The 118,980-nt window shown below is 36.0% G+C and overlaps 9 protein-coding genes across 15 annotated transcripts; 4 read left to right on the forward strand and 5 right to left on the reverse strand.

The window, feature by feature from the left end:
• Positions 1 to 1,089: 1,089 nt before the first annotated feature.
• Positions 1,090 to 3,180, forward strand: LOC117919690 (exocyst complex component EXO70H1-like). The gene has a single exon (XM_034836920.1). The coding sequence runs from the start codon at positions 1,194 to 1,196 to the stop codon at positions 3,099 to 3,101; it is 1,908 nt and encodes a 635-aa protein (XP_034692811.1). The 5' UTR covers positions 1,090 to 1,193; the 3' UTR covers positions 3,102 to 3,180.
• Positions 3,181 to 3,783: 603 nt separating this feature from the next.
• LOC117920565 (probable pectate lyase 4) lies at positions 3,784 to 13,296 on the reverse strand. The gene is made up of 5 exons (XM_034838177.1): positions 13,001 to 13,296; positions 11,552 to 11,903; positions 11,266 to 11,476; positions 11,080 to 11,148; positions 3,784 to 4,549 (listed from the first exon to the last, which is right to left on the reverse strand). The coding sequence occupies exons 1-5, from the start codon at positions 13,257 to 13,259 to the stop codon at positions 4,319 to 4,321; spliced, it is 1,122 nt and encodes a 373-aa protein (XP_034694068.1). The 5' UTR covers positions 13,260 to 13,296; the 3' UTR covers positions 3,784 to 4,318.
• A 6,560-nt stretch (positions 13,297 to 19,856) lies between these two features.
• Positions 19,857 to 25,226, forward strand: LOC117920482 (ankyrin repeat-containing protein ITN1-like). Its single transcript, XM_034838046.1, has 4 exons — positions 19,857 to 20,035; positions 20,267 to 20,926; positions 21,989 to 22,398; positions 24,002 to 25,226. The coding sequence occupies exons 1-4, from the start codon at positions 20,017 to 20,019 to the stop codon at positions 24,827 to 24,829; spliced, it is 1,917 nt and encodes a 638-aa protein (XP_034693937.1). The 5' UTR covers positions 19,857 to 20,016; the 3' UTR covers positions 24,830 to 25,226.
• A 2,199-nt stretch (positions 25,227 to 27,425) lies between these two features.
• LOC117920540 (ankyrin repeat-containing protein At5g02620-like) lies at positions 27,426 to 31,994 on the forward strand. Of its 3 annotated transcripts, XM_034838139.1 has the most exons (5): positions 27,426 to 27,618; positions 27,805 to 27,861; positions 28,075 to 28,802; positions 29,263 to 29,672; positions 30,808 to 31,994. In XM_034838139.1, the coding sequence occupies exons 3-5, from the start codon at positions 28,466 to 28,468 to the stop codon at positions 31,684 to 31,686; spliced, it is 1,626 nt and encodes a 541-aa protein (XP_034694030.1). In that variant the 5' UTR covers positions 27,426 to 27,618; positions 27,805 to 27,861; positions 28,075 to 28,465; the 3' UTR covers positions 31,687 to 31,994. The 3 variants fall into 3 exon arrangements, with proteins under 3 accessions (XP_034694030.1, XP_034694029.1, XP_034694031.1); XM_034838138.1 differs by having other exon boundaries at positions 27,426 to 27,894; XM_034838140.1 differs by lacking the exon at positions 27,805 to 27,861.
• Positions 31,995 to 36,531: 4,537 nt separating this feature from the next.
• On the reverse strand, positions 36,532 to 37,880 carry LOC117920058 (probable membrane-associated kinase regulator 4). Its single transcript, XM_034837409.1, has one exon. The coding sequence runs from the start codon at positions 37,796 to 37,798 to the stop codon at positions 36,707 to 36,709; it is 1,092 nt and encodes a 363-aa protein (XP_034693300.1). The 5' UTR covers positions 37,799 to 37,880; the 3' UTR covers positions 36,532 to 36,706.
• Positions 37,881 to 40,505: 2,625 nt separating this feature from the next.
• Positions 40,506 to 71,481, reverse strand: LOC117920476. Of its 3 annotated transcripts, XM_034838034.1 has the most exons (19): positions 71,117 to 71,481; positions 69,484 to 69,705; positions 68,346 to 68,441; positions 61,527 to 61,579; positions 61,241 to 61,337; positions 59,604 to 59,677; positions 58,427 to 58,544; positions 54,708 to 54,818; positions 53,647 to 53,723; positions 53,381 to 53,446; positions 43,914 to 43,980; positions 43,115 to 43,216; positions 42,517 to 42,624; positions 42,260 to 42,390; positions 42,018 to 42,084; positions 41,861 to 41,919; positions 41,696 to 41,789; positions 41,290 to 41,360; positions 40,506 to 41,158 (listed from the first exon to the last, which is right to left on the reverse strand). In XM_034838034.1, exons 1-19 carry the CDS (start codon positions 71,264 to 71,266, stop codon positions 40,840 to 40,842), a joined length of 2,082 nt encoding a protein of 693 aa, XP_034693925.1. In that variant the 5' UTR covers positions 71,267 to 71,481; the 3' UTR covers positions 40,506 to 40,839. The 3 variants fall into 3 exon arrangements, with proteins under 3 accessions (XP_034693925.1, XP_034693926.1, XP_034693927.1); XM_034838035.1 differs by lacking the exon at positions 53,381 to 53,446 and having other exon boundaries at positions 71,117 to 71,480; XM_034838036.1 differs by lacking the exon at positions 53,381 to 53,446 and having other exon boundaries at positions 43,115 to 43,180; positions 71,117 to 71,479.
• A 1,767-nt stretch (positions 71,482 to 73,248) lies between these two features.
• LOC117920446 (phosphatidate phosphatase PAH1) lies at positions 73,249 to 94,499 on the reverse strand. 3 transcript variants are annotated; one of them, XM_034837981.1, is made up of 11 exons: positions 94,239 to 94,498; positions 91,999 to 93,707; positions 91,286 to 91,884; positions 91,110 to 91,183; positions 83,877 to 83,961; positions 75,791 to 75,877; positions 75,227 to 75,299; positions 74,770 to 74,813; positions 74,527 to 74,655; positions 74,346 to 74,444; positions 73,249 to 73,816 (listed from the first exon to the last, which is right to left on the reverse strand). In XM_034837981.1, exons 2-11 carry the CDS (start codon positions 93,506 to 93,508, stop codon positions 73,760 to 73,762), a joined length of 2,757 nt encoding a protein of 918 aa, XP_034693872.1. In that variant the 5' UTR covers positions 93,509 to 93,707; positions 94,239 to 94,498; the 3' UTR covers positions 73,249 to 73,759. The 3 variants fall into 3 exon arrangements, with proteins under 3 accessions (XP_034693872.1, XP_034693871.1, XP_034693873.1); XM_034837980.1 differs by having other exon boundaries at positions 73,249 to 73,825; positions 94,239 to 94,497; XM_034837982.1 differs by lacking the exons at positions 73,249 to 73,816; positions 74,346 to 74,444; positions 74,770 to 74,813 and having other exon boundaries at positions 74,568 to 74,655; positions 94,239 to 94,499.
• A 7,777-nt stretch (positions 94,500 to 102,276) lies between these two features.
• Positions 102,277 to 104,104, forward strand: LOC117921104 (protein CANDIDATE G-PROTEIN COUPLED RECEPTOR 7-like). Its single transcript, XM_034838899.1, has one exon. It carries the CDS (start codon positions 102,485 to 102,487, stop codon positions 103,817 to 103,819), a length of 1,335 nt encoding a protein of 444 aa, XP_034694790.1. The 5' UTR covers positions 102,277 to 102,484; the 3' UTR covers positions 103,820 to 104,104.
• Positions 104,105 to 113,600: 9,496 nt separating this feature from the next.
• LOC117920769 lies at positions 113,601 to 114,485 on the reverse strand. The gene has a single exon (XM_034838385.1). It carries the CDS (start codon positions 114,322 to 114,324, stop codon positions 113,899 to 113,901), a length of 426 nt encoding a protein of 141 aa, XP_034694276.1. The 5' UTR covers positions 114,325 to 114,485; the 3' UTR covers positions 113,601 to 113,898.
• Between the last annotated feature and the right edge of the window lie 4,495 nt (positions 114,486 to 118,980).

The following is a 118,980-nucleotide window of genomic DNA, read 5'->3' on the forward strand; positions in this document are numbered from 1 at the left end:
TGATTGGGCAGCTTGACCCATAATATTTTGAGCAAAACACAATAAAATTGATTTAAACTTTACGATGAGGGATACCTAAAACAAAGACAAAGGAAGAGAATTTGCAAAAGGGCTGTTGTTGGAACATGAATTTCTTCTTATTTGATTAAGGCTGTGTTCTCTGTTTGTTGTTTGTAATTTTTTTTTGTTTGTTTTTGTGTTTCTAAGGTCAAACGAAGCTTCTATCTCACAATCTTTGTTTGATGAGATATTTGCTTACGTGGTATCTGTTCGATGAGAAATTGTAGTTTTCCTTGGGAAGGAAGGAAAAGTATCATGGATCATTAGGATGCGACAACAAAAAACTCCAAGAAAGACTTGAGAGTCAAGGGAGGGGGCCAACCATACAAATGTATAACACCAGCATAACACTACATATGAAAAACAAAAACCAATGATAGTTTGAACTCGATTACAAAATTGAGAAAGCAAAATCACTTGTGTTTTTTTCTCTTGTAGGCCCCTTCACTAGTTTTTCTTTGTTTCACATTTCATGCATCCAAAAAGATTCTAACATATTCTCAGTGTTGAATCTGTGCTGGCTATCAAACAGACGGAAATAAAAATTAAAGAAAAGAAAAGAAATTTGTTTCTAAAAATAAGGAAAGTATCTTTTTCTATGGGAAGTGATAATGTTCACCGCGTTCATATTTCTTTTTTATAAACAAAGATGAGAGTTTAATGAATTCATCCTAAAAATAAATATGAAGTTAAGACACTTGCAAGTGAATACTATTTCTTCACCCTAGTAAGAAGAAAAGGAAATGAAATAGATTGGTCGATGCTCGCAGGAGTAATTAGGAATAAAAGGGTGACTGAAAAGGCAAGCTTAAGCTTCCTTTCTTTGCTTTTACCCTGTTAACGATGGATCAAGTCACATGGCAGTCAACTTTTTGGAAAATTCAACTATTTGGAAATGTATTTTTCACGTGTAACGCGTAGTCATCAGTTTACGTGGCCCTCGACGACTTTTAACCTATGGTATCCTTCTTTCCCAAGCATTCAGTGCCCGCGGAAGCGGCCCTCTTCCTCTATTTAACTCCTCCCCCACCCCTCCTCCAACCTAGTCTAAACTCAACAAATACAGCCCCAACACACAATCAAAAAGCCAACCAGAAAATCATACCTGATCAGTCGGGTTCTAGCTTCATCCAATGCCGAGAAAAGGAATGAGGAGCTTCTTCTTTTCACACAAAGCCGATTCGTCCTCCGCGTCTCACTGCCCTTCACCGTCCCGATCGACAGCCACTCCTTCGATCCCTCGGAGAAGCATCTCCGATGCAGCAATGGCGAAGGGTGTTGAAGAGGCAGAGGCCATGATTATGAAATGGGACGCGGATACTTCAGCCTATGCTAAAGTCACTTCTATCTTTTACGAGAGCAAAAAAGAAGCCCATGATTTTATCAAATGCGTCAATGACTTACAGAAGGCAATGCATTTCATGGTGTCCGAGAACTCCAGCTCCGAGATGGTGGTGCGTGCCCAGCGCTTGATGCAAATTGCCATGAAGAGGCTTCAGAAGGAATTCTATCAGATTCTTTCTACCAACCGCGCTTACTTGGACCCGGAGTCCGTGTCCACTCGATCATCACGTTTGTCAGCAAGATCTAGCACGTCTGACTATGACGATGATGTTGGACCGGAGGATGAGATTCGAACGGCAGGCGATTCCATTTCTGAGGTCGAACAAGTATCTAGTAATGCAATGGATGATCTGAGATCCATAGCCGAATGCATGATCTCGTCCGGCTATGGCAAAGAGTGCGTACGCATATACAAAATTATCCGCAAGTCTATAGTGGACGAAGGAATATATCGTCTTGGAGTCGAAAAATTAAGTTCTTCGCAGATTCATAAGATGGATTGGGAAATCGTGGAGTTGAAGATCAAGAATTGGCTGGAGGGTATTAAGATATCTATAACAACACTCTTCACTGGGGAGAGAATCCTTTGCGATCATGTCTTCGCGGCATCTGACTCCATGCGTGAGTCTTGTTTTGCGGAAATCTCAAAAGAAGGAGCGACTCTTCTGTTTGAATTCCCTAGACTGCTCGTATCGAAAAGTAAGAGATCCCCGGATATGGCGTTCCGTACACTCGACGTGTACACGGCGATATCTGATAATTGGCCGGATATTGAATCGATATTCTCCTTCGAGTCCACTTCTTCTGTTCGTTTACACGCTCTCACCACGCTCAGCAAACTTGGAGAATCAGTACGGATGATGTTGTCCGAGTTCGAATCGGTGATTCAAAAGGACTCGTCCAAATCGCCAGTTGCAGGCGGAGGACTCCATCCTTTGACTCAATACGTGATGAATTACTTGTCTCACCTTGCCGACTATAGCAGCATTCTTGGCGACATCATTGGCGATTCTCCACCGCCAGTTCAGTCGCCTTTGCCGGAGTTCTACTTCGAAAGTTCAGACTCCGACGACACTCCGGCGCCAGCCATTTCCGTTCGATTGGCTTGGATTATACTTTTCCTTCTCTGCAAGCTGGATGGCAAAGCAAAGCAGTACAAAGAGGTGTCTTTATCGTATCTCTTCTTAGCGAACAATCTTCAACACGTCGTTTCAAAAGTCCGTACATCGAATCTCCGGTACCTCCTCGGAGACGAGTGGATCTCCATGCATGAATCTAAGCTCAGACAGTTTGCCGCCAACTACGAACGGTTAGGTTGGGGCCACGTCATATCGTCAATGCCGGAGAACCCGAAGGCTGCCATTTCGCCGGAGGAAGCCAAGGAAACTTTCCGGAAATTCAATTTGGAGTTTGAACAAGCGTATCGGAAGCAATCCTCTTATATCGTACCAGACCCGAAACTTCGAGACGAAATAAAAGCTTCCATCGCCAGGAAACTCGACTCGGTGTATCAGGAGTTCTACGAGACCCATCGTGAGACACTGGCCACCATACGAAATGCAGAGATGCTTATCAGATTTGCCCCCGAAGATGTGAGAAATTGCTTATCGGATCTATTTTACGGCACGGGTTCGGGAGATTCTATGAGTGTCTCTTCCACGTCTTCTTCGTCATCCCCACGACGGCGCCACCGCTGAGATGTATAGTGTATAATTATTATTATTATTTTTTTTTTGTAATTTTTTTCTGGACATAAATATACCTGTTTTGTTTTATTCTTAATTTCCTAAAATCACGTCCTTTTTTTTTTTCATCATTTCAATTTTCCATGCCGACTTAGCGTTCGCATATTTAATTTCATCATAAAAATTATGAAAATAATAATAATTAAATACAATCAAAATTAATTAAAATTTTGTACCTTTTAAAATTATTTAATTTTGATATAATAAAAAAATAAATGAAAAAACGTTTAAAAATAATTTAATAATTTTAAAGCTTTGTTTTTTCTCTTTCACCTTTTTCTTCACTTTCTGTTCTTTTCCCAATGTTTTCCCCTGAGGCTTATAAATAATCCTTAGAACTATAAAGAACAAGCACCAGGTAACCAAGTTATAGGAGATGTTGAAGTTTATGGAGTAGGGAAACGCAAAGAAGCCGGGAAGGAGCTCTCAAAAGTGATCTTATAATATGAAAACAGTGAAAAAACACAAATGGAATTTTCCAGTGAAAAGCTACCCGTGAAATTTCTTTCAGATCGAAAAGTCAAAGTCAAGTCTGCTTATATTTAAGAAAAAGGAGAATGATGGTCATAATCCGCAACCAAAATGATGCTCGTAAATTCAAATATAATAAGAGAAAACTCAATGGGCACGGCACTCCAGAATAAGTCGGGAAGTAACATAATCAAACCGTCAGCGCATTGTAGAAATTTGATAGGTAAACCTCCACACATGGCGTAACATTTGACACCCAAAGTGGCGCTCTGTTAGAGACTCCGGGTCACAAACAACACTTTGAGCCATTGGGGGGGATCCCTATCCAAAGCTCATTCATTGCTCACCAAGTCACCATATCAAATTTTCAATGAAAATGACAGAAACAAGTGCAAAACTTGAGCACGAAAGAGGCTCTAGATGACTGCATACAGAGGCTTTAAACGAGTGGACCGCAGAAACCCACCGCCCAACAGACCCAGCTCACCCATACATAACCTCTCAGATAAACCAAAAAAAAGAGGAAAAGAGAGGAGAAAATTGGACAGACTACACAACAAATGACACAATATAATCAGAATTACCACATTTTATTCTTATATTATGGCAACCGGGTAAAAAAAGGAAAAGGAGATGTGTGCAACCTCAGAGTGATGCAAAACAGATTTATTATATACTATGGATGAAAGTTGAAGCTACTAAGCAATTGCTGCTTCATCTGCTGGCCGGGGAACACACTGCCATCCTGTACAATGATGGAGAACCTGCTTAAGAGCATCAGAAGGAGCCTCAACTGTCCATGTGGGATAGAATTCCCGAGGGTGAAACATTTCACTGGCCACAGTCATTAAGCCTGCTTGAGTTCCGGTTATGAACAAGTCCCCTTCTGACCTTAGACAGCCAGTTCTTTCCTCTTCTTTGTCAGCTGCCTACACATCATAACAACCAAGTATTCAATCTTGTTGCCTCTGGATTGTGAAAAATATAGCCATAAGAGTATTTGCTGACTACAACACCCATAAGGAAGAAAATAAACTGCTGCATGATTCAGATACTCAGTCACTGGAAAAAAAAACACATGGTTATTAAGTAAACATAAAATTACAATAAAAACCAAGCCTCAAAACTCAGTTGTTCAAAGCAATCAATTCAACTGAACAATGCCCTAATCCCATTTACTTCAGGTTCGCTATGTGAATCCTATTTTGCCATTCAGCTCTATCTGAGGCCAATATTTGTTCTCCCAAAACCAAGAACCACATCCAAGCCATCATCTTCCAACTTCTAGTCCTGCTTGATGAAGCAAGGGTTCCAAGAAGATTTTCTCCCAAACTTGACCCCTCAACCCAACTACATAAAAAAAGACCAAAACCTCACATCATTCCTCTCATTAACAATGAAATGCATTACAAAAGTTTCACTGATTGGAGCCAAAATATGTGCTCTAATGGCACATATTCAATATGATTTATACACCATCAAACACTCAAATCATCCTACTCGACCCAAATTGATGCTAAGGCTCTAGCCATGGGTTTAATTTGCATTTTGGAGATTTATCTCAGGTTTAAAGGAAGAAAATGGTGCAAGTTAAATTACTTTAGATTTTGAAAGATCAAGAAAGGGTTAAATAAGGAACTGAGCGAGTCAAAACTCATGGACTATGAGGAAAGGCAAAATGAGGATATCACGAGTTTGGGAAATGAGGAATGGACATTACAAAGTAAGAAAGAAGGCACACAAACATGAGAAATGAGCCATGAAGCAAGATTCATCAAGTTGCATGGAAATTTAGAACTAAAAATCTGGTGGCGATATGTACTTTGACTTTGAGGAAAAATTTGGAGTACTTCCCGAAGCCCATTTTAGTCATGCTATATATTGTTTTGAAGCTCAAGAAGTCAAGAGTCCAACGCTTGAAACAGTATGTAAATCGGAGCTTAAATGAAGAAGTTATGGTCATCTAAAGACAATTGCGCAAAGCTGAAAAACCATTTCAGAAATTCAACTTATGAATTCAAAATCCAATTCGAAATGACCCTAATTTCAAATTCACCCACTGCCATTTTGGTGTTTTGCCTCCACCACCTCAAGAATTGCATCTAGGGCACTCCGTCCGCCTTATGTGGGCCCACCCACCTTGGCGAACTTCCAAGTTTAGCCACCAAACCCAGACCATCAAATGAATCCCAAAATGTTCAATGGTGGGAAGAGTAATTCCACCATCGAGATGCACCAAGTCCACTTTAGAACCCTCAAGCCTTGCTCCTGACTTGAGCATGTATATTAGCAGTAGGGCATTCTATCAATAGTGACACCTTTCAGGGAGATATAGAGGATTATCTGGGCATAAGCATTCTGGAGAAAACATTTTTCCTATAACAGGAATGAAACAATTAGTCCTTTTAAGTGCACACTATGCCACCTTCACTAAGTGGTATAATAGGAGGGATCCCCTCAACATCCCCCATAGGTCGACATCCATGTTCCAGAGGCATCCAGGAAACCTAAGAATATGGTGGAAGATATGCATTCATGTCCAGATAACGCAACGCTATAACATAGGAGCTATGTAGTGAGAACATGGATTTATCCATGCATTGGAGATCAAGGGTGAGATGCACTTCGTGTCATGTTAGTGAGATAGACCTTGAGCATGTACACATGGTATTGTGTGATCGATCATGTCATGATGGAGCTCACATGGTATATATTAGACATGTGATAACACTATGATTGGTCCATATGAATTTTACAAAATAGGACATCAACAGTTAACAAACAAAACATGAACATGGGCTAATTCATCAACCATTATTCATAACTAGAGAGTGAGGTAAAGATCCAATTGGGATTGATCAACAAGGCAAAGATAGTCAACAGATCAAGACATGGAAACCAGGGAAAACATGAATGCGAAGCACCCACTTCTTCGACATCTTTAACAGTTAAGCTAGAACATCTACCCCATTATTTTCAGGTGGCTAGTTTTATTAGCACTTAGGTTTTGCAGGTTAGCAGTTAATAATCAAACCTTAAATATTAGAGGTTTTCTTGCTATTATGACTGGCATTTCTTTGGTGTTTAGATGAGATTCTTAGTAGCAGCAGGTTAGCCACATGGATGCTAAATTGTTAAGCTTTAAGGGAAGGGTAGAGTATAGTGACAATTGATATGGGGTTAGAGAGAATTGGCAATAGTATGAACAGGCTAGTGTTTAGAGCAACATTTCAAGAATGCTTGAGGAATCTCAAGGTGGGTTTAAGAGATCTAAAAAATAGTATTTGCAACAATAAGCATTCTTAGGTCCTTAATATAGAAGCCCACAGGGACAACCCTGCCAGTGGGTTAAAGCCCATTAAATGTGGGGCCTTCAAGTCCTAGGGTGGTATAAGCAGTAGCTGAAGATATCAAAAAAAATCTTTTGATCTCTAAATCTATACCATAGAGTCCAAAGTTCTAGCCAAAAAGGCAGTCTGCCAATAGGTTGAAAACCCCATTAGATGTGGCGCTTACAATGCCTAGGGCGCTATAAGCAATAGATGAAGATTTCAAAAAAGACCTTTTCATCTCCAAATATAAACTGTAGAGTCCAAAGTTTTGGCCAAAAAACGCACACCTGATAATTTTATATGGTTGGTTATGACTTATGACACCTTGGTTTCTTTCTTTTTGTTTATTTGAGAACTTTCACCATTCAAGTGAAAAGAGTTGGAACATCAAGTTCTCCACAAATAAGGGCAACTCAGCTATGTTCCAATACTTTACTGTACAATATGCAACTTTACAGTTTATATTAATGCGATTACAACTTAATTTTTAGAAGTTGGTTTGTTAATGTAGTCTTTGCATCTATTGATTTAAAAAGTTGTAACCAATAGTAGATGCTAATAGATCTCATCAAGTAACCAACCCTCAAGTCCAAATTACTTTAGTTCATAGCAATTACGGTTTAAGAAAGAAAAAATTTCTCAATTTTTGGTCTCTTTTCTGACGAGATCTAAGGTACAAAGTAGCATTAATGCATGCACCTGGCGATAAGACACTCCTAATCTCAAAAAGATAGGCAAGACAACATGATTAATCATAATTAATATATTCCCAACTAATACATTTGGTTTTCAAGAATGAGAAAGTTCTAGTTTTCTCTTTCAAGGGATCTATAGTATATCTCACATATTCTCATAGGTGAGATGAGCAACCAACAAACTTTAAGCATTTAGAAGTATAACACTCAGTGAGCTCTTTTTATCAGCATATTTGGCATCTAGCTTAAAAGAAAAAAATAGTTTAGCAAATTGCTTTATTGGGATAGAGTAACATATTGTCATAGTTACTCAAAAAAGATGAGATGTGCTTCAGTGGAGCCAAATGTTGAGGAACCAGAGAAGCTAAAAACCAACAAATAACAACATGCAGCAACCTAGATAAGAAGTTGATGGTGGAAGGCAAATGAAGCTAGGAAAGATAAGATTGGAAAATAAAAAATTGAGGAACCTATCGCAACAGTAGATGATGAGATATACAGTGAGACACTTGAAAATACTGAGATATAGTGCTTGAGATGGAGATCGATCACAATATTCCAGAAACTAGAGTAAGCATAGCTTGAGTCTAACTTAACATACACTTTTAGAAGAAATGCTAAAGGGCAAATTTGATAAGTATTATAGCATCAAAACATAAGTTACAAAAGGGAAATATAAATCAAAGGCAATAAGTTTGGTGGGAGGGCTTTACAAATGGTTAGCTAAGGTGTTGGCTAACAGGTTAAAAGGAGTGTTAGCTAAAGTGATATCTTTATCTCAAAATGCATTTGTGGAGGGGCGGCAGATTATGGACGCAGTTCTGATCGCTAATGAGGCAATAGATTCCATCCTAAAAAATAATAGAGGGGCAATAATGTGCAAATTAGATATAGAGAAAGCTTATGACCATGTGGATTGGAAATTTTTGATAGCGGTAATGGGGAAAATGGGATTTGGAGGTAGGTGGTGTAATTAGATAAAGTGGTGCTTATCCACTGTCAGATTTTCAGTTCTGGTGAATGGCAGTCCAACGGGTTTTTTCTAGAGCTCGAGGGGCATAAGGCAAGGAGACCCCCTCTCGCCTTATTTATTCGTAATAGTGATGGAGGCTTTCAGTTGTTTGATGAAAAGAGCAGTTGATGGTGGTTTTTTGACGCCTTGTTTGGTTCGGGGAAGAAGGGGCGAAGGGGTCCAAATTACACATTTGTTGTTTGCTGATGACACGTTGGTCTTTTATGAAGCTAAAGAGGATCAGTTGACACACCTATGCTGGCTGCTAATGTGGTTTGAGGCTTTGTCAGGGTTAAAAGTGAATATGGAAAAGAGTGAATTGATTCCAGTTGGTAGAGTTGAAAATGTGGGAGAGTTAGCTGATGAATTTGGTTATAAGGTGGGAAACTTACCATCCACCTACCTAGGAATGCCTTTAGGTGCTCCTTTTAAATCTAGTGGTGTTTGGGATGGAATAGAGGAAAGATTCAAAAGGAGATTGGCCATGTGGAAACGACAATACATTTCAAAAGGAGGAAGGATTACCTTAATTCGGAGTACTTTGTCCAACTTGCCAATCTATTTCATGTCCATCTTCCAAATTCCAAGGGCGGTTAGGATAAGACTGGAAAAGATACAAAGAGATTTTCTGTGGGGAGGAGGCGCTCTTGAGCAGAAACCTCACTTAGTAAGGTGGTCGATTGTGTGTGATGATAAAGGTAAAGGAGGGTTGGGGGTAAAGAGTCTTGGGTTGTTCAATAAGGCCCTCCTGGGAAAGTGGGCATGGCGTTTTGCTAACGAGAAAACGGCCTTATGGAATCAGGTGATTAGAAGGAAGTATGGGGAGGAGAAAGGAGGATGGAGATCTTATGAGATTAGGGAGGCTTATGGGGTTGGTTTGTGGAAAGCTATAAATAAGGTGGGACAATTTGTAACCCCTTTTTTTGGCTATGAGGTGGGGGATGGTAAGAATGTGAGGTTTTGGAAAGATAAGTGGTGTGGTACCAGCCCTTTAAGCGAGGCTTTCCCTTCTTTATTTTCCATAGCAACGTCAAAAGAGGCATGGGTAAATGAAGTGTGGACAGCCGAGGGGGATAAGAGGGGAAGTTGGACTCCTACTTTCAATAGGCCGTTTAATGATTGGGAATTGGAAGAAGTGAGAAGGTTACTTAGGTGTTTGGAAGGAAAGATGGTGAGGGTGGATGAGGAGGACAGGGTGAGATGGGTGGAATCAAAGGATGGGGTTTTTTCGGTAAAGTCCTTGTATAGGACAATGTAGCCGGTGTCATCAGCTTGGTTTCCTTCAAAGATTATTTGGATGTCTTATGCTCAACCCAAGATAAGCTTCTTTGCGTGGGAGGCGTCGTGGGGTAGAGTCCTAACTTTGGACCGTCTGCAAAAGAGGGGTTGGGCTTTGGCAAATAGGTGCTTTCTTTGCCAAAAGTGCGGGGAGTCGATTGACCACCTCCTCCTTCATTGTGATAGAACAAGGGAGGTGTGGACCTTGCTCCTCTCTTTTTTTGGAGTCTCTTGGGTTTTTCCGCGTTCGGTTAAGGAAACTCTAATAGGTTGGAGAGGTTCCCTTATGGGCAAGAAGAGGAAGGTGACGTGGCTTTTGGGACCGTTATGCTTGTTTTGGGTCATTTGGAAGGCTAGAAATTCAATTGCTTTTGAGGACGGGGTGCTATCTATACAAAAGCTGAAAATTTCCTTTGTGTATTTGCTATGGTCGGAAACCAAAGTGTGGATAAAAGATGGTCCTTCGACCTTATTAGATTTTATAGATTGGGTGTGCATGTATTAAGGAAGAGGGTTTTTTGTGCTTTCATAGAGGGGTGGGTTCTTTTGTAAGGGGGTGAGTCGTTTTTTCTATACTGTAACTATTTGAGTCGATTCTTTAGCGTCTCTTTTTCAATACATATATCACTTACTGATCAAAAAAAAAAGGGGGGGGGGGAAATATAAATCAAAGGCAATACTTGACTTATAAAGGCATGTATTGATCCTCTACCTGTGGAACTTAGAAAAATATGTCAACTATTGACTTCTAAGTAGAAACTGGAAACTAAAATCATCTGTCATAATTCTATAAATCTATCAAATGCAGTGAGACAAAAAAAGGTATGACTTGCAAAGTTATATACATTTAAATGCTTATTAGAAGATAATAAAATGCAATATTCATGGTTTCCATCTGTCACATCTTTTTTCAATTGAATCAGAACCTGTCTGAATAACTAAACTAATGGCCAACTTTGAGCAACCAAAATCTTTCACATTTAATAATTTTTCAGTTTGCTTTTCCTTTATTTGGTCAATATACAGAACCATACGTCATATTTGAAATTCATGTTCACTTCAAGAACTTAGTATTTCTCCTAATCACATCAGCATCTTTTTACAATGATTTACCTAGAACAAAGCCAAAGCAAATAATTTACCTTCTCTGTAAGATATTTAAATGCCACCTTCTTATGTCCTGCTTCGTATATATTGCATTGGGAGTATATCTAATTTCAAGAAATAAAAAGAAAATAATAATCAGAAAAAAAAAGAAAAAAAAAGAGTGATACTTTCCCCATTAAAAAATTAGGTGACAGAAAAGCAGGCCCTATAAGACCTGTTACCTGTGATTCTACACTGGCACAAACAGCATAAATGCCCCAGTTTCTGGTGTAATTATTATATAGATGTACTTTCCCATATCTAACACGAGGGTGCCGCTGTCGAGTGCCATCGAAAAAGCAATGATGAATGGTCACCCGAATACATCTATCACCAGTGTGAGATGGGTCTGCTCCAATGAGCATCGTCTTGTCATGCTGTGAGAAGTGACATCTGAAGACAAATGTTAAAAAAGACATTGGGATAAACAAACAAGAGTAATTTTTCAATGTAAGTGAGTTTGCTAACCTGGAAATGGTAATATCCGTGCTTGCACGAGTGATATCAATCAGTCCATCATCAAAATCACGGAGGCTGCAACGATCAATCCATATGTGCTTTGAATTAGGTTTTATTTGAATGCCATCAACATCATGTCCTCTACCACCTTCAAACTCTAGATTGCATATAATTACATGCTCACATTCCTTCAGCCTTAAACCCTTTCCTGTGAGTTTTATCCTCTGGCCCCGCCCATCAATAGTTTTATAAGATGATACATTCAGGTAAGATGAGAGATGAATGATGCCTGAAACTTCAAAGACAATCCAAAGTGGTTCTTTCTTACGACATCCATCACGAAGTGATCCTGGCCCATCATCTATAGTCATATAAAAACGATGTTAAGCTTAGCATTCAGAGACATATCAAGAATGAAGAGACTTGAACTCAAGACTCTAATAAACCAGGGCTCTAATATGTTGAGCTACCACTTTAACCAAAAGACTAAAGTTGATAGGTAATTCGCCAAAAATATATATCCATTTAAAACTGTACATAAAAGGGCCAGAACCATCTTGGCAACACCACAAACAGCAAACTTTAACATCACAAAAACAGAATGCAGAGTACCATTAACCCCTATGACACCTCTACACTTGCCATTCAGAACATCTTAACAGGCCAAATAAGTAGAATACGTAATAAACACATTCCAGGGATTTGGCTCGCAATATGCATGTAGATATCAAAATCAGTTAAGCAATGCAATAAAGAAAAAATAAAATAAAATAAAATTGACCATAGCTTCTAAGATCTGTTAATCCTAACTTCTAAAACAAACAGCTATTAGATAATATACAAGCAATAGAAGGTTATATCTTTCAATATTCTTCCCAGAATCTCCTTTTCTTTTTGGGATCAATAAGATTACTTCTTGATCAAGCATAAAAAAATCCCAAATGAACAAAGCTGAAGAATTGGGGTTTTCCTAAAGCAACTTGAACTCTCCATTAGCCCTGCAAATTAAAGTAGTAATCCCTATGCAAACACATTGAAAAAAAAAAAAAAAAAAAAAACCGCACACAAGCATTTGAGCGGCATTTCATTTAAATTGCAATAGCAATTCTCCTATTCAAATTTCATGACAAACTTCGCTAATAATAAGATGTAAAAGGTAAATGAATGCGTAGAATAGAAGTCAAGAAGCGCCAATTATAACAGAAAAAAAAAAAAGTACACATATAAAAAAGAAATATCTCTCATGAAATGTTGGCACCAAACTTCGGAGGGATGAAAAACTCAAGAGAGGAAATGATTCTAAACAAAATCGAATGGAAAAACTCGATTCCTGCAGCCGACTCTATGTTCTTCAGTTAAATCACAAAACCCTACCATCAACAACAAAGTCTGTGTTCAAAATTTGAATAAAGAAAATAATAATTCTAATCCTAATCTTGGGAATTGGTGAGAGAGAACCTGCTAGAGTGGTGACATGATAAAGAGGTCCGTGAAGACCACCAATGGCAAGACGGCCGAAACCCTCGGCCTGCCCAGCCAGAGCTCTTAAGTTGGAATCAACATGAGCGTAAGGCAGACAAGACATGTTGGTGCGGACTGTGTTTGATGGATCACGACCAAAGGCTGAGGCAGGGGCTGTTGTGTCCGGAAAAGTGGTGTAGACGGGGGTGGGATGCTTCCGATGAGCGCCAGAGCAACGGCCGTGAGCACCTCCCATTTAATGTATGAAATTATGAATTATGAATTATGACATTGGAGTTACGTTCGACACTCTTAACGCCCCCCACTCTTGAGTGATCTGTCGGTGGCCGGTACCGCCCTTTTCGAATTTATATTTTCAGATATTTTATTGATTTTTAAAATTGCATTCACATCCCTTGTCTTTGTTTTATTAACATCGCATTGCCTTCACCGCTTCACGCAACCGTTCTTATCTTTTCTTGGAGAGTTTTATTGGAAGCACTATGCTTCAATTTTAGCATTTCATCCGACACGGATAAAATTCTTCCCTTCATGTACACTTGACTTGACTAATAATTTGAGCTTCCGTATCGGAAACCTCATTGTAAAAATCTTAGCTCATGTTCATATCTCTTTACAACATTCCATCTTTCCATGATATATGATTTTTTGTATGCACCTCGCTTTTGTGTGTCATCTTCCTATCTGTCATGGTTCCTTTGGCTCACCATGATCTTCTCCTAAGTCATGATTCTCCTATATATTATTAGGCTATTAAAAATTATTAGTCCAGTTAATTAATTGTTAGGCTTTTTAAGACATCTCTTAAGGTATGGGCTTGTAATGTGTAGAGGTCACATACAAATATATTTTATTTTATTTATTTATGACGGATCAGTAAATAAAATAAAATGGAGTACATATATAAATAGGATTATGATCTCCGGTCTAAATAAAAGATATTGTTATTTGACTCACATCTCATTGCTTAGTAAAATTCAAATTCTTTGCAATACATTATTTGAGACGTAAATGACTCAAAATCTCATTGTTGAATGAATCTAGACATGTCTTCCTAATATATTTTATTAATGATTTAGCATGAGATATTGGAATAATGAATTTAAGATTTGTCATCTTTCAATTTTTCTAACAAGATTCTTTTATATCAACATAAGTTTCAATATAATCATGTTAGTTTAACAATCAATAATAAAATAATTCACACACAAAGTTATTTGATATTTTAACATAGTGGGAAGAATTAGGTCTACATACATAATAAATAATTAATGAGAACAAATAAAATATAAATATGAATATATAATAAAACAAAAAAATTATAATATTATAAAAAATATTAAAATGTTTTCAAATATTAAGTAATAATACATTATTTATGATTTGGTTTAAAAAAGTACATTTTATTGTTTAGAAGTTCAAGTTAAAAATTTTAGATTAATAATAAATAAAGTATTTATTTATTTTTCCAAATCTTATCCTGTATAAATATAAATAAAACAAAAATATCATGTTATTTTATTGTTATATTATTTTTTTATTTTTCATGTCATAGTGGTGATAATTTGTCCTTGTTTCTTGCTTCTAATTTTAGGTTTTTACTTTTTGTTCTAACTTGACATGGGTTCTAATTTTTTCTTCTTTGTCTATTTTTTTTTAAATAAAATGAAAAATTAAATGTTTTAATAAAAAAAATATGTATTTAATATTTTTATATTAATTTCCTCTCAATTTTATTAAAAAATAAATTTTTATGATTCCATATTAAATTTTCACTTGTTGTGAAATTTTTATAGATTATTATATTTTTAAGTGGTTAGAAAATGAATGCTAATTTTTTAAAAAAAAAAGTTTATAAAATAAAAATATTTAAGGGCAATATAATTTTGTTTATATTAATATTAAATATATATGAATTAAAATTTTAAAACTTATATCTAGATCATTACAATACTGAGTATTTTTAAAATATAATACTGAAGAAAATATTTCCAAAAACAAAAAATAAAATAAAATCTTTAAATACAATAATACAAAATTTCAGGCAAAACACATTCTCAACCCAAAATAATTTATCTCAAGGTTTTCTTTAAATCTAATACATTAAATAATTTTATGTAATAACTCCAATAATAATTAACGATTATTATTATGGATATATTATTTATATATAACAATGTTATAAATTAATTTTTATTTTATTTTATTTATACATAACAATATTGTAGATTAATAGACTTTTTTTTTTCTAGATTGAAAATCATCTTCATTTTAAGAACTTTTGTAGGGTAGAGATGTATATGCTACTGTGGACCCCGCATTTCGGCTCATGCGTTTTCCACTCGATGGCGAGCTCGATTTTTATTTGAAAAACGATTTATTGATTATTTGAAAATAACTTGGAGTCGCCACTTATTTTTGTTTTATTTTTAAAGGGTAAACAAAATAAGAAAGAAAAACCCTAAGTATGACTCCTTATTTTTGGAAAAGGTTGGTTTACGAAAAACCGGATCGGGTTCGGAGGTCAGGTTACTTATCGGGAAGGTAAACCGTAGCACCCCTCTAAGCCTCTAAAGTCGGGTTTCTACTAATAAAATGAAACAATCATGGTAATGGATGAGTAAATCAATGAATACCCAAAGCAATCATGCACGTATGAGAGTCATTACATGCATAGAGAATGATCAGGATGCGAGTAGGTACGTACCTGGGCAACAAGCCACCATGCGCTATCAAGAAATATGGTTAGTGCATAGTAATGAACATGAAATATGTCATTCATATCACCAAACAGGATGAGAAACCAACAATAGCACGTATGACACTTCATTCTTATTTTAAAGAAAATTTTATTTGATGTTGGGCCCCCACTAAAGCCCGTTTATTTTTGCATGAATTAATTCCATAAATTCCATCACTCGGAATTACAGAATTTAATTCATACCTATTTTAAAACATAAGAGATGTTGAAATTGTTTGCCAGAAGAAAAGATGGCAATCAAGTTTTATTAAAAATGGGATTCTCGGGTGATCCTAAAAATCCTAAGGATGAAAGATGAGAAAATTGGAATTATTTGAAAATCAGAATTTTGAGAAAGATATTTACAAAATGGGATTTGAGAAAACATTTTCAAAATCAAATAAAAAGAAATCCAAGAATGTCACATGGCCCAAAGGTGGCCCATACTAAAGATGGCCAATGCATGGCCTGGTAGGAATAGGGCCCAGTTGACTTGTGCATGCTGGGGCTGTTGATAGACATTACCTGTAGGTCCCACTATATCAACAATACCGGCCATTGTCTGAGATTGTTGTAGAAGTAGATGAATGGTTGTTGTCACTGCTCGTGCAGGATGATAGATATCGACAATTGGGTCATGCCCACCCTATGTTGGGATGAAAGCTACATGTTGGCTCTGAGAGAGGAGGTTGTAGAAAGAACTTGCTGGCAAGTCAGAAATGTCCCGATCTGGTGCAGCAATCCAGACTGCTGAACCTTCACTTTGCTGACCAGTGATGCAAACACTATTTTCCATGAACTGGGATGCAGCAATTTCCTCATTAGCAGTTGAGTTCCCAACTGCTGCACCCGAGCTAGGATTATAGCCAGCTGGAGAGGAACCATATGGTCCATAGCCACCTGGCATTCCCATGTGTGCTGAGTTTCCAGTATTAATCCCTGGCTTGTATTATGGAAGTGAATATTTGACTCCTACAGCAGCTGCAATGGGTGGAGTTGGATATACACCACCAACAGTCTCCGAACCAAGGGAGAGAAGGGTGACATCCAACAACAGTAGGTCTTGGACCTTCTCATTGCCCTCACGCTTAAGATTGCAACCTGTACAATAGCACCATAGGCCATAGTTTTTTACGCTTGGAAATTGGCATGTTGGACCTTGATTCCCGGTTCATGAGTAAAAGAATCCTTGAGAACCAGGACTGACACTTGCAAGCTTGGAGATTCTTGAGAATCAGCATTGGCACTTGCAAGCCTGGAGATGGTGGAAAACCTTAATGGTGTTGAGAAGAATGCTTCACAACATCTACATGAAAGGGTCTTCGAAATAATCTGGGAGGGAAAATGGAGTGAAATATGGAGCCTCTGTTGTACTGAAGCGCGTCTGAACTCTAGGATTCTGGGTCATGGTGCACTAGTGGCTCTGGTTCAGTCTAGTGGAGGAACAACAATCCAGTATGCCAGTAGAATCATGGTCGACAAGAACTGTAGATAAAGAAGATGGGCGAAATACAGCTACTGGATCATGTAATGAATTGTTGAAGAGATCAATTGAGACACTTTCACTCTCAGGAGCAGAGGCAGCCATACGTTGGGCAAGCCATCAGGAGATGTGCCTCCACATCTAGCCGATGAATATGTCTGGTAGTACACAACCTTGGGTATTTGCTGATTGTGAAAGCCTGGAGAAAACTGAAAATGCATGTACTCATCATAACTGAAAACCCAGATTCTAGCCACAAGGAGGTCATCGCTTGAAGCTTCACGGAAAGCAGCTGAGACTTTGGCATGCTGAGATGGGTCAGGAACCAAATACATCAACCAGTAGGCATTGAAACCATTTGCATAGTAAGGGCTACCATTCATCACAAGATGCGCTCCTCTTATTATGATGAATCCACCTTGCACTTCAACTCGAACCCCACGGACCACCACACCATCGAATGCCAAGTTCCGCTTCAACCCAAACTTTCCCTCGACTTTGGAGCCTTGAGTATGCACTCAGGGAGGAAAAGAAAACAAGGAGATAATAGGATAGCAACAAGAAGAACATGAAGACTTTAACAATCATGCTGGACCCATTTCAATATTTCATCCATGGGTCTAGCAGTCAGTGGGCTAAGATGGAAAATACTTGTCAGAATAGGGCATAAAACACAGCAGGCTCTTCAAATATTTAATCAGTAATCCCCAAATCAATGCAACCCAACAAGCAAAGTGGAAATCATACAGAATGGGACAAGAGAAAATGAAAGATGAGGATATATGAGAAAACTATAAATGGCCATACCTAAAGATCTCTTTCCCACACTGGTGACTATTGTGCTCCTCTTGTTCTTTGCTTCTTTCTCAACTTTCTTTTCTCAAGCTTCCTTCCCCTATCTCTCTAATGTCTCTCTACCCTTCTCCTTATTTTTCTCTTCAGTTCACCCAGAAAAACCCAGTCTGCTTCTCTCTCCAAATCTCACGTCCTAAAATTACAATGCTACAGAAAACTCTCCTAGCTCTCTCTGGAACCCTTCTCCTTTCTCTCCAAAAGCAATGTCCTCCCTGCAGATATGCTCTCTCTAAAAAACCCTCCTCAAAAGCCCCTGCTTTCTGCCAATATCTCTTCTTTTCTCCCGGATTTGCCTTTCCAACAATCTCTGCAGAAACAGCCACCAAAAGCACCACCACCAGCCTGTAGCCTCCTCTCCTTCTCTCTCATCCGCGCCCCCTAACGGCCTACGGGACCACTTTCCAGAATGTTTTTCCACGTGTCATCCTTGTATTCGCCTCCCAAAAAGCAAGGTTGATTCACTTATGGCCACTGAGGATGTAACACGTGGCTCGCTGGGTGGTGACACCTGGCTAAAAGATCTGTAGAAAAGTGAGGAAAATAAGCCCCTAAAATGGGGGTCTACAGGTACATAAAATAAATACTATTTTATATTATATTTATCCTATCTTGAATTTTATCTTTAAAAATAAAAACCCAATTTACTTCTTTGTTCTTTTATTATTTTTATGATTAATAAACATTTTAATTTTAAATTTTATTAAATACAATTAATTTAAATTCAAACAAAAATACTTTGTTTTCCATTTTATAATTTATTTAAAAATAATTCAATGCACTTAAAATTAATAAGCTATTTTCTAATTGAAAACCACCGTTGTTTATTAATGTTGGAGTTGGGACCCGCCCAAGTTGGGTTGACCCAACCAAATAAAAAATCCAGGGTAATTTCTTAGAGTAAGAATTATTAGAACTGCTAAGAAACCATCCCAATAAAAAATAAAAATAAAAAGAGTTCCCTCTTACAAAAGAATGAAATCAAGAAAATGAAAGAAAAATTATAAAGTGAAAGACTTTTATATTGACGTGGTGGTTCTCGATTTTAATGTGGTTTCATTTATTACCTGGATTTTAATGTGGTTCTATTTATTATCTGGGGGTCGACTACTGGGGTTGACGCAAAAAATTGAACAATAAAATAACTATTTTTTATTTTTTTTTATTTTGGACATTTAAAAAAGGTTATTTGATTTTTTCTTAAAAAAAGTAAAATTAAATTAAATTTTAAAAATCAAGCAAAATCAACTTGCTTTTGGGAAATAACTTTAATTATATTAAAATTTTAAAACGATTTATAAGAAAATATTACATTTGCAGCCTATTTGGTAATAATTTTAAAAAATATTTTTATCTTAAATTTTTTTTTTAAAAAAATTAAATATTTATCTAAATTTAAAAAACAAAATTAAAAATAGGTAATTCTTTTAAAAATATTTTGTTTTTTTTGAAGAAAACGTTTTCATTAAAAATACTTCCGATAAACGCAATTTTATTACCTTTTTAAAACGTTAAAAATAATAATAAAAAAATGTTATCTTGTTATAAATGGTAATAAAATAATAAATAAAGACGTCTAGTTTCAAACCTTCAACTGATCATAAATTAATTGTCCAGTGGAAGGATGAATTTCATCTCAAAAGTCAAAGTCTAATGGGCCTTAAAAAATAAAAAATAATAAAATAAATAAATGAAATAGAAAAATGGGGAAAAAGTGGAGCCCCATCTAAAATGGTAGGTCCGGCGGCGTCAACAAGTGGAAATCCAAAGGAGAAAGAAGGCGAAGCATTTTTTTCCGTCATCGGCGACTGCCCGATCTTTCCTACCTCCTTCCTCTTCCGCTTTCCAAAACCCTAAGAATTCAAAATCCTTTTGCGTCCGCAAAATGATTTTTTAGGGCAATTCTCCAACATTTCGATGGGTTCTGGATTTGAAGGTACTTTCCTTTCTTTTCTTATTGGTTTGTTTGGCCGCCCCCGAAGATGGGAGAAAAGAGAATGAAATGAGATTGAAATGTTTTGAATCTAAAATTATGATGCATTTTGCTTTTTATTTTTCTGCATTTTCTCAACGGCCGAACACTACGTTTGATTGATGAGTTTTGGATTTGTTGATCTGATCGTTTCAGTTGCTTATAATTTGTTGATTTTTATGGTTGATTGAAAAGGGGACGAGAGGGATCTGGAGAAGGGAGAGGCCCGGCCCCAGAACCTTACCCATTTGAACGATCCGTCGCCGCTGCCTTCTCCATCGGCTGCGACCTCAGGGCCCGCGCTGGTTTTATCCAATTCTGGTAAGGCTTTGGGTATCTCTGCTTCCAGTAAGGCTTTGGGTGCATCGGCATCTAGTAAGGCTTTGGGTGTTTCGCCTTCCAGCAAGGCTTTGGTTCTGTCCAATTCTGGTAAGGCTTTGGTTCTATCAAATTCCGGTAAGTCTCTGGTCCTGTCCAATTCTGGAAAGCGGATCGATCAAGCGGGAAAGAAGAAGTACGTGAAGCAGGTGACTGGGCGGCATAATGATACGGAGCTGCATTTGGCCGCTGCGCGTGGGGACTTGGAGGCAGTGAAGCAGATTCTGGGCGAGATAGATGCTCAGATGACGGGAACATTGAGCGGGGCAGATTTTGATGCTGAGGTGGCAGAGATTCGGGCTGCAGTTGTGGACGAAGTGAATGAGTTGGGGGAGACAGCATTGTTTACTGCTGCAGAGAAGGGGCATCTGGATGTGGTGAAAGAGTTATTGCAGTACTCTACTAAAGAGGGCATTGCCATGAAGAATCAATCTGGATTTGATGCTCTACATATTGCTGCAAGTAAAGGTCACCAAGGTAAAGATAAATTGGATTTCATGCACATCTCCCATTTCATATTATTCCACTTCCTTTTCTCTTCTTGTTGTCTTCCTGTTGTTGTTTCAACTGAATCTAGCTGGAATAAACTGTCGTTGTATCCTCCACAGCCACCACCGGGTAATCCGGGGATTCCCAAATGGCAGGAATGAACCCAAGCTGTTCCACACATCATGGCACTCACTCTTACCATTAGGCCATGCAGGGAATCTGTTAAATTCAATATCTCAAAGTTGTTATCCTAATATGGGAAATGCAGAAAAAGGGAAATGTGAACGGGAGAATGGAAATGGGAAACCTAATTAGGAACTCTATTGAGACAGATAGAATTGTTACTGAGCCCGAGGAAACATCTGATAATATTTTTTCTATATCTATGGGACATCTATTATTAGTTTTTAATATGCAACTAAAGAGTAGTATTGAAAGTGTCAAGGGAACCCATGTACACAGGAAACTGTACAAGAGCACCCAGCTGAAAAGAAAAAGAACCCAGAAAAAACTACACTGTGGGGATTGAAAAACAGGGCTCACAAGTTTCACACAGTCCATCACATTGTACTGGTTAAAGACTCTGGTACTTGGTGCCACCCTTTTAAATCTCTGGGGCCGGGACCCTATTCATTCCTTTTTAAGAACGATATTAATTATGAAATTTCATAATTTTGTCAAAAAGTGTTTATAAGATATAACCAGGTTTTCCTGAAAGCATTGATGCTGCAAGTTTTGAATTGTGCAAGACAAGCAAAATGAAAAATGTGAGATTTATTCACAATTTTAATTGTGTTGTAAAAGGCAAATAGTTGGGGAAGTTATCTCTTGAATTCCTTGAGAACTGAGAAGATATTACAGAAAATATGCAATATTGCTGTATCTTTTTTTATTATATCTTGTTATATGTGCTTTCAAATTTTTATGGCACACGGCTGTCATGAAAAACATACAAACTATTTCTATCTTCTTCTTTTTTACCTGGCTCTGGCCTCAGATATTTTCCATCCAAAATCAGCTGAATAGAGTTTAATAACCATCTCCATGCAGTAATCGTTGAGGTGCTATTGGACTATGACCCAGAGCTAAGCAAAACAGTGGGCCAATCAAATGCAACACCTCTAATATCTGCAGCAACAAGAGGGCATCTAGCAGTAGTTAATAAATTGCTGTCTAAAGATTCTGGCTTGCTAGAGATATCTAAATCCAATGGAAAGAATGCATTACATTTAGCTGCTCGGCAGGGGCATGTAGATATTGTAAAAGCATTGCTTGACAAAGATCCACAACTGGCAAGAAGGACTGATAAGAAAGGGCAAACTGCATTGCATATGGCTGTAAAAGGGGTTAGTCGTGAAGTGGTGAAGTTGCTTCTTGATGCAGATGCAGCCATTGTGATGCTCCCAGACAAGTTCGGTAACACAGCATTACATGTAGCAACCAGGAAAAAGCGAGCTGAGGTATCGATAAGATTGCTGCAAGTATATTCCATATCTGCATATTTTCTTAACTGTCCATGGGCCTAATTATCGCATAACATAGAACTATTACTCATATTATTTGATCAGTTTTGGATGAGTGGGCTGCACACCCTGGACTCACCCAAGTAAACCACATCTTGAATTTAGGATAAACATTAGCCTTAGTTCAGTTAAAGCTTGGCCTGGCCCCATGAAGTATGATGCCTCACACATACACTTGCACACGTCTTATAGATTTATGTGGTACCATAAATTCACAAAATTAGTTTTGTCGCATAAGCAGAGCATGGTTTATCGCTTCACTGCCTTAATTTTCAAGCTAACATTTTGCTCTTGCGATGCACTCCTTTTTGGTGTCATCAATTTTTGATCTGCATTTTAAAAAAAATCAAGTTACCATTTCGGCAAAACAAATTTTATGTTGTATTTTTGCAATGTTTAATGAGCATATTATTTCTTGACAGTTTAACTTTGGCAGGCCTGAACACTAACCCACGGCTCATTTTATACAATGGGCTGGGTTCTGACTGACCTCAGCTTGGCTAAGTGCAGCTCAATTTGCACTTTTTTTGTTCTGGACAATAGCTTTTTAGGAGTTATTGAGGTTGGATTGTTCATTTGGGTTGGTCTCTTTTGTATCCTGACTATTTTTTCAACATAAGGTTTTTAAAGATTAACACCATGTTTGCCAAGAAAGTATCAAGGAAAGAAAAAAAAAATGTTAAAGAAAATGATTTTCTTAAAAAATATATAATTAAAAATCTATGTATTTTCAAATTATTTAATTTTTATATAAAAGAGTTAAATCAAGTGAAATGAGTTTGAAGTAGTAGATAGAAATAATTTATTGATTTTAAATTTATCTTTTATTTTCCTTTCATTTTTCCTTAAATTTTTCAAGAACCAAACATAGCCTAAAAAAATTCTGCTGAAACAGCTGTGTTCTCTTTTTTTCCTTCCCAAATTAGGTGTAAGTAGTCCATTGAGCTAAAGGCCTAGACCTTATCTTTCATCTTTTGTAAATGAATGTTTTCCACACTAAAAGAATTGTATTGGAGGTACAAACTAGCGGAATGGAAAATAGAGTTAACAATCTAGGAATGTGATATAAGTTAAACCAATGGTAAAAAAACAAAATCTATGATAGGAATCATGATCCACAGCCAACCATGTGGTTTGGGGTTGCGGGTGTGTGGTTGTGGTGTTATGGCTTTGCTAGCTATATGATTTTTTTTTTGTTTTATAGACTTTGCTAGCTATATGATTGAAAATGCATGTCATATCAAGCTGCATACATGTAAGGTATGCTTAGTCTTTTGGTACTCTAATCAGATTTTGTTTAGGCTTCAGATCAGTTTTTTGAATGTCATATTCAATATTTATCTTTTCTTTTTGTATTTCTGGCTTTATCTGTGTGTACTCCCGTATTTTCGGTTTCCTTTTTCTTTTCATTGTGCAAACCTATCAGTTTTTTGTTATTGATTTTATGATCATGCAAGAAATAATTAGAATTCCAAAGCAGATTATGGAAATTCTGTTAAGTATAAAATGCAGTAATCTTATCCCTTGCTATTTTGTGCAGATAGTGTATGAGTTGTTACTCCTCCCAGACACCAATGTGAATGCATTGACAAGAGACCACAAAACAGCCCTTGACATAGCTGAAGGATTCCCTCTGTCTGAAGAAACCTCTGACATAAGAGACTGCTTGGCACGGTATGGTGCTGTCAAAGCTAATGAACTGAACCAGCCACGTGATGAGCTTAGGAAAACTGTAACAGAAATCAAGAAAGACGTTCACACCCAGCTTGAACAAACCCGGAAAACCAACAAGAATGTGAGTGGGATTGCCAAGGAACTCCGCAAGCTCCACAGGGAAGGAATCAACAATGCCACCAACTCAGTCACTGTGGTGGCTGTGCTCTTTGCAACAGTTGCATTTGCGGCCATCTTCACAGTTCCTGGTGGTGATAATGACTCGGGGGTGGCTGTGGTGGTGGACAGTCCATCTTTTAAGATATTCTTCATCTTTAATGCCATTGCACTCTTCACATCATTGGCTGTTGTTGTGGTACAGATCACCCTGGTGAGAGGGGAGACGAAATCTGAAAGACGGGTCGTGGAGGTGATCAATAAGTTGATGTGGTTGGCCTCTGTTTGCACTTCAGTGGCCTTCATTGCTTCATCTTACATAGTGGTTGGCCGCCATAACAGGTGGGCTGCCATTCTTGTTACAGTTATAGGAGGAGTTACAATGGCAGGAGTTCTTGGTACTATGACTTATTATGTGGTGAAGTCCAAACGAATTCGGTTACTAAGGAAGAAAGAGAAGCATTTGAGGAGTGGTACCACTTCATGGCGTCACTCAGAGTTGTCTGATTCAGAAGTCAACCCAATTTATGCCATCTGATCTGCCTGGACTCTGGATCTGCTCGGGTCTCCTATCTTCCTTCCGGCCTTTTATCTACAGAAAAAACCAAAAGAAAAGAAACACTGAAAGCAGTTGGGTGACCGGTGTTTTTGTCTGAAAAAGAAAACCAAAAGAAAAGAAAAAAGGAAAAAAAAAAAAAAAAGGTGGGAGCTGTTGGTGTTTTTGAGGGGGGCTTGTGCTGTAAATACCCGATCTGGGAACAAGTAGCATTCCTTATGGATTGATTCTCTGAAGGGGAATGGATTTTTCTTGTTATCATTATATGTAAGAGCATTAAAGGAATACCGGTTGAGGGACCTGGAACAGTTGTTGTATAACTTTTACATTATTACTCTGCATGGCTTAATCCGATTTGACCAGCTACTTATTTGTCTGATTCAGAACTTTTACATTTCATTTGTTTTTGTTTTAAATATTTAAATCGGTATGAACATGAATAATTAAAACAAACCATGTTTGAGATTCGGAAAAAAAATAATCCATTTTTGACTTAAATAAGTCATTAAGACAGTTTACAAATCACTTTCTAGGTTCTACACACATTTCTGAAGGTGACCCTAATTGTCTTCATTGGGCTGCGCCCTCCCCACAAGGAGACAATGTAGGCGTTTGACCCGGGCCATCTAACTGGGTTGTATTTGGGGTAAAAAGATAGGGGTGAAGATTAGATATGCGGCTATATCGTCCAGGGGTTCTGTATGGCGTTGGTCCATCCCTTGTTTGAGTACGATATTTTAATCTGCCAGTGCTGGAGTGGGACCCGGTTGGACTTATGAAAGGCCTCACCACGTAAGCGGTTGACATAAGCTGATAAACTGATAAACCCCGAGGGAATGGTCAAAAAGTTAGCTACGGGACATGTTAGCATTCCACCTTGTTGATAATGCTACGCAATATGAGGAAACTATCAGCCACGGGTGCTGACTCTAATCGCATTTACAACTATTTTCTTTTGTTAGTATCAACCATCCAAGAGTCTGAGAGGTTAACATACCTACTCCCCCACCTTTTCTCATAAATATCTCCATAAAAAGGGCCCCAGTACGAGCAGTTGTTCCATTGACTGGTGCAGGACATGGTTTCTTATCTACAGATTCCTCCCAGGGAGCCCCTTAACCTCCATCTCATTAATTTCAATCCATCTGAGATTGTGTATCCAAGTCAGTAGTTGACCTGATAGTTGTTTCCAATTTGGTTGTGAAGCAATCCAAACCATATCTTAGAAAGAGAGATAGTCAGGTTATACCGCTAATTTAGTGCCCACTTACTGATAATGTCATACAAAAAAAATATATATCTGATTATTAACCAATTACAAGTACAACAACATGAGCAGAGAGAATCATCAGCTCCAATTCGCTTCACATGGGTGCTGTCTAGACGATGTCTATTAACCAATTAACCCCAAGAATTGGAATTTCCCAACCATGATACAACGAGTCTGCTCTAGGAAAATTACTGTGTTTGAGACATTATAGCAAGCACGGTGCCTTTCAAATATGACCAAACACAAGTACTTTGGCCGGAGTGGACACTGTCCAAATGCAATGCAATGAGAACGCGTTTAAAGCGGATTAGTTAGTGTGGGGTCTGGCTATAGTCTTGAGTGGTACTTTTTTGGTATCTATCAAAAAGAGATTATCAATCAGCTCTAGGTCCAATTTGCATGTTTTTTACTTTTTACACTTTCATACTGGCTTAAATCTTATTATATATATTTAATGTTTTTGATCAGGTATCATTCCAATGCCTTAGTATTTTTCGTTAACGCCGCACCATCACGTTACAAGTGGCTAAATGGCTAGCACCATTCCTAATGTGATGCTGTTATTCTTTCACCGTCAACCCGCAATCATAGAGCCGAGTAGCCAAATTCAGGGGATATGTTGAAGAAATATAATCCTTAAATTGTGAATTTAATCATTTTTATATTTTTTATTGGAAAGTAATTAAATTACCTTTTATCATTTTAAATTTTAAAAAAATAATTATTTTTATAATAAAAGAATGATGATATTTTCATTCAAATGAAAAAAAAAGAGGGTAAAAAGACCAAATTTCAAAAATTAGATTTTGAAAATCTTTTTAATCAAATAAACCAAAATTCAACCACCATGTGAAAGCACAAGTTCAAGGGAAAAGTAGGATCTCATTTGCGGTGACCCTTGCGAGGTGATTATTAATGAATGATGAGCGAGTGCGGCATGATGGAAAGCGTGTGTGACAAAGTCCACACAACACAAGGCCTGAGGCCCTGAAGGGCCCTATATCTATGGCGGCCACACCCAACTCTGCCTCGGTCAACACATCTCTTTCAAAATTGCAATCATATCACTTGACATTTAACCTCCCTCGATTAAAATGGCCCACCTTTTTCTTGCTTTTGGCTATCATCACCCACGTGTAGTTTTATTCACCATAGAATTTTGATTTCTAATTGACCTCGGGGAAAAAACTTTGAAGCCTGTTTGTTTACTCATGAAGATCAGAATGATTTCAAGATACAAAGTTCTTTATTTTTTAGATTTTCCATGGCCCCACGCTGATACCACGTCTGCAGTTGGGATGGTAATCAACGAACGATGGGCCCTTTTTTCCTAAGCTTATTATTATTTGCCATTTTTAGTGGCTGAAACGGTGAGAAAAGAAAATTGGGTTGTTGTCGGAGTCCATAACAAACGGCCAGTTGCTTGCAAGCTTTGCGCAAGCCAACAACCATCATTCGACGTCTTACTTTTGCCTTCCCTCTCTTCATCAAGATTCAAAAGGTTCCAAACTCTTTTTTGTTTTATTTCTTCGTTTCGTTTTTCCTCCTGTTCCTCGTCAACCACACTCTGGGTTATTGAACTCCATTGAATTTTTTGTATGCCTCATATGGTGTCTTTATCTTGTTCTGTTTCATTCATGCCTCTGTTGGGTTTTTGATACCCATTTCTCTTCGACATGTGCGGCAGCTAGAATGTTTCTATATCTCCCAGCTATATTTGTTCTTTCAGAGATGATTTAATATGGTGAGACTGAAAAACTCTTTCTTCAAACCCCGGGTGAATATTTAATTTTATTATTGTTGTTTCAAACTTTTTTTTTTTTTTTTTGAATTCGGGATCTTGAAGGTAGAACCCAAGTCCCCAGTTTTCTTGTTTTGTTGAATAAATTCAAATAATTCAAATTAGGTACAGTTCTCAAACTCCACAGTCAACTTATATTGCTTTTTTCTTATACAGACGATGATGGCAATGATGGTTTATGAAGAAAATTGTGATATACTGAATCCGAATCAGTATAAGAAAATTGGGATATATACTAACTCAAATCTTAAGAGAGACTGTAGGGTGTTATCATCTCGAAGAACGTATTGAAGATTTTTTTTTTTAGGTTCAGATGATGTCAGAAAACGTCATGAGCCCCTGGGGTCAAACTTCCGGGTTTCTGACGAGCTCATTTCTGGAATCATCCAGATGATCATGTCTAGATAGAGTTGCAAATTGATCAATTGTGATGGCAGGCAGTAGGTGAATTTTGATCTGGGTTTCTCATGAAACAGTAAGATTTGGATTAAGATTCTAGAAGCATCAAGGGGCATTTTTTATTTTTCCAAGTTTGGAATTGGTTTTGATGGAGGCTCCGGCGAGGCAGCAAAGCTTCCGCCGGAAGAACATCACTAAGCAGTTGACGGGAAAACGGGATGATACTTCATTACATTCTGCAGCAAGAGCGGGAAATTTGGAATTGGCTTTAGATATTCTTTCCAAGTGTGAAGATGCGGAGGCGTTGAAGGAATTGTTGTCTAAGCAGAATCAATCTGGTGAAACTGCTCTTTATGTTGCTGCTGAATATGGTCACTGTGATTTGGTTAAGGAGATGATGGAGTACTATGATGTCTCCTCTGCTGGTATCCAAGCAAGAAATGGCTACGATGCCTTCCACATTGCTGCCAAGCAAGGGGACTTGGGTAAGCCTCTATGGATCTTACCTTGTGTCTGTTCCCACCTCATATGTATTTCTTGGTATCAAAAGTTAGCCTTGTTTCAGTCTTTTGCACGGCATAAGGATGGAGTTCTCAGAATTTTCTAAGTATACTTCAACTATTGAAGAAAAATTTACTCTACAAATTGAATTTGTTGTATATATATTTGAGCCCCTGGAATTGCTCACAACTTTCCTTCAAGAGATTTCTTGAATTTTGTCACTGTACTTGATCTTGTTAACAGCAAATGCAAATTTAAGTTATTATTTTCCCTAAGTGTTTTGGAATGTTATTGGATTAATGTCGAGATTATTGTGAAGGTTTTGTCATGATTGTTGTGCTACTGGCTTCCCTAATTGTTTCCCTCTTTCTTTACAAATTTTATGAATATTAAGTTATATAGGAGTTGGATCACCCTAATTTTGAATTGCTGATCATGTTGCAGAGGTCTTGAAGGTCCTCATGGAGGCCATTCCAGAAACTTCCATGACTGTTGATCTATCAAACACCACAGCATTGCACACTGCTGCAGCACAAGGTCATATTAGTGTAGTCAGTTTCCTCTTGGAGAAAGGCAGCAGTCTGGCCAACATAGCAAAAAGCAATGGAAAAACCGCCTTGCATTCTGCTGCTCGGAAGGGGCATTTGGAGGTTGTGAAGGCCCTATTGAGCAAAGAGCCTGGAATTTCAACAAGGACTGATAAGAAGGGCCAGACAGCTCTCCATATGGCAGTTAAGGGACAAAATATTGAAGTGGTGGACGAGTTGATGAAGTCAGATCCTTCTTTGATAAACATGGTTGATGCCAAGGACAACACTACATTGCATGTAGCTGTCCGGAAGTGTCGGGCTCAGGTGATTAAAGTCTTTCTCCAATCTTTTAGTCTATCAGCCGAATATTAAAGTTTCTATTAAGTTATAGGCCTATACTTGTTTGCTGGGTTTTCAATGAGAATCATAATAACTCATGGTTCCTTGTGTACATAGTTGAATCAGAATTAATAATTGAAAAGAAAAATAAAAAATTAATGAAAAACTATTTTTTCATGTTGTAGAAGTAGTTGCTTTCTGTTTTGCAGCTATTAAATTTTAGTTAGGCCTGCTTGGAAGGTTCAGTCAACTCAAAATAGTGTCCTAGATCCATGTCCAAGTCCTACAGTACCAGATTCTTTCACTAGTGCATCTCAATGGAGATTCCTTTGCCCTAATATGATAAAAGAACCTTTTAGTTCCTTTATATGCGGTGGTTCATTACTTTGAATCTCATTAGATAAAATGGAAGGCAAATTAGAGCATCTTAATATCCCTTGTTTCTTCTCTTGGATGCCTTCACAAAACTGTGGGAATATTAGTGCTAAAGCATCTTAGTGAATTTTCTATAAATTTATACCATTCCCCAATGTAACCAGACTCTTTATCATTGAAATCACTATCATTTATTTCAGTTTTCTTATATCTTAAGGAAGGGACTCTTAGGTTTATCTGATTGTTATTGAATTCAGGCTCCATATTTGAAAAATGAAATTTTGTGAATAATGTCATGATTCGTCACAAGGTGATGACCATCTGAATTACATTTGTTCAGGGCATGGAGTCTTGGATAATGGATTTAATATGTTTCCACAAAGTATTTGGGCCATATTTTGTTAAAAGCACCATGCCTTTTCTAATCCTGAACAGAGTGTATTTTCCATCTGTTGTACCTATAGAATGGAGTACACATTTACTCCCACTCCCCTGTCATGCCAGAACAACCAAAAGACAGAGCCATGAGGATTCATGCCAGATTCTCCTTTTGTAACATCAAAAGGGTTGGGATTTTTATGATCCATGTTGAACTATCCTTTGAATTGGCTTTAATAGAGTTCAATTAGTCTGTCACCAATTTAGTTTGCACAGATACTAGATATTATCAACTAGAGATGCTAGAAGAACAGAATCCCTCTTACAAAATTGGAAGTCCTGACATTGCACTCTGCTATTGGTGCAGATAGTTCAGCAGCTACTAAGTCACAAAGCAACTGATACAGAAGCCATCAACAAGTCTGGGGAAACTGCTCTTGACACAGCAGAGAAAACTGGGCACGCTGAGATCACAACCATACTTCAGGAGCATGGAGTCAAAAGTGCTAAATCCATCATGCCTCCGACAAAAAACAAGGCCCGAGAACTCAAACAAACTGTAAGTGACATTAAGCATGAGGTCCATCACCAGCTCGAGCACACCCGCCAAACACGTAAACGTGTGCAGGGTATAGCCAAGCGGATCAACAAAATGCATTCAGAAGGGCTCAACAATGCAATCAACTCCACCACAGTTGTAGCTGTCCTCATTGCCACTGTTGCTTTTGCAGCCATTTTTAATGTTCCAGGCCAGTATGCTGATGATCCAGAGCATGTCCCTCCTGGGCTCTCTCCTGGAGAAGCGAACATTGCCCCTAGAACTCCCTTCATGCTTTTTTTCATCTTTGACTCCCTTGCCCTATTCATATCTCTGGCTGTTGTGGTGGTTCAGACTTCAATTGTGGTCATAGAGAGGAAGGCAAAAAAGAAAATGATGGCTATTATTAACAAACTAATGTGGTTGGCTTGTGTGCTGGTCTCTGTGGCCTTTCTTTCACTTTCTTATATCGTTGTTGGAACCAAGGCAAGGTGGTTGGCTGTTGGAGTAACTGGAATAGGGACTGTGATCATGGCAACAACGTTAGGAACAATGTGTTATTGGGTGATTGTGCACCGGATCGAGGCTAAAAAATCGAGGAGCATTCGAAGGTCAACCATGAGTAGTAGGTCCCGTTCATCTCCTATGTCAGTTATGTCAGATTCTGAGATCCTGAACAATGAGTATAAGAAACTCTACGCCATTTGAGATTGACATTAAACATGTCCTTTTCCCCCTTGTTAGGCACTCTACATCCCCCTTTATCAGGTGTATATATCCTATGTAACATATGTAACCTTTCCTTTCTCATTGAAGTTGGCTGGCTATTGTTTCCACCAGCATGAGCTATGTAAGTGAAGGTTATAGAACAGTAAGCTTCTCATTTTAAAATTCACAGAGAAACAAATTAGTCAATCTATCTGGCTCAGTGGGTGTCAATAGTTTGTGAGACCATTTTCATATTCCCATGTGTATATGCTCATATGCTTGCTGATTGTTATATTTTACTTCATCAATGGACTCTATTCCCCCCACTGCTCACAACCACAATTGTTATCTTGTCATCATCACAACATAGTACTAAGAGTAGCAGCAACAGCAGCTGCTGTACGAAATAAACACAAACTGTAAGAACAGTGCTAGTAATAGACAATATGCTGTTTAGATTTTATAACGGCTGATTCATTTCTTTATTTTGTGCGTGCGTGTGTGATGAAATTTGAATCTCTCTCTATTTTCCCCCTTTTTCTTCCTTGTTTTTATCGGGGTCATTTTACTCAAGAGTTTTGAAGATCAAAGGGAGCTTAGAAGTGAAACATGAGGTCAATCTCTCAGCTTGTACGAAATTGAAAATTTTTCTTTTCATTCCCTGGATTAAGGTTGGCAAGATTCTCAATTTCTCACGTTTCTTGTGGGGGAGGGGGGTGAATCTAGAAATGATTCTTTGAATGCCCTTTTGAGTCAGCCTTTTCTCTTTATTCATTTGGGAACTGGGGTTGGGGTGTTGGAAAGAGGCAATCATAGATTAAAGCTGAAAATATCCATCCAGCTGGGTGCATGCAACTCTTTCACAAGCTTCAGGCAAAGCTGGAGCAGCAGTGTACTGCTATAATGGTGAAGAGGATATTCCCTTTCTTGAACGTTCCCATTCCAATACGCAAGTTTCATAAACCGAAACCAAAATTATTTCTTCCTAAATGGGTTTCTTTATAACCAAATTCTGAAGGTTCCCCTGGACTTGAACATTTGCCACTAATAGATGTTCTATAAATAAATTAAGCTGCATGTGACTCCTTTATGATATGATTTCATTTTCAATCAAACCCAAGTGGCCAGTGCATTGAACCTTATTGTTTGTTTCTTTTTGAGGATCAGGACAGTACCTTTGAGGAAATGAGATTGGATCAACCAAAAGAGCAATAGGCACCCAAATGAACCAGACAATATTGGCACATGGCCTGCAATCAAGGCAAGCGTGTGTGTTTTTTTATGCGTTGTTCATTTCCAATCTTCACTCCTTTCTCTCATATTTCGTTTTCTAGATTTAAATCCTCTGGAATTATTATCTCCAATGGAATATGTAGTGTTGAATCCATGGGAGGACTTAATTCAGCACAAGGTTTTTTTATTGATCTGGTTTATATGCCTGTCCATGATTTTGTCAATTTCATATATAAGATAACCCTGTCTAGAAATTATTCCAATGCATGCTAATAGAAATCTAGAGTGCTTAAATGGAGATTTCATCGTATCTGCCATAAGCATATAAAATAAGCTTTGTTTCCCTTTACTTAGAATTTGTGGAGAATGATCAAGTGTAGACACATGGGTAAAGGTTACATTGCACATAAGGGAGCATGGCTCCACTAGCCCTAGTGTACATGGACAAACATTGAAAGAACTTACTGGCTTGCAATCTGTGGAGGGAACAGATAAGGAAAACTGAAAGTGAGGATAGATTTATTTTCTTCTTTTTGCTTTATGTTCTCTCATTTTTGTAGATGGTCACTGTACTAATTAGGCCGTGTATGAGAATAAAGTGAAGATGACAAGTTAGTTCAGGGAAAATAAATTTCTCCAAAAATATCTGCAAGAAAATAATATTGATGCCTTGGATCTCTCCTGACAGTACTCACATGCTCCACTTTCTGGCTGGTCCCAGCAAAAGCTTTGATATCCTTTTTTCGATCTACTAGGACTTGTATTCTTTTTCTTATGGATGCTTAAGAAGGTGAACTTTGGGTAATCGGGTTTATATACTAGCATGTAAAGTGTAGACGATTAATTAAATTTCTTTTAATTTGGAAGTGGATGTGGAGAGCCACAAGGCAATGGAATCACCTGGTTCCATTTTAAGAAATTATTCAAGAATAGTTATAAATTTATAATTATTTGAAGACTGATCTAGACTCTACTGCAACATTTGAATGATATTACATTGGATGCCAACACGCTGGAAAGCATAATTCATAAGCTTTTTTATCTGGGTCAGTGGCATGTCTATCTTAAACTATCAAAATATCTCAGTGGGTATGAAGACAAAACAGTACCTGAAATTCAAGATTTTTAATGAGAAACCTGTACACATGAATATTGCTCATATATTTGACTTATTGTGTATCCGATCATTGTGCTTTGATTGCTTACAAAAGAAACGTAAGAAAAAATCATGGAAGAGCTCGAAATCATGGAAGAGCTCGACCTTTTTAGCAGATTGGGGTCAGTGTGTCTGTTGCATGTTTTCACGTTTTTTTTTTTTTTTTTTTTTCTTTTCTTATCATTTCTTAGTACCCAACCATAAGTGTGTCTGTTGTATGTTTCCAATTTTCTTCTTCTTTTCTTATCATCTGTAGCAATCAACCAATCAGTTAATATTGGGCATGAAAAAGATAGAAAAGTGGCTGTGTTTTAACTTTTAAGTGTGACTAAATCCATTATTAGTAAGCATAGAGGTAAAAAATTTCTTAATTCCCCACTTAAGTGATCTCCTAGACCAAGGCTTGTAGAATTTTGCATCCATTTAAGAGCCAATTTGGTTATCCTTTGCGTAAAAAGGAAAATTTTTATTCTCAGTGATGTTTTGAGACAGCTTGTGTGTTCTATGGCATATTCCTTCCTGTGGAACAGTTGAAAATGAAATCAGTCTGTTCTGAAGGCAAGCTCTAGCAAAGGCCTTACATACATGTTCTCCTTAGCTTTGTACCATGCATTCAGATTCACGAGCCTTATTCAGATGACTACTGCACCATTACTTCAAAAATAGATGCTCTGTTATAACTTATCAACAACCTGAAATGGTTTCCAAGAATGTAAACTGTAAGTTTTTTTGTTAACAAGCATATGTTTGTTGTTCTTCTGTAACTAGTTTAATATGATTCTTTCAGAATCATGCAAGATATTTTGAATAAATTGGAAAGCTGTTTGATGAAAAGACAATACCTTCTTTTCATAGAAGAGCCTGCTACTTCAATTTCTTCCCCTTCTGGTTGTGCAAAACATCTGGTGGACATGTTTGCTTAAGCTTAATGTTTAGTCAAAATCAACAGAAAGAACAAATAAACACCTTCGGATAGTTGTCTGCCTAAGAGAATTCTCTGTTTCAGCGGTTGTATTATTGATTTGGTATGCAACTGTTTGTACATCTCTTTCTTTCATCCATTTTTATTAAATGTAACTGCATTATGGATTGCTGTTGAGAGGTAGATAAGTAAATTTCAGGATTAAAATCAACATCCGGGCTGTATGCAATGATATTCATATTCGCATAAATTAGTGCTACTGTGCTGTTAATGTATAACTAATTGTCATCATGTGGGAATAGTGGGCTTATGGTTCTCCCTTTCTCTTTCAATGTGTTTTTCATGCTTTCAGAAAAGGCTGAAATGGGATGGTTGCTTGAAACTTATATTGGCTAGTCAGCCTTTCAAGGAAATTTAAGGTTCTGTGGATGAGGTCACCTCTTATTTGTGGAAGCCTGGAAGGCTGGAAGGTTCTCTTACTAACTTTTTGCTTTTTCTTTATTCCAAAGGAAAGATAAAAGGATAATGTTCTTCACTTTTATCCACTGTTTCATTATCTCCCACATTACTCTGTAGGAAATGGGCGCTGATAAAATCTGAAAGTCGAAACAGTGATATAGAATCTAGTTCAGGGGAAAAAGGAGGAAATAAGAACTACAGTTGACAAAAGGCTTAGCTAATATGGTACCCATAAATTAGAAAAGTTATGACAACTTTCTTGAAAAGGTTTCCCTCACTTGTGAGTTGTGAGGGAGCAAAAGTTAGTGCTTTCTACTCTATGATTTTATAAAGTACTTCTAATATAAAAAGAATTTTGGAAGAAAAATGAGACATGTGATAAAATTTAGAAAACATCCTTACAAAATTGAAAAATCACAATAGTGCTTTTTGTAAGAAGCACTTGATAAATGATTCTCCCAAAAATACTTCTAAAGAAAACACTTCCTTTAAAAACACTATATGGACTTCAAATTTCCTCCATGGTGCTCAAGCCACATGAGGAAGATTAACTCTTTAAATTTTGGCCACACTGAAGAGGTACCATAGAACGATTATTTCTTTTTTCAAATAAATGTCACCTATGAGCAATGACCCAAAAACAGGAACCACTAGAGCAAAACTTGTGTGACTTGTCCCTAGGCATTATCAAAATCAAAAGAACATATTAGTAATTTGGAACGTGGATTCTGCAAGGGCTATCACATATGCCATATACACAGATGGATGGGTTCTGCTGTAGTTCTAGTTTTCTTTTCATTAACTTTGTATAAGGCAGAATGGTGGTTGAAAAACTAACAGCTTTTAGAGTTCAATTTTGCCTCAATCCTGCACATCACTTCACTTCATAAGGGTTAAGGGCCTAAGGCAAGGTTGAATTTGATGGCAGTTGAGGTTTTTTTTATTTTTTTTTTCTGGGGTGGGGGATGGGTTGATGATTACGATCTTATGAAAGTAAATGTTTGAGCCCCCTGAATATGAGCCACATTATGCAACTTATGCAAGAGAAACAGAGTGAAGAATGGAACATTTGAAGAAAAAAAAATTCTATTTCCATTTATATTGAACACAGAAACTCTTTGAACTTTCATGAATTGGTCTGGTCTCACAGGGCATGGACACTATGTAAAATGGCAGAACATCACACTAGATTAAAATCACACCCAATTAGAAGGAAATGGGAAACCATCTTAGTAATCTCTCACATTTGTTCATATGCTACAAAGTGCTGGTCTTTCTTGATCTTCACAAACTGCAAACCTTGAACCAGATAGTGAATAGAACCCAACTTCAGCTACAGTTTCTCTTGAACTAAACAACTGCTGGGACTGTTTACAGTAAGCAATTGCTCCCTCAATTGAAATCTCAATCTCTGCGTTGGCGCTGCTGCACCTCTTGAGCAGCTGTAAGTCACAAAACCCATTTGAATTAAAGGAAAAGGAGGAGCAAGAAGAAGAACCGGATGAAGAAAATGATGATGACGAGCACTTGGTTGGAGAATGGCGTCCAATCGCCCCTGAGAATGACCTTCTATGGCTATTAACACCATCATCAACCATCTCTTTGTCAATGCTCTTCATGACAGTAGGTGACATTTGGTATCGCTCATTTTCAATCTGTTCAAATGGGGTTTTCTTCGCTATCTTCATGTACTTACTTAGACACTGCTTGCCTTTAGAAACATTGCACGCTTGCTCATTGCAGGCTGCCTTGGCACAAGACTCATCTGAACAACCAGACTTGCTAAACAGCGACTTGAGGTAAGTTCGGGAAGCGTTAAACTTTTGACCCAGTGAGGACTGCTTGAATTTCATCAACCAAGACTTCTTCGGTAGTTCATGGACGGAGCCGCTCACGTCAGATGACCATTCAAAGAAGTACGCATCTGGGTTGAGCTCATTACTGACCCTGCGAGACTCTGATGGTGAGATGCATGATTCCAGTGGGGTGCTGGTATTAGCGGGGGGCTTGATAGTGCTGGCCATAAATGGAATGGTGAAGAACTCCTCGTCAAAAGCTTCCTCTTTGTCCTCAAATGCTGCAGCGTTGGAGTTGTGAAGGAGTTTCTGCACCATTTGCAAGCGAGGTGGGAGGTGAAGAGGAAGGAGTTTTCCCTTGTAGAAGAGTTCATCAGCAGGGGAAATGAATTCTCTCCCATGAGAGATTGAAGACATTTGAAACTCAAACTCTCGAGATTGTGGAGGAGAGTTAATGGAGTAACATAAGAAGTTGGCTGAAGGGCTCACTTCCATGTCTATGTAGTCTTCATCTGCATAGTTATACGAAGGAAGGTTTGGGGCCATCTCTCTCTTCTCTCTCTCTCTCTCACTGTCTGTGTTTCTCCCTATGGAGATGCTTATTGGGGGGTGAGCTTGGTTATGGCAGAGGAGTGTGGAGCATCCTCTTTTAAAGTAGAGAAATTCGTAAAAATACTGGTATTTTTTAATTCATTTTTACAATATCCCGAGTATTTCCAAATGTTAAAATGCAGAAAAAGAGTATGACTTTTGTTCACGTACGCGTAAGAGCCGCTTGCTCTCCTTTGGCATTAAGTTGGTGTGGCTCTTTAGCCGTTGTCATTGCTTTTGTTTGAATTATTGACCTTGCTATTCATCTTGCACGCGTTTTTTTAAGCGTCCATCACATCTTTCTCTCATTAGATTAGATATATAACCTCTTCTCTTGACTGCATTTTCCCTACCACCCAATGATTTTTGGAAACATCTATTTAATTAAAAGGTGTAAAACGATTCCTAAATGAGATGGATAAGACGGTGAAATACAGAAGGGGCATTGGGTATATCTCATGATTCTCATCCAAAGCCAACTTTTTCTCTTTTTTATTTCTTTTTGGTTTTGGAAAAGACACTTCCCTGCCGACTTTCTTCACGCAGGGCTTACGGTGGAGTTGAACTTGTCTAATCAAGGCTCTTTGGGAAATGGACATGGAGACAAGTGGATAACAACCCAGGAAACACCCATCACCCCTGTATGTTCTTTTATGCTCTTATCAACTTCTGTCAAGGCCATGAATCTGAATCTGTACAGAAGAAGAAGATGGAAGAAGAAATCGCCACAATATTCTTGTTTGTATTGGCAAGTTTCAATGTAAGTAACACGTGAAACCTTCTTTTGAGTTTTAAGTTTTAACTTCTAATCAATGTTGAGAAAGTACAAAATGCATTCAGATGGAATGCAGATTTGAAATTTTGAGGGAGATGCTATAAGAGTGTATCTACTTGGGGGTCCTCAATGGATTGAGCCCAACACCTCTGTCCAAAAGTATCCTCTTTTTTCTATCTGCAAATCGAAATAATTAATTCTGGTGTCTCCTGCAAAAGCCTCAGCTTCTCTGCCACCAAAATTCAAATTGAAACCAGCCCATTTCTCAAAATCTGATTTTTAGGGTTCATAATAATTTAATAATGTTCATCAAATGATGGCGGGGTAGAGACAGAGTCCTATTTATTTATTTTTTACTTAAAAAAAATTCACCTTATGGGTCTCCCCATTTGCTCTGACCCAATCGTGGCAAGTTTTTGGCCCTTTCCGATAGTGCCGTGGGAATTTCGAGTTTCCCGTGGGCTCGGTAGGAACAAGCATAAGGGTCCAAGGGAGCAATAGGCCCATAGTGTCTTCTAGTCCAGGTTACCAACCCCTGGCTGGAGGAATGCTGATTGGCTTCGCTTTTTGAGAGGTGATGAGAGTGGTGGAAGCCACCGTACCTGTGAGAGTGACAGAAGAGTTGGATCAGACAAGGGATCCACACTCAAAAGAGTGTGACCAGTGAATGGCCCAATACAGTCATTCGCTGGTCACGTGATCTCTTCACTAGTGCGACACGATACTGTTACTGGAGGCGCTGTAAGGGCTAGGATCCATAATTGGTGCGGAAGAATGCGATGGGAAAGTTCCAGGCAAAGCCCAAGGGGTGTCCCTTCTAAGGAGTAGGGAATACCTTCTTCCTACATAGCCTTTCGGATGTCCAAAGTGTGTGAGCCCATTTACAATGCTGGGGCGCGCTTTCCAGGAGGGATAGCTGGTACTTTGTACTTGGTAACGTTATTGAGGAGGAGAAGATATTTTGGTACCTTTTGATGTTGAATGCTACCAGAAACCGGGGAGAGCTTCGTAACGATGGTGGCCTTCAAAGTTTAAAGCTGTCATGAAAATCTTCGTAACGATACTGCCCATTTTTAAGTATGAAAGCAACAATCTCTCAACAGTCAAGTCAAGTGACCTCATGACCGATTCGCACCCAATCATGTGGATATTGTTCGTTTTGGACCCAAGGGGACCCTCACGGCTTTAAAACACGTCTACTTGGTTAAGAGGAGGCTCTACATATATAGAGTTAGGAACATTCTCTCCTATCCGATGTGGTACATCACAAACACCCCTCCATACAGACACAACGTCCTCGTTGTGTCCTATGGGATTACGGGGCCAAACAGACAAACGCTCCTTACGGAGCCAAACAAACCCCCACACTGGAGTCAGGGATCAACTCTGATACTATTTGTAACAACCCACTCCTAACCATATAAATATTATCCGTTTTGGACCAAAATGGGCTCTTATGCCTTTAAATCGTATGTACTTGGTTAAGAGGAGCCTCTACATATATAACGTCAAGAACATTCTCCCCTATCCGATGTGGAACATCACATGACCGGTCCTTTAAACCATCTCTTATTCTTAACCAAATTAGAAACCTAGGAAATTTGGAAAAAAAATGCAAACAAAGAAAATTGAGAAGAAATGTTGAAGCAAAGAAAATGTGAAGTAAATAAATTAATTAATTTAAAGTTAATAAATTTATTTTTATATCCCATATTAAACTCATTTGACTTATTTTAATTAAAAATATAAAAATTAAATAATTTAAAAATACATAAGTCTTATATTTTTCTTAGTACAATCAAATAAGAGAAAAAAATTTCAATATTTTTTCTTTCCTTACTATTTTCCACTATTGCCTAACCCCCAGCCGTATCCCCTTCAATTACATTTGCCTCCACAAAATCAATGTTATACACCTTCCATCATTACAAGTTTTGGAGAATTAACACCAAATCAAGTGAGTCAAATATCTTTCCAGTACTACATGTCAAAGGAGGCTGCTCCCATTTAAATGCAGCTTTTTGGGAGTTTACAAGATGTTCAGTAGTCACATACAACTACTTTTTTTTTTTGTTGTATCAAAACAATGCCCGCCTTTGCCTTTTTCCTCTCCAAGCGTTGATGGAACGCAGTCTTGTTATTTGATTTAAACTACCACGTATATGTTTTATATCACCTGGAAAATTTGACACACTTCCTGTAGCCAGTTCAAGGTTTTCAGTCACCTTTCAAGTTCATCGCACACCCAGTCACTGATCTCGTCTGATGAGTGGTCCCTGCTACTCTTCCCAAATTCTGACTCCAGCTCTAACAGCTCTGCCTCTCTATCCAACGCCTTATCTCTCTTAATTGACTTATATTCTGGCATAATATGTTTGAGGTAACCGGATGGACTTTTTTGGGGTGTCTCTAGGATTGGTGGCTGTGAACTTCTTCTGGTTGGAGTTTCAATTTCCAAAGTTGGTCTCTCAATGGATTCAAATTCATCCTTTATTTTTTCCAGTGCATCGAATAGCTCTTGGACCTTTTGATCATCTTTTCTGGAATAAGTGCATACCATGTTTCCCATTTTGAGGGGGGTGAGTTTGAAATATTGTATAATAGTGCATGTCTAAAAAACAGAGAGACAAGTAAACATGAGTCAATTGACAACACAGTATGAACATTGCACCTGGAGAGGTCTTCATTTTGAGCATAGAACTGCTTCTTCATGCTGACCACTACACTGAAAGTGGTTATGAACTGCAAATGCGGATAACAAAATGAAGAAAGACAGCCCTTATAGTGTAGATAAAATGCCAAAACTGCTCAATAATAATAATAATAATAATAATAATAATAACAATAATAATAATAATAATAAATCAAATTCTCAGTGATCTGAGAATAAAGCACCTACATTGACAAAAGACGTGGAAGACAAAGCTCAATACCAAATTCGAATGGGTAAAAAAAAAAATTGATTACCCTTGCTTTCAAGTGTACTACAATTTGATGGTAGAGGAGAATGTGACTATGAAACGTTATTGAAACTATGAAAGAGAATAATATTGGATGAATATGAAAATCGTGCATACCTTGGCTTCATAATCCAGATATTCCTCTTCAAGATTTTTCCTTAGGTTCATTGCTTTTGAATTTTCATCACCCATACTTGGTATTATTGCTGACCTGGTGCCAGGTAACAGTTAGAAGCTTCGCTAACCGAGATAAAACATTTTCAAAGGAAAAGTTAAAAATACCCTCCACTTAAATTCTGCACTAGTTTCTTCACACGAGAGACAGAAGGCTCCAACTCTTCCTGGCAAGATACAAGATGTGCATGTCCAATAAGAAAATTAGGGAAATTTCATTGTATTACAAATGGACTTTATACAGGGGCATTGAGTGAATCAATACCTTGTAAGCAGAGAGAAGATGAATAACTAAATTCAAGAAGTAGTCTCCATATTTCTCCAGTTCATCTCTTTAACATAAAAAGAACATACCATTAAATACAAAGAAATTGCGATTAATTGATAAAACACAACAATATGAGGACTTAAAACTTATGCAGGACAAGACAATTAGACGTTAAACCATCTCAATTTTTTTTAGGAAAAACAGTGAAGTTTAACCAACAACGAATGTGATGTACGTACCTGACCTGATTCTCGTTTTGTGCTGTGTATGCTCTCTTGAGAGTCCATGTATCTTCCAGAAAATTAATCCATGTAGTAACAACATGTGCTTCTACTCTACACGAAGCAAGGGATCTTGACAGCTCATCTTCCTATGATTTAAACGACGTTAAAAATATAAATAGATATTAATGATGAAAGAGATCTATATTCTGCTTTGAAATATTGGTGTTGATTATGATACATGTGTTAATTCTGAATATAATTAACTTGAATACCCTTGCTTTCAAGTGTATAACAATTTGATTGCTAGCTTCAGCAAACTGCTCGCTTTCTTCCCTCGCATTATGAAGGCGTGCTCGGGCAGCAGCCAATGACGCATTGACCTACACCACATACCAAGTAGTAAAATGTCATCCAACTGGAGGATAATAAAACTATGCAGAGCACAAATTTTTCCAAATCATTAAGCATGAGTAATTTGAATGAGAGAGTGAAGAGTTTATGAGAACTCCAAACCTCTATTATTAAGGGGGTAACACTGTGAAGCACTTACCAACGAACCAAGAAGTTCTTAATTCACTTAGATCATGGTTTTTGACTTCTATAGCACCCCAAAAATACCACTTCTAACACCACTGGTATTCAATTTGATCCAGTACTTTGAAACCATGTACATCTATGCTGGAGTCTTGGGCTTGAAGCTCCATGAATGTCCATAATATAGCCATTAAATTAATTTGAATTCTTCATGACTTCATCCGGTTAATGGAAATAGTTGGGGGGAAAGCTAAGAAATTGCCAGAGAAAGCGCTCTCATTTTGGTTTTTGGGATTGTCCTAAAGAAAGAGGTACGGATAGGATCATATAAAATACCTTTTTCAATTCAGCTTCAAATTCATCTCTTTGCCTTTCAAGTGCTCCTATCTCCACTGTCAGTTCCTGGAGAAGGTCATGATACTTGAGCATCTGGATATTCTTCAATGCAATCAATCATGAAAAGCAAAGTTCCTTCTTAATGAGTATATTCGAACATAACAATCATGTTAAGCATTGAACTTTCTCAGTTATATCCAACTATCCCTATAACTTCGAAATTTGGAGAGCAATGGAACAATTATGTCTTGTATCCCAATTAGAGCAAGGAGCTTTTCATGAATAATGGCATTTTTGCATGCATGCATGTAAAAATCAACTTGGCTGGGGAACTTCCAACAAGAATCATAGAACTTAAGCATCAACAAAACGAGAGAGAGATGCAAACTATTGAATGTTCCAATGCTGAAACCATAGTGCAAATATTCAAATATGACAAATTGGAAAAGGAGGCCAAACATAGTTCTCATTTCACTAAGTCAAAACAACAGGGTAGCATAAAATGGAAAAATAAAAAAATATAAACTAAGTTCCCCGTGCAATGTGGCAAGAGAACTGTTCCCCATGCAATGAAAATTAAGTTCGTTACCACTGTTTGTATCACCCTTTATCATAAACCACTATAATCGATGGGGAACTTATAATTGATGACCTTAATTTTCCCAAAAGAAACTTATGATACATGGCTTCATGCATCCTAATCTACCCTCGCAATAGAGCATCTCAGGTAGCAAGTTTCATTAGTACTTTGATAGATTTATTTATTTGAAAATGGCAGTACTTTTTGGAGGCAGTGTACCTTCTCAAGTTGGTTAATTTCAGTATCTTTTGCCACACGAAAGTTGAGTGCTTCTTCTTTTTGATATCTGTTAGATGTGGAGGGAAGACATAAGAAATATATCATACTAAAATCTGTGTCCTAGAAATGCAATAAAAATAACAAAACTTTTGAGAGCAACAACAAATTTAGTAAAAACTAAGAAAATAATATTTTGGAAGGAAAAACACCTTTTTCATGGGAAGTAAGGAAAGTCCATTCACATGTTTCTTTCTTTCTTTATTTCTTTTTCTCCCCTGATAATGGGGAATCCACCCAACAGGGAGGTATTTATTCCAATGAAGCAAACCTTGGTACATGGGTCCACCTCTCTACCCTACACCACTTAAATGCTAGGGACGCTTGGACTTGGGACCTCTGGTTTAATGCCAGAGGGTGGTATTTTTGAGCTACATCCCAGGGGAAAACGCCATTCAGATATGTTATCTGCCCTTAAATTATCAACCAGTCAAAAAATGTAGTAAATACATTTCTTGGCATGCAGAGAATGTATTAAGAAGGGATACACAGTGCTTCTCAATTGAAGACCAAATTCAAAACTCAGATATGGTATGTATTAAATGTGCTCAGATATACTTTGAGCATTGACTTAATCTGCTTCAGCACATGTATTAAATGTCTCCTGGTTTTCTAGGAGTAGGTAAGCTTGGTATTCTTCTCTAATATGTACATGCACATGCATGAGTGCATGATATGTATGTTAAGAAATGGTTCATAACATATTAAGCAAGTGGTCCTTCACTACACTGGGAAGTTCACAAGGGAGTAGAAGATGATCAACCAATCCCCAGATTTCTTGCACGTGAAGCTCATTTTAGGAAGGAAAAGTTTTCCTTCTTTGAAGTGTATCTTTTTGTTTGCCCTGATTTGAGCTACTGTCTGGGAACTTTGATTTTAGGAGGGCAGTCAACTTTAATGACCATAGGGAAAGGAATGAAGAAAAGGATTTTCTTGAAAGGAATGTGCAGAAACAGTCTTAAAGAACATGTTGCAAGAAAATGTACATTCAGATCTAGAGTCCAGATTTTCATTGTCTTCAGAATTACTAGAGACAAAACATAATTAAAAAAAAAAAGAGAGAGATATGACTTAAACCAATTCAGAATCACCAATGTTGCTCCTAAATTGGAAATTCCAAGGCTTTATGGAGCAAGAAACCAAAAATAAAAAACAAAGCATAGTTGCATCAAGAGAGACGAAAAAGGCAAGGAAAATGATAAATGAATAACTTCTTCATATTATGAAGTTTCAACCTACAACTTGATCCTGTTTTTAGAAACAATATCAAATATAATTAAAGATAAATAACTGGGAGACTGAAAAATGACTTTCTATTTGGGTACATGCCATCTTCATTTGCATGATTATCATCATAATCATTTGAGATATACCCTGCTATACTTATGTGTGATCACCTGCACTTGGTTCCTGTAACCAAATCAAGGTACTTCTTATTTTCTATATATTATCAGAGGAGTAATACATATATATATATACAGTTGAGAGACCTGATTAGGAAGGTGTTATCCCTAAAGGAAACAACCACATTATGGTATGTACAGATATGTACAGCTAACACTCCCCCTCAAGCTGGAGCATAGATGTTGATCATGCCCAGCTTGTTACAAAAGTACTCAACTCGAGTTCCATTTAAAGCTTTTGTAAAAATATCCCCAAGTTGCTCTCCAGTCTTCACATAGCCAGTAGAGATTAGATTTTCCTCAATCTTTTCACGAATGAAGTGACAATCAACTTCAATATGTTTGGTTCTTTCATGATAGACTGGGTTCGCAGCAATATGAAGAGCGGCTTGATTGTCACACCAAAGCTTTGCTGGCATTGTGCACTTCAATCCCACTTCACATAAGAGTTGATGTATCCATATGATTTCACAAGTAGCCTGTGCCATGGCCCTATACTCAGATTCTGCACTCGAACGGGATACAACACTCTGCTTCTTACTTTTCCAAGCCACTAGATTCCCGCCGAAGAACACACAATAACCTGTAGTGGATCTTCTATCAAACTTAGAACCTGCCCAATCCGCATCAGAAAAACACTCAATACGAGTGTGTCCCTGACTACTATATAGTATGCCTAGACCAGGAGCCTTCTTTAGATAGCACAAAATCTGCTCTAAAGCCGCCCAATGCTTTATTGTAGGCGCAGATGTGAACTGACTAACAACACTTACTGCATATGCAATATCTGGTCGCGTCACGGTGAGATAATTTAGCTTCCCAACCACTCTCCGATACCTTTCAGGGTTGTAGAAGGGATCTCCATCATCTGGCATAAGTTGTACATTAGGCACCATCGGGGTAGTACATGGCTTTGCTTCTATCTTACCGGTCTCTTTAAGCAGATCAAGCACATACTTCCTCTGTGATAAGAACATCCCTTTCTTGCTCCTTGATACTTCTATTCCCAGGAAATACTTCAGTTCACCCAAGTCCTTTGTATGAAACTTGGAATGCATGAATGTCTTAAGATCAGAGATTCCTGCGTGATCATTTCCTGTAATAACTATATCATCGACATAGACCACAAGAAGTATGATACCAGCAGCTGTTTTCTTGTAGAAAACGGAGTGATCTTTCTCACTCTTGTTCATGCCAAATGCTTGAATCTCCTTACTGAATTTTCCAAACCAAGCACGGGGACTCTGCTTCAATCCATAGAGAGCTTTTTTCAGACAACAAACCTTCCCATACTCCCCCTGAGCAACAAACCCAGGAGGTTGCTCCAGATAGACCTCTTCCTCTAGATCACCATGAAGAAAAGCATTCTTGATGTCTAACTGATGTATCATCCACTGTTGGGAAGCAGCAATAGAAATAAATAGTCGAACTGAATTGAGTTTGGCAACAGGAGAGAAAGTATCAGAATAGTCTACTCCATATGTCTGAGCATATCCTCTAGCTACAAGTCTGGCTTTCAGTCGTGCCACAGAGCCATCAGGATTAACTTTTACCGCAAAGACCCACTTACAGCCAACAACTTTCTTTCCTGGAGGCAAATCAACAAGTTTCCATGTATGATTATCCTCCAATGCACAGATTTCTTCAAGCATTGCATTCTTCCACCCAGGATGATTCAGGGCCTCTGTAACAGTTTTAGGGACTGAAACAGAATCTATAGAGGCTACAAGGACACTTGAGGAAGTTGACAGGTGATCATAAGACACAAAGTTGGCAATGGAATAGATAGATTTGCAGTGTCGCTTACCTTTTCGAAGGCTAATAGGAAGGTCGAGATCACTGGAAGGATCAGATGACGAAGGAGCTGGTGCAGGACATGTATCTGTTGTCACTGGGCGCCGAGAGTACACCTGGACAATGGGTGGTTTGTCTGGAGCAGGAGGAATAGTAACAACAGGACCCAAATGAGCAAGAGACGCATCAGAATCAACCACACTTGATTGTCCAGCAATTGGTCTTGAATGAACCACTTGATACACGAGCCATTCTTCATCCTCCTCACTTGCGGAACTTGTGGGTGAAGAGAAGAAGGATGTGTCTTCGGAAAACACAACATCCGTTGAAATTAGATACTTATTGAGATCAGGCGAGAAACATCTATAGCCCTTTTGCAGTCTTGAGTACCCCAAGAAAACACACCGTAACGCCTTAGGATCAAGTTTAGTAACAAAAGGCCTTGTATCTCTAACATAGCATGTACATCCAAAAATTCTTGGTTCAAGGGGAAAAGGTGATTTCTGTGGATGTATTACTTTGTACGGAATATCACCTTTAAGCACTACAGTGGGCATACGGTTGATCAGAAAGCAAGCTGTGGAAACGGCATCAGCCCAAAACTGTTTCGGAACCTTCATCTGGAACATGAGTGCACGAGCTGTCTCAAGTAAATGCCTGTTTTTTCTTTCAGCAACCCCATTTTGAGAAGGAGTATCAACACATGATGTTTGATGAAGAATCCCATGGTGACTCAGGTAATTCTGAAATGAGTTAGACACATATTCTTTTCCATTATCGCTTCTTAATATTTTCACAGACACATCATACTGGGTTTTAATCTCAGCAGAGAAAGCACAAAAATGGGAAAACACTTCTGAACGATTCTTCATAAAATAAATCCAAGTCATTCGAGAAAAATCATCCACAAAGGTAACAAAATATCGAAACCCAGTTTGAGAAGTAACAGGGCACGGACCCCAAACATCAGAATGTACTAACTCAAACAAAGACTCAGCCCGTTTATTAATCCTTGGGCCTAAAGAACTACGATGATGCTTCGCAAAATGACACGACTCACAATCTAATGAAGGTAAAGTATCAAATTGAGGACATAATTTCTTCAACACCGATAGAGAAGGATGTCCTAACCGACAATGAGCTTCAACAGGAGAGGCAGTACTAACACACGCAACTGGTCGAGGTACCCACTCGTCAAGAATATAGAGCCCATCAGATACATGTCCTTTACCAAATGTCCGGTTCGTCATAAGATCCTGAAACACACAATGATCAGGGAAAAATGAGACACTACAATTCAGATTTTTGGTAAGTTTACTGACAGAGATTAGGTTAAAGGCCAAATTTGGTAAGTTTAACACAGACGATAACGTAATAGAAGATGTTGGTTTCACAGTCCCAGACCCTTTAATCTCATAGGTAGAACCATCAGCAACAGTAACAGGGGGAGCAGAATGTGTTCTGAAGGTAGAGAAAGTTTTATGATTACCTGTCATATGATCTGTGGCACCTGAATCAATTATCCATTTGTTTGAGGAGGAGACAAGACATGTTTTACCTGACTCTGCCAGAGCACTAACAGGAGTAGATGCTTTCAGTGTGTCTTGATACTGTGAATATTTGGCAAACTCTTCTGCTGTCATAGTGATGATCTTGTCTGAGGAGTCTGAAAACGTAGCAGTATCAGATGTAGCAACATTGGCAGTTTGAATTCTCCGATTTCGATTTTGCAATTTCCTGCAGTTTCTCTTGGTATGGCCAGCCTCATGGCAGTAAAAACACACAATAGTACTTGAATCATTGCCACGATTTTCGAATGCCCTGTTTCCGCCCCTATTATTCACCCTTCTTGTATTTTCTGCATTTCCTCCTTTGGCAACAAGAACATTGGTGTGCTGAGAAGATGAGACATTCTCAGTTCGTAGAACTCTACTGAAAACTTCCTGAAGGGAACCAATGTCAGAACCAGAAAGAATCTGAGATTTGGCAGTCTCAAACTCAGATGGGAGACCGGATAAGAAGCTCATAACAGCCATCTGTTCCCGTTGAGCCTGTTGGACTCTAACATCCGGACTAAAAGGCATAATTGCATTCAATTCCTCATATACCTTCTTGAAGTCCATAAAATATGCAGTGAGGGATTTAGCTCCCTTTTCAGGACAATGGAAGGCATTCCATACATCATACATCCGAGAGACATTTCCTTTTCCAGAATACAGAAAATCAAGATAATCCATTAGCTCCTTAACAAATTCGCAATGGCTCAGCAGACCAACAATATCACTATTAATAGAGTTTTTCATCTGCAGAAATAACCGTGCATCATCTTGCAACCAAAGTTTTCTAGTGATATCAGTAGGAGGTTCCTCAGTCAAGTGATCATCTTTAGCAACACTTCTCAGATAAATTTTGATAGTCTTGCTCCATTCAATATAATTAGACCCATTTAATTTGTGTTCAGTTATTTTTGACACAATGGGCACTATATCAGCAACAGAATGCTTATTCTCTTCCATGATAAAATTCAATCTCCAAAGTAATCAGCCCAGACCAGAAATTACAATTCACCACACAGCAAGAAGAAAGAGACAAGTACCTTTCTTACACAAAGGGGCAAAAGCGTCAAAGATTGCGTCAAAAGCAACTATAAAACCCCTTGACAAAATGGATTGCTGTCGTGGCTGCCAAGGTGGGCGGAAGGAGAATCACAACCGTCGGTTTCCGGCGACTGTGATGTACAGGGAACAGCCGGCCAGATTCGGAGCAAAGTGCGAATCTAGGGTTGCGGCGGAGCAGGAGGAACGCCGGTGATCAGCGTCGAGAGGGTGTCGGGATCTGAGACCGGGGTTCGAATCGCGTATCTGAGAAGAAGGCGTCTCAGGAAGGTGGATCGAGGGGCAAGGTTCCGGCGAAGGTGACAAATCTGACCAATCTCCGTCGATGCGTCCCAATGGCAGAATCTCAACACCATCCACAAATCTCTCTCTTTCTTTCTCGAGGATCGCAGCGGTGACTCGCGGTAACCAGAGAGATCGGGATCAGGAAAGGGTTCATTCACGGAACCCCAAGGGCAGAATCTCAAAGAACAAGAGCGGAGCGAGATCACCTTGGCCAGAGAACGGGATTGCGACACCCACGCAACTGATCGGAGGTCACCACGCGCCGGCGCGTGAGTTGATGCGTCCTGCTTCTCACGCGTTCAGCTTCAGGTCGCCGGACTTCGGGTACCGGCCGATCTTGACACCTCCCAGACTTTGAGCCAATGGCTCTGATACCATGTAACCAAATCAAGGTACTTCTTATTTTCTATATATTATCAGAGGAGTAATACATATATATATATACAGTTGAGAGACCTGATTAGGAAGGTGTTATCCCTAAAGGAAACAACCACATTATGGTATGTACAGATATGTACAGCTAACAGTTCCTTAAGCCAGAAGTTTGAGACAGACCCCAATCTACAATACCAATAAAAGTAGTTCGAATTTCTTTATTTAGATATGGAAATTTTTACAAGCAAATTCAATATATTTTTACTGGAAATTCAGACTATATTAAAACCTATCTATTAGAATCTCTTTCTGTTCCTAGACTGTTAACCATTCTATGAATGAAAGAATCTGATTCTTTTGAGAGTTCGAATTTCTTTCTTCTGTCATCAGAAAATAGTGGTTGCCACAAAAGAAACATGATTCCTGCAAACGCCTTAGTAAGAAGAGTGAATCCTGATTCCAGAGCTGGGTTATCACCTAATATAGGAGGTTCCCACTTCCAAGAACTTAAGCATTGCATTACAAAGAGTGCACCCTTAATGTTTAACCACAACAAGTTACACGTAAGGAAAAATTTGGATTCTATTCGATCCACCAAAACTGCACAAGTTGAACAATATGTAGGAAGGGTACAAAAAGGTAAACTTGAATCAACTAGGTAATTATAACGTCTAATCGAAGCTGATATAAACCTCCACACTGAAGTGACCTTATTTAGTCATTTATTTTTGAATATAAACAACCATCTTCATTTATCTGTAAGGATAATGCAAGAAGGACAAGCAATTCTTCAAGGATATACAAAAAGGTTATAAAGTAACCAAGTGTCAAGCCTTCAAACAAGTAGCTCAGGCTTAAAAATAAAAAGCTAAGGTACAAGGAAAGAAATATAGTAGACTCAAGGAGAAAGAAAGTCTTCAACAAAGGAAATGCTTAGCTCCTTGTTTGGCTAACTAGTCTACAACTTGGTTGGATGAACAGTGAACCCAAGAGAGAGAGCAACCCATCTCACTAACAACCTCTACAATTTTGCGCATCCAATTGTCAAACTTCCATGAACCTCTTTCCTTATCAACCACCTAAGATATAGAAATGGCAAAATCTCCCTCTATAGTTAGGGTAGAAAGGCTTAAAGCTTTAGCCTGCATGAAACCTTCTAGTCATGACAATATCTTGATAGTCAACCCTACTCCTACCTGATTAGAGAAGACTCCCAACACTCTACCAAAATGATTTCTAATCATGCTTCCAATAGTTATCTGATCAGGGTTATCCAAAGAACATCCATCAAAGTTTAACTTTACTGAACCTATTGGAGGGGATTACCAACCACTCATAATTTTCTTCATTGACCTGTTTGAGAAGCAGGCACTCTTCCAGTCCAACATTAAAAGAAACAAAGGAATATCTACAAAAGGCTTGGTGATTGAAGCCCAACGGTAAAAGAATAGCAAGCCCCAAATGGCATCCACATATCTCCTTTTGGCTGAAAAATCCTTGCAAAGTGACCTTATTTCTTAAGAACTCTAACTTCTTCAAAGAAAGCTAACCTCTTTATTTTAAGCAAGGATGCCCTTCTCCCCATTGTAAATTTGTTGGAAATATGGAATATTGGGAACTGTAACATGGTATATTGTGGCAACACTTATTGTAAGTTTTGATTAGTAAGTAGTTTTGGTTCAAGTTGGATTAGTTTGGGATTCATTTGTTCAGTGGTGGACACCAGTAACTGTTTATTTATTTATTTTTAAATTTTTTTGTCTTTCTTTTGGGAGCCAGAATGAAAACTATCTTTCATACATAACATAATATGTTCTAATATCTTAGGGGTGGGGTGAGGAACCATAATCGTAGAAGATATGAGTTGTCTAGCTGCAAGTGCATGCCAAAATAAAAAGAAAAAGACAATTTCAGGTCTTTTTTATGTTTCATATCTAAATCTATTTTAAGTTAATGCTTAGGCAATTAGGTTTTCATATCTCCAATGGATCCTCTTTGGTTTTGCATATTTCCCCCATGAATACTGCTCCATCAACCATGGTAACCGGCAAGTGATGCTTTCTGCCAGATTGATGCCCTTGTTTCCAATCTACTATTTTATTATTTTATTTTCTGTTTCAGATTTTCCTTTCTCCCTCACATCTTCTTTATGTGTTCTTTGGAGGAAAAAGCATGTTTAAAACTCCATACCAAATCTTGTTTTCTTTTATTTGCTTGTATTATGCTTCTAGAAAAAAAATAATCATTGAATACTAGTGTATGTCTTGTTAATATGAAAAGAAAATTGAGGTTCCAGGTTGTTCTGGGTTGGCCATCATTCTGGTGCCCTGTTGTCACTACCACAGATTTCTGTCAGAAAAGTGTCTATAGTCGTCAAGCTAATGCTAGAAAAGTTACCCAACCTTCTCTTTTCATTCAAAAACTTGCTAGGGAACTTACTACAACAGATCAGATATGGCTTAATCAAACCTACTATTTTTATGCTTCCTAGAAATTGTTATCACTGACAGAAACCAACTCATGTAGTTATTGATGTTGCCGTTGTTGCTGGGACCATCATATCTCCTGTCAATGCTATGGCTCTAGTTATTGCTGCAATTTGAATGTTTGATAATCTTGTCTATGTGCAGAAAATGAAAATGAGAGTGCCCTAGCAACACCTATGAGTACATCAAAAGGTGGAGCATTGTTTTTGAGAAACCAAGTGAAGAATCCCAATCCATGACATGTGATTATAAGACATGGGTGCTTTCAGCCTAATCAATCAGATGGGGATTGTATAAAAAGAAATAAAGAATGTGGCTAAATTATTATGTGGTGGGGTGTATTACAAGGTAACATTTAATATTGTTTTGTACCAGAGTAGATTTGTTCAAGGTTACATTAGGTTAAATTTAATACATACTAGCCCCTAGGTAATTATTTCTAAAAATCTTACTTGTATTTCCACTCAAAGCTTGCAGAGCACTGGAACCTGCTCTTGGGTATGCTTAAGGTTATTACCCTAAATAATAACAAAGTGATGTTATACATAAAAACTTGGGTATTTTCCTGTCAAACATATATATGTAAACTAGAACATCTTTCCCTAAGAAATAAATAAATAAAAAGAGCATGCTGCCCTGTCCTAAGCAAGGAAAATTTTGAAAATGCACAAGTACACTCCAACTCACGCACACAAAGTTGTGAGAGACTATTTAAAACCTGTTGTCCAAAATGCGGTTTTCTGCTTTTGAGGTAGAGCTAATAAGAGATTCTGACAAAATTTTCAATTTATTGACCTGCATATAATTGGACATATGAATTAATAATGATGATAAATGACCAACTAAGACCTAAGTAAATTGTGTGACTAAAACAAAACAAGCCATGTTAAATAAAAAGTCAAGCTTTGATGGAGAAGGAAATAGCTGGCATTTTGTATATGACATTATACTTGATTTCAGTTTTTTATCTTTCCCTTCTAATAGATAAAGGGAATATAATAGAGGAGTTTCAAAGAGGGTGCAAGTCTATTATGCATGAATATATTCAGATTGCATCAAATGCAACTACGTAAACACAAAAACAGCTATTAAACCATTCAATGATTTAACTTTGGTTTATTTGCATGACTAAACCATTCAAATCACTAAAGCTTATAAACAAAGATATTTCAACATTACATAAAGACACATGGCAAAAATGTCACATATGCTTGACACATGGATGAGCTTGCATCTGCAAGATGATGTCTTGAATGACAAGGTAGCCTCCCACTTAATCTCCTCAAATCAGAAAATCAGACTGGAAAGTTCATCAGTGCCACTGATTAACTGCCCTGTGCACAGCAGCAGTATGTTGTAACAACATCCAAGGCATACTATATCATTCAACTTGTTTGGTACCAAAACATACTGATCAACAAGACAACTATGATGCTTGGAAAACTCTACTTTTCCCTGCATGGGATCATCATGAGAACTATCTAGCCCTTATGTGGCCAGCAACACCATGTGTATTAGAGTCAACTTAATATTGAGACCACAACTTGGTCTGCTGCATTAGGAACCAATTACCAAAATAAAACATCAGTTTGGTTTCTCGAGTCCAATGAACATCTTGATTCAGCTGGGATTGAAATATTACAACCAACCTTAGATCAGATCAATTATTGATTAAAACATAAGGTAAATTCACTCAACCTGACAGTGACTCTTAAAAAATAGTGTGGGCTTTTGGAAAAATAAAACCAAAGAAGGACCAATATCACAAGGGAATCAAACCTTTTCAGCATGAACCTCTGGAGAATCACCAGTTCTTAAAGATTTCTTCTTTAGTAAGAGTGCCTCCACTTGGGAACATAGTAGAATCTGTGCAAGTGCCTCCTTTAAAGCCTGCCAGAAGAACAAGACAATCAGCTTCAGTGACTTAAATCTTCATCAAAGTACTTGATTAGAAGTTGTCTGATGATTTCAGAAGCCTTTATTAAACATTAAAAAAATTTCATCAATGTTAGGGTTTGGACCAAAGAGTATATCAAGATTATAGGAGAAATTGTAGGAGGGACTATAGGAAACCTTGTAGGAGAAATTGTGGAATTATTTATTAATTTATTTCCTTTTCTTTCACTATTATGGGCTCATAAATATCCTTATAACTTCATTTGGAATAGATAAAAACAATTAGATGAATTCTCTTGATTTCACCATTTATTCTTGATACCTAAATGTCTGTTGTCATTGCAAAGGCTCATTTTTTGTTGCCATTTTTTTTTTCTTTTCATCTCTTGGATATTTTTCTTGCTACTTGATCTCTCACTCAGATCTTGAAACTTGATTTTTTTTTTTTGTGCATCATAGGTAACAACATGCCAATCAATATCTCACTCTTCCATGGTTTATGGTTGGCATAAAATTGTATGAGCATAACTATCTTCCATCATCAATCATTGCCATGTTGGGTAATTTAGGTAATACTTGTATTCATTCCCTAACCACTTGGTCCTTGGATTAATGATTATGGTGCATCTACTCTTATGACCGGTCAAATCTTACTTCTTCCAATCTTTCCCAGCCTTCATTTTTATCCTTTGTTACTAATGCTAATAGTTCTAAATTGCCTATTCACGGGGTTGGAAAGTTAGCAAGGCTGATTTTACACCTTCATCTATTTTATACAGCCTTAATTTTCCTTTCAACTTATTGTTTGTTCACAAACTTGTCTTTCAACTTAATTGTTCAATCATATTTTCTCCTTTACATTGTGTCTTACAAAATCTATGGACAAAGAGAACAATTGGTAGGGGATTTGAAAAGGATGGATTCTACTACTCCATTGCACAAGCCCCTAGGTCTCCATAGTACTATCTCCTTATGCTAGCAGCACAGTCATCTTGGTCATCTTTCCTTTGCCAATCTATGTTGATTAATTCCTCCTTCTTTTACTGGCTTTAATTATGAAATATGCAAGCTCTATAAACATTATAAGGCTACTTTTAAACTTTACCCAGATGAGCCCTCATTGCATTCATTTGAGTTGGTACACTCATGTCTAGGGTCTAGCAAGAAGCATTGGTTCATATAGTGCTCCTTATCTCATGTCCTATATATGACTTGTATCAATAGAACTAAAGTATTTGATGTTTTCAAGCCTTTTTATGTTGAAAATACATATTAGTTCAATTTTTAGAATTGAGAATGCCCTGGAACATTTCAATGTTGTTTCATGACCAAGAACATTTCCTTCTTCCACCCAAAGTTTTTAAGGGTATCTATTTTGTACATAATTTGAGCCATATTTGCAACAAGCTTGATCCTTAAGCCAAAAAAAATGCTAATTTCTTATTATTCATGAACCCAAAAAGGATATCAGTGTTATAGCCTTACTTTTTGAAAACACTTTGTTTATATTGATGTACCTTTTGAGGATGTACCTTAATATTCTAAAGGAAGTGAACTGTCTTAGCATTTTCTTCTAGAACTAGTTTGTATTGCTCTAGTTCTCAAAATCCATTCTTATAAGAGGTTTTATATTCACAAATAACAATATCCTCATCTAGAAGCATCAAGGCACTCTTTGTCACCTCCAACAGTCCCCTTGATGTCTCCAAATTCTACTTCTAAACTCCCTTTTGTTGTTCCTAAAGGTAGACACTACACGCACATATACTAAACATCCTATTTCTAATTTTGTCTCTTATGATCACTTGTCCCCTTCTTTCAAAATCTTCTCTACCTTCCTCTCTTCTGCTGTTACTCTTGAGTCTTATAATGAAACTCTTTCTCACCTTGGCTAGAGGAGAGCGATGGAATAGGAAATGCATGCTTTATAGTGGAATCATTACTGAGATCTTGTTTCTAAGCATGCTCTAATTGTTGGCCATCATCTGGTCTGTACCATAAAAAATAATCCTAATGATATAGTTGATAAATTTAAGGCTCGTTTGGTGGTCAAAGGGTTCACTTAGACCTGTAGCCTTGACTACATTGAGACCTTTTCTTTTGTGGCCAAATTGAATTTTGTACAAATTATTGTATCTATGGTAGCAAATCTCGACTTACCCTTTCATCAAAATTAATGTTCCATTTCAAAAAATCATTAGTTTGTAGCAATGGCATATGGAGTCACCAACTCCCATTGGATTCTGATATAGGAGCATGAGTGTCAAACTCAAATTTGAAATATAATACTAGTTATGAAAGAACTGAAGGAAAATAGGTCATGGGCTGAATGGCAGGGTGTACTCAACTCCACTCAACAAAAACTTAATCCCCAACATCTTGAGATTAGCTACATGATTTTCTTTTTCCATTCAAGTCTATCTAGACCAATATCCTCCATTAAATCTTGGAAGTCAAGTTTGTCCTTACAGCTTCTACCATGGCTCTTTTGGCCTTCATACATAAATAAGGATTGGCTGACCAAGTTCTATCTGATTGTTGGAAGCATGAGAAAAGTTTATAACTACAATTGTTTCAACTATTGTAAAAATTTGAACTAACTAGCAATATCTTCATATTCAGTTCACATAAAAGTGGATTCTCTCTTCACAGAAGTATAAGGGCCTTATCATAAGAAAATGGAATAAAAATTGACAGTAAATTACGATATTTTGGTAGAATATTTAGTAACTTAAATGGCTATGAGGCATCCCTCTGGCAGTGAAGACTATCAGAGGACAGGGAGAAATAAATGATTGGCAATAATTCAAGGATGAAAGATTATTTACCTCTGCCAATAATGTTTGGCTAAACTTTAACAAACTCGTATCATTATCATGCAACAAAACTCTTACTATAAAAAATTAGAGGAAGTTATCAGTTCCTTTACCAGCCAAAGTTAATATGTAATTAACAGAAAGTCCCCTATCCTAAGCAGACACTCTAGTCAGACACAATATTGGCTGTGCTTGAACAAACCCAAATGCCCAAAGACCTTTGAGTCATGTGGTTGAAATACAGGAATATAAACAGGTTCCATTAACATTAGGCTTGAAAAATACAGAACAAGAAGTTTGAAGGGGGAACAAATATGCTTGGCTCTAGAAAGCTAGAATGCAAGAAAAATAAGCCTTGAAGTTTTAATCAATTTATCCACTAATAAGAGTACATTCATTTCATGCTACTTGTTTTTTCTTTTCCTCTACTACTAGAGACATGGTAAGCAGGAATATGTTAGGTACAGAAAAATTACTGCACTGGGAAAAAGAGTGGGCGGGCTCACTTTCATGAACATGTCAAATAATGACCCCTACACTTTAGTTGAAATCCTGAAAAATAACCTACACTAAATTTTGCAAAAATAAAAATAAAAAGCAAGCAATGAAAATTATTATGTTAGAATAACAGTGTTTTGTCTATGATAATGTTTATGAGTGGAAAACTTGATGCCCACTTAAGCTTTCATCACACCTGCATGAAGTGTGTACTTCAATTCTATTATCAGACTTCACAGACATGTATATTAACAACAAATGTTCATGCCAATATTAAATCAAGCTCACCTCTCTTGTTTCAACAGTTGATTCTTGAGATGATTTATCATTGCCTTCGTTAGAAGGCTGCTGAGATGCTTTCATTCTGTCAAGTTTTTTCTGTGCACTTGAATATTCAGCATCTATTCTGAGACCAGAGAGAAGATTATAAAAACCAGTGGAAGGGAAAGAGTTTTTATTTCAGTTTCACTAATTGTGTGATAATAAACCACAATACACATTAAACCGATACTTCCATATGAGCATGATCTGGAAAAAACAGTATAAAGATTTACATTGTGGCATAACACTCGGAATCATAACAAATGGAAGCTTAAACCTCATGATGGTAGGAAATTAAAGTTCCAACTTGGCTAAGAATTTATCTATCGAGTTCTCTTACTAAAGAGAAAGCTCGCCTTACCAACTATGATAAGGAAAGGTATTCCGTGAGGGTAGTTGATTAGATCTCTAATTTGACAAAGATTAGCAACAATGGTATCCTATGAGAAAATCATTTTCTTAGGTCTCAGGAATAGTAAAATGAATTCCTGGCTCCAAGGTAAAGGTAGGGGTGGGTAGGTGAAACTGAAATTATTCTTTGGTACCACATTTTAACTTTTGTGCACCACAAAATAGCTCTAGCATTACTTCATTATTTATTAATTTGCTTTTTGTATGCCGTTATCATTGTCCCCAACCCCAATATGAATTTTAAAAATCCTGAGTTCATTGTGACAGTGTTTATGCTTTTAGGTTAAGAACATAATGTAGGATAAACAACACATATCAGGGCTGAGGTGCAGATAAATACATATCTGAATTTAAGGGGGGAAGGTATTGAGAAAATTAAGATTCAGCCAGTTTTAGACCACTTGACAATAATAAAAATGGAAATCCACTTTACAAGATCAGAACTTCAATGTCGATAGTGGAAACTAAAAAAGCATGGAATTTTCAAGCATCAAAAGCATAAACTTGAGAAGAAATGAGCCATGAATCTCAATCTCAACAAGTAAAAGATGATGAAACCAAACTACAACCATCAGTCTCAACCATACAACTAAAAGTTGAGGAAACCAAAGCAAAACACCATTCAATTAGGAAAAAAAAACCAACAACAACAACAAAGAGACATTAAATTTGATGTAGTATCAGTGAGTGCTGATGGTTGAAGGACTAATTTAGAAATTCTGTTCTTAACAACCTTACAATATCAGCATTTACTTTCAGCCCTGCAATTGCAGCTTGAGCATATTGGAGCAACTCTTCCCGCTTTACCTGAAGAAAATAGAGTTGGCACAGGGGCAGGGGCAGGGGCAAGGGACAATAACCTTAAAATCTCCACTCATAAGATCAGTATGGTATACTAATGCTTTAAACAGGAAAACGTGTGCCACATATCTATGCTGTAAAGACAATTCTAAGAACAAAAAACAGAAATCTAAAAAACAAAGATGAATCATGCATGAAGAAAAAATTCCATATTAAAAGTAAGGTGCCATAGACTAAAGAAGAGCTTGTCAATAGAATTAGAAAGCATACTATTATGGTACAGTTAAAAATGGCAACAATGCATAAGACCTTGTTAGATGAAAGCTAGTACTGCTATCTGGTTAAACAAAAAAAACTTCAAAATATAAAAAGGTTAAAACTACTAGCCAATCCGAAAATTCAGATCACTAGAGTGATGTGCAGAAGAACTCTAGTACTTCATCAATCCAGATGTTACTGTTCTATAAGCTAGGTTTACAACTGCTACAAACCATTCTCATCGTTACTCCAGCCTGTATACCAAATCTTCTAACTTTAGAGTTAGGTGCAATCTCTGACATGCTTCTCAGTTACCATCTCATCTTCAATTTTCAAAAACTGAAAAGTTGAAGCCTCTTCTCCAGCATTATTAAATACTAACTGGAAAAAGTTTGTCTATTTCATCACACTCAGGCCACCTTCAAACCCAACCAACTTTACCAATCTCCATTTGAAGTTCTATTTTTTTTTTTCTTTTTCCCAGTTTTGATATGTGAATATTTTGATAAACTAGTTTTTACCGTGTTTCCCTTCAATCTAGGTTTTCCAAGCCTTTTTTTGGCTGTGTTTCCCTTCAATATTAGTTGTTTTTTTTTTCCACTGAACTTCTTTTCATGCCAAACTTCATTTCAGGATAATTTATTTATTTATTTGATAGGCAAAGAAAGGTATGTATAGTAATAGCAAAGAAGCACACAAGACATATACAATCATTTCAGGATTAAATTATCTTCTTCCTTTAGTCTGTGGAAAATATTGTAGGAACTCTAGAGAGTTTTTGCTGTTAATTTGTGGATGCTTTGTGTCATTTACTTTCATTCATTCCAAATTCAATTGTGCAAAGTTTCTTTTGAAGATTTCACTGATTGATGATTAGCCATTTCCAGATTGCTACCCTTTATTGACAACTCATTAGCAATCTTATATGCCATCTTTAGTTTGATGCAAGTGTCATTCCATTCACTATGCTGACATGCATCGTCTTTCATCTTCATATTACACATGTTATACTAACCCATACTTTGCTATAATATGTGAATACACATGTCTCTGCTGAGCACATTAGAAATTAAAAATAATTAATAAAAATACACTAAGGCTTTCACACACTATTTTCAGCATTTCACTTTCATTTTCCTCATTCTTTTCAAGATTCAAACAGAACATACACTAAGTCCCAAGATTCTTTTACAAATCCTATTGTTCTGATACCTAAATGATACTGTACATGCTATGAATGACCAGAGCCATAATTCCAACAATTACACCCCATTCAAACATATGCTAAAGGCATGTATATTATATATTTACCAGTACTTCATCTTCGTAGTCTGAGAACACTTGTGCCAAATCTTGTATGCTGCTGATGATTGCATTATGAACTTCCTTCCCTCCTGTAAGACAGAGCCTGAATGTAACCAAACCAAAAATAAGTTTACTTGAAACTCAATTAATATAGAGGGAATTACATAAAACACTAGGTAAGGCCATAGAAACTATATAACTGACCAAACTCATCATTTCTAGCAACCAGGTAAGGCCATGGAATCTATATAATCGAGCATTAGTAAAAAATAAAATGAGTAAGAAGAATCACCCAAACAATTCCAGAAGTAAAGAAACCTCTTCATCCTTTGGTGCTTCAAGAATCTGAACCATACAAAAGAGTTATCCTGCGGTTAACTTCCATGGATCAGAAAGTACGGAGCTCAACTAAATATTTCGTTAGAATGACACTAAGAATCAGAGGTTGGTGAGCATAGTCTCTGTAAAACAATACTTGGACTTTTCAGTAGAAAATAATATCCCAAAACATGTAAGAAAATTGCATTTTCAATCAAGGTACTTAGAGCAACGAATTATTGAAAAGTTCTACTCGTAGTTCAATGTATTGTTATTCTTATCTTGATCAACAAAAATTGGAGTTTACATGAGTGATCAATGATCTTCAAAATATGTTTTATAGTTTATTATTGTCATGAATTTCTAGAGCATAGCCAAAATGAAAGAGTGTGGGGAAGTAAAGTGTGTTTCTTAACAGACAAATCCAAACATCTAAGCTCATATTGAACAGTTATAATCATGGACTGAAAATTTCAGTCATGTTTACATAAACAAAATCGCAGTCTATGCTTATGTCAGTCAAACAAAGTTAGTTATGTATAACATGTTTTCTCATTCCCAGTGCATTAAGATACACCAGGATGAAGATTACTACGGTCATCTCTATTTGAAGAAAAAACATATCCAATCATAGACATCTTACAAGGTTCAAACTTAATAAATTCATATCAAAGAGCCAATCCATACAGGATAATGAAACAAAGAAAAAAAAAAACAAATAAGTGTAAAAGGCACTTTCAAGAAAATCTGGAATTGAACTATGCAAATGCAAGATAAACCACAATCTGACAATTCTAGAAAATCTCCTTCTAGCTATGACAGATGCAACCTATCCCTATGTACGAAATGGATTGAGTGAGAGGGAGATTGAAATCCCAGTGATAGTCTCATATAGAACTCTTTCAAGCCTCTTCTATGATTCAAAATCAAGCTATGTAAAGTGTGAACCATCCTTATAGAGAACATAAAGCCCAAGCGTAGGGGTCATCTTTCTTCATATGGCTTTAACCAGTAAATCATAACATAAGCAATATCTAAACCATAAAAAGAATCTGTCTTCTATATTATGACAAGAGATGACATCTAACAATTAGTCAAGGATGAAAATATCAGTTTTCACAGATATATCTATGGTTAAATTTTATGGATATATCGAGAAATATCTATAGAAATTTTGACAAAAAATATTGATAAATTGAAATTGATCAAAACAAATAGAAATGTTAAGAAAAACTCCAAAAAATGATAGAAGAAGCAATAATACATATGATATAATTTGTGATATTCAATAATAATGTTTAGTGCATTGATAAAAAAATATAAATTTTCTAAATATACAATCAATATTAATATATGTTAAGAATTTAATTTCATCAATGTCATGTCAATAATTTATATCTATTACATTACAATATTTCCATTTATTACCAGAATGAAGACCAATGTGGTTCCATAGGACTATTGAGAATCTCATCTTGATGGAGACAATATTGGTACCAAAACATGATAAAAAAAGTAATAATACATATATTAAACTTGTTTTGTTTAAGAAATCAATATATGAATGATATAATTTGTGATATTCGACAATAATATGTAAAATTTGAAAATATATTTAATACTAAAATAATATTTACTCTTCTATATATGATGATTATTTGTCTATTTAAAAATATTTATAATTTTATTTATACATTTATATAAATATTTTTGTATTTAACTCATGATTTTTGTATTTTTAATAATAAATTAAATAAATTTTGAAAATAAGATAATTAAAATTAATTAGTTTATTAAAATTTTATTTTTTTATAAATTCATATAAAATTTAAAATCAAACATATTATATATCATATATAGAATATTATTTATAACAATGGTTGGTTTCCCAATTGACTCGTAGCACCTTCTCTCACCTAAGAGACCCAAGGTTAAGACCTAGCCTTGCATTCCCTTTTCTGAAAAAATTTGGCCCGCTTAGACCACACCACACACCCACTTTGATTGCTAAAAAAACCCTAGGAAAATCCCGATAAATATTTGAAAATTAAAAAAAAAAATTGATAAATCCTGAAATTTCCACCTTTAGATATATCTCATGCAGACTTTGTGTCATGGTCCGCTTACCCAACATATCCTAAATATATCACCGATATTTGGTGACATTTCTGTCCTTGCAATCAGTCACCTACTCATTTGTTAGTCTTCAGAAGGAAACCATATAGCTTTGACCATGCATTGTTTATTGCACTTGCTATATTCTGTGGGTAACATACATACCCCCAAAGTACCTTCACCCTTGTATCTTATAGGAATAAGGAACATTACTGGAAATACCTTTGAAGACTTACAAGAGAAAAGGAAAGGACAGTTCAATCGTCTTAGCCTTAGTTTGGGACACAAATGAGGATTTAGGTTCCTCTAGGATTTACATGATTAATTTAGGTCGAGGTATATATTTACTTCAGTGTAATTTCAATATTGTTGGAATGGGTTAAACTAGCGGCTCATGACCGTAATTTTTTAAGTGTCATAGTATATGTTTACTGCAGCATAGGGAGTTCAGTAATTTCCATAGCATTGGAATGTGTTAAACTAGCATCTCATGATCCTCTAGAATCTTCTCGTTTTATTAGGATTGGTTTATATAGTTTACTTCCTTGTTGATTCCTATTTCCTTTGACTTACAAGTTAGAGTTCATATTCCTAAAAAGGTGTCCTATTCCTATTAGGAAAATGTAATTAGATTTTAGTAAAGAATTTTCAGCAGCTAATAAGCTTCCTTTAAGAAAGATTGCTAGTTATGATCAACTAGGAACCTGGTCATGATTGTTTAGCTTTATTTCTTCTTTTCTCACCTTTTTAAACCCATTCACCACATCCTACAACTAGAGAAAATTCTAAACATGCTGAATATACAATAATTCTCCAGCATATCTGGTAGCAGAGTCTAAAACAGCTGAATGACAACTAGAAGAAATGAGAATTTTAGGGAAAATTGGAAAATAATCAATTTTCTTGATAATGATTATAGAGAAGGCTGATGTTTTGGAAGTCCAAATTCAAAACCACAATCTGTTACCTTAGCATTGAGAATGCAGCAAATAATGTTCTTAAACCAGCAGCTAATGCTGCTAAGAATAAGGAAACACATGTCAGGAAGAATGTGGAGTAAGGAACAAAGTCAACTATGTCTTCTAGGACTACTCCCAGGGCAATACATCATCTTCAAGGGTCCTAACCTACTCCCTTAGACAAACCAGAAAATGTAATAGAGTTGGATTTAATTAATAAGCATGATTGATATGATATGGTTGGTGATATCATGAACAAAGTATATGTAGAAGTACTAAATTTTGCTGGAAAAAAATTGACCTTTTCAGATTGGTTGGCCACTTTGGAGTTCAATTTGTAATCATGAAATGGACAAGATCAGATTTGAAGGACAAGCGTGAAGAATGATCTCAAAATTGCAAGACATTCACTGATTGTAAAAATGTAAATTGGAAAAAATGAAACAAAAACTAAAGGAAAAATATCCACTTCATGATTATCAAGATGACCCTTATAATCAATTGACTGGTATTAGGCAAGGAGGCTTGAAGATGATTGAGCATGTGAACAAGTTTGAATAGCTGAAAATTGGTTGTAAGGGAGTTGAAGATATACAACTAACTCTTTCCCAATTTAGATCAAGATTGAGTATGAAATTTGCAGCCAGATGCTAAAAAATCATTCCCAGGATGTCAATGAGGCATTGCATTGACTCTTGAAAATGGATAAAAATCTGAAATAATCCCTAACCAAAAGGTTTTCTTCCCAAGTTGAGGAGATAGCCATAACAAAGCATGATGAGGATGAACAGACTTCTATAATCACTGCAGCTAATTCAAAAAATAAGGCTCCTATGGATGATGATAAAAGGAGGAACAATAAGGATTATTGTTTTGAATGTAGAGAAAGGGAAAATATGTTATGATAAAGCTTGAGAGGAAATTTGCACATTGATGCGAAAATAGAAATGAAAACAAAACTAGATAAAGATGAAGGAAATAAACTAATGAGTCCTCCAATGGCATTGGGCTGCAAAATGTTAATGATCTTTAACAAGTAGATGGAGATTTTTTATTTTATTTTTTATTAGCTGTTAGATGTATTCTTGCAACATCAAACCAAGAAAGGGAAATCAGATGCATGCTGATATATTTCAGAATGATCATATATTGTGGGAATGAAACTTGCAGGTAATTATCAATAGAGACAATGACATGAAAGTAGTGTCTGAAGTCCAAAACAATCATTGAAAAGTTGAAGTTGCCAATTGAGCCAAATCCTGATCCATACAACGCAGAATGGATCCATGTTACTTCCACTTCGGTAAGAAAACAATGTTTAGGTTCTATTTCTCATAGTAAAAAAAATGATGATATATGGTGTGATTTTATGCCTGAGTATTATGTGCGTTTTATGAAGTCAACCTCAGTTATATGACAAAGATTGTATCAACTATCAACATGGAAGAGCTATTACATATTATTTCACATTCAATAAGGACAACCTACAATTATGGAATGAATGAAGAAACATCAAGGAGAGAAGCCAAATGATGTTCAACAACTTGAGAAAAGCCTTTATTAGTTCTCACCGAAAAGAAGCTCAAAAAGGATATTCATGATAGAATATGGAAAGAGATTGTACTAATATAAAGAGAGAAATTAAAGGGCGTTTGAAAATACTAAAATGGCAAATCAAGCAACCAAACAATCCTTTATGTATAAATTTTTCGAGTGAGTTCAAGTATATATAGGACACTTTTCATTGCCTATGGAGGGCTTCATTGACTTATTGAGCTCTAAGTAAGGAGAGGAAGTTGGTTTTGTATCCCTATCCACATTGGTCTTAAGGCACCTTTGTATATGCTTTGGTGTACGCTTTTGTTAAGAACTTGTGATCTATTTTCTCTTTAGCTATCAAAGAAAAAAAAAGGTCTGACTGTTTTTCTACAGTGTGTGTTGGTTTATACAAGATTGTAGAGAAACTAAGCTCTAATGCTTATGCCATTTAGCAACCCGAAGACACGGGTATCAGTAATGTGTTTACCATATATGACTTAACCTTATATAGAGGTCATTATGATGATTTTCCTTGAGATAAAGTTGAGCTTTGATTGCCACCAGCGCCACACATAAAATAAGAGGTTGAAAATGTCATTAATAATCAAAGTATGGCAACTAGAGGCAACAACTGCCAAAAATTTCTGGTCAAATGGAAAAGTATAGCACTTGGATAGCCCTGATTCGAATATATTTATACCTTTTAAGAGAAATATTTTAACTCGTTCATGTCAAGTTCTTTCAAGCAGTAGAGAGATGAAAAGAAACATTGTTGGAAACACCCTTTAAAGACTTTTACAAGAACAAAAATATGGTTCCATTATCCAATCCTTAATTTGAGACACAAACAAGAATTTAAGCTCCTCTCAAGACCTCAATAGAACAAAAATATGGTTCCATTATCCAATCCTTAATTTGAGATACAAACAAGAATTTAAGCTCCTTTCAAAACCTCAATAGCTAATTTACATCTTTAACATATTCATATTTTAACAAGGTTAGTTTAGTAATTTCCACACTTGGAACGAGCTAAACCAGCAACTCCTGGTCCTATTGAAGTCTTCTTATTTTATTAGGATAGGTCTAATTATTCAAATTTTTGGTCTAATTATCATATTTTTACTGGTAAATACAACCTATTTATCTCAAGTTCTTATTTGTAGAAGGCCAACAACATGGGTTAGAGAGGTGTCCATAGTTTGAGAGGATAGTAAAGCAAGGTGAGAAAGAAGGGTGGGTTAGGGAGAATGGCAATGTGATCAAGGAGAGAATTATAGGAGAATGAGAATTTCTTTCTTGTTTTCTTTGATGGGGAATTAAGTCTTTTTATAATGCTCCACAATAGTAACTCTCACATTGATTGTTCAAGGACAATTTTGAAGCATCTAGAGATGATACATGTCATGAAGACACAACAGTCCCCCCTCCCTCATGTTTGATACATGTTAATACCGCCTCAATGAGCCTTTAAGTCTAGCCACTGAACAAAGACTATCAAACCAGCCCTTAAGTGCTCATTAGTGGGAAGGTCAACTCCACAATGGGGTGAAGGGATGGGGAGAGTTTGTGGGAGGTTCCAAGTTCAAGTCCCAATGAGGACAAAAATTTACCTATCAAAAAAAAAAAAAAACTCCGCAATAAATCAAGATGTGCCAAGTCCATTTTGGACTCCCCAAGCCTTGCTCTTGACTCAAGTAGGTGTATAAGTATCAAGATGTTGTGTCAAGGGTAACACCTTTAAAGGGGCTATAGGAGATCACCTAGTCACAAGTATTTTGAATGAAATATCACCTCTTTCCTGTGGTAGGAGTGAAATAGTCATCCCTTTCAAGTGCACATATTGTGATGTTTGGCAATCCTAGGATGGTTGTATATAATCAAATAACGTGAGCTAAAACTTTAATCATTTAGGATTTAAGAAGAGGTACAAGAATAAAATTATAGCAATGAAAATAAATAAAAGTTTTGTATTTCCTCACCCTTCATGGAAAGGAGGGTAAGAGAGAAAGGAGAGAGCGAGAGACGGAATATATAAAAAAAATATATATGCATGCCTTTTTAGTTAGTCCCAAGTTATGGATAGTTATTTGTGAGGCCAAACAATAGAAGTCTTACAAACCTATATAACATTAGCAGAATACAAGCCTTCCATATTTCCCAATGAAATTTGTTCAACCTACCATAGATAATGTTATGCCTTCAAGTGCTTGACTGTGAAGAAAGACGTCACGGAAATTCACTGGTTCATCCCCAAGATCAGGGTCATAATACATAATCTGTCCATAGTGATATATGAAACATAGATAAGCAAGCAACTCAGGCAAAAGAATAGGAATACATTTTTTTTTTAATCTATTTCCTGATTGCACTAGCAATTTGAACACACAATTCATAGTCATCCAAAGTTGATAAGATTCTGATATGACTCAAATAGAAACAAGGAAGTCCACAGTTATTCATTTCTTAGACTTTGTTTGGATTAACTTTTGAGAAACAAAAAGATCTCTATCATGCTCAATAAAGGTTTGGATGTATTTAGGTTATTACACTACAGGAACTTCTGGACTAAAAAAAATAGCTTAAAAGCTAGGACAATATTGCGTGTTAAATCAAACTTTCGTAAGAACAAGATTGCCCATTAGAGATTATGGCTTTACCTTCAGCTTCTAGCTAAATCCAGAAACAAGAATCTATCCCAAATGAGACCTTATTCATCCACATGAAATGAGAACCCAAAAACTGAAATAAAAGTCACCAGACTGCATCTTGTTCTTGCTATTAACTTGCAATTGATTGTTAAAATGGATTGTATCAAATGGAGTTAAGCTAATAGTGATTGAAAGTTCTTTGAATATATAAAAACACCAAAAGGGCTGAACCCTAGTATAAAGGAGTATACAGAGTACCACCTAAAGGGAGTCTTACAGAGTACACCCAATCAGGTTGGAAAAACGAAGAAAGAACAAAATAAAATAAAATAACTAAAACAGCAGGTTTCATCATTGTTAACCAGTCAAGCTAACATATGAACAGTACATGGTATTGCAACTTCTTCCAACACAAAGAATTTGCAATAGTGATGCATTGAAAACTTTCTAACATGCCTAAACATTCATGAATGTGGCAAAGAATCAGAAACCTAGATGTGTTAATATGCTCAGTGATTCAAATCAAGTGCATTAAAACACATGCAACTGGGTCAATGTTAATGTAAAAAAAAGGACATGAAACAATGAAAGTATGCAGCATAGTAAGTTAAAATAATTAGTATGATATGACCCATCAAAGTACGGGGAAAATGGAAGTAAAATTACTCACCAAAGTAGGTTTTCCAGGTGAATCCTTGGACTCAACAGGAGTATCATTCTGCACAAGATCTTTTTCATTATCATCATAATAGTTTCCCAATATTCTTTCAATTTCTTTAAGTGCAACCAACCATCTTCTTAGTAATTGAATTCTCTCTAAGCCTCTACAAGAAACAGAAACTTCCTCCAAATTTCTTACGGTATGCCTAAAGCTTTTGATATTCTGCATTCCCTGCATTTTATGCGACTTATTAGAGGCAAATAACTTCTCAATATACTACTCAATAAATAATATAAAATACTTGCAATAGCCCGTGAAGCAAAGCCTTGGGATAAATCTCTCACCTCTAGTAGTAATAGCTGATAATTATAATAAAAAGGATTAAGAAGACAAATCACTCACTGCATAATCAAACAGGATAATGCAAACATTTTGTGACACAAGAAGATGATTCATCCTTCCCTATCAGCCCTGCAAATTTATTTGGGAAAACACAGTCAAAGTATCCCAGCCCCCTTTTAATGAACTCCCATTAGCTCTCTTCAAGATAAGATTTTATGGTGGAGCATATTGCCACATGGAGCCTATTGAGAACTACTTGCGGGTATTGCCATCAAGTCATTGGAAAACCATGCAAACCCCTCTCTGAAGCTTCCAACTCTTTTCTTAAATTCAGTTCACTGCATTAACCATAAAAAGATCTTTACATCTCAAATTTTATTGTCAAAGTGATGATTTGTTGTTTCTCGAATATTGTAGAGATGTGATAGCGATATGGTGTATGTCTCTAACTTGTTGCCAAGAAAGGTGCTATTACAGCCAGAGGCATCCTCATAATAATTTCACTCATTTATCTACAAAAAGATTATGAAATTCTATCGATGAGTTCTGTTGCAGTATAGGGCTTGGATTTGATGGGATGCATCGGTCGGTCTCTCAGCTTTTCGCTTATTGGTGGAGCCAAATTCTCAATATACTGTAACTCTCACACTCTTGGGGTGGGTACCCCTTTTTTCCCATTGTTATCACTCCAGGTAACACTGACCCAGATTTGAAAAAGACCCTTTTTGGATAACAGGAAACGTGGGGAAATGAAAAAGGAAAAGAGCCAAAATAAATAAATAAATAATGAATAATAGCGAATTCAATAAAAAAAATTATTTATTTTATTATAAATTTAGATAAAGAATAAGATTTTGAGAACATTATCCATTATCCAACTTAATAAAATTTTTAATTTATATAAAGCATAAGAATTTGCAAATTTATAAATAATTTTATTTTTTATTAGAAATTTTCTTTTCACAAGTTGGACAAGTGACAGATTCTCTCCTTTTTGGCTTTTTCTTTTTCCTGGTGCTTTCGAATATCTAAAGAAAACGCAAATAAATAAAAAATGATTCCCTTCGCCGTCTCGGTTTGCTCCTCCCATACACTGGCAAGCTGACACACTATACTACAATCGCATAACATGTAAAAATCGGGGAGAAGGTATCAAGAGCGATAAGCTTGAAACCAAAGCTTTTACGATCATAACAAGTAAGAAACCCTAACAAAAATTAGACAGCGAAAGACGTCATCGGAAATGGTAATATGGGAGAATGCGGGTGAAACTAACGAAAAAGAGAGAGAGATGTATTACAATGCGGTCCTGAAGAAGCTTAGCGCCCTCGGCAACAGCAAAACCAGCTTGTTGGACGACGGAATCGGCGTAGTTGCGTACGGTGCGAGGGAGGTTGGTGTTGCCGCCTGCTTCGACGGCTTTGTGCATCGCTGATCTGAACCATGACATCTCCGCCTCTCTCTCCTGTTACCTAGGCAATTATTCCTCTTTTTGTTTTTTTGTTTTTCTTGATGCAGCTGGATTGGAAGGAGAAATGAAAACGGTTGTAGAAGAGTGGGGATGAAGGAGAGAAATGTCGCACTAGAAGAGATGGAAGGTGGCGCGGGAAGAAGGAGTCAAACGTTTCCTTCCGCATGCCGGTGCAGGCGTTTGGGCGGTTAGTTCGAGTCATGCGCCTTTTGTTTCGCTTTTCGCCGGCTATCAATGCACTCTGTCTCGTGTCTTTTTTTTTCTTTTTTTGGCCCTTTTTCATTTTTTGTTTTTTTTTTTTCTATGAATTTATAATTTCCTCATATTAGTTGAGAAAAGAAATTCAGATGTCACCAAGCTTTTTTTCTTTTTTTTCTTTTTTTAAATTTGAAATTCTTAAACGATTTGAATAAGATGAATGATTAATAATTAAAATTGGCTTTGGATAGATTGATACGGATATTCACTTAAATAAAAAAATTTACTCTTAAGGGGGTGTTTAGTAAAGCTTACTATTTGTTATTTAATAATTTAATTTAATTTTTATTTTAAATATTAAAATTATTTGATAAAATTAACTTAAAATTTATTTTAAATTATAAAATTAACATATTTATCTTTATAAATTATAATTAAGGTAAATGAGGTAATAAAAGAGATTATGAAAGTAATTAAAGAAAATAAAGATAAAAAAAATAAAATACAAGTGTAATCTTAAGAATAAATTAATTATTTTTATTTATTATTTAAATCTATTTTTTATAATTATGGTATTAAGCAATTTTATTAAATATAATTAATTCACATAATAACTTAAATTAAGTTATTAAGTTGATTGACTGAATACCTAGTAATTATTTGATTGAGAAGAGATTAGATTGCAAACAAAAAAAATTATAGTTGGCAAAGGAACAGAGTGCAACTCTTAACAGGTCTGTTAAACCAGTAGTACTGGTGCAGACCAAGGGAACTGGGAATAATGGAAAGTCGACAGATACTCCCCGGGATTTTATTCTCTGCCCATCTGAAACTCTTCGGGATGCCTTTTCTTCCTTTCCTTATCCCTTACCTCACACTTCCCCCAGTTTAAATGGAGCCCAAGTCATATAGCCTGAAGTGTTTAGCTTTGGTTTCAGCATCATTTCCTACTGGGGGTCAACACCATACATGAAGAGTAGATGGAATAATTAAGCACAATTTACTGTGGAAAAATGGACAAAAGAACAAATGAAGAAAAGATGCAACACATGAGCGCAGTTTGGTAAGGACAAAGGAATCAATGGACAGCCCATGTGCACCCTGAGAAAAAGACTATCTGTCCTTTATAATGTTGGCTTTGTGTATTCATGGCAGATACCTTCTACCTTCCATAGGTGTTGTCATAGTGAAAAGGCATATTCTACCACCATGATACTTGCTTGGCGAGTCATGATTACAAGACTTTCAAGTTTCAACCACACCTCTCGCCACCTAAAACAACAATGAAACTTCATCACCGAAATTTGAATGAAGTGGGACGGATGGCCCTGTAGCAGCCGCCTCATTAGTTGAGAAGCCATTTCCTCGTAAGAGAGCCCAAGGAGAAGCTTCGGTTCCTAAGGATACATGTGTAGGGCACACCACCTTTTATTGAATTGATATATATAATAAAGTGGGCTCAATCATAATGGGTCATATGCGCAATTAGTTCTCATTGCTTTATACCATCGCCCAACAAAAATGATTGGGATTGCAAATTCAATGGGTATCATTTCAGTACTATGGTTTTCAATAGTATGATACTAATGAATAAATAAATAACAATGTGTGAAATAAATTCAAAAAAAAAAAAAAAGCATGACAAAAATATGGAAAATTGTAAAAATAATTTTAATGAAAAGTCAAATCCTTCAAAATTATTTCATGATTGAATCAATCATCTCATCAGCTAGGTTAGCAAAACAATTTTACTAAAGAAAATCTTTAGCTTATGAGGTGTTGGTAATTTGTTAATCAATGTTACAGTATTTAGAACTCCATGAAAAGGCAGACAATATTACAAACCAACTGAGAAAAAAGAAAATCAGTTAAAATTATTTGGATTTAATGTCAACAACAGAAGCCACTGATCATCCACTGGGCAGCTCTGCATGTCTACCTGTTCATCCAACCGCAACAATGTAACTGTATAAATGTGTCCGTTTGCAGTCGAATTAGAAAGACCCAACTCTATAGATAACAAATGAAAGGAGAATATGCAGGCATTATAGCTGTCTTTATTCATTGAATGACCCATCCAATATCCAGAAGAACCATACAAGTCTGTTACCATGAATTATGACATGAGAGAATGACCACGAGCTTGCCAACATCAATTCCAGCTTAAAGATCGGGCAGGCAGAAAGAATGCCAAGTATGAATACAATATACGCAAGCTTCAAAGCCACTGATCATATAGATGGTAGAAAAGAGCCGTTTTCTAATACTTATGGCCTATAACTCAATGTCTGGCAATGGCATTTTCCAAAAGTTCCACGAGTTAAAATCTTCCTGCAAAGGCTAATATCAAACAATAGAGTTATTACCAAATAGTAAGAAGGCATAAACAGAGCTCTAACAGTAGCAAAGAATTTGAGTTTGCTTGGTAACTGTTTTTAAAAATAGCTTTCTGTTTTTAAAAGCAAAAAACTATTTTCCAGTCTCAAAAACCGTTTGGTAATTTTTTTTTAACAAAAAACAATTTGTTGAGAACTTGTTTGGAAAACATGGTATTCTTTGAAAAAATATTTTCATTATTTCAGTTGTTTTCACTTGTTTTTTATGAGTTATTTTAAAATATAACTGTACGAATATGAAGAATAATTGAAAATAAAGCACTATAAAAAGTTATTTTTAAGAAATATATGAAAACACAAAAATAGGTTGAGAACATTCCAAGTTTCCAAATAGACTTTTGTTCTAAAAAACATCACATAACCGTTTTTGAAAACGTTCCCCAACAGACTTTGATTCCTTTGTTCACTTTATTGTTCTATTCCCCATTTATCTATTTTGAGAACATGAAATATGTAAAATTTACCTGTTCTACCAATGAAGTTGGGGGAAACATGTCATTGACGAGAGTGTGTAAAGAGGTGTAGGATTTCACATCAATCCGATGACTAATGGCCACTTCACCCTGTCAAGTTCAAATGAAAAATTCAAGTAAAATGCCCTTGTAATCCCAGGATGGTAGGCCATGAAAAATATTAGTGAAGTACCTTAGGGTTGATGATAAATATTTTGCCCTTTGGGATCCCAATCTTCCTATAACTGAGCTCATCTGTGTCTCTATTTCCAAAACCAGCATAGAATGGATTGTAATCAGAAGGAAAAAGTGCTCTAATATCCTGCAAAAACATAATTTTAAAATATAAATTATGAAATTGTTTGAAAGAATGAGCATTTTACTAAAATTCATCCATTCCACATCCAGTTAAGAGGTTCGGCCTTCTCATACTAACCTCTAAACACGCAATCTTAAATTCATGAGGCGCTCTTCTAATTACTGCCACCAGTAATTGAGAAAAAAAATTCAATCAATGATGAACTTTACAATTTCTCTTCAGAACAAAGGCAGGTAGCATCAAACTTGTAAGCAGACAAAAGTGGATTAATGAAACCTAGGAAGCATATATTGATTAAAAATTCCATAGATGATTCTGTTTCATTCTACTTTAAAGGATTAGGAGTACATTGATGAATGAACAAGTAAACAACATGGTGCCTCTACACAGAAGCAACAAGGAAAAATCTATAAAAAGTCTACATTCAAAAACATATCATTGCCTGCCCCAGAGCTCAAGAGTGTTTCACACTAGGGACCTAGAACCATAAATAACTATTGACGGTATTTATGTGAAGCTAAAGCAGATCGATGATTAGAAGTGGCAAACAATTATCCAAAGAGAAAGATCTCACCTTCTCGGTATAATGAAGGAAATAACCCATCAGGTGAAATAACAACAGGCCCATTAGGTAAAGCTTTTCCATCCTGCAAACGTAAAAGTGCTATCAATTGCCCATATATTTTTAGCATGATAGCAGCACAGCTGACACCTCAAGTCTACCAGAGGGCAAGAGAGATCACCGGTAGGGAACCACGGAAAGATAACTTATGTCTATGATTTGATCTAGGCCACAGCATGTGACACAGAAAACTAGCACATACAAATAGCTATGGAGATGTCAGATATGGTCCCAAATACTAGGATATGACATAGGTCTCAGCATAAGACAGGCAATCTTTAAAACAGACAAAATACTATGGATTTGTTTCTTTTTTTATTTGAAACAAATGTTACAAATGTAGGGAGTAGGATATATTTGCAAACTCTACACCGAAAACTAGAAAGCCATGCTGTAGTTGATGTGAAAATATAAGGAACTTTTAACTTCAACCATTGGTCATCTCATTGTTTAACTCATTCAAGACAACCAAGGAACAATGACCACCTAATCTTAAGACAAGTGAAAAAAGAACACCTGTTTGAGATTGAGTAGAAAACTTCTAGTTAGATATGCCTGAACAATTGCTCGTGCACTGAGAAAGAGTAGCTGATATCCATTCTCCTGTAGTACATGCAGAATTCAATATTTAGTATATGCACATTTTCTGATAGGCAGAATTCAATAATTATTAATTATAACACAAGATCTAGCCATTCTTGCAAACACTCCAAATGCAACTCAAATATCATAATTTACAGAATAAACTGACAACCATATATAAAGAAAAAACCTCAAAAGGAACAGAATATCTCAATAAATTGTATAAGCAATTTGGATATTGGTGTCAGAACAAGTATTGAAAGAAGGCCTCTGCATCCATAAGGTGGTAACAATCCAGTGAAATATGGTTTTGGCATGCCACATTTTGAGATCCATCAATGGATTATTATTATTATTATTATTATTATTATTATTGCGATAGGTAAAGATATATATACATATTAGTAATAGAAAAGGGTACACCAAAGTACACAGGACGAATACAAGGACCACCAAAGGAAGCCCTCAAAAAAAAATACACATAAGACACTAAAGAGGACCCAACCCACTCTACAAAATCAAACAAAGGCATTGAACCTTCACTTCACTTATATACAAGCTAACCCAAGCAGAAAAATTATATAGGAACGAAAGTTTTAACTTCTCTTTGATCAAGTATTGTATGTTTATGAGAAGGACCTCTCATTCTTCTTATCAATAATATTTATCTTCATTTCTAATAAAAAAAAATTTAAAAAGTTATAACTTCTAATCATTTTGTTCCTTACCTTCGAAGCCTCTTTGATTACATTCTTGCCAGATTGTCTAAAAAATGTAAAAAGGGCAGCTTTCCACACCTTTTTCCTTTTCTTCCCTACAAATGAGTCATGCCAGCTTAAAATGATACCATTGACCAAGGAAGAGATCACCCAATCTACACTGAATAAGGAGAATAATGTGCTAAAAAAATCCTTACTTTGAAGCAATGAAGAAGAATGTCATAAATTCTCCTTCTAATTTACACATATACCATCCATTCATCAGTGCTAGCCCTCTCTTATGGAGATTACTAACTTTCCCCCAATTTGTTTCCTTTGCAAAAGAGCTAACCTTAGACAAGACCCATGGGTTCCATATAATGTTCTCTGGAAAAAGGACCACCCTCCCCACCTCCAAGACTGCATAAAAGGATTTGACTAAAAATAGTCTTTTTTTCCCTTCTTTCCAAATCACCTAGTCATTAACTTCCCTTTTAATCTTCTTTGCTTGCAACATTGAAAAAAAATTCTTAACTTTCAAAATCATTAACATGCCTTGAGAAATGCAGGGACCAAAGTCCTCCCCCTCCTAAGTCTTCCCACAAATCCGCCACCCAAACTTCCTTTGACAAAACCAAAGCATACAAAGAGGGAAAGGGGTTACACAAGGGCTCCTCCACATACCATCTATCTATCCAAAACTTAACCCTTCTGCCATTACCCACTTCAAAAAGGGTTTTACTAAAGAAGAGATCCTACCCCTTCCTTATAGCTTTCCAAACACCAATCCCATAACTACCTCTAACTTCACAAGGGTGTCGGCCCGCTCCTTCCTTCCCATACTTCCCTTCTATAATTTACTTCCATAAGGCATCCATTTCAAAAACATATCTCCAACTCCACTTTCCAAGGAGAGCCTGATTCAGCAAAGAAAGGTTTCTAATACCCAAGCACCACCCCCCTCAATTCGCTTTTTTCAAAATTAATTTCAATCCCTAATAATGTTTCAAACGCAATGAGTAGCCAACTTAGATAAACTAATTGATCTTGTGAATCCTCACAAAAGACCAAAGTATCATCTATAAACAAAAGATGCGAGACTTCTAACCCCTTTCCCCCCGCCCCCCTTGAAAACCAAACAAGTAACTCCCCTCCCTAGCCCTCACCAACAGGCAACTCAACACCTACATGGCTAGAACAAATGAAAAAGAGGAAAAAGGATCCCTTTGTCTCAACCCCCTCAAACTCTAAAAGAAACCTAAAGGTGTTCCATTCACTAGCACTAAAAACTTTGTTGTGGAAATACACCAATGTATCCATCTAATCCATTTTTGGCCAAAACCCATTTTTTCCATAACCACTAACAAGAAAGCCCAATTGAAATGGTCATAAGCTTTTTCAATGTCCAACTTACAAATGACACCACTAGAACCATCTTTCAACAATGAATCAATAGCTTCATTCACTATAAGGGTTGCATCTAAAATTTGTCTCCCCTCTACAAAAGCATTATGGAACTTATGCACCACTTTTCCCACCATTTTCTTACTTTATCTACCCAAACCTTTGATAGGAACTTGTAAAGATCACCCACTAAACTAATTGGATTGAAATCTCTTAGGTCTTTGGCACCCACTTTCTTCTGAATTAAAGCCAAGAAAGTGGCATTTAGGCTCCTTTCAAACTTGCCTATAGCAAAGAAAGAGAAGGAAGTCTTGGCATTTAGGCTCCTTTCAAACTTGCCTCTAGCAAAGGAAGGGAAGGAAGAAATTGATGGAACTTATCATATCTATTAAATCTTTGAACTACTTCAAAGTAATGATGACCAATAGTATGTTAGAGTGGGAAGTCAAATAGAAAACACATGTCCATAACATCATGATACTCAATGAGGCTACTCATGCATTAAACCATTAGTAACCAATACAACAAAATATACAATGTTAGTGGTACAAAGACCATCTAAGAATCTTTAAAAGCATATTTTAGCAAGAAAATAACAATATTTCAATATACATTTGCAAAGAATTAAGAAATTCTTAAGGAAATCATGAAAAAACAGGAATAAACAAACAAACTTTACTATATATTCAGTGTTCAAATAAATAAGAAGCCTTCAATATTGTGTTGTGTAGGATGCTATGGAGGAAAGGTTTAGTCAACATTGGCTTCTTGGAAAAAGTCGTATTTGTCAAAACAAGAAAGATTAGTTCTTTTAAGGGTACTCACTCGAGCTTACCAATCTATTTTGTGTCCCTTTTAGCGATGCCCAAGAAAGTGAGGGATCATATTAGAAAGGATTCAAAGAGATTTTTTGTGGGAAAAATCTTTGGAAAGCCAAAAAGATGCATTTAGTAAGGTAGTCTAGGGTTTGCAAAGATAAGAAGTTTAGAGGTTCGGGCATTTGAAGATTAGAGGTTCTTAGTTGGGTATTACTCAGCAAATGGTTGTGGGAGTTTGCCCTTGAACAAGAATGCTTCCAAAGGAAGATCATCCAAGGAAAGTTTAGGGTACTAGTTAGGGGGTGGAACACTTGTGAGTTGGTATGAGTCTTTGGAAAAACATAAGAAAAAATTTGAAGGATTTTAGTCATAGGATAGCTATTCAGGTTAAAAATGGTAGATGTACAAAATTTTGGTGGGATAGGTGGGTGGGGGAAGGAGGAAAGGAAGGAAATCTTTAGTGTAAAGTCACTCTAAAGTTCTCTGTGTACTAAATCTAGGGTAGACTTTCTAGCTAAAGAAATCCAAGGTTCTTGAGCTTCTATGGGATCACATTTTTTCACTTACGAAACGGTTTGCGAGAAAATCTCAACTTTAGACATATTAATGAAAAGGGCCTGGACAATAGTAAATAGATGTAGTCTTAGCAAAGACAGTGAATACTTTGTTGTTCGCATTTTGATTCATTGGACAAAGATAAAGGTGTTATGGACATTCCTTTTATCAATTTTTGGTCAAAATTAGGTGTTTCCAGCTCAAGTGAGAAATATACTCCTCGAGCGGAAGTTTAAGGGATTAGATAAGAAGAGCCGCTATGTTTGGCAAATGGCACTCCCTTTGCTTGTTTTGGTGTATTTGGAAAGAGCAAAATAGCAAAATCTTTAATGGAGAAGAACTTGTAGATTAAAGGTTAAAGAAGACTTTAATTCCCTCTTTGATTAATCCAAAGTTTTGTTAAATATGGGAAATTTCTCATTGTTGGCCTTCATTGATTGCCTTATCCACGAATAGTTTGGTTTTGAGGCTATAGTTTTGCAAATACCTGGTGGTATCCCTTATTTTGTTTTTTGTATCTACTTCCTATATATTTAGGGTGTGCCCCCTTTCATTGGCACTCTTTCAATAGATTCTCTGTTTGCTTATCAAAAATAAAAATAAAAAAAATAAAAAAAGAACTCATGCCAGATTTATGGACTAATCCCAGAACTAGACCTTCAGTTGTAACTTATTCAGAAACAGATTGAACTAGCTTAACATAGGGTAAACCACTCCCCACCTGTGCCGAATTTCTAATCTAGATTCCAGATTGTTAAAACCTATATATATATGATAAGTAAAAGGGTAACTTGTTAAAATTTACAATTATCAATCCTACACCACACATTTTGATGGATTTGTTAGCATAGAATCCTAAAATTGATAAGGTTGTTGGAATTGGGAGTTGGCCCCGCATAAACAACTCGCACTCCTGCAATTGTTTTCCATAAATATAAATGTTTGGCCACATAACACAAGCTGATGCTCATCTATAATACCCTGAGCCCATTCCCGTAAAACTTAAAAATGCATATTTGGACTACGATTATTACTTGGAAAGCTTTAATTAATTCATAGAAAAATCTTCAAAGTTCTATCTCCAAGTCTCTCTCAAATAGAAAAAGAATTTTCAAATCAACTTTATTACATGTCCTTTCTTGTTGAAAAGGTTATGAAGTATGTTCTACATTTGCATGTATTCTCAAATGGCACTTGTTCAGTGCTTTTTTTTTTAAGTTAAGATTCGATCACAGAGTATTAGGAAAGCATTAGGGAAAGTAAAAAAAGTAAAAAAGGAATCCAAATTATCTTATTTGGTTCACTATGGAAAATATAAAGGAAAATCAGATACAACAAAAACTACTTTAAATTTGATGAATTTTCAAATTCTTCATTCCTATATTGGATGGAAAAGAAGAGAAGTAAATTTGGAGAGCTATGTGACAAAAATTTATTAAGCTTAAATCCATTTTTTTATTTTCTTCCATTTTTCCTCCCTATTTTTTTTTTTACTCCTATTTTCCCTCAAAACTTCCAAGATCTGAACAGAGCCTAAGGGAATGAAGATTTTATTGAGAAAAGCAGAAATACAAAGAAGAACAGGGAGCCATACCAAAGCATGAGGAGAAGGCAAAGGAAAATTAAACTGCAAGGCCAACAACCTGGCTAGACCATCTTCATGATGTGTAAAAAATGGCACTCATCAAGTTTCATCATTGTTCCAGAAGGTTTCAATTTGTCGATTCAGTTACTCTGGCTAGAAAATTGAGGAGTTTGTTGTCTCTGGGGCAAACTGCTGGGAAAGAAGTTATGAATTTCCATTGTGATTTTCATGAGTATAAAGCTACTTTTGTTATGTTAGTTCCTAACGATCATCAAAAGTCTTTGGCCAATTAGTTTGGTTAGGGGTTTGTACCAGCTATCAATGAATATTTTGGCAAGTGGGCTAAAAAAGACCATGGGGAAGTTCAGAACGCTTTTATGGAGGGAGGCAAATTTCACTGTTGGCCTTATTGCTAATAAGGCCATAGATTTCAAAAGAAAAAGTTCGAGCATGGACATTGAAAAAGTTTACAACCATGTGGACTAGGTTTTTCTTTTAGTGGTTACAAGGATGGGATACATTTGTATCTCTCCATTGTCAGGTTTCTGGTGTTGGTTAAAGGGACTATTGAGAAATTTTTCAAAGTTTGAGAGGTCTGAGGCAACTTTGCTCCCACTTGCTTGCCTTAGTAAAGGCAGCCTTCAGATGTTTTTTTTCAAGGTGATGGTGAATGGTTCCATTAGTGGCTTTAGGAGGAGGGAGAGTGGAGATCTCTTGCTATTTTTTTATGAAGATTTTTCTTCTTTTATTTTTCTTTCCTTTTTTTTCCCCCGCTTTTGTGAGGCTAGTAACAGTTGGTTGATATTTTTCTGGTTTGAAGTACCGTTGGGACTAGAATTAATTTGCAGAAGAGTGACCTCATTCAGGTGGGAGATGAATGTAAAGTGGATTGGTCAGCATTGGTGCTTAGGTGCTAGGTAGGAAAGTTGGGCATAGTGTATTAGGTCTTTCCCTTGGAATTACATTCAATTCTTTTTTGGTTTACAATTCTGTTGACAAACAGTGTGGAAGAAGCAATTCTTGTTAAGGGGTGGGGGGAAGGGGAGGAGGCTACTTATGCTTATTATTAATGCATCTTTCCAAGTACCAATTTAGTTTATGTTCCTTTTTGTGATTTTTAAGGCGGTTTGGGATTAGACTTAAAATGATTTAACAGAACTTTCTATGAGATATGGCCTCTTAGATAGAACATTGCACTTAGTAGTCAACTGTCTACTCAGGAAAATGGAAAGCTGGGTATCAAAAGCCTTTTGATCTTGAACAAGGCTTTACCAAGTAAGTTATTGTGGAAAATTTCTGTCAAGCAAGATTGCCTATCAAAAAAAAATTCTGTCAATGAGGGGGAGGAAGCATACATGATAGGTCTATACAAAGCTATTAGAAGATTTTGGCACAATGTTGTTGGGAGTCGTTGCAAGACTGTTTACCTGTCTTGTTCAGCATTATGCCAAACAAAAACACTTGATGCCTAATTTATGGGTTAACAAGACCTTGGGAACCCTTGTCTTTTGACAAGTATTCATAAAAGGGAGTTGGAATGGTGGATTCACTTCTTCAGCCTATAAAGATGACAATAGTTCATACATGATGCAGGGATCAGCATGAAAGGTGGCTAAGAATGGGGTTTTCGTTGTTAAATTCTTCCGTAAATTGGTAAATCTTCAGGGTTTTCTGCTTTGTTTCCTGTGAAGAAGGTGTGGGGGTTTGAAAGCTTCTTTTAAGGTGAGTTCTTTGTTTTGGGGCCAATGTGAGAGAAGATCCTACAACAAATCAACTGACAAAATGAGATTCATCTCTGGTTATAGGTGTTGCCAGTGCAAGCTATGGGATGAGTCCACCAACCATACTATAATCTATTGTGGCTCTTAGTTTATAGTGTCATCCTTATTTGACATTTCTTGGGTGTTTTTTCAGTCAGTAAAGGATATTTTGCTTATTTCTCCTTGTAGTTTTGTGGCCAAGATAAAGAAGAACGTTTACAGATGGCTCTTATGCTTGTTTTGGTGCATATAAAAAGAGCAAAACCAAAGGATTTTTGAAGACTTGGAGCATTCCAATCAAGCATTTTTATTTTTAGTCTTTTCTCAATCTTTGTTTGAGTGGTGTGAGTATCCATTAAGGTTCATTTTTTACAGTTTGTTTAAGGGAAGGCTTAGTTTAATGTTAGGTTTTTCTCTGGTTTGTGATTGTTGTATATACTTATTGCACATCACAGCCCCTTCTTTTAGGCATCTATTAATATGTCTCTAATTTGCTGTATACTAAAATTGTTGTAGACAAGAATTACTCCTATTTAGGTTTCAACATCTTGAATAATTGAATTAATAACATTTCTTTTATAGGCAAATTAAAGATATTAGATTTAGTTAGACCCCAATCAAGATAGGGGCGCAACTCAGGCGCACAGGAAGTATACAAGGCACAAAAGGGGAAAAAAAAAAAAAAAACACTTGCATCCATCCAAACCTTAAGCTTGCAAGGTTATTAGAAAGCTCTTAGAACAGAATGTGCGCTAATCATAAATTCTCTCACTTATAGGCTGTTTAACTTCACAAGTAGGAAATTCAATGGATTGTCTTGGTAAAATTTTTAGGTCTAGGGTCAAAACAAGATCAAATCAGCTATATGGTTTCTTCTATTTATGTATGTGTGTATGGTTTTGCTAGTACTTTAAGAGGAGGTTGCATCAGCAGCCTAGAAATTGTCTTCCAAAAATTCAAATTGAGGGGGGGGGGGGGGGGGGGGAAGAAAAGAAAAGAAAACCACTTTCCTTTATTATGGAGGTTTATAGAATTAAATTTTACTACAAACAAAGTATCAATCTTTCTGTGCTACATTGTGATGGCAGGATGAGTTTTCAAGACCATCACAAGGATCTAGTATTCCCCTACACCAAACATAAGAAGGATCATTCAGGTAGATGCAGATTTCTTATATTCAGAGGTTACACATGGACATACCTTAATGGCCGAGAAAAGTCGAGCAACCCCAGATTGAGTCCAATCTTTTCCGACTAAAGGCATGAACTGACCTAGAACATCAGACCTGAAAAACACACATTAGGGTAATTCATGAGCCACGTCAAATCTATATTTGATTGTGAGCCACCACAATGCAAAGTCAAAACTAGATCTACTATAGCTGTTATAATGCTGCAAAGGATGTTCAAATATCACCCAATTTTTCATGGTCGTTTAGCTCTAAAACTAAAAATGATCTTGAAGGATGTTACTTTGTTCACATAAAATACAAGATAAGTGATGAGGAATGAAACTCTAGGGTTCATTCACAAAGAAAGGAAGACAAAGATCATTTAGTTTCGTTCTCCTATTCAGAGTCTTTTTATAGTAGGATTGATTTTTAGTAGACTTCTGTTGTTTAGTTTTTATTTTAGTTTGTTCAAATTCTATTTTAATTAACGGTTGACCTTTTGTCAAGTTTCTATTTCTTTTAATCTTCTTTATCATATTAGAGAAGTTTCTACGTTGTTTAGTTCCTAAATAATATTTCTTCCCTATATCTTTTCTTATCTTTGAAAGGAAAAATAAGAAACTAGGAAAATTATCCTATTAAGGAAGAAAGTGATAAGAGTCCATATATACCTATGTGTGTGTGTGTGTTTTTCTTTTTTTTTTTTGATAACCAAGGAATCTTCAATGGTTGAGCCCTTTGGACTCTCCATGGGACCTAAACTTTGAGGTGCTCATTACACTAGCCATAACCAACACCTAGTAATCCAAGGCATTCGACCAACAGTAGAAATTAAACCCAAGACCGAGAACCTCTACCACACATTCTAGCATTCGCCCTAACCAATTGGGCACTCTGACTAGCAAGTCCATATATACCAACGTAATCTTTCAAAATGAGAAGAGAATTTAATAAAAGTTTTAGCATCTCATGCGCTTTTTTTAAGGTGTGAATGTCTTCTTTCTAAGTGTGATTGCTTAGAAAATACAAAGTGTTACCTAGGAACCTTGATGTGATTATCAAAGATTTATTTTCTTCTTTTTTGGCCAATTTTTATTTTCTTCACCTTATTCTATAACACAAGAAGGTCACATAGTGGTGGAAATTTTAAGATCCAACATCAATGAGTTTTTCAACTAAGTGATTCCATCCATGATGCCTTACACAATATGTATAACACCCAATCTTAGTTTCAATATGAAGATTTGAATATTACCACATGATCAATCGTGAACATGTGCATATATCAATCACAGATGTGTTCACATATATAGGTAAAGGGAACATATACATAAGATTAAAAGAAACATTATTATCCTAATCAGTTTTTGGATATAAGAGATGTATGGGAGAAATTATGTCATCAATGCATACAAGCTATACACACCACAAATGTTGTGTTAGTGGAGGATGAGGAAGATATCAATAGCCCTGTACGATCTCCCCTAGTTGCGTCGAGGACGAGGAAGATGTCAGTCTAGTGTTTGAGACACATTGTACTAGTGTAGATCCCTTACACCCTGTCATTATAGATGTTGCGTTAGTAGAGGAAGCCTCTCGTTTCCTAAGCTCATCTTATCCTTCCACTTCTTCTTTTGGGTGGGAAAATCACTCATTTCTCTCTTCTTCTACTAATTTTTCTCTTCCCTTGGCCTCAATCCCATTGGATGAAGCCGTGGGGTCTTTGGTTCAAAGGGAGGTTACGAGTGGGACCCCTTTGGAAGGTGTTGTGTTGGAGCTTGGGCCTTTGAGTATTATTCAGGCAGATGGATCGGTAGTAGAGACAACGAGTTTCAGTACAAGGATTGGTTATGGTGTTGAAACTAGTGGATTGGTGGCAGGGTTTGTTCTGAGGACTCGTTTGGTAAATTGCTAGCCTTTAGTAGGTTTGTAGGGTTGTTGGTTGAAGGATTCGAGAGTGAAATTTTAGAAAAAAAAAAAAAAAGACAAAGGTAGAAGCTTTGCTCTTGGAAAAAAGAAAGTATTAGCATCTATGTCTAGATTTAAGAGAGTGTTATGCAAGCTATAGTGTTCCATCAATTATGATTTCGCTTTGGGGACAAGAAAAAAGAGAAGGAAGTCTTTTGGAACCGTACAAGTTTTGTTGATGAACATTAAGATCCTCTCTTGGAATGCCAAGGATTAAATGTCGTGGATAAGCAAAAGGTAGTAAAAACCCTTATCAGATCTCAAAGGGTAAACCTCTTCTGCCTACGAAAGACCAAGGTTCAGCAAATGTCAGAGATGTTGGTGAGAAATCTGGGAATAGGCAGATTCTTGAAGTAGGGAAGTGTGAATTCTGGAGGTCATGTAAGAGGGATTTTGGTTTTTTGGGGTAGCAGTGTTGGAGCTACTGAAGATCGAAATAGGAATGTATTCTCTATCTTATCAGTCAAGAACTGTGATGACAACTACATTTGGGTATTTTTTTGAGTGTATGAGCTGGTTTGTAACACTAAGAGGGAAGACATGTGGGCAAAGCTTGGTGATATTAGGGGATTGTGGAGTGATCCTGGTGCATTAGAGGGAATTTTAACATGGTCAGATTTCCTTGTGAAAATAGAAATTGTTCGAGAATGTCATCAGCAATGAGATGTTTTTCGAAGATAATTGAAGAGTTTCAACTAAGGGATTTACCTCTCACAAAGGGTCATTCTACTTTGTGTGGTGACCTGAATAATAGCTCCTCTTATAGGCTAGATCGCTTCCTAGTTTCAAAAGAGTAAGAAAGTTATTTTAATGGTCTTTATCAGTGTTTGCCCAAGCCTACTTCTGATCATGCCCCTATTCTACTGGATGGATGATGAATCAAGGGTAGAAAAATTCCCTTTCGTTTTGAGAACATGTGGTTGAGTGTGGAAGGGTTCAAATACCTAGTTAGGAATTGGTGGACGAGCTACACTTTCAATGACTCACATAGTCACATCTTAGCTTGCAAGCTAAAGGCACTAAAGCAAGACCTCAAAGTATGGAACAAAGAGGTGATCAGGAATATATCTTCCAAAAAAAATGTTGCACTCACTCAAATTGGTTTTTAGGATGCCCAAAGAAAGAGATTTGGGTCTTCCCTTGAAGACACCAAGGCTAGAAGAAAGGCTATGGAGATTTTCAGAAGTGTGCATGTATAGAAGAGACCTCGTGGAGGCAAAAGTCAAGAGGAGTATAGTTGAAAGAAGGTGATAAAAAGTCAAGGTTCTTCCACAAAATGGCTAACCCCAGAGAAAAAAAAAATTTCTTGTCTGCTATCAAAGTGAATGGAAGAAGGTTAACTAAGGAAGATGAGAAAAAGAGGAGATGGTTAACACTTTTCAAAGCATTTTGTCAGAGACCAAGGATTAGAGACCAAGTATCAACAAGTTGTATTTTTCCTCTTTGTGTGGTCAAGAGTCAAGGCCCTTAGAGGATCCTTTTTTTGAGAAAAAGGTTCTTGCAACTCTTACCACCTTGTGTGGGACAAAGATGCTAGTTCGGATGGGTTCGCCATAGCTTTTTGGCAATTTTGTTAGGACATTGTCAAGAATGAAGATATAGGCTTCTTTGTAGAGTCTCATGATTTGGGTCATTTTGAGAGAAACCTTAATACCGATTTTATTGTGATATTTCCTAAAAAAGAGGGTGTAGAGGATTTGAGGGACTTCTATCCTATTAGTTTAATGGGAAGCCTTTATAAGCTCTTAGCTAAAATTTTGGCTAACAAACTAAAAAGAGTGTTGGGGAGAGTGACTTCAAATTCCCAACACGCTTTTGTTTTAGGCTGACAAATCTTGGATGCAATCATTATAGCAAACAAGGCTTTAGATTCAAGGCAAAAAAACTCAAAAAGGTGGGACATCTACGAAATGGATATTAAAAAGGCCTATGATTATGTGAATTAGGGTTTCTTATAAGCAATCATGGAAAAATGGGCTTTAGGGCTAAGTGGGTAAAGTGGATTCGGTGGTGCATCTCCTCAGCTCGCTTTCTAGTTTTGATTAATGGGACCCTTATAAGTTTCTTCCAACGTTTTAAAGGCTTGAAACAGGGAGATCCTCTTTCCTCTTTTCTTTTCATTATGGCAATGGAGGCATTTTCTAGTATTCTGAAGACGACTATGAAAGGAGGTTTCATTCAAGGTTTCTTGGTAGTGGGAGAGGAGTTGGTATGGTAATGTCTCCCATCTTCTTTTTGCTAATGATACTCTGATTTTTTGTGAGTCAAACAAGGAGATTTGGAGTCTTTGAGTTGGGGTGTTCATGTGGTTTGAGTGTTTGAGGCAATTTCTGACTTAAAAATTAATTTAGATAAAAGTAAGTTGATCCCAATAAGGGAGGTTCCTAATACAGAAGATTTGGCCAGGATGGTGGAGTATAAAGTAGATTCTCTCCCTTCTACTTATTTAGGGCTCCCTTTGGGAGCTTCCTTTAAGTCTATACAAATGTGGGATGCAATGGAAGAAAGATTTTAGAAACAACTTGTTTTTGTGGAAGAGGCAATACTTGTTAAAATGAGGGAGATTGACTTTAGCAAAAAGCATTTTATCTAACCTACCAATCTACTATATGTCTTTCTTTGTAATCCTCGTAAAGTGAGCCTTAGATTGGAGAAGCTTCAAAGGGACTTCCTTCTGGAGGGAAGAGAGTTCCAAAGTAGGCCCCACCTAGTGAATTGGTCAATTGTTGGCTTAGATGAAAAGAATGGGAGGCTTAGGTATTAGAAAACTGTCGACTTTCAATAAGGCCCTTTTATGGAAACGGTGTTGGAGATTTGCTTCTGAGAATGAATCTCTTTGGAAACAGGTGATTATAAGGAAGTACAAAGAAGAAAAGGGAGGATGGTGTTCTAGAGCTTGGAAGAAAGGTTATGGTGTGGGCCTTTGGAGGACGATTCAAAACGGATGAAAGGAGTTTAACAACAGAGTTGGTTTTAGAGTAGGAAATGGTTGGGGGGTGACATTTTGGAAGGATAAGTAATGTGGGGAGGATACCCTGACTGAAGCTTTTCAAGAGTTGTTTTCAATAGCCACTAATGAGGAAGCCTAGGTAGACCAGATGTGGGAGCAAGTAGGGGAAATGGGTCATTGGAATCCAGTGTTCATGAGACAAACTGGAAATCAAAAGGATGGAAGAGTTGCTTAGAAGATTGCAAGTGATTAGAAAGGACACTAAGGATGTCATGACTTGGCAGTTATCAAAGGGAGACACCTTTATAATTAAATCCTTTTACTCTTCCTTAGCAGACTGCTTTCTAAAAAGATTTCCCACAAGCATTGTGTGGAATCCTTGGGTCCTAATAAGAGTTAGCCTTTTTGCTTAGAAGGTAATTTAGGAAAAAAATCTAATTCTAGATCAACTAAAAATAAGGGGTTGATGCCTACCAAGTAGATGTTATTTATGTAAAGGTGAAAAGAAGTCAGCAAAGCATATCCTCCTTCACTATCCTAAGGCAATTATGTTGTGGCATCTTATATTCACTATTTTTTTATGTTCAATGGGTAATGCCTTTCTTAATCACGGATGCTCTCCTTACTTGGCAGGGTGTCTTTGTATGGAAGAAAAGGAAGAAGGCATGGAAAGTAGCTTCTTTGTGCTTATTTTGGACCTTATGGAAGAAGAGAAACCGACAAGCCTTTAAAGATTTTGATTTGACGAACCAAACTATTTTATGGTCCTTCATGTACATGTTTTTTTTTCTTTGGTAGGTAAATTTTTGTCCAAATTGGGACTTGGACTTGGATCCTTCCACAAACTCTCCTCATCCCTTTACCACTTGAGCCAGGCCTCAAGGGCATCATTATGCACATGTTCTTGCAACGAGTCAGGGTGCATTTAAGCTCTAGCTCATTGTCTTTACTTAACTTTATCGATTAATTAGGTTGTATGTGAGGAGAATGAGTGGTTTTTTGTATATCCCTCTATTTTTTTTTGGTCTTGTATACATCAGATGTATTTTTAGGCATTTTTAATACAATTTCTTTTACCTTAAAATAAAAATAAAAAAAAGTTTAAAAAAAATAAACTATACACACCACAAAGACACAAATCGAATAATACACCCTACTCATTAAGGCCCCTAGCAACAATCATAAGTACTTAACAAGCATGAGTGCAAATTATGATTTCCAATGAATTGTCTATGGAGTTATGAAAAGTTATGTGTTTTAGAATTAAAAAAAATAAAAAATAAATAAATAAACTTTTTGTCAATCTTTAAAAATGATGAGATGATTGTTAACTTACCAATTGAACTAAAAGCTTAAACTAGCAAGTAGTAGGTCAATAATGTATATCAAGCTTATTTAATTAATTTGGCACTAAAGGCTAAAACTCTAACACTCCATGAGAGCTTATTTAATTAATCTTAGACTAAGAGCTAAGGAGCCAACACTTTGTTAATTTGGGGCAAAGGGCTAAAGCTCTAACCCTTTGCCTCACGAGCAACCTTCTTTTAGATTTCCACATGGACTCAATAAATTATGAGAAATAAACATAATGCAGTGAGGTTCAAACTCATGACCTCTTGACAACCAAAACTCTAATGTCATGTTAAACTACCAACTAACCTAAAAGCTGAAGTTGTTAGATAGTGAGTCAATAATGTGTATCAAGCTTAATTAATTTAAAGCCCTAACAATGATAAAACACTTTTTAAATACATAGAAGTAAGCACGAAGATTGGCAAGAGGAATTAAAAGCAAATATCTAAACTGAAATAAGCCACTTGCCAAATGCCATTTTAACTAACTAGGGCTCACATCTTGGCCATGAAATGTCAGAAAACTAGATTTAAGAGTTCAAACAAGAAGTCAGACACTCCATGATTCCTCTTGTAAAATAAGGCAATTCTGATAAACCAAAAAGTCAGACCCCTTGGGATTCTTTTTATAAAATAAGGCAATTTTGATAAAGCGATATGCTTTGCATTAGCTCATGTACTAGACTTTTTAACTATCTGGCCTCCTAAATTCGCATCCTTTACAAGGAAGCCTTGAAGGGCAAGAACTTTGACCTGTTAGCTAAAATTATGGAATGCTACCTACCTTTTATGCACTTAATCAGGGGGGTTATGGACCTATAGACCATTTTATGAATATATCGATGTGGCCAAAAGTGGATCACATGATAGATGGAGAACATGCTAAAAGAAGGGATGGTGGAACAATCAGTAACTACCAGCAGCTTCAAGCAAGTTACAACAGCAATCATATTTATCAGCCTAATCCATACAAAGACTTTCGGGAGCCTTACTTGGTAATTGTCCCGTCAACATCTGAAATTACAATTCTTGCATTCCACTTCCATAAGTAAATATGAGCATCAACCTGTCAAAAGCGAAAGTTCCTTAGCAGTTGAAACAGAAAGGCATCCAGCAGACTTTTTACATATTGAAATTGAAATTTGAATATTAGACACCAATATCAGACCTGTTGTGTTCCTAGAACCCTGGTAGAGAAACTGAAGGTTACCATATTTTGACCTTCTTCTAGGTTCAAAGATGCAATCTGCTCAGTGGTGGGGATATTTGTCCTTCCAAGTTGCTTCTTCGGAGTCTCACTACCACCAGGGGATGGTGGGATTGGTTCTACATGTGTGCTTTGTGAGCCAGATTCAGAATCAACAAATACGTCTTCACTTGATGAGTTACTGTCAGTGTGCTGAAGGGTTTTAACCCTTCTAAAAGGAATAGGCCAGAGCCTCCATCTACGCCCAGAAGAAGTGGCTGCAATTTTAGAATCACCACCCCTGGCCTTTGGTGTCTCATCCTGTTCCACAGGAATTGCATCTTTGTGCTCAACAGGTAAATCTAAACCGAATGCAGCCATTCCAAGAACGATGTGAGCAGCTTTATCCCATGTCAAGTACTTCTCTCTAAATCTAATAATTAGGTTTTCATTCTTAATAATTGATGGTGCAGAAGTTTTAAATTCCTCCTCAGAGATGCGCTGTGCTTCAAAGGCTTCAGCAGCAGCATCCAAACCCATACCAGCACGAAGTTCCTTCCCACAAAGAGAGATCTCAAACCCTGCAAGATCAAGATGGATGTTAAAAGAACAAACGAAAAAGGAAAAATCTAATACAACCAAGCAATAACAGGGAAGTCCAAAAATTACAATGAGGACAAGTAGGAGGCCCTTACTTATGCTTGAATCTGTTTGTATCCCTTCACAAGATATTGTTGCTTGAGTTTCCACGATCTCACTTTTACTACATGCGTCTTCTGGTGCAGGTCTTTGTGGGCTACCATTTGTCCCTTCCACTGCCAGCATACCAAACTGTTCATCCTTCCATTCTGGATCATTACGCACAGAAGGAACAGACATGTTGTCCGATTCAATATGTTCCATGCTCAACTCATTTTTCTCATTGGGTTCAACTTCAACACATAGATCTGGAGATGTAGTGTTCCAAGGAGATTCAGGATTACAGGAAGATAACTCATCATCATTACTGAATTGAACAACATGACCATGTTCAGAGTCATCAACTGCTCGAAGGCATTGAGGTGATTTTTCTTGTGAATTTTCCATGCCTTCTTGGACCTTCAATGAAGAATTAAGATGTCTGATATCACCATTCACAACCTGCGTCGCCAATTCTGTTAGTTCCAAACAGCTCCTAAAAACATCTTTCCTTTCTATACTGGTATTTTTATCTTCTAAATTACTCTGTATGGAAGGACCTCTTCCCTGGGTTGCAACATCCTGGGTTCTGTCAGCTAGAGAGGCATTTTCCTTCTCTCCTTCACAAACTTCTAACTGATGACCGAAAGCACTGTTATCATTATTCACACTGCAAACATTTTGAGAATCAACATTAGCTGAAGCTGAGTCCAGCTCATTGAGATAACCAGCAGCCCATGGACCTTCACCTGCACTAAACTCCTCATTACCTTCACAAAAGTCAGTCCCTTCACCAGGGCCCAAATGAAACTGAGGTGTGCTTAATTGCAGATTTTCAGGATTCCCTTCTGATGAGGAGATGGGTGCCGTCAGTATATGACCATCCACGCTCACCAACACCACTTCTGAATCCAAAGCCCGTGATTCCCCAAAATGACCTACATGGTCAAAACTCTCGTATTGATTAGATCCATATTCAGACAACTCAACTGAGCCCTCATGAGAGGATTCGTCATCTTGGAATTCATAAAACCTACGGTCATTATCAGATTCCACTCTCTCAAGCCAGCTACCAGAGGAAGCACATTCATCTCTAATTTGAACCACACCAGGATCAGAAACACTACTCTCAAGTTTACAAATATTAACAGTAACATTGTCACCATTGTCACCATTGTCTTTGCTACTATCATCAATAACTTCTAAACCATCTGACTCCTTTATAATCCCATTTGTTCCCTTACCTTCACTAGAAACTTCCCTGACAAAATAAGCTTCTCCAGAATTATCAAGATACATATGGAAATTGGCTTCCACACCATTGACGCTGATGCGAACTATCTTTTCTGCACCTTTGAGAACACCCTGAAATTTACCAAACCTAACATACCAAGGTGTGGTTCGGAAGGTCCCATCTTGCTGCTGAACAACAATTACATCAACGGCCCCACCAAAGGGATGGAAGGGAGTGGCAACAGAGTAAACACCTTGTGAAATTAAGCTCCCGACTCTACCAACCACATTCATCTGATGAAGCTATTAATAACCTCACAAAATTACAAATACTGGCAAAGCCCTAACAGTAATCTAGTATCAAATCTTTATTCTCAGATCAAAAAATCCAGCAGATTAGTATAAATACTCCTCTCCAAAGACTAACACAATGAGTTTTGCAATTTATTTGGTTCTCTTTGTTGATTATATGATTCTCTTTCTTCTTTGAAATCTGCATGCAATTCAAAATTCCAAATAAACATATTACAAAATTGAAGACATGGGACCAGGGATTCAACAAAGAAACAAAGAACATACAGCACAACCAGGATGAATTCAATTTCATTTCCAATTGAATTGCAACTATGTCGCTCCATTTGTTTGGTCAGCGAAATGAAAAGAAGAGAAAAAGAGAACAGGAAAACCAAAAAAAAAAAAAAGAATAAAAGAAAGAAAGAAAGAAAAAAGAACTTTATCCAACCCAAACCCAAAATAGTACTAAAATTCCGATTTTTTATTTTTCATATCCTTCATTTTCTCAGCAACGAAACAGACAGGCCAGAACGTCAATCTTTATCAAGAAAATTGCCCCCAAAAAGTTGACAACGAAAAAAGGAAAAAAGAAAACTACACTGCAACTTGATAATCAAGATCACTTGAAAGAATGCCCCCACCCCCCACCCCCACCCCAAAAAATGCAGATACAAAAAATAAATTAAAATTCTTAGAAAATGCAGGAATTTTTCAACACGCTGACACTCACAGATTCAAACTTTAAAATTTGACAGGTCCGACGAAACTCGTCCGCACAATCAACCGATAAAGGACGAAAGCAATCGGACAGCTGAGTACTGAGATTGCCCCCACTCTCTAATTTCGTAGGAATTTTCCTGGAAAATTCTCTCTATTTTTCCCTCCGATGGTGCTTAAAATTCTTGAATTGAATTTCTAACGTTTGTAGCGTTGTCGATCCTCATCGTTATTAAGGGCTTCGAAGTTTGGACTTTTTATTTTGAGCATCGGATATGCATTTCTTGGCAATAAATAGGTAACCCTGGATTTGACGCAATTCAATAGTCCTCTTCTTTGCCCATATTTACAAAAATACTTTTCCAACGATGCCTTAAAGTTTAACGTGGAAGGGTATTTTGGTCAATAATGAACAGTTCCGTGAGAAATGTGTGTTTCCGAGTTGGAACGGACGGGGGCGGACCACCACCTCGTAGTTCTCGTCATGAAGTAAACAAAATTTAATATTCCAATGTTAAATGACTCAATTCTCCTCAACTCCTTTAGTCTGGATTTTTTTTATATTTAATATTCTAATATTTTATAATGGAAGAAACCGCCTTAAAAAGGAGAAAAGAACTATTGATGGCTCCTGAGCTTAGGTGTAGAAACAAAGATTAGAAGCAGGGTAGGAAGGATATTTTGAAGATAAGGCGGGGGTGTTTTGGTCACTGTTGGTTTTTGAGGACGTTGACGCCCAGTCGTGATTTGTGTGACTCAGTTCAGTGGGCAAGAAGAGTCAGGTGCACGTGTTGCACATGTGTACCACCGTATTCTCAACGACGAGCCGTTTGGCTCCTGGAACACCAGATTCCGGTTATGGGATGGAATTTTCCAATTTTTTAAATAATAATAATAACCTTACCACATAAATCATCCCTTAAAAAACGATTTCAATTTTTTAAAAAAAAACCAATTTTGCTAAAATCGTCTCTTGAGAGGCGTTTTCCCATATTTTCTTGTATTTAATAATATTTTTAACTAGTAATATATTTTTGAAATAATAAAATTATTTAAAATACATGTATTATATAAATTAATTAATTTTATGCACTAAATTCAATTTATAAAAATAATTATTAATTAATGTAAATATATATTATTGGGGGAATCATGTAAAGGTTCGTATTTGGAAATTATGAATGAAAGGAGAATCTAAAAAAAAATGGGTTTCATGAATAGTACATTTTGGAAAAAATAATCTCTAGATTATACACTTAGATAATAACTTTGTACATGTTTTCAAGACTATCCTTCAACCATAAAGGAAAGTACAATTTAAAAAAACAAAACTAAAAAAAATAATAATTTAATTTAGGTGTCACCATTTGATTGTACGTGCCCTTCTTCTTTTCCTATTTTTTTCTTCTAGAAGTGGACCCTTCCATGTCTGTTTTAAAATTTTAATTTTTTTTAAAAGAAAATAATTCTCATATTTTTTCCTTATTTTTAATATAAAAATGTATTCACCTATAATAATTAGTAATTTAATAAATAAATAAATACTAATATTTTAAATAATATTGATTTTAGATATATAATAATCATAATAGTTTTATATTTATACTTTTCATATTATGGATCCCATATTTTTTATTTAAATTTTTTTTCTATGATATTAAACCTAAATAAAAAATAAAACACAATCCACACTAAATTTTTTGTTTTATTCAAAATAAAAACTGAAAAATAATATAAAAAAATATTAACTTATCTTTAATTTCATTCAATAAAAAATTAGTAATGATAATTCTTTAAGAGTATTTAATTTTAAAAACAACATTTGAAGGTATGTAAAATAAAATTTTTAAAAGTGTTTACATTAAAAAAATTTAATATAAATTCACAATTCCCATCATGTTACAATGATTTTTAAAAAGAAAAAAAAAACTAATGTTTTTGTTAAATATGTTAAAAAATACATTTTTATTTAATTAAAAATTTAAACCATTCATTTTTTTAATAAATAATGTTTTAAAAAAGTGCATTATGTGTTTAGAAAAAATTATTTATTTTTAATAAATAATGGTATTTTTAGTTACTATTTCCACTTATATGTTTTGTGTAATAATTGAAGCGGTGATGAGTGGTAAATAGACTAGTACATCCTGTCTATCGTTGTACTTTTAAATTATTACTATTATTACTTTTTAAGTAAAAATGATCTTATTATCTCTAATATCATGTTTGATGTTGAGATTGAAGTGGTAATAAATGACATGACAACTGCATACGTGAGGTTCTATCAAGTATGTTTGTCAACTACTGTAACGGCGCGGCGGGGAAGAGGCGACACTGTAACGGTCGGTGGAAGAAAGTTTTGCAAGGCTTCTAGGTTGTTGGTGGAAGCTGTCCCAACGTGGGTGTTGCGGTGCGTTAGGAGCGGGTGGGGCGGCAACTGTTGTAGTTCAAACTGAGGAAGGGTTTGGAAGATGTTTTTATAGCCTCCAAAACGACATCGTTTTGATGCTGGAACCATCATAACAACGTCGTTTTGATGCTGTGAACAAAAAAAAAAAAAAAATTAATCAAACCGTCTGGTTCGGAGGGAACCAGTCGACTTGTCCAATTTGTCCGATTCACTGGTTCAACCTATTTCTGATCCAATTGACAGGACCGAACTAGTAAAATTAATATTACTTTAATAATGCAACCATATATCAACATAATTTATAATTATATGGTTGATAAGAAATGTGAATTTTGTAAGTATACACTCATTACGAAGATAAATTATTACAAATATACTAATTATGAGATTCAAATATATTACTATGTTAAGTTAATTTACTAATTTAAACATAGTAATTAATTGTAAAAATATACTAATTTAAATTGATTGTTATACTGATTTTAAAATGTACTAAGTTAATTTATTCTCAATATACTATTATTACGCCTAAATATTAAAATAAAATAAAATTATTAATTAAAAACTAAATTATTGCAAATGTACTAATTATATGATTTAAATATATTTATGATTTTTATTTAAAAATATTGGTACATTTTAATACAAAATATTTGTATTTAAAAATATTGATAATTTAATTTATGATTTTATATTTGTTTTATATTTAATTAGTATACAAAATAAATTATAAGATAATTAAAATTAACTTATTTATAATAATTTAATTTTTTACCGATTTTTCACCGATATATCTTCTATATATTTGATATATCTCTGAAATTTTTGCAATTTTTTCCTATTTAGGTTTGATATTTTGTTTGTATTGTCGATATATCCTGATATTTTCGTCCTTGATAACAATATCAAATTTAAAATTAACGTTTTTATTTATACATATTTAAATAAGAAGATTTCCAAAGTGACAAATATAAAGATAAATCAAGAAATATAAGAAGACTTAAGTTAACAACTCTTAAGACTTTGTATATAATCTTCTTGTAAGGTTGTTAATGCACTATGATAATGTATTTTATATGTTATTTAAGCACAAAAAAATCATTCAAATACTAATTTATTTAAAATTCTTTTATAGTTTGATGATTTTATGTTTTTAAATAAAATATAATGGCATATGCTTTCTAAACTTGCTTTAAAAGGTTCTTAAGATGTTAAATACAAGTTATAAAAGGTTCTAAGCCTTAAACCATAACTTTTTATGCACTTTACAATATAACTAGTTGAGACAAAGAGGAACCAATTAAGTCAATTTGCTCGACTAATTAAGGTTAATCCTCAACCAGTCGAGGCTAAACCTCAATCGATTAAGGATTGGTTAAGGCTCGATCATGGCTCTAAACCTCAATTGTTACTTGTCAAAAGTATTAATTGTTAATGGTTAGTAAACTGACATAGACTCCATCGATTGACCCTAAACTATGTTTAATTGCTAGTTTGAGTTTCCAATTCATATAAAAAAAACTTCAAACTTCATTATTTTTTAAGTTTAACAATCTAACATCTTTCTATAATATATTTGAGCCATAGGAAAATGTTTTTAAGTGCACTTTATTTCAAAATTTTCATATCATTATTGCGCTATTAAATCATGGTTTATCTTGTATCATTTGAGCCTAAAATTTATATTAGGATATTGTGAGAATATTTCATATCATTTCTTGTAGACCTTTGAGAGAAAAAAAAAATATATAATTATGAGGTATCACTTAATGATTCTCAAATGTAAGGTATTACTTGATAAATTTTTCAAAAATGGGGTATGTAGTAAGGATTGTAAAAAGTATTTGGAGTTATAAGTTCAAAAATGTTAATTGAAACCATAATTCAATTATAAAGCTTAAAAATTTGATATAGAGCCGCATTTTTCACATGTGTTCCAATCGAAGATGAAAGTTGTATTTATTTAATGATTTTTTTTATATAAAAAAAGGAATTGTCACTTATTTTATTTTATTTTTATTTTTAAAAATTAAATAAAACAAAATAAGAAGAAAAAAAACCACTAATGACTCCTTATTTGGAGAAAAAAAAAGTCAAAAAAACAAAAAAATAGATTTAGGGTGAGGTTACTTATCGTATAATAATAAACCGTAACACCCTTATAAGCACGTGTATATATATATGGTATATGCTAAACAAATCAAGGAAATTATGATCAATTGATGAACCATGGACACATAAGAAAATAGTAGTATAAATATATAAAACAAGGCAAAGACCAGAGAAGTTACAAGAATAATATGACACAAACAATGAGAGAATTGTACAAAGTGGTTTATTAGATTAATTAGAAAATAAAGTTTTATTCTTCCAAATATCACGATATGATTTAAAGGATTTTTGAAAAAAAACAAATTTAGATTAATGTTTTGAATTTATTTATACACAAAAAATTCAATTTATTTACAAAAAGTTTGTTTTTTATTCAAAACCAAATTTATTTATAAAATGACTTTTTTTTTATTAAATGAGTTTATTAAATGTAATTTCACCAAAAAAAAAAAAAAATCAGTTTGGTTTTATCTAAAAATAATTTTACAAGGCAAAAGGTTCCACCAATTTATCAAAAGAAAGAAAAAGTTTATTTCAAATCTTTATTTAAGAAATGTGATTTTACAACATTATTTAAAAGACTATCCCAGTACAAATTCTATTTCTAACCAAAATTTTATTTAAGAAAATTAATTTTACAACTTTATTTACAAAAATAGTTTCAACACAATATTTATTATAGAAAAATAAATTTTATTTAATTTCAGTAAAAAAATTTCAAAATGATTTTAGCTTTATTTTTCATAAAAAAAGTTCATCAATTTTACAAAAAGAGCTCTACAATTTATTCATTTCTAATTTATTAAAAAGGATTTTATATTTATTCCTTTTAAGAAAAAGGATTTCAATATTAATTAAATAAAATATTATAAAAAAATTATTATTATTTTGTCAATTTTTTTTTCAATTTTTCTAAAAAAAGACTCCCCATTTATTATAATTATTACTATTATTTTTGAACATTTTTATTAAAAGGATGATTTTATTGCTTCAAAAGATATTTTTAATTTTATATTTAGCAAAAAGTTGTACACTTTTATTTTTTTAAAGAAATTCTATCATAAAAAAAATATTTTACAGTTTTATGTTTAAAAGTATTTTTAGAGTTTTTGTTTTAGAAACCATTTTTGACATTTTTGGTCAGTTTGATTATTTAAAAGTTATTTTGGTTACAATTTTATTTTAAAAAATATTTTTGATATTTAAAAAAGGACAATTTATTAAAATCAAAATTTTGGACTTTTATGAAAAACAATTTTTTTTTTATTAAAAACAAATTTTCTGGACTTTTTGTTAAAAGTTTATTATTATTTTTTTGTGATTTTTATTTAAAAACAAATTTTCTGGACTTCTTATTTTTATTTTTATTAAAAACAATATTCTGAAATTTTATTAAAAACAAATTTCTGGAGAACAATTTTCTTGAAAGATGAAAGATAATTTTGCCTTAATGTTCTTGAAACCTTAGATGAATGGAACAACAACCCATGGAGGGAGAAGACGGTGGTAGAGACTATGGACATGGGGTGGCTTCATGACTGGCACGTGAGGGAGTGGTAGTGCATGGTGGAGCAGTAGCCAGTAGGTCTACTGTGGCGTGTGCAGACGGTGGGTGGGTAGTGCGCGATGAAAACTGGAAGGGAGTGGCGGAGCTTGTGAACAGATCTGAAACGTGAGAATGAGATTGGAGAGAAGGAAGAATAAGAGGAAATAAAGGGATAGGGGAAAGAGAAGGAGATGGTGGCTGCCATGGGGCGACGCGTCTCCTACGACGACGTGCTGGCGGTGGCGCCCTGATCGTCAACGACTATGGTGTCATCGGCCGTGGGTAAGGGGGCCTAATGATGAAATGAAGGTGTGTAGGGGGTGAGAAGAGGGAAAGTTTATGGGAGGAGAGGGAGCGAGAGATGAGAGATGGGAGGAGTGGGGCTTTCAGATGGTAAGGGGAGGGAGTAGGCTAGGTAGAATATCCTTTTACTTGGAGTCATATTCTAATTATAACTAGAGTCCCATTGAAAATTTTAGTGACTTATAAAAGCAAGGCATTCTTCACTTTAAATACGAATACTAATTTTTTATATAATTTTTTCATGCATTTATCAAACTCGAGCTATGTAAGGCGAGATATGACTATTGAATCCTGGAGATAGACCATTGGTAATGTATCGAGTTCACCTTTGAGTAGGATGAATCTATTTAAAGGATAGTGTTTGTCATGCCTTAACCGATAAGTTATTTATTTATTTATTAATTGTGTTATTTATTTGTGTCTTTTGGGCTAATAATTTGTTTTCATATCTTAAAACCAACAATAAATGTGTATAAGGTTTCTCTTTTTGTTTTTTTAGTTTTAGGATCCAGTCTATACTTGGAGAAGTATTAACCCTCACTTAGTTAAAGAACTAGAAAAGAATGAAGAAGGGATGTAAGTTGGCTTATTTTGAATCACCCTAAAAACGAGTGTTAGTATTTTATCTTATTTAATTTTTTCTTTATTTTATATCAAACTCGAGCTATGTAAGGCGAGATATGACTATTGAATCCTAGAAATAGACCATTGGTAATATACCGAGTTCACCTTTGAATAGGATGAATTTATTTAAAGGATAGTGTTTGTCATGCCTTAACCAATAAGTTATTTATTTATTTATTAATTGTGTTATTTATTTGTGTCTTTTGGGCTAATAATTTGTTTTCATATCTTAAAACCAACAATAAATGCGTATAAGGTTTCTCTTTTTGTTTTTTTAGTTTTAGGATCCGATCTATACTTGGAGAAGTATTAACCCTCACTTAGTTAAAGAACTAGAAAAGAATGAAGAAGGGATGTAAGTTGGCTTATTTTGAATCACCCTAAAAATGAGTGTTAGTATTTTATCTTATTTAATTTTTTCTTTATTTTATATACAAAATTTTCATTATAATTATTATTTATTTACATATAATTATTTTTTATATATTAATTGAATTTATAAAAAATACCATCACCCTATTCCTTCATTTAGAATAATTATCCTAAATTAATAATTTAGCTAAAATAAAAAATTATTATGAAAATAATATCTATTGCATATTATTTAGAATTATACAAATTTTTAATAAAATAAAATAATTAAAAAATTTAAAGATAAAGATTAAAATATTTTTTTATTCAATACCCAATTGAATATAAAATAATATTATTTTAATACAAAATCTATATATCCATGATCACTATAATTTATATTTTTATAAATGTTACCATTTGGAAATAATATATAAAATCATTAATTGGGTGTATTATTTATATAATTTGTATTTTTATAAATATTATTATTTAAAATTAATATATAAAATCATTATTTGATAGTATTATTATTTAGCAATAATACATCTACATTAATTGATAATTATTTTTATATATTGAACTAGTACAATGAATTAATTTGGGCCCATATGATCGAACCCAGACCCAGTTGAGGTGGGGGTTGTAGAGTCCTTCACTCTCGGAACTCTGGGTTCTCCAATCTGCCATTTGCCAAGAGGCCATCGACCAACCCGAAAGGGCATTTTGGGTAAAGGGGAATAAACTTTTAATTCACTCCACATCTCCACCACCGTCGGCCTATTTCACGTTCTCGAATCTATCAGCTCAAGCCCCACGACGCCATCACGCCAAATTCACCTCCCACAACCACCGCCTTCCCCCCACATCCACCAGCTCGAACCAGCATCGTTTTCGTTTTCTGTCAGCGACAATGACGAAAACACCCCTCACATTCCTCCAAGTCCTCTCCATTTTTTCCTTCTCCGTCCTCCTCCTCCTCCTCCTCCCCTCCGTCACCGCCGAGATCAAAACCCTAACCATCACGGCCGACTCCCGCCCCATGATCCTCTTTGAGAAATTCGGATTCACACACACCGGCCACGTCACCGTGAGCGTCTCCGGCGTCTCCGTCGCCTCCACTCTCTCGTCCCCTGATCCCTCCCGTCTGGGGTTCTTCCTCCTCTCCGAGGAGTCTCTCCTCCAAGTCCTCATGGAGCTCCAACAGAACCCTTCCTTCTGTGTTCTTGATTCCCAATACATCCTCAGCCTCTTCACCTTCCGCGATCTCTCTCCGCCTCCTCACGCCTCCTTCAACCAATCCTACCCTGTCTCCTCCCCCAACGAGTACAGCCTCTTCTTCGCCAACTGCGCACCTGAGAGCCAGGTCACAATGTCCGTACGCACCACGGTCTACAACATTGATAATGGCAAAACCAAGGACTATCTCTCCGCCGGCCAGACTCAGCTCCCTGCCCTCTACTTCCTCTTCTCCCTTGCCTATTTCGCCTTCCTAGTCTTTTGGATCCACACCTGTTACAGAAACAAGCGATCCGTCCACCGGATCCATATGCTGATGGCCGGATTGCTGTTGATGAAGGCTTTGAATCTGATCTGCGCCGCGGAGGATAAGCATTACGTAAAGGTCACAGGAACACCTCACGGTTGGGATGTGCTGTTTTATATATTTCAGTTTATTAGGGTTGTGCTGCTTTTCACCGTCATTGTGTTGGTCGGCACTGGGTGGTCGTTCTTGAAGCCCTTCTTGCAAGAGAAGGAGAAGAAGGTGTTGATGATTGTGATTCCGCTGCAGGTTTTGGCAAATGTGGCTTCCGTTGTGATTGGCGAGACAGGGCCTTTTATTAAGGATTGGGTGACTTGGAACCAGGTGTTCTTGTTGGTCGACATTGTGTGTTGTTGCGCCATTATTTTCCCCATTGTGTGGTCAATTCGGTCCCTGAGAGAGACATCAAAGACTGATGGGAAGGCAGCAAGGAATTTAGCAAAGCTGACATTATTTAGGCAGTTCTATATTGTTGTGATTGGTTACTTGTATTTTACACGCATTGTAGTGTTTGCCCTCAGGACAATTGCTGCGTATAGGTATCAATGGGTGAGTAATGCTGCGGAGGAGATTGCCAGTCTCGCATTTTACTTGGTGATGTTTTATATGTTTCAGCCCGCTGAGAAGAATGAGTATTTTGTGCTTGATGAAGAGGAAGAAGAGGCTGCGATGGCAGCTCTCAGGGAAGAAGAATTTGAACTTTGAAAATGGTAATGAGGGAAGTTTTGTAGGTCATCTTTTTTGGCTTTGTTGCGGCTGTGGTAACACTACGCAAAGGTATTTGGTGGATTTACCAGTGGGATTGCTTGGACAGGTTTGGACTTCTCTTTTTTTTTTCTTCTTCTTCTTCCTTGTTTTTTTTTTTTTTAATGGTAATAAGAACTTCAGTAATTATGGAAACAGTGCTTGTATTTAGAACTAATGGAATTATCAGGTTATTCTGCTGGTAATAAAATTCAAGATATAGAGTTATTCACGGTTTATTCTTTATACTGGGGAAGTTTGATATCCTATGATTTTTGGGAATGATTTTTCTTTCTATTGCTTTGTTGAAACAATTTGTTAATTGATAGAGTTGGCAAGATTGCTTTCTTCTTGTTCCCCTCACATTCAAGCATGTGGTTGTGGTACTTGCGAGTTGTGATATTGTCAACCATCACAATAGTAGTGTTCTTAAAACTGTTAGGTTGCATTTGAAAGCATAGATTTGGATTTGGATCTGAAAACCAATGATGGATCAGATATGGAAATGGAAGGATTTGGATTTCAAATCCATTGTGGATACTTAGAAAAAATTATGTATTTTCATTTATCTTTGAATTTGTATTTTTAACTCTTTTCCTAATGTAATTCTGCATGATTATTCCCATTTATTACTAAAAGTGGTTTACAATATCATACAAACAATGCCTTTTTTAGGAACTTTGCTAAGTGCTTGAACATTTATGTTACAGAGCATCTACCATACAAGAATGGTGCTTTCTCTTAATTATGCCATGTTACCAAGAGACTCAAAGAAAAAAGTTTCCCCTTTTTATGGGGCAAACAAAAAAGATATTAACAACAACAATAAAAAAAGGCTCACCAAGGTACACAAAACGTATACAAGGATGCCGAATGGCAAGGAAATGAGGCAAAAAAATGCAAAAAGCTTCCCTCCCATTATCTAGATCCCAACCCCATTAACTAAGTCTAGATAGATATTGAGTTCGTATCTATGGGCCTTTTAGTTCACAAATATAGTGTATGAAAATGACATTTTGAGAGCCTAATCCAATTGTTCAAGCAACTTTTTAACTAACCCATACAATTTTTCTTTGATAGGTAACCTACGCATTACCCATGCCAAAATTATTACCTTTCAAATTTGATTCATGAGACCCCATGAAACATGACCAAATTAAGCATCCTTTTTTCATGCAACCATTTTTTACCATATAATGATGCATCCTCCTCCTTTGCTTAAGTGCCTATACATCAGCCAAGCACACAAAACACTCACCATGAAGGATTGGAAGCTAGATAATGTACAACCTTTTTTCTCAAGGTTATAAGGAAGGTTCGTGGAGAGGAGGGAGAAAGATAGAGTGGTATGGATGGATTTTGGAGAAGTGTTTTCTCTATTGAATATATTCCATTTTGGAGTTAGGGTGGCCATTATTTGGAATTCATGGTTCCCATCAAAAGTGAGTATTTTTGCAAGGAAAGCTAATTGGGGTTAGATGACGGCTTTGAAACTTCTTTTAAAGAGAGGTTGGTCATTGATTGCGTGGACCCTTCTATGGTCACTTTTAAGTAGGCATTATGCTTTTTGGAAAAGAAAAGGCAAGAAGGTTTGAAGAGCCACATCCCTATGCAATTTTTGGACAATTTAGAATGAAAGGAATTGAGAAGTATTTGAAAGTGATGATCTATCAATTCAAGCACTAAAGTGCTCTTTCCTAAGAAATCTAGTTTTATGGGTTAGCATGTATATAGAGGAAGGCTCCGTACCTTTGATTGATTTTGTAGATCAAGTGAGATCTAGCTGATGGGGGGAGTAGTTATTTTTGTGCTCTCTCATTCGGACAAAACCTTTTGGTACCTATTGTATACGTCATGTGTATCTTGGTGTATAGTTTTTTTTTTTTAATTATTATTATTTTTATTTATAGTATTTCCTTATAAAATAAATAAATAAAACACTCATCATTCACCTCATTGACCTTGAGTCCCATAGCTCACATTCTTGTCATTTGTCTTTTTTCTCTCATATGCAAACCAAAATTGTTGCAATAGGTGGCAAACAAAAATGGGGGTTGCAATTTAAGTACGCATGATGTACACAAAGCATGCTAAGCACCAAAAAGACATAAAGGGAAATGTAGCGTCCTACATCTACCCAAATAATCAATGAAACCTAAACGGGATCCAATATTAATTCCCATAGAATAAAGAGACCAAGAGAACAAAAATTTAATTAACTTATGATTCGTTGTCCTCTTTTTCAAGCTTCCTAGACCCTTCAAAGTTATAAGATTTTGTTCTTTCCAAATTCTTAAAACAAGTAAACAAGGCTAGCCTCCATATCATCTTACAACTCCTTTTTATAGCACTCCCATCCCAACCTAGTGACTACTACTCTTTCAAGAACAAGGGAGCACCCAAGAAGTCCCAAATAGATGGAAATAAAGTCTACAAGCTTTCAATATCCCAGAATGAACAAGAATATGGTTAGCTGACTCTTTACCATGCTTGTACAAAGTACACCAACTAGAGAAAGGCTAACTCCACTTCATAAAAATTTTATCTCACACTGCCTCCCTGGCAAAGAAACTGACTTTAGAAGAAGTCTTTAGAAAAAACCTTTTGAGCAACAGACAGTAATGGACTTAATGAATTGTATAGAGATTTCATAGAGGACTATCCATATTTATTAATCTCCACACTCATTTGTCAGGAAAACCTTCCTCCCAGCCCTTGACAGCTAATTGACAGGATATACTTAAGGAGCCACTGCACATCCCCAACTCTTAAGTCTCGAACTTATTAAAAAATCAGGGTTCCATCTTGTCCCCTTGCCACCTCATAAGCATTTATTAGAGAGGTAATGCCAAGCAAAGTTGGAAATACACATTTTATGGATCATTCACCACACGGTCCACACCAGACATGATCCCCAAACATGGTCCAGGGATCATCACCCACTGGAAAGCTTGTATTGAATTGGAAAGCTGTCCAAGATCTTTCTTGTTGATAATCTCATACCTCTCCATTCCCTTTCTAGAGGCCCATTCAATTTTTGCCATCCCAAAATGACTCTTCTTCACAAATTATCCTGGTTGGCTACAAACTTTGACTATTAGTTCCAACTTCCAAGTAAAGCCTTGTTGATCACCAAGAGCAGATGGTTGAATTCACAAGATGAATGTTATTTTTCAAAAAGACTAATACTTGCCTACCCCAGACAACAGCTCAAGCCTAATCTTCACCACCAGTAGAATCATAAAAGATGACAAGTTGTATTAGTATGCTTGGATGGGTCCTTTTAATAAGATGAGCCTCCTTCTTTAGAGAAATGCTGCTTTTTTTGACAGCTAGTCTTCTATGACGTCTTTCATTTTTCCAAAATACTGGGCTGGCATAGACTTAGAAGATGCATGCCGAGGCGAATCCTCACTCAACAGTCAAGAATTCTACCAGCAAATCCACATTTGCCACCACCCAACCATATTAAGATCTCTCAGTCTGATATTTTTAATTCAAAGGCCAAGAATTATCTGAATGATAGAGGAAAAAAAATCCAATTCAACCATTTGCTTCTAAAGCAGTAGTACTGTTTACAGCAAGATATATTGAAGGTAACATATTGTGGTCTATTTTCTTTTGTATTGTGTTCAGGGTGCCTTTGCTTGTGCTTCTCTTGGAGGACTTGCGGTAAAATTGTGGTTTTTTGCCTTTCACTAGCATGTGAACAGTCTCTTGTTTAATAAAATTTATTATTATCATCTGCTTTTTATTTCAGTGAAAGTTTCTTTTAGTCATGTCTTCATGGGGATGTGGTGCACAAAAAAAAAAAAAATGTTATCCTTCATGCAGGAAAAACATCATTCCTTCTATGCCAAATTGCCAATTGTCACCCAATCCTCTCGATTTTTCATCTGTTTGCTCTTTTTGATGTAAAATAAAATAAAAGCAGAGGAGTTTGATTCAACATGATATTGCCATCATAATACCAAGTTCTGATTGCAATGGCCCTAAACTAGCCATATGACTTGATTCATGGTGGGCATCACTCAAATTCAAATTCAAATTTGATTCAAAGAAGTTCATTGGCACATGATTCAAAAGCTTCGTCAATTTGTAACAGTTGCTAGTGATATTGGCAGTGATCTCCTTGGATTAGACTATGATATTTTTGGTTATTTATGAACTGGGAAGATGTTTTGATGTGGTTTTAAAGTTTGATATGATTTAAGATTAATCGTGGTGATAGATTTATCTTGTATCATTCATAGATCATGTTTCTTTTGGCATTGCATTTCTTAATTTATTTTCTTTTACCTGTTGGAAAAAACATCGAGAGAGAAGGAAAAAAAAAGGAAGAAAAAAAAATTAACTGCATGCTGTCAATATATGGGCTAAAGTAGAATGAAATAATAATTGTGTACAATGTCCTGTCTTTGGGTTTATTAACTGCACCCTATTTTTTTCTTGGTCTTAAAGCTTATTAACTCGTATTGTTGTACAATGTTTTGGTGTTTCATCAACTGGTATTGTTCTATTCTATGATGTTTTAATGCTTGTTAAATTAATGGCCCAGGGGCCCTGGTCATGATTGTACACTGTATGTGGTGACTGAGAGGTCCTTTTGCTGTGGACAATAATGATAAGAAGTTTAAGGTTGAAAAACTGTTTATGCTGCATATTGTAAATTTGTGTAAGGTTGAGACAGTGGTTCTCTGAATTTTGGTAGAGCTAGATGTCATTATTTCGTTTAAGTTGAGAAACTGGTCTTTTAAAATTTGGTGGAATTCTTTCTCAAATTGATTAACTCAAATTCCAAGATCTAATTGAAGCAACTGAAATTGTCTTTGTTTTTGTTTTTTTTTTTTTCCTTTCCAGATTTGTTGCCCTAGGGCCTCTGACCCTCCCTCCCACATGCTGTATGACTCAAACAAAGTAATATTTGTCTGACATTCTGTCTAAAACACAAAACAAATAGAATATAAAATACAGACATTCAGGATTTACTTTAACAAATAAGGCTTAAAACATAGACTGTCAAGAATTATTTTCAGCAGCAGACACAGGCTACTATAATTTTTCAAATTAGTTTCTGAAATGGATTTTCCTAAATAATTCTTTGATCCAGGTTTCCTATTTTTTTTGCTTCTATACGGTGTCTGCTCTGCTATCTTTTCTGTTTAAGATATATATATTTTTTTGTCTTAAAATAAATTAAATTAAACCATTCATACTCCCTTTAAAAGGCAAATTGTTTTCAGATTCTCCTTAAAACTATGCGCTCTCTAACACTTATGGTTGCTAGTTTTCTTTCCTTGTAATATTTGAGGTGTGGAGTGGTGTTACAATCGCAATTGGTGGTTGAAATGGAAAGTCATGGTTACACTGATGGACCTAAGAGGCTTTTATGATACAGGAACAGGTGCATGGAGGGTACCCTACTTTCAAATGTTTAATAAATGGGGTCTCATTCTTCATCATGTTGAGCCAGATTTGTGTTTGATTCTTGTCTTTAATCCTTCCTTCTGTTTGGTTCTCACTGAAATTGACTTGGGTTTTTCATTCTTCTCTTTGGTTCTCCATAAAACACGTGGACGCTTATCATGCTCCATTGCATCTGGATCTGATCTGGATAGGATTGAGGTTTCCTAGTCATGGTAGTGAGGGCTCGTGGAAGTGAAGAAAATGACCTTGAGTATGTAATTAGCAAGAAGAAACAGACCCATTTTAAAAAGTTTTGGAGGAAGCAATTATCCGGACTTGGTTGTTTGAAACAGCAAGAGAATCTTATTAATCCGTGCTTACGTTTAATTGTCATATTGTTGCTATTATTACGGACAGTAATTGGTATTTTCATGTGAAAGGAAAGTTGCAGTTGATGCCCAGAGCATATGTCAGAATATAACCAACCATATATGGCTGACTGCTAACAGTAAGTTCAAATATTCATCACATAAATTCCCCATTAGAAATGATTATGAGATACCCATCTTGTAAATTTCATTATTTCAATATAGACAAAAATAAATAAATAAGTTGTAAGAATCAATGTCCTCATGCTAAACAGACCCGAAAGCGTCTCCTTGTCTACATGCAAATGCTTTGTTCTCTGAACCCCATCCCAAATGTTCCAACACTAAACAACAGAGCTGGTTACACCTTGCCAACTTGTTTGTGGGATGAGCTTTTCTTTAGTGAAAACAGCCCTCTCGTTCTCAAGCACATGCACACAGATTGACGAAAGGGCAGGAGTGTTGTGGGGCTTACTAATTTTGATCTCTCTTATGTCTTCTTCACTATGCAAGTGCTTAAATTCACGCTCCTTGGTGATTTATCTCTGCTGATTCTGTTTTCTCCCTTTGCATGCTGGAAGTACCGTTTCCTGGACTCATAAACTATTTAGGTCGATTTCTTGGAGCCAAAGCCTTTCTTTCAAATTAAACGACAGCTTTGGTCTGTGTTACAGCGATTCTTGTAAAAGTATTTCAGTCTATAAAAAGAGTAACACCGATGTAAGGATAAGACTGTTTTCATGAAAGCTTCATTTTAGCTCATTAGCCATCGTATGGTCAAGTGTAGCTGGATGTACAACTAAGTTCGCTTGAGTTCAGACCAAATCTCATATTCTGAATTCTTGATCAAACTGCATGTTTTCTACGTTATGTACGGTTGAAGATAGACTGCGGAAATGCAACAAAGAAAGTCAGAAAATGAAGATGGTATTGCCTATGAGACAGATGAAATGTTCATTATTTCTGGAGAAAACAAGCTGCTATTTCTAAACAAAACATGCTTCCCGAAACATATGAAGAGAATTTAAACAGCATAGGATCACATGTAGACATTTAAGAATGCATTGAACGGCAAAAATGAACCGGTTACCTTGGTTTATGCCATGGAAAGCCATTTCTTCCTCCACTAGTATCCAAGAAGCTCCTCCAGGTCCATGATGATACGAAAATTAGGGTTCAATGAGCTCTTCCCTTTCCTCCCTAAAAATTCAGTCGAAGTGTGTATGTGCGTGCAGTACGTGCTCTCCAAGAAGAAGAGAAGAGACACCTTCTAAATGCGCGCGCACGCGCGCACACACACACACACACATATATATATATATATATATATATATATATATATATATATATATATATATATATTACACATTAGACACATTATTTGGACCACTTGACTTAATGAGTCAGTCAAGTGAATTAGGTGAGTCCATAGAAATCAAGCAATAATGTGTTCAGTCCCATTATGGACCATAATGCAAAAATTAAATTAACACAGATTTATGATATTATCAAATTGATTATGTAAGTCCACATATAAAAATTCTAACAACGTATAGACAACATTCCAATGAATGATAACCAAGAAAAGTATCTTCTTTGAGTAGGATTTTTACAATGGCAACTATGATGGTCTCTCAAAGCCTTGTATTCTTGAGCTTCGCTCAAATGTAAAGTTTTGGGTTAAGGTTTCTGCTTCTATGAGCGATGAACATGTTTATCACGAAGCAATTTATTCCCCACATGAGAGCGATGACCCGTTCGTTTCTTCTCTTGAGGCCTATAGCTGTCCCGATGACTTGTATGCATCCATGCTGGGATTAATGGAATTGAAACTTGGGAAAAGAGTTCACTTGGGAAGTCAAGGAGATATTGGGTGAGTCAATGATCTTAAAGAATCATTTAATGATAAAAGGGGCCTTTCTTGACTTGGCTCAAGCTCATGGACAAACTCCCTTGCTTTTTGGGAATTGGGAAATTGAATCATAGACTTAACTCCCTAAACTCCCATTGCATGCCCAAGCCCAGCGGACATGCTTGTAGTCGGATCATGGACATGCAAATTGATTCATCTACTATTGACAACCAGCCTCCCGCTGCAGCATTATAACATGGAATTACGGGGGACAGTGCCTCAGATTCCATTACCTTGTTTGTAGAATGTGGATCTTCCTCATCAGATGAGTCTCTCTGCCTACTTCATATTGTACTTTGCTATGGACATGGACCACGACTGGAGTTTTAACGTTTGCATTGATGGTAGGAACATGAATGTTGCTTTTCAAAATACATGTGAAATATCGGTCATGACCTCCTCACACTAAGGGAAGGTCTTGCCTGTAGTTAACAGTTTTGTCATGAGTTGTTCACCATTTTAATTTATTGGATTTAAGGAGTCCTAATGAAAAATCATGCAAACTTTCCAACAGTCTCAATATGTGGGCCGGAAAAAAAAGACCCAAAATATAGTAGAGTAGTAATGATGAGAGCGTGCAAACATAGAAACTCAAGTCTTTCCCGTTTTCTCCCCTAATCATATTGCCTGTCACTAAGGCTGATTGTTTTATGTAAAACTTTTAGAAAAGGCTTCTCTAACCAAATAATCCAGGGGATCTGCAAGCCCTAGTTTTACTGATGAATTTGGAGCTCATTTGAACTCCATATTTGCATAGATTAAAGCCTTGAACAAACAAATGCTATGATATTGATGTTATGATTTCATTTACAGATTTTTCAGGTCACCAGGCATCAATTAGGTCCCTTAACTTGGCTAGCTGATCATGAACACCCCCATAGGAGAAGTAAAGTTCCAGCAAGCATATTGATGAAATGGTCCTTACAACCTAAAGTTTCAGCAAGCAAAGGAGTTGTATGGTGGATGCTATCATTGTCTTCCTTCTCTTTCTTCCAACTTGTACTTATCGTCCAGCCTCTCTTTTTCTTTATGCAGCTGCTATTGCCTTGTGGCATGCATTGTAATCTTATCTCCAAGTCACATTAAAGCGTTGAAAATGAAAGATATTGCAATGATCTATACCAATTGAATTGTAAACAGTAAACACTACTGATACAGAGATGACCATTTCAACAAACACATAAGATTCAAATCATAAATTTTTTCCAATTTAATTTTGACTAAATCCACCTGAAAAATTCCAATGTTTGAAACTGTGTTTTGGGTGACTGAAGCATCTGACCCACAAGGGGCTGACCACAACTGGCCCAAATGAACCCATTCAGACCCCATGCCAGAAGCACCAAAAGGAATCCAAAGTAAATCCGTATATATGTAATAAAGAATATTTAGTGGCACTGAGAGCTCTACTCTTTTTACTCATTGTTTGACCTCCTACAGGAACCGTGCTTGATCTATGGCCCCACATGGTGCTAATAAATCAGGACCCTCAAAGAGTCAAAGAAGATGGCTGGACGCTTATTGACAGAGACACCAGCTTGAAAAGCTTTCCAACCACCTAATCATAACTGCCTACTAAAGAAAAAATCAAAATTCAATGTTTTACGTACTACACTGTCTTCATCACATATCCTCAACCAATTCTGAAGACTTGTGCAGCTGTAGTATTAATAAATTAATAATGGTAGTTGGTCTGCAAAGAATTAGAGCATGACCAGTCGCTGAACAACTAATTAACAGAACTCACTAACCCAATCTTTTTGTCTCTTAGGTTTTTTATTTTTGCGTTTACTGTCAAGACCCAGCCAAAATTCCGAACCCAGACATTCAAAGTCTGATAACAACTTGAGACCACCTTTCTTTCTGTTTCGCCTTTTATTATTGGATTCCTTAACTTTCTTCACCAAGGGTGGTTGAGAAACTAGAAAGACTGTTGTAAACTTAGACCAAATGGGTTTGTAACAGATCACTGATCAGCATCACATTGTTCTAGTTCTGAGATGGCTCTAGCTTTTTATCAGAAGAATCGAAATTTATAACAAGAAAAGTATGACCATTAAACAGAAAGAGAGGATGAAAATTAATTCGACAGTACTATACATGAAAATATGGGAAGAACCCATTTAGGCAAAGTCTTAATAACATTATTCCTCGGCATCACTGTAATCCAAAACATGCAAGCGTACAAAGACCCATCACCCACATGTTCCTGTGCCCTCTTCTTTCTAATCCTCCCCGGCCTCATTCTGTTACAGTAAAAAACAACCCAAAACGACAGCACAACACAACACCCATCTCTTCATATAAATTAAAAAGAAAAACACCAAATCCGATATAATCAGATGTATATATGACTATAGAGACTCACACTTCTGGTCTCTACTGTCCACAACATCCACAGTGGTAGTACAATACAGCAACCTCCTGAATATGGCGTACAGAGCACTGCAGGAGATCTCCTTCACCTTCCTCACCACCACGAACCTCTTTCCATGAAGTTCTTCTCCCTTATTTCTCCTCCTCCCGTGAGCCACCCTCTCCTTCACCCTCCCAAAACACTTTATCGTCTTCTCGGGCACAGTCTCTTTCTTGGAAAAGGTGTAGCTCCTCAGGTACATCTGCCTGCATGAAATGCTGTCCACCACCCTTGGGTGCCTGTTTGAGCTCACGGATTTGATGAACTCGGCGTCAGACTCCGGCCACTTGTAGAGGTTGACGTAGGTTGCCCGGACGGGGACTCTGGCATCATTCACACAGCTAGATATGCAAACGGAGCTCATTTTCCGGTGAGCGGGTCGACAGATATGAGTGTTATGGGCGCTGGGGTATAAAACTATGAACCCAAACAAGCCTTGGATTGCAAGAAAAGCTACCCCGAGAGAGAGAGGGGGGCTATGTTGTAGTGGGAGATTTCATCATAATATTGTGAGTACTGAGTATGTGAAATGATTCGGCATCATTAATTAGCCACAACTATTTGTTTTTCTTCTTCCATCGATGATGACGAGACTAAAGAAAGAGTCAATTTAGTTGGACAAAAGTGACCATGCATAAGGCCAATATTCGGTTGAGCATGCATTTGAAACGGGGGTAGATAAGTAACTTAACCATGAACTCAATTTCCATATGATACTAATAGGTGGAGAGGGTTGGCTTACTTAGCTACTACTAAAATGCCCATATGGCTTTCACACGTTATTCTATTTGAACAGTGTTGAACGTGCTATCGCACGCCGGTGGAAACAAAGGCTACATGTTGTATCAACCATTGTAAGTAAGTAAGTTAGACACGTCAATTATGTCACGCTATCTCCATTAATTTTATCATGTTCAATCCGCTAAATATATTAATGAAGGGGTGAACAACTTGGATAAGTTATCTTATTGGGGTGTGTATTTAAAGATAAATGAATATTTAGAAAATAATTCTGGTATAAACAGCGTTTTTTTTTTTAATAAAATAAGGTATTTTATGAAATTTAAAAAAGTTAAAAAAAAAATAATTTAAAAAGTTTAATGAAGAAAAACTTGATAAGTGATTCTTAAAAAATAAAAATAAAAAATTATAGAAAACACTTATATAAAAATACTTCAAATAAAAACATTATTAAATACATCCTTAAAATGTGTTTTACATTATTTTTACTTGAAATGTTTTCGAACGGAAATATTTATGGGCGTCATTATTCTTGTCATAACCGATGTGGCCATTATTCTTATCTTTGTCCGATGTGGGATTGATAAGGATTGATAAGAAGAAAACAAATGAGCCATTATTCTTGTCTTTGTCTGATGTAAACAAATGAAAGAAACTCCAAGCCAAGGCCTTGAACTTGGGACTTACCTTGGAAAAAGGATGAGGAACGACTCCGTCGTATACATTTTTATATATAATGAGCAAACAAAATAAATATATTTTCCTTTAAGGAAATTTATAATAACAAATAAAAATAATATAATTTTTAAAATTATAAAATTAGTCAAAATTAAATAATTAAATTTTCTTTCGTTTTTAATATATTCATATTTAAATATTAATATATTTACATTTACATATGATTTAATTTTATAATATAAAAAATAGATATTATTGGTTTTAAATTTATTTATATATATTTTAAAATTTTAATAATATATAACTCATATATTTATGAAGTCTCCTCGTTGAACAGTGAATTGGTATTTTTTTTCAGTTCAATGATTGATCCGATTCTTAAAACATTGGATATTTTAAAATTTTAAAAATATTTTCTAAATTTTATTAAATACCTAGTCTTAAAAAAAAAATACTTTTTAGGATAAAAATGTTTATTTAGAATTACTAACAAACATAATTTTAATTATATAAAAATTATAACTAAAAAAGAAAAGAGAGAAACAAAAAAGGAAACCTCTGTTATAAAGAATGTTTTTACTTCCAATATTGGTTTAGCTCCCACAAACTTAAAAGCCCAGCTTATTGGGCCTAAATATGTAAGTCAAAGCCTAAAACAACTTAATCACATGTCACAGCACTTTAAGTTGACATAAGCCCAATACAGGGTGAAAAATGACATAAGCCCATCAACAAACATATTTATAGGCATAAAAGAAAAAAATAAAAAAATAAAAAAAAGATTCAAAATCAATAATTCATTTTTATATTTCTTCAAACTCATTTCACTTATTTTTTTTTATTATATGAAAATTAAATAATTTTAAAATATATAAATTTTTAATTGATGAAACTAAATATAAAAAAACTATTTTTCTTATAATATTTTTTCTTTTCTTAATATTTTTCAAGAGCCAAACACGATCTAAGAAATTATATAAATTAGAAAATTTTGCCAAAACATTTACAAATTACAAAATTAAATGCAACAGTTTCCGAAAAACTTGCCATATTCCAAGAAAGTGTGCAACTGCACCTTCTCCTCTCTTTCATTTGCTTTCCCCTTTATTCTTTTCTTGAAAACAGTCAAACATGACTTTGCTCTTTCTAAGTTTGATCATGCGTTAATTAGAAATCCCCCCACAACCATACAAACATCACAATTCATCAACATAAAGTTATAAACCTACTCCACCTGTTTCAGAGGTGCAATTACAACGGTCAAAAGACCACCATTTTTAGGTTCCAGAGGCAGGATGCTCTCCTTTTTTTCTACTGTGAATTAAAGTTGGGGAGACATGTCTCCAATGAGAATGACGCCAAAGGGCAGAAAAAGGGCCAAAGAAGAACAAGTGGGTTTCCTTGTCCAACTTGTTAATATTCTTAAATTTGACAAGTACCCGTTTTTGGAATGGTCTAAAGCATTAAAGTTTTCAAATTCCATTTTCTCTATCTTTTTTTCCAAGGCATACAAGTCATGGTAGAAGATTAAAAATCTTCAAAGCTCGTGCTAAAAATATTGGAAAATATTTGAAGAGTTTACGGTCATGGAAAACATTTTCCAGGAAAGTGGTGGCCCAGACTCCCGGTGGGGTAGTTATCTTGTGTGGGGCTTTATGAACCAAAGTCAACCAACTTATCATCCTTAAAACTAATTTGCATCGTAATAAAGTTGATATGGTTTTCATTTTCAGTGTCAAGTGACGTTTTGACCCAAGTGTCAAAAGGATCTTTGGGTCCCACGGCAATGCTTGGGAACTTGTAATCCAACCCAACAACGCTACACAGCCCCCAAAGAGGCCAGGGCTTTTGGCTGGAGCTACATTTCCCTGCTGCTTCCTCCTCCAATATTAAAATTTGAACTACATGTGAAATGACTTGAGAGTCAAAGACCCCATCTACAGCTCATCAGAACTGAAAACATGGAGTTTTATTACTATATCAAAATAGTAAAACCCCGTTAATTCAAATCAAATAATATCTCTATAAAAATAAAGCGAATAATTATAAATGATATTAAAGCAAATTTAAACCCGACCTGAAATCTTGAAATAATATTTACCTATTTGAGCCCCTCTACAAAATGAATGATTATAATATCCTACATTAATTTACGAAAGAATTTATGTAAATATAGTAAAAACATATGTTAGGAAGGATGATACAGACAAAGAAAAAAAATGTTGGTGGGTATGAGAGCTGAGACCACATGTGAACAGGTGCAAGCGTGAGGGTGTTAAACATTGAGAATCCTCCACCTCGTGGCAGGAGCATTATTTTGTCATCTACACACACCCACGTCCAAACCTTCAAAAGTTCACGAGCATCGTTGCCTTCTATGTTCATGTCAACCCTCTAATCTAAATTCCAATCCGATGGTGCTGGTCCTCCCGACACTGACACCTCCCTCGGATCCCATACAGCGGACTTCGCAGTGCCTATGGAAACTGACCCTTTGTCCTCCTTGTGAACTTGTCTTCACAGTTTGGAATATTAATTTCACAAGTACCATACATGGAAGTCAGGACAATTTATTCCCTTCACACCCTCCACGTTTTTCTTTGGACCTACGCAAGCAGGTCCTGCCAAACCATATATATATATATATATATAATTATAGAGCCTCTTTTGTGGGTCTTTTAAACACTTGTATTAACCCAAAACTAACGTAAGTAAAGATGCTAAATTTGATGTTTGCTTGTCTTAAATGTGCCGATGAGTGGGAGGTATAGACAAATGAATTAGTCTTTTGTTGGCTTTTAATCTTCAGAGTCTGAATGGGCCCCTTGTTGGAACGCTTTACCTGTTGCTCAAGTTTCTGCAGAGGAGGATATATTCCAAACTTGGGGCCATGGTAGTGACCTGATGAGTTCAAAAGCAGACGCTTTCTCCACCATTAAAATCTCGCCATGGTGCTTTCTTACCCACCACGAAGACCTCGAGTTGAAAAGTCCAAGAGTCAAGCTAGGACTTTACTAGCTTTGTATATTTTATAGCATAGAATTTTGGTTAAAAGGACTAAAATAATCAGATGACCTTCCTTTTTCATTTGTTCTCATGAGAAATGATCAATTTTGGACATTTTTATCCTTCCATGTTCCTTCAAACTAGGTATTCCCATCTCATTCCTAACCCATTTTCTTTCAATTGCTATACCCAATCTCTCCTCTTCGTTTATGTTCTTCTTCTCCTTCCTTCTTCTTTCTTTCTAATGAAGCTCAAACCCTACAATAAAAAACCACTGGGAAGAAAACAAAAATTAAAGCTTTATTCATCTCAAATGAAAATATTTAATTAAAAAATCAGATAATACCCGTGTTAAAAGAAAAAAAAAATCTTTTATATTTTATTTAAAAAGTTATACTGGATTTTTATAAATCCGTAAAAAAGCATAATCATTCTTAAAAAATTTGATCCTTCAACTCTCAAACTTTTAAAATATTTCTTATGAGTAACTTTCGTTTTTTAAAGTAATTTTATCTAGAAATTTAATAAAAAATACAAAAGAGTAGAAAAAAAGTATGAAGTAAAACTATGTATCATTCTCTCATATTTAGTAATT

Source organism: Vitis riparia, chromosome 8, assembly GCF_004353265.1.
Source record: "Vitis riparia cultivar Riparia Gloire de Montpellier isolate 1030 chromosome 8, EGFV_Vit.rip_1.0, whole genome shotgun sequence".
In the NCBI taxonomy this organism is placed as follows: Eukaryota; Viridiplantae; Streptophyta; class Magnoliopsida; order Vitales; family Vitaceae; genus Vitis; species Vitis riparia.

Excerpts from the sequence above, each read along its gene's own strand:
- LOC117919690 (XM_034836920.1), top strand. The coding sequence starts at position 1,194 with ATGCCGAGAAAAGGAATGAGGAGCTTCTTCTTTTCACACAAAGCCGAT.
- LOC117920482 (XM_034838046.1), top strand. Across the intron at positions 20,927-21,988 it reads TGCAAGTAAAGGTCACCAAG|TAATCGTTGAGGTGCTATTG; the intron begins GTAAAGATAAAT and ends ATCTCCATGCAG. Across the intron at positions 22,399-24,001 it reads CCAGGAAAAAGCGAGCTGAG|ATAGTGTATGAGTTGTTACT; the intron begins GTATCGATAAGA and ends TATTTTGTGCAG.
- LOC117920058 (XM_034837409.1), bottom strand. The coding sequence starts at position 37,798 with ATGGCCCCAAACCTTCCTTCGTATAACTATGCAGATGAAGACTACATA.
- LOC117920769 (XM_034838385.1), bottom strand. The coding sequence starts at position 114,324 with ATGAGCTCCGTTTGCATATCTAGCTGTGTGAATGATGCCAGAGTCCCC.
- LOC117920540 (XM_034838138.1), top strand. The coding sequence starts at position 28,466 with ATGGAGGCTCCGGCGAGGCAGCAAAGCTTCCGCCGGAAGAACATCACT. Across the intron at positions 28,803-29,262 it reads TGCCAAGCAAGGGGACTTGG|AGGTCTTGAAGGTCCTCATG; the intron begins GTAAGCCTCTAT and ends ATCATGTTGCAG. Across the intron at positions 29,673-30,807 it reads TCCGGAAGTGTCGGGCTCAG|ATAGTTCAGCAGCTACTAAG; the intron begins GTGATTAAAGTC and ends CTATTGGTGCAG.
- LOC117920476 (XM_034838034.1), bottom strand. The coding sequence starts at position 71,266 with ATGTCATGGTTCAGATCAGCGATGCACAAAGCCGTCGAAGCAGGCGGC. Across the intron at positions 43,981-53,380 it reads AGCTTTGAGTGGAAATACAA|ATATCAAAAAGAAGAAGCAC; the intron begins GTAAGATTTTTA and ends CACATCTAACAG. Across the intron at positions 43,217-43,913 it reads AAATTAACCAACTTGAGAAG|AATATCCAGATGCTCAAGTA; the intron begins GTACACTGCCTC and ends ATTGCATTGAAG.
- LOC117921104 (XM_034838899.1), top strand. The coding sequence starts at position 102,485 with ATGACGAAAACACCCCTCACATTCCTCCAAGTCCTCTCCATTTTTTCC.
- LOC117920565 (XM_034838177.1), bottom strand. The coding sequence starts at position 13,259 with ATGGGAGGTGCTCACGGCCGTTGCTCTGGCGCTCATCGGAAGCATCCC. Across the intron at positions 11,477-11,551 it reads ACGGATATTACCATTTCCAG|ATGTCACTTCTCACAGCATG; the intron begins GTTAGCAAACTC and ends ATTTGTCTTCAG. Across the intron at positions 11,149-11,265 it reads GTGCCAGTGTAGAATCACAG|ATATACTCCCAATGCAATAT; the intron begins GTAACAGGTCTT and ends TCTTGAAATTAG.
- LOC117920446 (XM_034837980.1), bottom strand. The coding sequence starts at position 93,508 with ATGAATGTGGTTGGTAGAGTCGGGAGCTTAATTTCACAAGGTGTTTAC. Across the intron at positions 91,184-91,285 it reads GGGTTCTAGGAACACAACAG|GTTGATGCTCATATTTACTT; the intron begins GTCTGATATTGG and ends CGCTTTTGACAG. Across the intron at positions 74,656-74,769 it reads TTAAGATTGCGTGTTTAGAG|GATATTAGAGCACTTTTTCC; the intron begins GTTAGTATGAGA and ends ATGTTTTTGCAG.